General features: G+C 32.9%; 7 protein-coding genes and 1 long non-coding RNA gene across 14 annotated transcripts; 5 read left to right on the forward strand and 3 right to left on the reverse strand.

Moving 5' to 3' along the window:
- The first annotated feature begins 8220 nt into the window (after positions 1 to 8220).
- Positions 8221 to 12558, forward strand: LOC107896245 (ethylene-responsive transcription factor WRI1-like). Its single transcript, NM_001326837.1, is given in 7 exon segments — positions 8221 to 8471; positions 8591 to 8673; positions 8899 to 8907; positions 9145 to 9233; positions 9324 to 9448; positions 9918 to 9994; positions 11879 to 12558. Coding segments are annotated over 7 exon segments (1314 nt in total).
- A 10449-nt stretch (positions 12559 to 23007) lies between these two features.
- LOC107896246 (ubiquitin carboxyl-terminal hydrolase 5) lies at positions 23008 to 36132 on the forward strand. Of its 5 annotated transcripts, none has more exons than XR_001683653.2 (14): positions 23025 to 23370; positions 23491 to 23763; positions 24951 to 25095; positions 25193 to 25264; positions 25356 to 25451; positions 26171 to 26587; positions 28164 to 28304; positions 28390 to 28560; positions 31947 to 32204; positions 32294 to 32442; positions 32871 to 33404; positions 34875 to 34941; positions 35051 to 35148; positions 35587 to 35882. XR_001683653.2 is itself a non-coding variant. In XM_041078014.1 (14 exons), exons 1-14 carry the CDS (start codon positions 23201 to 23203, stop codon positions 35764 to 35766), a joined length of 2799 nt encoding a protein of 932 aa, XP_040933948.1. In that variant the 5' UTR covers positions 23025 to 23200; the 3' UTR covers positions 35767 to 36132. The 5 variants fall into 5 exon arrangements, 3 of the variants coding, with proteins under 3 accessions (XP_016676847.2, XP_016676846.2, XP_040933948.1); XR_005902760.1 differs by having other exon boundaries at positions 25193 to 25252; XM_041078014.1 differs by having other exon boundaries at positions 34875 to 34995; positions 35077 to 35148; positions 35587 to 36132.
- Positions 36133 to 39151: 3019 nt separating this feature from the next.
- On the reverse strand, positions 39152 to 40603 carry LOC107896247 (uncharacterized). The gene is made up of 2 exons (XR_001683654.2): positions 39581 to 40603; positions 39152 to 39429 (listed from the first exon to the last, which is right to left on the reverse strand). It is a non-coding gene; the product is annotated as an uncharacterized lncRNA (long non-coding RNA).
- Positions 40604 to 41821: 1218 nt separating this feature from the next.
- Positions 41822 to 50617, forward strand: LOC107896248 (gamma-tubulin complex component 5). Of its 2 annotated transcripts, XM_041078015.1 has the most exons (16): positions 41822 to 42248; positions 43141 to 43552; positions 44211 to 44308; positions 44581 to 44743; positions 44841 to 44951; positions 45291 to 46340; positions 46428 to 46580; positions 46668 to 46767; positions 46875 to 46969; positions 47167 to 47358; positions 47455 to 47511; positions 47588 to 47659; positions 47827 to 47925; positions 49259 to 49390; positions 49508 to 49681; positions 49923 to 50617. In XM_041078015.1, the coding sequence occupies exons 2-16, from the start codon at positions 43148 to 43150 to the stop codon at positions 50082 to 50084; spliced, it is 3063 nt and encodes a 1020-aa protein (XP_040933949.1). In that variant the 5' UTR covers positions 41822 to 42248; positions 43141 to 43147; the 3' UTR covers positions 50085 to 50617. The 2 variants fall into 2 exon arrangements, with proteins under 2 accessions (XP_040933949.1, XP_016676848.2); XM_016821359.2 differs by lacking the exon at positions 41822 to 42248 and having other exon boundaries at positions 42995 to 43552.
- A 1213-nt stretch (positions 50618 to 51830) lies between these two features.
- LOC107896249 (pentatricopeptide repeat-containing protein At2g13420, mitochondrial) lies at positions 51831 to 54032 on the reverse strand. The gene has a single exon (XM_016821360.2). The coding sequence runs from the start codon at positions 53509 to 53511 to the stop codon at positions 51934 to 51936; it is 1578 nt and encodes a 525-aa protein (XP_016676849.1). The 5' UTR covers positions 53512 to 54032; the 3' UTR covers positions 51831 to 51933.
- A 137-nt stretch (positions 54033 to 54169) lies between these two features.
- Positions 54170 to 61748, forward strand: LOC107896251 (chlorophyll(ide) b reductase NOL, chloroplastic). Its single transcript, XM_016821361.2, has 13 exons — positions 54170 to 54530; positions 54643 to 54711; positions 55362 to 55423; positions 55546 to 55632; positions 56375 to 56442; positions 56545 to 56593; positions 56666 to 56751; positions 57969 to 58026; positions 58923 to 58973; positions 60806 to 60856; positions 60932 to 60973; positions 61306 to 61416; positions 61550 to 61748. The coding sequence occupies exons 1-13, from the start codon at positions 54248 to 54250 to the stop codon at positions 61595 to 61597; spliced, it is 1065 nt and encodes a 354-aa protein (XP_016676850.1). The 5' UTR covers positions 54170 to 54247; the 3' UTR covers positions 61598 to 61748.
- Positions 61749 to 61879: 131 nt separating this feature from the next.
- LOC107896252 (phospholipid-transporting ATPase 1) lies at positions 61880 to 68647 on the reverse strand. The gene is made up of 7 exons (XM_016821363.2): positions 66335 to 68647; positions 65929 to 66235; positions 64721 to 65438; positions 64484 to 64607; positions 64137 to 64356; positions 63105 to 63563; positions 61880 to 62383 (listed from the first exon to the last, which is right to left on the reverse strand). The coding sequence occupies exons 1-7, from the start codon at positions 67848 to 67850 to the stop codon at positions 62164 to 62166; spliced, it is 3564 nt and encodes a 1187-aa protein (XP_016676852.2). The 5' UTR covers positions 67851 to 68647; the 3' UTR covers positions 61880 to 62163.
- A 6086-nt stretch (positions 68648 to 74733) lies between these two features.
- LOC107896250 (deoxyhypusine synthase) lies at positions 74734 to 77841 on the forward strand. Of its 2 annotated transcripts, XM_041078016.1 has the most exons (8): positions 74734 to 74961; positions 75064 to 75302; positions 75675 to 75842; positions 75989 to 76207; positions 76692 to 76778; positions 76923 to 77028; positions 77121 to 77356; positions 77509 to 77841. In XM_041078016.1, the coding sequence occupies exons 2-8, from the start codon at positions 75108 to 75110 to the stop codon at positions 77587 to 77589; spliced, it is 1092 nt and encodes a 363-aa protein (XP_040933950.1). In that variant the 5' UTR covers positions 74734 to 74961; positions 75064 to 75107; the 3' UTR covers positions 77590 to 77841. The 2 variants fall into 2 exon arrangements, with proteins under 2 accessions (XP_040933950.1, XP_040933951.1); XM_041078017.1 differs by lacking the exon at positions 74734 to 74961 and having other exon boundaries at positions 75111 to 75302; positions 75679 to 75842.
- Positions 77842 to 114454: the final 36613 nt, after the last annotated feature.

Raw genomic sequence — 114454 nt, forward strand, 5'->3', positions numbered from 1 at the left:
TTTGTTATGAAATTGACAATTTAGAATTATTTTTATTAGATTTGTTATATTAAAGCGAAAAAGTTAGATAAATTTACGAAAATGAAATTCGTTGTAGATTAATTGTTTTTAAGCAGCGAACATTTAAAAATTCGGTTTGTGATCCTTACGTTTTAAATGATTAAATGTTGTAGTTAAATTATTTGTTTAGTGATTCATTGTATTTGGAATTTACCTCATTATTTTATAAAAATTATTGTTAATTTATCAATTTAATAATTGATTAAATGCTCGGTATAGCTAGTTGGAAATTCTTCAGATATAGCCTACATGTTGTAGACTATAAGGGCCTCCATCATGGCTTATTGTTTATTGTGTGGACTGCCTTGAGCGTTCGGGAGTATTGTCATTGTTACGCTTTGCGCATTTGGTGTAATGGTTGGTCGTTGATAAAGTCATGTTTATCGCGCAATGAAGTATTGTCATTGTTGACACTTGCGCTATTTTCATTGATCGTTTGGTGTGCGATTGGACACTCGCATGTCCAAATGTGTTTCCTCCTTATGTTAATTAGACAAAATGGACCTTGAGAATTTAATCTAAACACTATTATTATTTATCAAATGTCTTGAAAGTGTTTCATTGTTATTTTGAATATTATTTTGTGACTGTTCTATGAATTTATTGTGTCTATGAATATTGCTATTGAGTGTGACTTTCATTACTCGAATTATTGAATAAATATATACTATATATGTATGTATCTTATTAGAATGTTTTTATTTTAACTATATGCATTGGTAATTGAAAATGTACCGGATCACCACTAAGTTGTAAAAAGTTTAGCGCTTGGGTTTTTAATTTCATGCATAGGTTACCGATGGTTCGTAGGTTCATGATTGAACAACATCGCCAAAGAGTCTCTGTAATTCTTTTTCGTAAAGATCCTTTAATTAGTAAAGTTTAGCATGTACTTAGGATTTGTTAAATTGTTCGGTTTAATTACTTTTTTTTAGAACTTATTGAGTGATTGATCATTATTAAATTATTTTATTATTTGAATTTACTTGAATGTTTAAAATTTGCGATTTTATGTGCAATTGATTAAACGATTGATTATTCAAATCACTCTGACTGCAACAATGATCCGTCGGATCAATTTTTAGGATGTTACATTCTTGGACCCCATGCCACCAAACTTTTTGGCCAAACATAACCTATCCCATGAAGCCTAATGCAAACTAGCAAAATTACTAGACGAGTTCATCATTCATTGAAGGGCCTCACAAGTATTCAGAGGAAGCAAGAAAACACCCATGTAGCAAACCGACAGAGCTTGAGTGATAGTTTTAAGCACAACTTCCTTTCCTGGGTGAGATAGGAAGTGATTCTTCCAACTAAACAGATGCTTACAAAGCTTGTCTCGGATATAAGAAAAAACTTGTCTCTTTTTATGATTGCTGAGTGAAGGGAGACCCAAATATCAACTCGTAGAAAAAGAAGCATCCACGGTGCCATAAGATTATTTGTTAGCAAAGTATTAGAGCTAAACACGATCCCCGACTTACTTAGATTAACAACTCGATCCAAAGTTAACTCATATGTGAATAAAATCTGCTTCACCAACCGACGCTCATATTCTTCCGCCCTAAAGAAAAGAAAGTTGTCATCGAAAAACAACAGATGAGACACTGAAGGGCTATTACGACACACCCCGAGCCTACACTTGGTCGCACAGAGAATAAATATGTAAAGAAAAAGTGGATCACCCTGTTGTAATCCCCGAGAAGGCAATACCGGCCGGAGATGAAATATTTAACAATGTTAACGCACAACACCAACCAATCAACGCAACGCAAATCAAACTTGAACTTAACTAGAATGCAGCGATGATAATTAATCATTATATTCTCTGTCTTCTTATTCGAAATTCACCATTCTAAGAGTTCGTCCCCATCCTTTAGCCGAAAATCTATTAATAAGCTTAGGTCTCCCTCTTTCAATTTCTTCTAAACCTTTTTTTATTTTATTACTTTCAAATTCTGACTTTTTATTCTTACTTGTTAGATTTTGGTTACTATTTAGGGTTAAGTGAAATGTGTTAAGGTTTTCTCAATGCTATCAAGGGGCATAACTAGGTGCAGGCAGTGTCCCAGCCTTCTAAAATAAAATTTTGTTGTTTAAGGTCTTTAAAATTTTTAAAATTTTAAATTAATAAAGGTAAAATTATACTTTGTACCCTCAAATGATAAAAATTTAATTTAATCTTTTAAAAATTATAAAAATATAAGCTATTAAAATGATGAAATTACATTTTTACTATCTTAAAAATTACAATTTAATTTCGACCTCCCTAAAAGAATTTTCTGATTTTAGGCCTGTTACCAAAACAAACAAAAACATGGGATCAACATGATTAGCAATGGAAGACTCGGGATATAAGGTTTAAAGAGCATTATTAGCTCAAAAATATAAAAATGTGACTAGCATCAAGATGATCATCTTCCACAAATGCTCATTACCCACCATTAAATTGTTTTTAACATGATTTAGGGAGTTAACTCTTGTGTTATTGAATTTTACTACTAACTTTGAAGTTTTATTAAAATTTGCCTCTAATTTTGATTATTTTAATTAAATTTAAACAATCAATATTAATTTTGATGATTTGAAAATATAATTTTATAAGAAAAATTTTTCAAATATTTCATTTTTATATTTAAAACTAATTTAACTTATAAATATTAAAAATTAATAAATTAAATTATAATTTGTATTTAATGAAATAAAAACTTAAAAATAAAAATACATATATACTAAAAGAAAAAAACTAAGTTTATTTTTGTAAAATCATCACTTTTAATTAATTTTAATATTATATTAATTAACTTATTATTGTAAAATATTAAATAAAAAAATTATTAAATTTTGTCTTCAATGTATTTTGAATTAAAATTGAATAGTAAAATTCAATAAAAAAATTAAGAGCAAATTTCGATCAAATAAAAGTAAAGCAAAAAAATTCAATGATAAATTTATTTCTAATTCATAAATACATTGGCAAATATTATAATAGCAATTTTCGGTTTCCACTTAAAATATAGTGGTAACTTGGCATATTAGCCTTTAAATTTTGTAACAATATTTTTATTGGTTTAAAAAAATGTTATGGAAACAAATATAATAATTTTAATTTTTTTTAAGTATTTAAATATGTTTTTCAAAAATATGCTGCTCAAAACTATTCTCAAATTTGTAAAATTTTAAATTGTTACTATTTTTATTTTACTTTTGCAACAGTTTTTTATATATGTTCTTTTTTTATGCAAAATTCTTAGAACAACTCCTAAATCATAAATAGGAGGATAATGCGTTTTACCGTACTTGAACCTGCTCCTACATTGACAACAATACCCATATCAGTCGAGCTAAGACTCAATTGGCAGTTCAAAATATATTATGATAATATATTTGTAACTTTAAACATTTTATTTAAAAAAATATAGTCTTTTAATCTCTCTCTTTCTTGTACATGGTTTTAATTTTATTTTAAATATTTTAATTTTAAAATCCATTTTAGAGTTATATTTCATTTTCCACATGACTTGGGTTAGTTTTAAAATATTTTTTATTTAATATTTAAATATGTTTATAGTATTTAAAACAGTTTTTAAATATTTTTATTAAATGATTGCAATTTGTAGCTTGTTTAAAACATTATTTAATATATAATTTATATGGTTTGAAATTTTAATAATATCTCAAAAATGTTTATAAATTATTATTTTTTAAAATTTTTTATAGTTTTTATAACAGTTTAAATACATTTAAAAAAATATTCTGGTAACGTATTTGTAACATTAAATATTTTATTTTATAAAACACATTGTTTTTAAATATTTTAATTTGAAAATCTGTTTTAGAGTTATATTTCATTTTTTTATATGATTTTAGGTTAATTTTAAAATATCATTTCATTTAATATTTAAATATATCTATAAAATATATTATGTTTAGTAGTATATTTCTATTTTTTTATAAAAAATTTAATTATTTTTTGAAGCCAGAAAATTTAATTATTTAAAAAAGTTTTAAAGATGTTTATTAAATTTAATTATTTCTATTCTAAAGGGCTTGCTATTTCTTTGTAACCCACCCTAGTGGATAACCGTCTTTATTAAATTTTAGGATGCATTAGATGATTATTTTACATCAATGTCTTCGGGAATTTAATTTTTTTTAATATATAATGGAATATAAGTTAATGGAGAAATTATGTTACAAATTCTTTCCGTGGTCCATTTTTAATTATTTAATGATATTTTAATAATTTTTTCATACTATTGACACATTATTTTGATAATTTTTTTACCTCAAATTTCGAACCCTAAATCTCGAACTTGAATCTTTAGGGTTTTGGATTTAGAATTCAGGATTTAGGTAAAAAAATTACCAAAATTATGTGTCAATAACATAGAAAAATTGTTGAAATGTCATTAAATAATTGGAAAAAATACCATGAATGATGTGTTGAAAATGATCCATAAAATAATTTCTCAGTATAATGTTGTTATAAAATTTGTTATTTTTAATATGTGATGTGGTGTAAATTAAATTATTTCGAATAATACTTTTCTTTAATTTATTATTTGTAAAATGTGATAAGATAAAATAAATGAGATATTAATAAAAATAATAATTTAAATTTGTTAGTCACATTTCTCCTATGTTTGATATAGTTTATTGAATGAATTTATTAAATATTATCAAATTTAAATAAATAAAAAAGAAATTATAAAGAAAAGAAAAAAGGAAGGATGGAAGTTGAACCACCTGAAAGAACAAAATTCCAAAGCCCAAAAACGTTGAAGTTGCCTTATAAAAAACCACAAATCTTATTACATATTTCTCAAACAACAATATTTCAAAAAACAATTAAAGCAATAACACAAAAGCTATTTTATACATCTATATATACCGTAAAAGCAACGTAAATTGAAAAGTTTAGGTGAAAAGATTTATTCGCTCCCTCTTAATTTTAATATTGAGCAAATTAGTCTCTATTTAAAAATTGAAACAATTTAATCTCTATCAATTTCAAAATTGAGTATGTAAGGACAAGTAATCACAATATTAATTTTTTCCTCAATTTTGCATAAATTTTATCAGTATGATAACAAATCTAGCTCTTAAAGTTTACACATTCTATCTATCTATCTATCTATCTATCTATCTATATCTTTAACGTTAGACCTAATTAGTGCTGCAACACTTGCCCAGAAAGTGAAAAGATTTGAATAAAAATATAGGCTTGAAAAATGAACTTGAACAAAATAAATAATGTCCATTTAGAAAACGGGTCAGACCTTGAGTAGGACATTTTTGGCTCAGGCCCAACATGACCCAAATTTGATAAAAAAAATTGTTCTTGTGTTGTTGTTTTGCTATCATTTTGCTATTATATTGCTACTATTTTGTTGTTATTGTTTAGATATTATACAATTTTTGTTTTACTGATACTACTTTAGAGGCATTTGGTTGTTAAGTTGTAACTATGTTAGTACTATTTAAGTCTAAAAACTTTTTTTTACATATATTTTCAATTTGTTGGGAAACATTTATTTTAATATTTTTAGTCTATTTGATGTATTATATTTTTAAAATTTATTTTTATATAAAAAACAATTTAAAATTTTTAATACTGGCAGGCCGAGCTCGAGTTTAGGGTTTTTTATCCGAGCCAGACTTGGATAAAATTTTAAACCCATTTTTCAAGGTGGGTCGAACCCGAACCTAAAAAACGGGCTTGATTTTTTGCACTGGCCCAACCCATGATTGATGTGAAGTTTTTTATATATAAATAAAAATGATGCACAATTGAGTAAAAATATTACTTGTGTTTTATTTTTTATATTTATTCATTTTCGAAATTGACAAAAATTAAATTGCTCCGATTTGTTTAAAAAAATTAATTTGCTTAATATCAAAATTGAAAGACACTAGAACCCCGTGTGTTAGCCTAATGGTCAGAGTGTTTACCATTTCAAGTATGACCTAATTTCAAGTTGCGTTGATTGCATTATGATTAAGATTTTAGACTTCTCTTATAGTTAAAGGAAAAACATTCAAAGACACATGCTTTTATAAAAAGGTTTAGTTTTTTTATAAGACATTAGATTTTGCAAATTCAAAGCTTAAACTATTAAACATTCATGTTTGTTTCTCCTCAAATTCCATAAACTCAAACATTTCAAGTCAATTAATTTTTTTTAATAAATATAAAATATCTAACTTTCCTTTGTTGAACTATAAGTTCATAATTGCAATACTTTAGGAAATTAATTAAATAACATTAATTAGTTTTCTTTTATTAGGATCTACTTATCTCTATTTTTGGAAAAATATTAATTTTTTTGAAATTTTAATAAATCAAAGTTTTGTACATACAAGTGATAAAATTATTAGATTATGAAAATCTAATCAAAAGGTCAAAAAATTTTAAAAATCAATAAATCTATATTTAAATTTACTGTTAAACTTTTTTATATATTTATTTTTTAAATATTTTATCATATCTTATAAAAATGTTATGGAGTCTAAAAGCTCTGCTATTTGTTTTCTAAATATTTTGTCATAATTTATAGTTTTTCTTTTAAATTTTTATAATATTGTATTGATCAAAATTTATTTAGAATTTTTTTAACTTCACAAATGAAATTAAAAAATAAAAATAAATAACACAATGATTTCTCAATTTGCATCTATTAATATATTAAATGATAATCCATTTAATTTGAGATTAGAATTTGGTGCATTGACAATGTATATTTTGAGCTCCACAATTAGAGTTAAAAAATTGTCACGTGTCTCGTTTATTTTATATATTTACTTTTTAATGTTTTATTATACTTTATAGGACAGTTGTAATCACTCCGATTTAAAAGCTAACGGTGTACCAAACATTTTCCTCTTAATTTAAAAAAAAATTATCTTATATACAACTCGTGGAGGTTTTTTTTTATTCCACATGTGAGTTAAGGCTATGATAAATATCAAATGTTTTTTTTTTTAAATTATTTTATTATTATTTTATTATACCCTAAAAAAATTAATAACATCAATCCAAACTTACTTTCGAAGTTTTTTTACTCTAACGGTGTATGTTATAATTATACATAAAAAATTAATGTGTAAATAATACAGATTTTTAGGCATATCTAAAAATATCCAAAATTTAGGTATCAAATAATTAACTTAATTATAGTAACAAACTTTTCATAAATCATAATAAAATTATAGTTGGCCGATTTTATCCTAAAAAATTATTATATGAATAAAAATATAATTTTTTTTGAATAGATTTGTGTAAATACCTTTTAAGAAATTACAACGTAAATTTTTAAAATTTAACTGTTTTTTTAAGAAAAAAACAATTTATAAAATATTTTTACACTCATAATAATATATATATAAAAAATATTTACCCATAAATATGATATAAATCCTTTTAAATATTTATCTATAAATATACTTACTACTTAGGTCATTTTTAAATTCTAAATTAATTAGTTTAATGTCGATTGGTATGAGTGTTCTTGTTAATATAGGACAACGTAGGTTCAAGTGTGCTGAAACATATTATTCTCTTATTTATGAGTTTGAGAGAGACTATAAGTAATTCTATATATTATATCATAAAAACAGATATAATCAAAAGTTATACTAAAATTATTTTAAAAAAATTAATTAGTTTAACCATGGGAAGACAAAAACTTTAAAAAGGAAAAACTTAGAAGAAAGGTGAGATTCTTTGAAACCATAATAATACTTAGAAGAAAGGCGAGATTCTTTGAAACCATAATAATACTAAAAATTGCCAGCCTAAGTAAAGAAATCTCATTGGCAGCATGGCTGCACACACAAGCCAAGTGTTAGGGGTTTAGGTCCATTTTTCCTAACTCAAACAGTTAAAATTTAACCCAACCCCACCAAACCCCTCTCCCTTTTTTAACCCCATTCAATGGTTTAGTCCGTTTTTTCCTTCTTTTAAAACCTCTCCCAATTTTCTTTTCTTCTTCCACTCTACCCTCTTTTGGTAAACAACTCTTAGCCACCCCCTCCCCCCATTCACCTAAGCTCACCATCTTCCATCATTACTTATATATATACATATAGAAAGAAAAGGGTTCTTATTTATGTTAGCCCTTTTTAATATACTTAGTGGGGGGGGAAGAAAAAAAAATGAAGAGGTCACCGAGTTGTTCTTCTTCTTCTAATTCATGCTTTGCATTGCCATCACCATCATCATCATCATCATCACCGTCACCGTCTTCGTCATCATCATCATCTTCATGTGAGAACCCTCATGATCTATCAGAGAAACCCAAGGCTAAAAGGGGTAGAAAGCATCAAAACACTGATAATAATGCTTGTTTGAACAATGCTAACAACAATAGCGGTAGAAGGAGCTCTATTTACAGAGGAGTCACCAGGTTTTCTTTCTTTCTTTCTTTCTTTCTTTTTTTTATGAATTTTGATTTTGGGTCCATTTGCATTGCATGTATGAATAATTGAATCAAATTGATTGGTATTGTTTTCTAAAAAAAAAAAGGCATAGATGGACTGGGAGATTTGAGGCTCACCTTTGGGACAAGAGTTCTTGGAATAATATTCAGAACAAGAAAGGAAGACAAGGTTAATTTTTTTATTTTATTTTTAAATTTTCAGGGGAAAAAATAATCAGAAAAAGGGAAATTCAAGTAGATCTATACAGTTTTTTTCAAGTATTTTAATTCTTATGTTTTCTTTATTTGTTTGAATTTATATTCTGTGTGAACTGACTGTGTTTGTCCTTTTTTCAATATTGTAATCTCTGGTCAATCTCAACCTTTATTTACGCTTTTGTTGCCGCCTCCATAGTTTATTTAGGTAAGTCCTTCAAATCTCTACATATTTCATTCTTTTTATTTTTATTTATCTAAAATTTAAAAAAAAAAAGGGCTTGATACAGTTCGCAAAATCAAGCCTGCCTGGCTCGGTTTTGAGTCAGGTAATTGATCGGACATGCATTTATACTTGTACTTGAAAATTATACTATCTCTTAAAAAATTAAATAAATTAAGGTGTTAAATATATTAACATTGAATTTCATTTTATGGAAAACAGGGGCTTATGATAGTGAGGAGGCAGCGGCTCGAACCTATGATCTTGCGGCTCTCAAATATTGGGGGGCGGAAACGATACTGAACTTCCCGGTATTTAATTTAAATGATTAAATAATTAATTAATTAAAAAGATGGTGGATTTGTGAAAAATATTAATATTATAATATGATGATGATGCAGAAAGAAAGATATGAAAAGGAGATGGAAGAAATGAAGAAAGTGACAAAGGAAGAGTACTTGGCGACTCTACGACGTCGCAGCAGTGGGTTTTCTAGAGGAGTTTCTAAGTATCGTGGGGTAGCTAGGTAGGTAATTTTAATTGATTTTATATTTGTTTAAAATGGACCATTTTATGTGATTCAATGAAATAAAAAAAACATTAAAATCTTTATGTTGGTTGTGTTAAATCCTAAATCCCACGTGGGTTAGCTAAAATCAATTAATTTCAGTGGATCCTCTTCTACATTTTAGGGTTTAGGAATAGGAGAGGCCATTAATTAAAATCAAAATTATATGTTTGGATGGTTAATTAAAATTGAGATTATAAATTTTGATCATATTTTTCATAATTAAAAAAATAATATCTTTTAACATATTCGAATTCATGCAATTTTGTATTTGTAATAATATTTATGTTAATCATTCTAAATGGGTGGAAAAATGCTAAAATGAAACGGAAAATTATACATTTATTAATATTATAATATTATTAGGGAAGTGAAAGAAGTTGGTATTGAATTGTGTTTTGACTAATATTTATTTGGTTAATGGCAGGCATCACCACAATGGGAGGTGGGAAGCCCGAATTGGTCGAGTTTTTGGGAACAAATATCTCTATTTAGGGACCTATAGTAAGCTCTTTCTTTCTCTCTCTTAAAACTTAAAATTTTAGATAGTAAGACTAAAACTAGATGCCCCTCCCATGGCCCTAAAATTTAAAAGTTTCAATTTTGTCCTTTGATTAGATGGAAAATTTGAAATTTTAAACCTTTTTCAAAATTTAATAAGCCTTTTCAAATACAAAACCTTCAAATTTTATAATCTTTTCTTTTTCCTAAACAAAACTTCTAGTTTCACCCCAAATTCAAATATGGGCTTTCACCCAAGCCTTTATTAAACATGCTCACACTTTCTCTTTACATTTTCCGATGCAGTGTATTTAACTTACTTTTTGTCTCATGTTACAGTGTTATTATAATATTTAATCTCATCACCACCGTTATTTTTACATTAATAGCAAATAAACGAGCCGTCCATTCAAGCTCATCTTAAATTTTTTTTTTTAAGGTTTATGATTGTCTTCCCTTTTTAAAAACCCAAAACAAGTCCCTTAAAATGATATTTTTGATTTGCATCCATAATCTTGGCATTTAATATATGGTCCTAACTTTTTTAATATTAGGGTCCAATGTCATTGATCACAAGACACCATGAGCCATTTTGATATAACTGCTATGTATTCAATTGATATCTTTATTTCTAATTTGGGAAGGGCATTTCTGTGATTATAAAATTGCATGAAAAATAATGGCAGAATGGGCACGTGACCATTACTCTCCCATTAAGAGATTCTGTTTCCTTTTATATATTATATTTTGCTGACTAAGAGGCAGCAGAGATCACGTGCCTTTGTGATAAGCTTAGATTGTGGCTTCCTTTAGGTCACCTAATAGCCTATAATCCCTTTAGGTTTGCTAGCTGGCTATTAGTGATTAGTATAATTGTATGAAGATTTGCTCCAACTTGCTTAACTTGGGTTTTTATATTTTTTTAATAAAATTAGGTTAATAGATTTTCTCTTTTTAAATTTTAATAAATTATTATTTTTTTTTAAAAATTATTCGTACACATTAGATTCAAAATCCGAATCTTTCTTCTGTTTGATAAATTTTTAGATTGGTTGAGATTTTGTTCACTAATTCTTTTTTGAGTAATTATGAAATGAATTTGGACCTTTTCCCCCTTTTTTTTAATCAACTTTTCAACTACTTCAAAGCTAGGGTTGAAAGGAAGACAAGGAACCCATGCGTATCCTTTATTTTTTCCCCCCTAATGGTGTCTACATTCTCCCTATATATTAACAATGGGGAAATCTAGGTTTACTTAATTTGTACAACTTGACAACCTCATCGAGCAGTTAGGATTTAGGGTTTCATTTGATAGTACAACTGGACGTACCTCTCACCATGTTTTGAAACATGGAGTGGGGTTGATCCTGTTGATGCGGAGCGGAAGGCCTTGGCCTCCTTTGGCCCTATGTGGTCAAGTTCCCTGTATCATGCTGCCAAATGGTGGTATTAGGTCACCAACCATATCAACAAAAACGTTCATTGAGATGGTTACTTTTTCTGTAGCAAAACATGATCTTCGCACTCTCCCCTTCAATTATGCCAACATGTTGCCTCTTAAAAGTTTGTCTGGATTTGGATGATACATATTCAAACTCGAGGTTGAACATCGGATCATGTGTTGAACACGGATACTTTAGGGGTAAAAAGGAAAGGAGTGCAGACAATGTTTTCATATTTTAGTCTGGAAAAAGCTTAATACAAATTGTCAGTACAGTAACTAATTAAGATCTAATGTCAGCATGTGAATCCCTAATCTTATCTTTTCACCTGCAATACTTTAAAAGTTTGATCTACTTTATTTAATTTATTGTTAAATGGTAAAGTTTCTTTGTTCCCTCAGAATTTGTTTATTTATGCTCTGTTTTATTCATTTATTTATTGAAGATACACAAGAGGAAGCAGCAGCAGCATATGATATGGCAGCATTGGAGTATAGAGGGGCCAATGCCGTGACCAATTTCGATATTAGCCATTACATTGAACGTTTGAAGCAGAAAGGAATTTTGTTAGTAGATCGAACGGAAGAACAAATTCCCAACCCCGATGAAGCTCGACGAGTAGAATCCAAAGAAAATGGACCACAGCCGCTGCAGGAGCAGCAAGAACAGCAGGAAAAACAGGAACAAGAATTGAACCAAGAAGAGGCCGAAAAATCTCAACATTTTCAATACATGCAAATGCAGCTTCCTCTATGCATTGATAGTCCGATGACAACAATGGCCGGTATTGAGCCTACTGATAGTAATGAACTAGCATGGAGTTTCTGCATGGATTCCGGGTTGACATCGTTTTTGGTCCCGGACATCCCTCTCGATGGAACCGCTGAATTGCCAAACTTGTTTGATCATGATGCGGGATTTGAGGATAACTTCGACTTGATATTCGACGTAGGGCCGCCTAACAAAGAAGAGGCTAATCGGAAATGCATGATGGATGAAGATGTGATTGGAGTCGGTGTTTCCATGAACGTGGAAGACGATAATAGGAAGGAGAGATTGTCATCACTGTCTTCAGACTCTCCGTGTTCATCGACAACCTCGGTTTCTTGTAACTACTCTGTTTAATGGTTGATGTTTCGGGTTAAGAGTTTCGGATAATTCAGAGTTTGTTGTTGGAAATATGTTGTGGGGTGGATGGATGCCAAAGATTTAAAATATCTTTGGTTTTTGTTGTTTGTTTTTGTTGTTTTTAATGCATTTTCTTCTGTTTAATTATATTGAAAAAAGGAAAAGACAACTGTTTTTGTTTGATCCCATAATCCAATCAAATACATTTTGATACATTTGCTATGTCCTTAAACTTGTGAAGGAATTAAGCAATATATTACACAAAACGAAACTACAAGGGTTTCTTCTATTCGATTCTTATCCTGGTTATGGAGCAGTTTTAAAGCTTATGATCAGTTATCTATCTCTTTAATGGGCTTACAGAATGCGAAAAATTAATTACAAGACCTGCTTCGATGGATACCTTTAAGAAATATAATAAAAATTACAATTACAATTAATGTATTCATATAACTTATAATTAATGTACAATGTACTAATAATTAAAATATATTTGGACTATTAGTGTTGGTATATTCCAGTTGCACCACATGTTACTTAACATAATCTTTTCGCTTTTTAAATAGGATTTTCCCTGCTTAATGGATAAGCATATACCACCATTGGAGAAAATTTTTTCTCACCTTAAATTCCAAGATTGAATTTACGCTAATGGAAATCACAAATTTCATACATAACAAAATGATATGGTAGATCTATCTTTTTTAGATAGTGGGCGGACGAACTCCATTCTATTCATGACTTTGAATATGAATGTCAATCACAATAAAGATCCAAGTGTTGAACTTGTCAAGTCTCGAAAATTCGAGCATGAGGCTATTGTTCGAAATTGGACACAAATATATAGATTTTAGTGTGAATTATTTATAAAAATTAATTGGTCCAAACATCTCCAAATTATGATTTTTATTTTAAATTGATTTTCAAATTTTAAAATGTTTTAATTACATCCCCAAACTATGAATGTTATTGAAATAGTTAATTTAACTATTAAATGACACGTAAAATCTTATATGATATAATTTGAAATTAAAACTTTAAATTAACTTTTAAATTAAAAAATAAAGAAAAAATAAACTGTAAAAAGTAAAGGGAACGATAGTTTTTAAAAGCGTTGAAAACCTCTAAACCAAGATTTTTTATAACTTCCATTTTTACAAAATTCATTTTTCTTTAAATATTTTTATTTTAAATTATGTTACATAAGATTTGATGTCTCATTTAATGGTTAACGAGTTTAGTAACGGAATGATCTTATGGATATAACATCGATAGTTTGATGATATAATTAGACTATTTTAAAGTTTGAGGACTAATTTAAAGTGAAGGTCATAGTTTAGGGGTGTTTGATGCAATTAACTCTATTTATAATGCCAACTTTTAATGAAAATTGTTGGAATCATGATATTAAATGATTGGGTAATCTACCTAGTTGGTCATCCAATTTTTAGAATGCTTTTTTTTGTCACCCAAAATAAAATATTTTCAATTTCGTTACCTAATGTTTAGGGCGCTTTATTTTAGTCATCTAAGTGTTAAATCTCTAATGACGGTTGATTGTATAAGGCACATCATACTTATACTTTCATTTTTCTCACCCAACTTCACCAAAAAAGTATAAAAAAAAATGATGGGTTAACGTGAAAAGGTGGTAGAAACTAAAATAATGCATTAAAACTTTGTCAAATTATACTTGTTTATCCCATTTTCAAAAATTCTAATTATTTTTCAATATTAAAATTTTAAATTTCAAAATATCAAAATCGGTTAAATAAGTTATTGGATTTTTTTTATCTCTTAATAGTGTATGTTGATGTGTTACTATAATATTAAAATTAATTAATTTAACCTCCTTAAAATTTTAAAATTTTATTTAATATTTTCAAATTAAAATCAACCCACATAATTCATATTTAATAACTATCTACAAAACCCAAAGTATTTTTATTATATGATCTTGAATATTCCATGCTAAGCTAGAAGTAAAAAAAATTCCTTACGATTAATTTAATTAATTAATTTTTCTTCCATTCCAAATAGAGGTGTGCATGGGCCTGGCCAGGTAGCCCGAAATATGGGATGGTTTGAGCAAAAATATAGGCCCGAAAAATGGGCTTGGGCAAAAAAATAAGGCCCGTTTAAAAAATAGGCCGGGCCTCGGGTAAAGCATTTTTGGTCCAGGCCCGTCCCGAATTCACTAAATGAAAAAAAATCTATTTTTTTAATATTATTTTCTTATTATTTTCTCCCTATTTTGCTACTATTTTACTATTATGTTGCTACTATTTTGTTGTTATTATTTGGATATTGTTAAATTTTTTATTATTTTAAAGACATTTGATAATTTTGTTATTATTTTAGAGGCATTTACTTGTTAAATTGCATCTATTTTTGTGTTATTTAAGTATAAATATTTTTTAAAATTTATTTTCAATTTGTTGAGAAATATTTATTTTGATGTTTTTAGTATTTTTTATGGTTTATATATATTTTAAAATTATATAAAAAATAATATAAAAATTAATATAGGCAGGCCGGGTCGGGCTCGGGTTTTAACATTTTTATTCGGACCGGGCTTGGGAAAAATTTTAGGCCCATTTTTTGGGTCGGGCCAGGCCTGGGCCTAGTAAACGGGCCTAAATTTTTAGTTGGGCCCGGTCCGAACCCAACCTGGCCTGGCCTGGCCCATGCACACTTCTAATCCCAAACAAACTTAAGATTAAATCAATTAATTTAATTAATTTTAATATTATAGTACTATATCGGCTGACACTATTAGGGGATGACAATTTTCAATAATTTATTTAATTGATTTTGATGTTTTGAATTTTAAAATTTCAATTATATAAAAAAAAGAAATTTAGAAATTTCGGCAATGGGATAAACAAGTACAATTTGACAATTTTTTAATGCATTATTTTAATTTTTACTACTTTTTCACTTTAACCTTAATATTTTTTTACCTTGATCAATACTTAAAAAATGATATTTTTTTGGTTAACCAAAATGAAAGTGTAAACATGATGTGGTGTGCATAGTCAATCGACGTCAGAGATTTACCACTTGGATAACTAAAATGAAAAAGCCTTAAAAGTTGGATGATAAAATTGTAAAAAATTCATTTTGAGTGACCAAACTAGAAGAACCCTAAAAGTTGGGTGACCAATTAGGTAGTTTACCGTAAACAATTTTCAATGATTTTAGTGTGGATTTTTTTATAATACCAACTCTTTCTTTTAATGATTTATACATATATATATATACATATTATTCTACATGTTCGTTTTACCATCCATATTTGAAATTCATTGTCATCTCCCTCAATAATGTCCTTTCAAGGTCTGAAATTGTAATCTTTTATTGGGAATACAATATATTTTATCATTAACATTTAGAATGATCCTGAACAAATTGATGTCTAGGTTCACTAAATCTAGACATCATATTGCCTAGATTCATCTTGGACATGAAATAATTCTCATAATTTTTCATAAATTTAAAATTTTTAAAGTTTTTTGAGATTTTTTTTTATTAATACTAGCTAAATGTTATAATTTTGGATTGCCACATGTCATTGTATTATTAGTTGTCAATGCCATTATAAAAACCCGAAAGCTAGTGGTGTCGGAAATGGTGGTTTGAAACTCTATTTCCGATATTCAATTCTATAACAAGTATAAATTTTAATTAAAGTTTTGTCTTCTAATTTTGTCAATCTGATAGTTAATTAAGGTACAAGTGTTTCGACCCTAAAGTTAGTGGTGTTGGAAAATGAGATATTGGGACCTTGTTCCTGTAAACTAAGCCCGTATTAAATATTTACGGAGTTATTATATGAGTGAATTAAAGTTTGGATAGGAAATTTTGCTGAATTAATGACTAATTGAGGTATAATGACTAAATAGTAAAAATATTAAAATGACTTATATAGTAATTAAACAAGGTTTGAAGTGACAAATTAACCGGTTTACCCAATTAGTGGACGGTTTGGTGGATGGATAGAATATTATAATTTTTTTAATTAAACTAATAATATATGTATAAAACATAAATGGAAAAAGGTGGTCATCCATGCATTTTACTTTCTTCTCCACCGAAATCACCAAAATTAAAGAAGGGAGCCATTGTTTGAAGTTTTAAAGGTTCGATCCTATGCATGATAAGTGTAATTTGGTTTGTTTCTTGTAAATTTTATGTTTTTGAGATTGTAGAAGCTCGGTTTAGCTAACCCGGGCATAAGTTTCCAAAACTGTTAAAGTTTCTAAAAGTTGTCATTGATGAATACTTGATGAAATTGATGTTAAATTATTAGATTTTAAGCTTAGATATGAAAAGGATTAATTTGTAAAGTGAAAATTGTTAGTTTTGAATATAATGATTAAAATGTAAATATTTTAAAATTGACATGAAATTGCTATAATTATTGATAACAGAGGGTTGTTGAAAAATGAAATTGAAATCAGATTGTAAATCGAAGCTCAAATTTGACACCAATTACACATACTATACTTTTAATGACTTCGAATCCAAAGTTCAATCAATTTCTTATAGATGACTCTCAATATGAACAATATACATGCAAGAGTTAGCATAGAACTCACCTGATTCTCACCTATTGCAGTTTAAAGCTCTAGGTCCAAATATCCATCACGAATCAGTAGCAATCACCTAACGCGAAGTAATTACTGATCATAAAAGAACCTTAGCCTCTAGATCATCGAGGTAGGATACATTCAAATTTAAAGAAGGTTTCAGTATATACTACTTAAGGAAAAGAAAGAAGAAGAAAGAATAACCCCTCTCAAAACATATTCTCACATATAAATATGACTCATCTTACTTAGTAGAATTTAACAAGTGTCATGCGTATTATACTTGCATTCTTATTGGCTTAGAATTTTCGAGAAAAATATAAAAAAGTTCCCTTCATCAAACTTACCAGGCTAAACTATAAAATTGGTTTCTAGCCAAATTACTTAAAATCTAAATAGCGCAGTATTCCATACAATTTAGGCGTACTATACTTTTGGCGAACACTATCCCATATTTTCCTTTTATCCCGTAACATAGATGTTTCCTTAATACATGGTAAAATATTAGAAAATCAACTTCTTACTTAATTTTAGGGCGATTATTACATCCCTACACGTATACTCCAAAATAATCTTTTGGGCAGATAATGCTACGCCTGACAAACTATTTACTACTATTCATTGAAACTTTGGATTCGCTAGATCTGGGATGTTACATTAATATTGTATCGAGGTTATCAGTTCAGGCTAAACCAACAATACATATAAATTGAGAATCCATAACAAATGTTGGATATCATATAACCATGTAAATCCCTAATTATTTCCATATTTGACTCTAATGGCATGCCATACGTATCCTAATCTTTTACTAAGTTCACACAGGTATTATTACTGTAATCATTCCATTTCAATCCTTGTAATAGCATATACATGTCATACTAATCTTATAAGCATTTCATTTCCATTTCGGTACCTTGTACCTATTCATAAATACCATACCTTTTTCATACTTTGCAAGTTTAGTCAATTTGATGCCAAAAATCACCAAATTCACATTTATATAAACTAATAAACAAAATGAATACAACTCATTCATAACATGAAACAAAGTAATGAGTTCCATACGAACTTATCTATACAACAATTCCATTTAATTTATTAGTTCCAAAGATTTTATATCATCCTATTACATGAATGAATCAGTCCAATTTTATTTTCTGATGCCCCTAAAGTTTTGCATTTTATTCAATTTAGTCCCTAAAATTGAAATTATCATAACTTTCAATTTCAAGCTTTGATTTCAATATCAATCTCAATTACATCCTTCTAAGACCCTTTATTATATATTATTATATAAATTTTACATTAATTTGAAAATTTATAAACTTTTGTCCTTATGTTCAAAAACTAACAATTAAACATTACAATCTAGTCCTTTTTCACATCTAGGCTCAAAATCTATCAATTTAATATCAAAATCTTCAAGAAAACAAATATAGAAACTTTTAAAAACTTTAGAAATTTCTTAAATTGGTACATGGGCTAGCTAAATCAAGATCCCACAATATCAAAAACATAAAAATTACAAGAAAAATGACTTGAAATCACATGCCAATCAAGGCCAAATTTTGAGAAATAGCTTCCTAGATTTTATTTCATCCTTGTATGGTGGAGAAGGAAAAAATTAGAGAAGATGAGTATTTTTTTTAAAACTTATATAGCTTAATTAAAACCTTAATTAATTGAAGTTAATTAATTAAACCTTAATTAAGTATATACTAATCATAATTAACAAAATATAGTGGATGATAACATCATCACTCACTATTGAATAAAAAATGGTTTAATTACCATTTTTAGCTTTTAGCAACTTAAAAATTTATAGTGATTGGAATTTTACAATTTAGTCCTTGTACCTTAATTAACCATCAATTCGAAAAAATTACTGAACCAAATTTTAATATATTTCTATGATAGCCTCATAAATACTAAATGTTAACATTTACAGACTCAAGTTATAAAAATGGGATTCCAAGGCCATATTTTTCGATACTACTATAAATCAGGCTGTTACAATAGATTTAAAGTTTAAATAGCAATTAAGTCTAAAAAAAATTCAAGTTCTAATTAAGTACAAGCATTCAAGTTTAGGGGCAAAGCCTACATTAATTCTTCTATAAATTTTCAAATGGTGATTGATCTTTGTTTATTTCATGCCTTATAGAAGTTCAATTTGTAACAATCCAATTTTCAGTGGTGTCGGAAACAGTGGTTTGAGACAGCTAAATCCGATGAGTGAGTTTGAAATTTTATTATTTAGTGTTTATGAGTTAAATGTGATTTTAAGATGACTTTTGAAATAGTGATTTGTATTTTAGAAGAAAGTGTTAAGTTAAGTGGTTTCGAAAATGAGGTATCGAGACCTTAATTTCATAAACCGAGCCATAAATATTTTTATGAATATTACAGAGTGTCATTGAGTTAGTATTAAAGTTTTTTTAGAAAATTTTAACATTTTGATAGTTAATTAAATAAAAAGGACTAGATTGAAAAAGGTGGAAAACTTGTTAATTAAAGAAACAGTGATTTAAATAGCCAAGTGGTAAATAATGGAGGACTAAAAGGGTAAATAGACATGTTTGGAATAGCTTGGGTGGCATAAGCAGAAAAAAAACAATAAACTTAGGTGAAATAAGGGCAAAATTGTGAATTTTATGAAATTAACTTAAATAAGTTTAATTCTAAAGTTTTATAGGCTATTATTCTTCAATTTATCTGCCAAAAATGTCATAGGAAAAGATTTTAAGCTGGTTTTATTTATTTTACTTCATGTAAGTTCAATTCTTGCTCTTTTCTTGAAATTTTTATGTTTTTGAGACTTTTACAATTAGGTCCAACTATCTATTTCATTAGTTTTTGATTTTATGGGTAATTTCGAAAGTTACCATTGATGAGTGTTGGATGTTTGTGATGAATTAACATGGATTTGGAGTTTTAATTTTATTATTTGTGAAGTGAATTGAAACTAAAATATATGCTAAAGAATGAATAATTTTATATTTTAGATCAAGAGCCCGAAGATAATCGTGAAAAAGGAAAATTAGTAGAATAGTCCCTAAACTACTACAATTCCACAATTTAACTCAGATAAGTTCGTATGGTTAAACTTTAATTTTATTTGTTAAATTTGATGAATATTAATTTGTATTTATTCATATCATTTTTGAAAATAAAATTATTTTTAAAGTTATGAAATTGAATTGAATGTTCGAAACGAATGGAACGCGGATTGAGTACAATCGTTTAGTGCAAAGGAGAAACTGATAGCAAATTACCCAAGTAAACTGAGGTTCAACATTTGTTGCGAACTCTCATGTTTACTTTTCGTTTAACTCTCATGAGCTTTCGTTAACTCATATGAGTTTCAGTTTAACCATATTGGGTTTTCGTTTAGCTCTTTTAAGCTTTAGTTTAACCCTTATGGGTTTTTGTTTAGCCCTTACGAGCTTCTATTCAACCCTTACTGTTTTTCGTTAGCACTTATGTGCTTCTGTATAGCCTTCGGGCTTCTGTATACGATGTATTCATATCCGTAAGACGTTCTTTGATTTGACAAGGTTGCAAAGTGATATATGGAATTAATGTCTGAAGATTGAAAGTTATTTTGATATCGATATAAAATAAATGAATTCATCAATTGAAGTTGTGTTTGGCAGGAATAATATATTGAATGATTTACTTAAATGAATTGTAATAGTATGTTCGATAAGATTTATGTTTAAAAGTCGATGAACTTACTAAGCTTTATTAAGCTTACTTGTTTTTTTAATGTCTTTGTAGATTAACGTAAATCAGAGGATCGGATCAACATATCTGGCCACACTATCCAACTTGCTCTGGTAGATTTTGTTATATATACTATGGTTTATATGCATGTATAGGGATTGAAATGGTTGTGTAAATGTCAAAAATTACATTTTGTTTATGTTTCAAGTTAACTTATATATGAATAGTTCTATCATGTTTGGTATAGTGTTAATGTGGTTAATGGATGGATAGTTCTTAGGCTTAGTAATGAATAAATTGGTAAAAAATGTTGATATAAGTAGTTGCATGTGTGAATTGTTTCATGTTCTAATTAGAATGTTAGAATATATGTGATAGTATGACCATATTAAAGTTAGGAATTGGTTGTTTTAAAGATCTTGTTATGATTTATATGTATGAAATTTGGTGTATGTAGGTTAAAGTTAAGAATAGGTGAGAAAAGAGACCATAAAATAACCTATTTTCGTCCACACAGACAGAGACATGGGCATGTGTCTCAACCGTGTGTGACACACGGCCTAGCACATGGGCATGTGGTATGGCCCTGTGTCGCCTGCATATTAAAATTGAGAAACAGAATGCCCAGATTTTTGCACATAGCCTAGCACACGGGCGTGTGGCTTGGTTGTGTGACCCCTGCACCTTCCACACGGCCTAGGACACAGGCATGTGGCTTGGCTGTGGGACCTAAGTCAGAGAGTTACACGGGTATGGACATGGGCCGGGACCTGGCCGTGTACCTCACATTAAATGCCCACACGGCCTAAGACACGGGCGTGTCACCAATTGTTCTAGCGACGGACAAAGGTTATGGGTGTTACACAATTAGAGTGCGATTACTAAAACATATTTCATTCACTCTGGCTTGAAGATTTCAAGTTTACAATTGTTTATTTTAAAAAGACTTGTTTATGTGTTTATAAATGAATTAGGGAGAGCAAATTTTTTTATCTTTTGAGGAACTTGTATTGAGTGCAAATTGATTGCAAACAATTTGTTTTCATGTTCAGTTCATAATTAAAGTTTTAAGGAGAAAGCTTTTGAAGGAGAGTGATCTTAGTTGAAAGTTTTAAGGAGAAAGCTTTTGAAGGAGAGTGATCTTAGTTGAAGTATAAGAGTAAGGTTTGAAACTTGATGAGCAAATTGAGAATAAATTACAACCTGTACTATTGATTAACAATATATTACTCTTTAGGTAAAGCCAAAGTAAGAAAGAAATTCGAATAATGTAACTGATTTTTGTATCTATCTTTACTATTTTACTCTACTAGTTGTTACTATAGTTGTAACTTAAGTTACAATTGATAATCAACTCAACATTAACACAAACCTAGGCCATAAAAAACCCGGACATGACCTACATATGATTTGAGGAGACTTTAGAAGACTATAGACTTGATGATATCATGCACGACATTAAAACAATGCTAAAAAAACAATTAAAATAGTTGATAAGGCCTTGGCTTAATGACATGATTAAGGCTATAAGAATTTGGAGTTCTTAGAATTTAGGGTTTTTAAGTTTAAGCCTCACTTTATTTAAATGATATGTGAGTTCTTAATCTATATTTTATTATGATTTAAGTTTCACCATCCAATTGTAACTTAAAAAATAAATAATAATTTCATATAAATAAAATAGGAATGGATGACCCATTTTATTTGGTTATTAAAAATAATAAATATTTTATTTTATTTTTATATGATTCTAAATTGAATTTAAGTTATTTTTCAAGAAGGTAGACACTCGATCAATTGGCGACAATTCGAAGTTCAAATCGGTCGAGGAAGAATATGTGGAGCCCAAGTGTCCATCTTTTAACTTTGTGTATAATAAAATTTGAAAAAATAATAAAAATTTTATACACATTAATTTTTTTTACAAATAAAAAGGTGAAATAATAAATCTATTTTTCAAAAAAATAAGTTGGCCCAAAGTTGGGATACCTTCTTTGAACTGAAAAAATTTAGTTGGGCTTGAAGCCTTGCAATAAAAATTCTTCAACAGGTTTAGTTGGACCGGGCCGAATATTTTAGGCAAGTACATAGAGGAACATATTTAAGGGGGAAAGAGAAAAAAAAAGCCCGGTTTATATTCGAAGTTCAGGCAGTTTAAGCTAAGGGGAAAAAGAAAAACCAGTTCTTCAGCTTAGAACAAAAAGAAAAAAGAGGTTTGTCCGTTGGGTGGTAGGGGGCTAACCCCACAATCTGAAATTTGAAAATTTTCGCTAAATAATTGAAGATCTGCTGTGCGAATTGATAAATACTAGACAGTGATGACGGAGGTGGCGACGGCGTCGGCTGCAGCGACGGGGATAGCCATGGCGACCGAGAAGGCGGCTAAAGAACTGAGTCCCGAAGAAGAGAGGGTTTTAATTAGAGACATTGCCCTTACTGCTGAAGCTAACACCAAAGAAGGCGATTCTTTTTTCCTCATCACTCAAAAGTTAATATCCTTTAGTTTTTTTTTCCCTCGAATTTCTTCTTATGACTTCATTTTTAAGCTATTTTTACTATTTTCTTAACTTTCTCTCTCTCTCTCTTATTTTTTATTTTTGAAAAATAGATGGTGGCAACACTGGATTGATTATGTGAACCAGGACCAGCAGCCTAACAACAGCAACAACAATGAAGGAAGCTCTTCTTTGTCAGGGAACTCAGATTCAAATGGTGTGGGTATTTCAAAAAGGCCTTCTGGAATTGATAATTCTGATTTAATATCTGATGGGCCGGCGGAGGACGCGAACTCTGATGATGGTGTGGAGATTCATGATACTTTATTAGAAGGCCGTGACTATGTTTTGCTCCCTCAACAAGTTTGGAACCTACTTTTTTCATGGTTAGTTGGATAATTTGGACTATTTTGGGTTCTGTTAAGAATTATTTGCATGTAGAAAACTTATTGGTAAGTTTCTGTTGGCAAGTTGTATCAAGTTAAGAATGGAATGATACCATATTGAAATCCTTGTTAACTATTAAATTTCATGTTCCAAGTATTTAGACAGGCCCGTGGAGGTTTCAACCTCAATTGTAGGTATAGATAATGATAACATTTTTGTGAATTAAAATCGACATTGAGCTAGACAAGCTCCCTGGAATTGTGTTAAGTATATGAATCTGTTTGTGGAGTTCTTAAGCTCTAATGCTTTACAAGATAATGATCATTTTATGGATTCATATCAGCTTCAGCACTAAGCTAAGCAAATTTCTCTATGTTGGATGCCCTGGTTTTAGCAACTAAGGTGAAGCGTCAATTACCAAAAAGGTTCATTTATGCACTGGTTTTGCCCCAAGTTTGTTGTTATAGATACCAAAGACAGCTTTGGATGGTTGTCTTGGCTCTTGAGGAGTAACTGTAGCCATAATTTTCATAAAACATCATTCTTTGATGCTAAAATGTTGTGTTTTCATTTATACATTTTTATTATGAGGCACCTATGCATAAGAAAACTTCGAACTTTTCATCATTTTTGGAGTTCCAATATATTCTTTCGTACATGAGAAATTGTTAGTATACCTAGCTATACAGAGGTTCTGAACCTATGACTTAACTTCATAACCAAGGTTCAAGTTGATTAATGCATTTGTTAGACAAATTTATACATTCCTGTGTCCACTTATTCTTGTCATTTTCTATTTTCTTGTTGTGAACCAAGCAGAAACTTTTCTGGAACCCTTGATTAATTGTATGTTTTAGGTGTGTTTATTTGTGTGGATAGGTAAATGTTTTGGTACGTGGTTAAGGATTAAGCGGATACATGCAATACACCAAAATCCTCTCAACCATCATTCTTTCCATTCATCTGAATTTGGACAACTTGGATATCACAAAATGATCTGTCATTGAAACTTTTGGATTGCATATACTATTACTGTATAGTATATTTATATAGGACATAATTGTGGAAATAAATCTAAATTTCACTGTCCTTGGTATTGCTATATATATATGTATTCTAATTTATGAAAGTTGTACTGTACATTTTCTTATGTATTGAGTAATCAATTAAGCACATATGTTTTCAGGTATGGTGGTGGTCCAGCATTGTCACGAAAAGTAATTAATTCAGGTCTTTCTCAGACAGAGTTTGCTGTGGAGGTTTATCCACTGCGTTTGCAGCTTCTTGTGACACCGAAAGGCGATCGCTCTACTATAAGAATAAGTAAGAAGGTAAAATTTGAAACTTTGTTTATTTATGTCAGCTGTGCTGCTCTCTTTGTACTTTTTTATAGTAACTGATTTCTGAAGATTGAATTATCTTGGACAGGAAACCATAGGTGAGCTTCACCGAGGAGCCTGTGAGATTTTTCATCTCAACTTGGAGCAAGTAATTTCAGATGCAAGATTATTTCCTTTTCTGTTATTTGTTTTCCTCAAATTTCTCTTTTCATTTCAAGTTATTTACTGTTTCTGTTTCCTTATATTTTCAGGTTTGTATTTGGGACTATTACGGTCATCGGAAGCATGCTTTGATGAATGACATGGATAAAACTCTTGATGATGCCAACATACAGATGGATCAGGATGTGGGTCCTTTTTGTTGCAACACTTATTATGATTAGTGTGTCTGTTATAAAGAAACCAGTTCAGCGTCTGAAATTGGATCCTGTATCTGATGCTTCTGCCCATTGTACAACTGCAAAATGGATAGAAGTTTGAGTAAAAAAGTTTCATACATTTTATTAATATGTTACTTGATTAAGATTTCTGTCAACTATGCTAAAAGCAATGAGAAATTATTTCAAAATCAATGATTCTCCTGCATATTACCATCCTTTAATATGAAGGGTTTGCTGTTTGTGTTCTTTCCTGCTGTGGTGTCTGTCTACAGCCTAAGGTGGATAGCCTCTTTGATATGTTTTCTTGGTGACCACAGCATAATAACTATTATCTACTTCATATATGCGTGTCCACATGCCACCCTTTTGGTTATCATCTATTTCCTTCGGCATTATCTGTCTCAGTGACGTACAAAATTATGTGTGTATTTTATTTATTAAAAAAAGTGCCTTTTAACTTGACTGGTAAAAACATTTTCTTCTCTTTATATCCATGCACAAATAATATGTATGCTCACATTTCTTAGGGACATGAATAGCAGATACATATTGGATAGAGCTGAGAAAAAAAAAACATATTGGAAGTACAGAAATGGATGTGCATTTAGGGATTTTTCTTGTTTTAGCATTAGTTATCAATCAAATTTTGTTCTAACCTATTATTTTCTTGTCATCAATTTAAACAGATTCTGGTCGAGGTTCTTAACAATGTTAATGATACTTTAGTAACCGATGGTACAAGTATTACAGACAACGGATTTGCAGATAAGGAAGCCACTTCTGTTCTTCTAGAGCCGTCTAAATCAAGCTTATCAATTGCAGGAGGTCTGTCTGCGAACAAGATTGCATCCAAAGGCTATAGTGCAGAGCAATTGCAAAATCAAACCTTGGGTTGTCCTAATAAAGAATCGGATAACCATTTTGGGAACAGTGGTGTTAGTACTAGGGGCACTTTTGGTGGTTTAACTGGGCTGTTAAATCTTGGGAATACTTGCTTCATGAATAGTGCAATACAGTGCCTTGTTCATACACCAGAGTTTGCTAGATACTTTCGAGAAGACTATCATCAGGAGATAAATTGGCAAAACCCTTTGGGCATGGTTGTAAGTTTCTAACCCTCAAAAATAGATGTGGTTTTGAACTATCCTTTCATAGTCATGATTCCTTGGAGAAGTTCTCATTTGTGAATAGTGTAATACAGTGTTTTCCCCCTTCCTTTAATCTTTTTTTTTTTGTGCATTATTAGGTCTAGTCGTACTTGCTTGTGTAAAAGGTATATGCATCAAGCAAATTTTATATGTGGATCTTCACTTTGAAGCACACTGCTAGCTTCTAACTAAAACTTAACATGTCAAGAATTGGTGTTTTAAATAACTACGTTTTCTTTGTTCTTGTTACTTGTATGGATGAGACAAGAGAACATTCTTGCGGAAAGAACTTGTTGGTGCCATACATATTTGATGACGAGTTTAGATGTAATCATCTACATAGATTCTGCATGATCTATGGTTAATATAGTTAAATGCACACGTACTCTTTTCAGAGCTTCTATGCACATTATTAGATTGTGAGCATGTAGAGCCAAGTGCATTGTCTAGATCATAGATGTTTTTGAGTATGACACTTGTGTGTCAATGCCATAACCTATCTATAGCCCATTATTAGTAGGTATATAGCATGCATATTTTGGTTAATGTTTGTAGGTTGCTGTAACCCAATTTTCTAGCTAACATTTTTCTTATGAGGACTGTGCTTGTTCTAGATTGGATCCAATTCAGTGAAGGGCATAAGTTACAAGAATGTGTAAAAAGAGTTTGTGCTTAAGAAAGCAAGGCTCTAATTTCTAAAATGGAAAAAGAAAAGGATGTAAACACACAGATAGATACTAGTTCAAGATGTTTATATGTGTTTGTACTTGTTATATCTAATACATTTAAAATCAAATGGCCATTGAATTTTCTACTGTATAATGTATTATAAAGGTCAAGGATTATCCTAAGTCATTATTGGTCTCTAGCGCTCTCCTTCAATTTGCATATCCTCTATATGGGTATTCTTTAGTGTCCTTTTTGTAGTTTGATTGTGAAGTTCTTGGAACCACTCTTTGTTTGCTATTGAGGGGTTCTTTCTCCTTTTGAAAAGGGTAGTCCCTGAAATCTAGGGCATGCTCCTCTCTAAGGATCGCGTCGCTTCTACTGATTATTTGAGCTTACCATGCTTTTTTCCTTGTGGTTTATTCTAAAGTGGTTATTGCAGGTCGTTATGATCACTTTGTGCTGAAATGAACATGACACATATTTGTAGGCATCTAACCTAACTGCTAAAAACATTTTGTCCCGTATACTGACTACAGAGATAGTATGTAGTAGCTATTTGAAGTGTAATGTTCTAAGATTAAATATGATCGAATGCCTGCTTTATGAACTCGTTATGGGCCCCCAAAATAAGGTTGACTGTGTTATTTTATGGAATTGTCCTTTTGTATTATTCCTCTCTTTATCACACACGATAGAAAATAATTATTTAGTTAGAATTTCGGAATATAGGTGCATTCTCATTGTGCTGATATGTCTCAACTTTGATGTTAGTGGGCTATTTGTTATTTGAATCTTGTGCATTTTTTTGAGAGTTGAGCTCGGTTGTATAACTAATATGTTAAGCTGATCTCTTCTTGTGTAGGGTGAACTTGCTCTAGCATTTGGTGAGTTGCTAAGAAAGCTGTGGGCACCTGGTCGAACTCCAGTTGCCCCTCGGCCCTTTAAAGCAAAGCTTGCCCGCTTTGCCCCACAATTTAGTGGATACAATCAACATGACTCTCAGGTTTGTAATTAATATTAAAGTCTTGCTATTCCTTGCTTTGCATATAGTTCTACAGGCTTATTCATTTAAAATTATTTTTCCCCAGGAGCTTTTAGCATTTCTGCTTGATGGTCTTCATGAAGATCTGAATCGTGTCAAACACAAACCTTATGTAAACTCTAGAGATGCAGATGGCCGCCCAGATGAAGAAGTTGCTGATGAGTATTGGGCAAATCATATTGCTCGTAATGATTCGATAATTGTTGATGTGTGCCAGGTAAGAACATGTCTTCTACATTTCAATGTTGTTACGCCTAACAGTTGTGGTGGTGTCTTGCATGTGAATGGTAAATCTCATAACATGGATGTTTATCTGGAGATTTAAGACTGCACTTTCTTTAGTATTTACCGTAGCTTTGTCCTCGAAGAGGATATATGATGATGCAAGATATAATTTGTTTTGATGATGTTTTGAACTCTACTTTTAATCTCTGTTGAGAATGTTTCGTTGTAAAGTTTTTGATGCACTTAACTCATTGGATACCAAGTTTCATTAACTTAGAAGAATTGGAGATTTGCCCCAATGATGACCAATTTACTTCAAGAATTTTAAAATGAAACATGTGAATAGTTTATGTTAGTGAGCCTTATTATTTCTCTAAAAGTTTTAGAATAACTTTATCATTTCTTGATAGATGTAAGAGTTAAGGACCTTCCAATACCCCCCACCCCCATGACCCAATCAACAACAACAAGAAATGGGAAGAATTTCTTTTTTGTGATTGTGTACTTTCAAAGTGCTGAAGTTTAGTTCTTGCATGCTGTTTCCTAAGCTTTGAAGAAATGGAATTATAAAACCATACCTTCTAGAATTGCTTTTTCTTGAATGCTTAATTATCTGTTCCTTTTATGCCATTATGCCAATTAAAAAATTGTGTATCCTTTTTCTTGTTTTTTTCTTTGTCTGGTATCAAATTATTTAGTAGTTTATATGGTTCATGACTTCATTTATAGGATATATAATTTCCATAGGCCTGGTGAAGTGTAACTTTGAAATCATTTAGAAGAACTCTTATCAAGGTTGCACTTATTGGAAGTATTCTGATTTCAAATTTATCCATGTAATGTTTTACATGCATTTCAAAGTTGTGATAATAAAGAATGGTGCAAATTACAAAAATATACATGAGTTGATGCCCAATAGCTGGGTGATTAGGGTGTGAGGTCTGTTTTTAGGGCAACTTGACGGCAAAGCAGGTAGAGAAATTCCCTGAATAATTACGGTTTAAATTGATTTGAAGCTAAGTACAGAAATCTAGGATCTAGATAGCCACTTAGGTTGCCTTTGGATGTTTCATTCTTAAGAATGATCTCATTTCCAATTAGGACTTCAAAATTTTAAAATGCAATTACCTGGTTTGACTTAAAGAATAGGAAAAATAGTAGATGTTACATTGGGTAAGAGTGTTATTTTTTCAACATGTCTTAGGGTGCCTTTGGATTCACCGCACCCTCAGTGAAGTAGAGTTTAACACAAACAATTTACTTCAATTTCAAACGCACTGAAATTTTTGTTTGGATGTATGCTTATTTTCTGCTGATCCCTGATTTTTAATTGGAGGGGAAGAGGTCCAGTTGATAACTGAACCTCCGGTGGGACTCTTGAAATTATTGTTTTAAACTTCAATTTATTTTTTTATTTTTTTCTAACTTTGAACCATTTTAATTTCATTTGTCTTTTTAAACATATCTTAAATTAATTGTGTTTAATTTTTTTCCTCTAGTTAATTTATTTTAAATTCTTTTATTTAAAAGTTTAAGGTTTATTTAAAATAATAAATAGGTTTATGATATAATTAGTTGATTAATAAAAATATTTAAATAAAATATTTTATAATTTAAATTGTTAAAAATATGTAAAAATAATGTAATGATACATCTTTTGAGTAATGTCCTGAATTGTCATTTTTTATTCTCATCTCCCAGCCACCGTTGCGTTTGAATTTAAACACATATCCCACTTCAAGTTTTAATCTTACCGTTACAAATAACTAATCTCACAGCCATCGCTGTTTTTAGTCCCACTCCCTACCCAAAGGGAGTCTTAGTATATGAGTTAGCAATTAACTAATTTCAATTGGTAATAGTTATCATTTGGTGAGGGCTCAAATTTTAAAATTTGAAAAGTACAATGACTAAAAATGACCAAATTAAAGTATAAGGACTAAATCCATAACTTTCGTAAAGTACAAGGACTAATAGAAAATTTAGCCTTTATTTTTTACAGAAGTTTCATTCATCCTTCTAATTTCAAGTTTAAGTTTGTATTAACTATTTTTTATTTTATGTTTAACTATTTTAAGACATGTATTATATAAAATTTTTTCTAGTATTATTACATTAGTAACCAAATGAAGCATAAAGCATTTGAAGTGGATGTTTTAAAGGTCTAAAGTACACGGTTGAAGTATGACCCCATGATGTCAAATTTCCCAAATGCTTCATTCTTCAAGTTAATCAACAAAGGGTTATGGTATTATGGCCAAAAAGAAAGGACTTAGGACTGCAAGAGAAAATAACATATTGCTGTGTTCTAATATCCTGATTACATTTCAAGTCTACGATCTGCTTTCATGATTGATGCTACCTTGTTTGTTCTCTATCAAGTTCTGTAATACCCAATTCTTTACAAGTCACTTTCTCTCCATTTTGTCTGGTGATGTTTCCAGCAAATCTATTTCCTGCTCCCTCTCTCTGTTTCTCTCAAGCATGACCATTCTGTTTAGCTTAATTTTGTGATCGGAAGAGTTTTGCTTTTTGGCTTGACTAAAGCTCAAGTATGGAGGCTAGAGAAAAGGATGTCAATGGAGACGATGATTTGGTGGTTGTATGATGGGCAGTGGGATGTGAGTCTGCAGTGGTGTGAGTAGTGGCTGCAATGTAGTTTGGTGTTTAGGAATTTTTCTCTATAGCTACCTCTTTTAGATGACCCCGAGATGAGAAAAATAATTAGAAGAAACATACAGGAAATTATTTTCATATCTGTGAGCTGAATTTTGAGTTACTTAATTTAAATGGATGGTAGATATAACTTCTTAATGAAAGTTGCAGAAATCTAGTAAACAGAAGAAAAAGAAATTCTAGGCTTCATAGTTTTATGTTTTCCTACGATTTACTTTTAGAAGTTTATTGCTTCACACAATTACAAGATCCATAGTGCTGGAAAATCCCCAACTAGAAGTTGTCTCGCAATAGAAATACCATAGTGATGCGGACCCCTAGTGCTAATGGTCTAGTATGAACTTCAGTAGAAAAGACTACAATTTTTATACACGTGGATGCAAATTTATCTTCTAAAAAATCTTAGGGTTTTTTCTTTTATTATTATTATTTAATTTTCTGATAAAGTAACTTTTAATCAATCATAATTGTGGTTCCGTCTGTTATTGCTTTGTTACTGATTTTATGTTACTGTTTAGCAAGAATGGGTGAATATCATAAAAGCTACGTGAATTAATTTTTAAATCAACTCTATAATTTTTTATCTTAGTCTTATGGTTATCATATGTAAAAAGACTAAGCTGAACTTGTAAAAAATGTTATGTCATATTCATTGTTACTGTCATTATTATGCATCTGATCAATGTCTATTCCATTGTGTAGGGTCAATACAAATCAACACTTGTTTGTCCAGTGTGCAATAAAGTTTCTGTAACATTTGATCCCTTCATGTACCTTTCCTTGCCTCTGCAATTTGCCACTACTCGGTCTATGACAATAACAATTTTTACTTGTGATGGAAGTGCTTTACCATCAACATGCACCATAACTGTTCCGAAGCAGGGGCGTTACAGGGACCTGATCCAAGCAGTTAGCAATGCTTGTTCCTTGAAGCAGACTGAGGAGATTAAGCTTGTTGAGGCATGTTCTGTTAAGCATTCTGATTTCCTGTTCATGGAATTACATGTGTGCTAAAATTTTGCTAAGCTGTGTGAAATTATTTCTTGCAGATACGGAATCATTTGATTCATAGGTTTTTAGATGATTCTTTTGTATCATTGTCCACAATCAAAGATGATGATCATCTTGCTGCATACAAGATTCAAAAGTCAGCAACGGGAAATGTTTTGCTTCAGTTGATACATCGCCGTCAAGAACAGTATGTAATATTTGGCTACCCTCGTACTTATCTTTACATAGCAATGTTTGGATGTAAGCATGGCACCAAAAGGTTTACCATTGGCTGCCAGTCGAACTTGAAGTGGTTTTAGTTAGTTATTTTAACTGCTAGATTGGCATCTGAAGCGGTTGACTTCAATGCTATTAAGGTTGTAGTTTTTTTCCTATTTAAATGGTTTTATAATGCTTGATTATATTTGTTATTTTAACAGTTTAATCTCTCTCTCTCTCTCTCTCTATATATATATATATAGAGAGAGAGAGAGAGAGAGAGATTTTAATTCTTGAGTAATTTCATGATGGTAACTGCCATCGCTGCTTTAATATTCTTGCTCCGAAGCTAAGAGCGTTCCTTGGCATTGAGTTGTTTCTAATGCAATACTACATTATTGTTGTATTGTTGTACAGGGAAACTAGCGATGCTCAAAGATGGAAACCTTTTGGAACTCCTCTTATTTCATCTCTCTTGTGTGATGATGTAATTAGAAGTGGTGTTATTCAGACAATTGTTCAGACAATGCTTACACCGCTGCTGAAAGAGGGTATAGAATATTCTGATGATTCAGATCCAAGCACCTCGGGGATGGCAAGGGATCCATCTGATCATGGTTCTGGTGAAGTGGATACTAACTGTGCATCGACTTCTATAAATAAAGTCTTACCAAAACTACCACTTCAGTTGGTCGATGAAAGTAAGACATGTATTGACCTGTCTGCGGGAGACGAGAAAGCTATTAATCTGTCAGCTATGTCACATGTAGTTGTGTATCTTGATTGGACATCAAAGCTTTTGGAGAAGTTCAATATAAATTATCTTGAAAACTTGCCTGAGGTCTTTAAATATGGGCCTATTACCAAGAAAGCTCGTACTGAACCTCTTTCTTTGTATACTTGCCTGGAGGCCTTTTTACGAGAGGAGCCATTGGTGCCAGAAGATATGTGGTTAGTTATTCTCTTTTTCTTGTACTGAAGTGTTTCTTCCCATTGTTTATATACATGAATATTTTGTGAACCATTGGTGTGTTGTGCTTTTTCATAATCCTTTGGTAGGTGGTATTCCTGCCTACAATAAATATGTCAACCATTGGTGTGTTTTCTTTATCCCTACTAATTTGTTTGGATGGGTTCAGGAGTGGCTATAGGCACTAGTTAAATATTATTTAACCATTTTAGGAAAGTCTTTGCAATGTCTGCAAAGCATGAGCCTGGTTTGCCTGTGCCTTGCCCCTTAGCACTAGACTGTAAAGCGCCGCAGACCCTTTTGGGCAAGGCTCATTTGATCATGTGCACACCTGGTAAACCTATGTATGCTTTTTTGAGCAATAACATAAATAAAATCGGCCTGATGAAGTTCTCTTTAATTTCTTTCTATTTTTCACTTTTTTCATTGGACATCACTTTACTAGGAAAAAGGGGATAGCTGATGCTCTATGCTTCTTATTATTTGAGTATTCAACAACAAACATGGACCATAAGGAAATTATTCACTTTGACCAATGAAAAAATTGCATGTTTTGTAGATAAACTGGCCCACGTGTTAGAGTGTATCATATTTGTTAAGCTTGCATGTATATGAAGTTCTAGTTGCCTTGACAACATTGGTCTTTGCACATAATTTATTACTTTCACCAAATTCAAGAAGGGGAAAAAAGTAATTTCTAATTTCTTATCTTAGATATCATCTTACCAGTGCCACGTCATGGGTTAGCATTTTTCTTAAGTTTAAACAATAGAAAAAAAAGTACATAAAGCAAAAACAAAACCTTTGTCCATCCTCAGTCTATCTTTTGAAGACCATCTTTGCTATTTTGGAGCAGCACTTGTGAAGATTAAAGAATGTCCCCTTCAACCAGAAGATAATTGTTGTCTTATTTTGGTTTTAACCTAGTAGTCTGTTGCGATCTCCATAAATTTAGTGGAAGACCTTTGTGAATTTGCAAAAGGAATGGCTAGATACAGTCGAAGCCAGGAATTTTGTGTTAGGAGGGGCAGGATAAAATTATAATTTTTTTAAGGGGTCAAAGCCAAAAACTTTCTGTTAAAAGGGCTCAAATTGAATTACTAATTTTGGGGTCAAAATACAATGCTCCATTTTAACAAAAGGGGCAGGGCCACTTCTTGCCCACCTTTGGATCCACCATTAACTAGACATTATAGGGAGCAGATGTCTATTATTGTTTTGTGTTTTTATAACTACGTCTTGTTCTCAACTCTGAACGCTTTGGAATGTTTTCAGGTTGCTAGATTCATACTCTCTATTTGGTAACTGTTACACCATAGTTTGAATGGCTCGAGCAAATATTTTCTGTTTGCTTGACAGTTTTAACAGTCTTTAGTGCTAAGTTGTACTTAAGGAAAAACTTGGGGTTCCATTCCTGCAATATTTTGAATTACCAGTGTTATTTGATGTAGGTACTGCCCACAATGCAAGGAACAACGACAAGCGAGTAAAAAGCTTGACCTGTGGAGGCTTCCTGAGGTTCTAGTTATTCATCTAAAAAGATTCTCATATAGCCGGTCAATGAAGCATAAAGTAGAAACTTTTGTCAACTTTCCTATTCATGATTTTGACTTAACAAATTATGTAGCTGACAAGAGGAGTTCCTGTTCTCAGCTCTACGAACTCTACGCCTTGACCAACCATTATGGTGGCATGGGCAGTGGCCACTATACCGCGCACATCAAAGTAAGTAAAGAAGCATCTATATCCTTACTGAAATGGAAGTGTGCATTATTTACTTTTATTTTCGGGGGCTGGGGACTTGGACAGGGTTGTTGCATCCATTTATGACTTTTCAGTCAAGACCATTTATTTTTCTGCTCTTTTGGTCTGGCTCTTAGCTTTCATCAGATTTGAATCCTCTTAATTAGAGTTTAGATTTATATTGAGACACAAATCTATGTTATTTAGACTGAATGTGTCATATAAGATACGTGTCCAGTTCAGGCATATTCAATATTTTCTGGGTTTTTTTTTTCATGTATTGAATTTTTCCTTGTAACCATGTCCAAATGTGCATCAAACATGAATGTCTGATACAGGTAGTTACATAAATTGGCTTCAATCGTTGTTGATGCACATGTATCTCATCATACTATTTTATGGTGATTTTGTTGTTTGCAGCTTCTAGATGAGAATAAGTGGTACAACTTTGATGACAGCCATATATCACCTATAAATGAAGAAGATGTAAAGTCAGCTGCTGCATATGTCCTGTTTTATCGAAGGGCAAAGTCCGATACCTCAGGTACCAGTTCTGCAGGGTCTCGTAGAGCTCGGGATAAAACATCTTATAAGTATTGAAGTGAAGGTACATGCCTAAACTATTTGCTGCCATGCATGTAAGTTCATGACTGTAGAGTGCTAAAGCAACAGAGAGTGTTGTGAGCTTGTCTTTGCAAAATATTGATTTAGTGATCTGTTCAATGTGCTGCTTTACTTCAATTGCTAACCTATTGCCTGGACAAAAATATTTTGTGTCAAGAGTAATATCAGATTGAAAATGAGACATACTCAGATTCGGCTTAGTCATTGTCAAGTCAAAACTCAAGCTTGAGTAGTGAGTTATTGAGCATCTTAACACCCAGCTCAAGTGGCTTGCCAACCTAATCGAGTATTTTTAATATGTATTTTTACTATTTTTAGTAATGAAAAATCTCAATTCAAATATGAATTCTTGTATTTTTATTTCTGTTATCTTGGTTTACAAGCTATTTGAGAAAAACTTGAAGTATGCTTGGTCAATGTCAAGGCAAAGGTCAAGCTTGAGTAACAAGTTATCGATGGAATATTGAGTATTTTAACACCCAGCTCAAGTGGCAGCCAACCTAATTGAGTCTTTATTATTATTATTATTATTATTATTATATATTTTATTTGAAATGATGAAAACTTTTTATTGTATCAAGAGTAACACTATATCGGAAATGAGATATCTATGTTCACAAGCTACTCGAATTTGGCTGGCTTGATTAAGGTGATACTTGAGTTTGAGTGGTGAGTTATGGAATCAGTTTTGAGTATTTAACGTCAGGTTGAAGATCTTGCTAATTTTTTAATACGTATTATTTTTATTTGGTAATGAAAAATCTCAGTTCAATCATGAAACTGTTGACTGAAAACCATAGACCCAGACCACCACCTTGATGATCAATCTACCTGGAAATAAAATGTAAATAAAGGGGAAATAAAATGTAAAATGTAAATATTATGCTATATCTCCGGTGTTGATTGGTCCAATATTGCTATATCACTTTTTGTAATAGTTTGGGGTAAAGTGGTAAATGGAATTAAACTATTGGTGTCAAATTAAGAACAAAAAAAATCATAGGTACGATGAATGAGGTATTCCATGTAATTTAGTTAGTATAAATAATATGTAATTTAGTCAAATGTTTAATTGGTAAAAATAAAATTGTTAAGTTCTAGACCAGTTGGCATCATTATTCTTACAATAACCTAAAAATTTAAATACGCTAAAGCATATGATATCTTCTACTTTGGAGATTGAAGGAGTTTAAACACGCTAAAGCATATGATATCTTCTACTTTGGAGATTGAAGGAGTTTAAACATGCTAAAGCATATGATATCTTCCACTTTGGAGATTGAAGGGTTATGTTTAGTGTAGGTATTGTATTAAAAGAAATTCATGAAAAATTATTTCTTATCTAAAATCTGATTTGAGTATAATTATTTGTAATTACTTATGTAATTATTTTAATTTTTACCCACTTCCTAAGAGTGTAATTGCAATGTTCAATCACACTCATGTAATTATTCCATTCTTGCCCACTCTTTAAGAATTCGAGTAGGGTAATCCAATTACAGTCATGAGACTTATTAACTGCAATGATTATCAAAACATGCAAACACGTATAATTACAAGTAATTACACTCAAATTCAATTATTAAGTTGCTTTCCAATTATATTCAACAAAAAAATTGAATTAACCATTTATCATGAAAGATTTAGATAAAATATTATACTTATATTTTTTTTGGTCTTAAGTCAAATTTAAATAAATAAATAAATATATTCTTATACAATGCATAAATTTGAATCAAGTTGACTCCAAGGGGAAAATTCTAATGAGCTCTTTAAAGTGAGCTGCTTATAAGCTCCAAGTAAGATATTAAGAAACATGCATTACTAGGTTATAAGTAACTTTGCAAAAGAATTATAAATTTTTTAAGAATTTCCATAGTTTTGAAAAAGAATCAATAATTTATATTGTAAAGAATTTAATATTTTTTTTTGAAATCATTACAACATTATAAAAAATTCAATAATTTTAAGTAGCTGATGTCTTTCAAAATTACTGAATCATTTACAAGATTGCCAAAAGACTTAAACAATGATTGAATCCATTATGTTTTATTATTTCCCTGTACTCCAAAGGAATTACATAAGTAATTAAGTAATCTTATAACAAAATTCAGTGTTAGATAAATAATAGAATGTTGTAAGATTTTTAACAAATTTTAAGTGATTCAATAAATTTAAAAAAGATTCATTAATCTGTTAGGGAATTCAGTAATGATTTAAGAGATTCAATAATCCTGTGAGAAATTAGATATTTTTGTAACAAGTTGAGTAATTGTGTAAGAATTTCAACAATTTTCATTAAGAAATTTAGTAATCATCAAAGAAATTATGTTAACTTATAAGAAAATTCACTAATTTACAAAGTGATAATAAATTAGGAAAGTAGTAAATTGTTGTAAGATATTTTATTGTATTTTGAGACATTTATATTACGTTTGGTTCACTGTAATGTAATTGAGTTGTAATAGAATAAAGTTATAATCAGTAATTCAACTGTTTGGAACGGAATAGAATTGTAATAGTATTCTTGTGTTTGATTGAATGACTAGAGTACCTTTAGCAAATTTTTTTAGGTAAATAGTTATTATTATTAAATTTTAATAGGATTAATAATAATAATAAATAAATAATTTAATCATATTTTAATATAATTATTATTAAATATAATCTAATAATATTTTAAATATAATTATTTTTATATTAAATTATAATAAAAAGATTTTATTTTTATATTTTCTAAGTCCATGTTTTAAAGGACTAATCTGTAAATTTTTTTTTTTTGTTATTCAATGTTGTATGAAATTGTCATTTTTTAGTTATACCAAAGAAAAGTAATAATTATTCTATTGAATGAGTATTATGTTCAACCAAACAAAAGAATGATCTACCCTTCAATGAATAAGAATAAGGGGTGGATGCTACTCCATTCCGTTACTAAAGTTTAAAAAGTTAAGTAAATTGTAAGGTGTGAACAACTATTCAAGAGATTTAGTAATTCTAAGTATATGAAAAAGTATTTGAACTTTTTCGTACTTGATAAAACATCCACTTACCTGCCTTGAGGTTAATATTCACCATATCAGGCCAATTGGTTGGACTAATAATTGATTTGTATAAATGAATTGAATCAATCTTAAAATAAACTGCAGCTAAATTGATTCAATGCATTAACTTTAGGGTTAATATATAATAAATTTATTATTTTTCCTTTATCTTTCTATTTTTATATTTTAATTAATTTTTTATTAGGACATTCTAAATAATGATAACTAATTAATTTTTGATGAAATAATATAATAAATTCATATTAAGATTAATATACAAATTTAGAATATTTAAATCTAGTTGAAGTCAAATATAGTTTTTTAATGAAAAAGCAAAATATATTTAATTTTATGGTAGGTGTAAGACCCGAATTTTGCCCGGCCCATAGGGAAACCAAAATCAAACACAAAAATTAAATGGGTTCGGTTTACAAGCCCAAAATTTTACAACGGCCCGATAGGCCCTAATTTTTAGGGTTTCAGAAACCCTAAAGTTCCCCTTTTGCGCAGCAGCCCCACGCACGCTCCACGCATGACCCTGGCTTGCGCGTTGCACACCCCACGTTCGTGTGCTCCGCTCCCACGTCTTCACAACCTGCATTTTGAGCAAGAAAACGGCAAGAAACCACTTGTATTTGGATATAAAAGCTGTCAAATTTGGATTGTAAAAGGGGGGTCTTTCTTTTTTTCAGAGAAATTGTATACAGAATACATACAAAGATCAATAGAAAATAATCAAAATATACCTCTAAGGTGATTATTTGCTGTAATTTATTTCTATTTTTTTCCCTTTTTTTCCCCTTTTCATTTGGATCTAATACAAATACGAAATATAAGAGTAAGTGGGAGAAGCACACCGGAGTTGCGTCGCGCTCTCACCACTGGAGGGCCCTACTTCGTTGGTCGCAAGCAGTTTTCGGAGAAGTTGAAGGCTTGGCATAAGCCTTTCGGCGAGGAGCAGAGGGGTGAGCAAAAGAGGGGGGGGGGTTCTCAAAATTTAGGGTTGTTTTTAAACAAAGAATAAAATGGTTTGAAAAATGGGTTAAGTAATTGGAATAAAAAAGCACCGTTGGGTGCTTGACCCACACATTTTGGCTCAAAGTGGGGGATTTGCGTATTGAGTCCTCCCCTTTTGTGCTGACTTGTAATTAAAACCTGTTTATATTTTCCTTGTTTTTTTAAAATTGTCCCCGAAACTTGTGCGTCATTTCAATTTAGCCCGCACCTGGGCACAACGTTTTGGGATTTGGACCATTTGCGCTTTCGGTCCCCGCGCATTTGCGCGTATTGCGCTTTGGCCCTTATCTTACTTTCCATGTTTTTTATTTATTAGTTGTCTCTTTAGTTTTTCTCTTATTTCAATTAAGTTTTAGTTCATATTTTATTTTATATATTTTATTTTGAATTATTTTATTAATTTTGCACTGTTCCAGTTTGCCATTTTATACTTTTTGTTTTTGTTTTTCTCTCCTAATTGTTTTATTTCACAATTTATTTATTTTAAAGTCTTTGTTTTATATTCTTATGTGTTCTAAAGATATTTTAATCCTATTGTACATACATTTACATTTTTTTAAAAAAACTTCTAAATATATATCGTTGATTCATACTGTTTTATGTAAATATTGTTCTTTTAAATGTATTTATATGTATATATATCTTCTTTTGAATTTATTTATGTATATATTATTGTCATTAAGTTATTTTATATGTGTATTCTCTATAAGAATCTATTTATATAGTTCACTTCCTATAAAAACCCTATTTTATTGTTTTTTATTATGTCAAATGCTTTTACTATTTAAACTTTTATATATATATTATTTATATTAAGTTTTTTTTCCATGTATATTATGTATTTAGATAGATATATATTATTTTGTATATCATTTGCCTTTTTTACATACATTATTCATTTAGAAATTTCATTTATACATTTCTTTTATATATATTATTATCTTTAGTTTCTTGGTCTATTTTAAACTTTCATGTAGATTACTTGTTCTAAGTTTTATGTATATTGTTTGCATATTGATAATCCTAAATTGCATTTCCTTTGTATCATTCATTTGTTTATTTGTTTTAGAAAATTTGTTATATATTATTTGTGTTAATTTACTTGATATGTCTTTAAGTTCGCTTTTAATTCATTAGATGTTAATATTGGTATATGTATAATATATGATGTGTTCACTGTTGCACGCGCCCAAATTCGTTCCTTTCAAAATTCCACATAATGGCTATGCATTTGTATAATATTTTATCCATGTATATTGACTTTCTTTTTCATATATTATCGCATTGTGGTTCAAATTTCAGCATTTTAATCATCGTCTCATTTTTATTCCAAATAAACCAAATAAAAAGCATTTTGAGTTGGTCTTATAATTTATCAATTTTAAAAAACCTCTAAAACAAAGGTAATGTTTGGCGTTTGGAAATTTTGGAAATCATGCCTTAACGTGCTGGGTTTTGATTTTTTGCTTGCCCAAAATAGTCAAATATTCCTTTTAAAATTTTATTCATGTTTTCTAAAATTTAAAATAGGGCAATGTGCTATGTTTAGAAATTCGGGAAATCGTGCCTTAACGTGCTGGGTTTCATTTTTTCGTTGGACCAAATGATTGAATACCCTTTTCGTTGCGTTTTGGAAGTCATAAGGTGATCTCAATTTTTGGAGGCTTAAAGTATCGTGTCCTAACGTGTTGGATGTGGTATTTTATTTCTTTGAAACGAGTGAATCTTAAAATCCAATTCGAGTTGATCACACATTTTTAAAGGAATCGTATGTTGGCAGTTTTTTCTTTTAAGTTTTCAACGATAGGACGTTAAATAATCAATGGGTACCAATTTTCGGCGTTACGAGGGTGTTAACCCTTCCTTGTGCGTAACCGATTCTCGAACTCATTCTCTCAATTTTCATAGACCTAAAATTATTGTTTTAATAAATCAAATATTTTATTAAAATGATCAATCTCAAGGTGATCCGATTACACCTCAAAAAGATCGGTGGCGACTCCATAATTCTTTTTTAAAGTCCATTCCTATTTTTTTCAAACTTTTAAAGATGGTTTCGACAGTAGGTAATTATAATTTGGGTAAATTACATCAACAGTCTCTCAATTTTGATGTAACTGACCAAACTATCACTCTAATTTCAATTCAGTCACTCAACTTTTGAAAAATAACAAATCAGTCATTTTAAACATTTTCCATTAAAGACCTAACGAAAAAGTGGCATTGCATCCTATTGTGTAAACGATTCAATTTAAAACCTTAGTTGGGCTGGGCAGTAAAAGACGAAGAAGAGAAAAATTCTAAAGTGGTTCAGCTACACAAAGAATAGTTTCAGTGACAAGAACGGTTGAAAGCTCTTATTCACCGTATTCGGCCAAATGCACCATCTCATCTCAGGTCATCTCCATTTTTTCTTCTTCTTCTTCTTTTATTGCTAGCCATGTCGATAGCTCGGATAGTAGAGTATTTGTACCAGATGCTTTGGATGTAGAACTTGCCATGGTTTAAGGATAAAATGATGCAGTTGTTGCTGTCACAGTTGAGTTTGAACCGATGGTCATTGTGGCATTTCCACAAACAGTTAGATTGCAATATTTGTTTCTAGTTTTGGCAATACACGGTTGGAAGTTGTGGTTTGGTGACACAACAATGACAGCCATGAGGGCATAAATTGAAAGTTGTGGTTTGGGTTTTGGCATGATAAAATTTGAATGGGGAGAAATTAGAAGGTAGAGGAGACAAAAGAGATTGATGGTAGAGTGGAGTAGATGATCATATTTGAAGACAGAGATTATTAGGATGGAGAAGAAGTATAAATATATTAAGCTATGTACGCAAAAAATAAAAATATTGGGTCATTTAGGACAAAAAAATCAGTTATTCAACTCTGCCTCGTCTTACGTGACAAGTTAACTTGCCACTAATTGGCCAAGTCAGCGGTTCCGTTAAATGTTAATAGGCGATTGATTTATTACTTTTTGATAATATTAATGATTAATTTATTATTTTTTAAAAATTGAGTAAATGAATTAAAATTAGAGGGAGCATTCCGTCAAAACTGAGTGAGCATTGATATAATATACACTCCAAAATTTCACTATCATATAAGTAAAACTAAAAAAAATAAATAAATGAAATAGGAAATAAATAAATAAATAATAACAAGGGTCTCTTTATTAAAAAAAAAAAAACTTTGAAGACTGTCCACGACACTCTTTGATTCCAACAGAAAATGTCCTTGTTTTTTGGTTCAAATCCTTAGTATTTCTTTAACTTTCCGATACTGCAGGTTTATAATGAAAACTACGAGTAATTCAATCAATTCAAACCCAGAAGCTTCTCAAAGTTTAATCAACAAAATCTACGGCGTTTTCTCAAACAATGACGCCCGATTTTCGTTCCCGATTTCGTCTTCCAGGACTACCGAAATGGAGTTGGTTCGAGGCGTTGTTCGAATGCTGCAAGGCTTCTCGAGTTCCTTGTTTTCTTGGGACGAAAAGGGGCGGCGATTTTGCGTCAGAAATGGGATTTACGTCCCCCATTTGTCTCAGTCAAGCTTGGCCGTAATCCTCAACCAATTCATGTACGCCGCTACGTGTCTTGGACTTGTGCAAATTGCGGTTTCTAAAGTGGAATCGCAGCTTAGATCTCCTCCTCCCACTTTGAGAGCTTTTGCTTCCTCGGTTTCTTCTTGGCTCAAGGTCATAATTTGCTCTTCTTTTTCTTTTATTCTTGTTTTATTGATGAAAGTTGATTTCAATTGGGTTTTCTAAGCAAATGTAACATTCGATTGTTGACCCAATACTTTTTTTTTTAAATTTATAATTTGTCTGTATATATCCAAATTTTTTGTTTGAGTTTCTGTTTAGATAGAATACATACATTATAGTTGATTAAGAAGGACTAGTGAGTATAATATGCAATACCCGTTATTAACATATATATATTTTTGATATAGAAGTAATAACCTTAACATTAGGTTTTTTTTATGTAACATTCAATTATTAATCCAAACTTTAAAAAAAAAATTATGATGTATATATCCAAATGTTTTTTTTTTGAGGTTCTGTTTGGTAATGATAGACTCTTAGTAAGAAAACACACACGCACAAATAATTGATTAAGATGGACTTGTGAGTAAAATATGTAATACCCCGTGATTAACATAGTTTCCATATATAGAGAAATAACCATAACCGTTGATTTATCTTTTTCTAAAAAGTTACTGCTACATTGTTTGATTTTGCATCTAGAAGCGTATTTAGTTAAGATGTTTTTGCCATCATATAGAAAGGTTAAATTGTCTTGTGTTGGCATGAATTCTTTGAAAGCTTAGTCAAATTGTTATGTCTAGAGCAGAGGTTGCGTGATATTGCTTTGAATGAAGAAACGAAGATCAGCAGTTCAAATGTGGGATCTACGCTGACCTTGCTGGGATTAACAAGTTCTTTATCAAGGTTGGTATGTTTTGTCTTACAAACTTTCACCTGAACAAACTCTAGGCATTTAGTTTTGTTTTTCATTATTCTCAGTTTTTTGAGTTGTTACCATTATGGTATTTGTATTGAAGAGCACCTGCGGTTTAGAATAATTTTGAGTGTTAGATATAGACATGTTTACAGATAAATTTCAACTCCATCTCCAAGATTATTTTCTTTCTTTTTGTCAATTCATTGCATTATTTGTCTTATTATATTGAAAATTTCTGATTCTTTTTCAATGATATTAGCCTTTGTTCAGGTGCTGAATATCTATTGCAAATAGTTCATGGAGCCATTCCCCAAGCATACTTTGAGCCTACTTCGAATATTTCAGCTGCTGACATTGCTACTTATATCCTTGACTATCTCTATATAAAGCTTGATGAAGCATGCCTCGTACAAGGTGGTGAGGTTGTATCTATTTTCTCATTGTTGATTACTGTTCTTGATTCTCCACATTTGTATGAACATCTGACAAATATTAACTTAGAGCTCATGCTAATTTCAGGGGGATGAATATAAGATGCTGATTCATATATTTGTTGGAAGCTTACTACCATACATTGAGGGTCTTGATTCTTGGCTTTTTGAAGGGACACTGGATGATCCTTTCGAGGAGGTAACTTTGATTCAAGCTGAAATTTATTCTAAAGCCTGAAACAATTTCTTCAATTTAACATCTCTCAGAAATTCTTTTTGGCACATGAACTCATTCTTTTTGTGAATGATTATGATAGTTTGCAATTAGAGTTCCATTTTGCATTAAATGTTAGCGGGACTCTAGTATGCTTCATGTCTCTGACATATGTACTGTTGACATAATAATACGAAGTTGCAGTATCTTTACACGAGGGGGATTAGGTGGTTTTCCATGATGCGTTTCTATTTACAGGTTCAAATGCATTTTTGCAAGTTCCTCACTGAATTCCCAGTTATTGTCTTTTGTCTCTTGTGGCAGATGTTCTTATATGCTAATAAAGCAATCTCCGTTGATGAGCCTGAGTTCTGGGAAAAGAGTTATTTACCAAGGATAATGCAAAATTACAATCTAAAAGTTGACCCCTCTGCCCCAAATTATAGCCATGATTATGTACATGGGATGAGTAACAAAAAGGAAACTACTGAAAAGGAGTTTGTTTCTACATTTGGTTCTGTGAAAGGAAAAGAACAAAACAATAGAGACCTTATAGTGTGTCCTTTATTTATTAAGGACATAGCAAAATCAATTGTTTCTGCTGGGAAATCATTGCAGCTGATCCGTCATGTTCCTATGGCATCAACAGTGCCTTCTTGCAAAAATAGTGATAAAGTAGATGATGGTTCTGGGAATTATAATGATTGTGATATAAATAAGATGAACCATTGGCAGGGCATGGCAGGGGTAACTTTAGCTGAAATCTTTTGTGTGTCTTTAGCCGGCCTTTTAGGCCATGGTGATCGTATCTCTCGATATTTCTTCGAAGGTGACCAATGCAAAGCAGAGACTATTTCTTCCTTGTCTGCATGTATGAAAGAACAGATTATGGAATCTGGTACTGATGGAGCCTTGCCACCTTCAACATTCTCAGAGAAAATCTGGTATAAGTTCTTAGTTAACTCATTGTTAAAGAAAGAGGTTTTAGATATAGAGCCTGCAGATGAGGATTCTTGTTGTTTCCCTGATATAAAAGCAGAAAATGTGATTGTAGGAATTGAAAATAAATATTTGTCCCAAAGATCTTTTTGTCCTGAAAATCCAGTCATTACTGTTTGTCAAACATTGCTCGACAAGAACAGGAATTCATGGGAGGCACTGAACTTGTCACAAAAGTTTTGCTTACCCACTTTAAATGATGAATGCTTAAGAAAAGCTGTTTTTGGAGAAAAAAGGGAGAATGTTTCTGGACCTCATGGAACCAACTATATGTTTGGTTTCCAGTTTAGTGAATCTGAACATCTTCGTGCCCAGCATGACACTAAGTTATTGGAAGTTTTGTTACCCTTTCCTACTATTCTTCCTTCTCTACAGGTATTGCTAGACTGATGTTTTTTAAACTCAATATGTGATGTAAACCCCATGCAAGCATTTTTCAAATGTAACTGAATCTGGAAACAGGATAATATCAGCATGTCAAAGCTCTTGCCTTTCCAGAAGAATAGCACCCTTTCATCAAGTGTACTTAGCTGGATTCAAACTGTTCAACCAAGAATTAGCCCACTTCCTACAGTTATAATGCAGGAATGTCTGACTGTGTACATCAAGAAGCAGGTAAATTGTTGAAATATGCCTTTGTTATTCACATTTTTTTTAGTTGAACATTTTTATAAATCTAAATGTTTGGATATAATGTCATAGGTGGATTATATTGGCGGCCTTATTCTGTCAAAGTTAATGAATGATTGGAGATTAATGGATGAGCTTGCAGTGCTGCGTGCCATATACTTGTTAGGTTCAGGTATGATATGGTTTGTTAACTTCTAATGTATATTGGTTGCCATATACTTGTTTGTGCTGCAAGCGGTATACTATATCTCTGACATTTCCTTCATACCTTCCTTTCAGGTGATTTGCTGCAACACTTTTTAACGGTGATATTTAATAAGTTAGATAGGGGAGAAACCTGGGATGATGATTTTGAGTTGAACACAATATTGCAGGTGAATACTTGGTGTAACAATTTAGTTTTTTAGAATCCTTCGTATATTTTTGGATGCCTAATTTGTTGCTTTTGTGCACATTGCAAAGTTGCCAATTGCCACCCTCGGTCATGCAATGTACAATTATCTGCTTTGCAGTTGTTCAATTTCTATATTACTTCTATTGGGATAATGTTATACATCCTTATAAACCACAGGAATCCATTAGAAACTCAGCTGATGGTTCGCTATTGAGTGCACCGGAGTCTTTGGTGGTGTCCATTTCCAAGACTCATGGTTTTGATAGTGATGAGCTAAGTAATAAAGCTACTGTTGCTTCAACTCCTCGTAAAAGTCGTTCGCAAAGCTATGGAATTGATGGCCTTGATTCTCTGAAATTCACTTACAAGGTCCATTCCTGAGACCAATAGTTTCTTCCCCAATTTTAATCCATTCTGCTTAGCAAGTGTGTAATGTCCTTTATATACATGCACTGGATGTGGCAGGTCTCTTGGCCTCTTGAACTGATAGCTAATTCAGAGGCAATTAAGAAGTATAATCAGGTACTAATCTCATTTTGGTTGTAAGGTGTTTTTATCTAGAAATATGCTTGTTCCTGAAATATTTTATGTAATGTAGGTCATGGCCTTCTTGCTGAAGGTCAAGCGGGCAAAGTTTGCACTTGATAAAGCTCGGAGATGGATGTGGAAGGTTATTTTAAATTTTTTTGAGAGTGTTCTTCTATCAAACAATCATTGTTTTCTCCATGTTAGTGCATGTTCACAAAGAACACATAAACATGTGCTTGTGAGAACCAATCATGCAGTTGTCACTATTTCTTTGATTCATGAGTCAGTCTTTGATGATTCTATTTCCAGGATAAAGGCACTGTAAGAAACAGCCGCAAGCACCATTGGTTAGTGGAGCAAAAACTCCTTCACTTCGTTGATGCTTTTCACCAATATGTGATGGACAGAGTAAGTTCTCTTTTTGAAATTGGTAGAGTAAGATATCGTTTATTTTATAACTTTTGTCTACTGTTTTTTTTCCTTAAAAGTTTTTCCCCTTTTTCTGGTTCTCTCTAATTTTTTGTGCTGATTGATTGTCCAAGAAATGTTATGGTAGATTTCCGGTAATTACACAAATGAAAAATGAAAAGAAAGGACAAGTAGCAACCATCTGGTTGAATATAGAAAGAAACATGCAGTTAAACCATGTTATTCACAAATGGCTCAAGACATAACTTGAATGCCCATAAATAAGAGATTAAGATAGCTAAGTCTGAGCCATAGTTTCCAAAGGATTCAGGTGTTAGCAACTTAGCTGATGTAGAAATTTAGAACCAAGCTATAAGCTTAAAAAGGTAGATAATTTCATTTCAAAGGCTAAATGGAGTTAGCTTTAACCTTTTTCATTGTATAAGGGAATCACTATACCAAGTATCATGTTTTAGTCACTCTTCAGATATAAATATCCTCAATATCACTTCTCAAAATTTCCTCAAATGAAATATGACCATCCATTCTTGGATGGAGTTTCGAATTAAGTATAAATTTATAAAATTATGAGCTGCAGACTTGATAAATCATTGAATGTATGGCTCCCAGAAATAACTGGAATATGTCTAACATTTCACGACATCAAGAAAACCTTGTAAGAAAAAATGAAACCTATATCTTATTGTTGCATCATATCTGTTTGTAGAATCCTCTTTGCTTATCCATATGTTGCAATTGTTTGGTGCTTTTATAGCAGGATGTGGTTTCTATAATTTGTCTGTGGGTCCTCTCTGTGATGGATGAAATGAGTTAAATCAATGTTTAGCAGACCTCTCTAACACTGGAGATCCAACTCTTTTATTTTAACACAACAAAATTGCTAGTTTTGTTGCATTTCTATTGTGTTCCATTCTTAGGAATTATACTGTTACAACATGGATAGATTATTGAGAACCTAAATGCGTGTATCTATCTTTTAGGTTTCAAATTAAGTTTCATATATCGATGACAATATTGATACCACCTCAGTTGTTTGATCAAGAGGCTTTTCATGTTGTAGCAGCTGATTTCCATATATAGATTTGTTTGAATTAATTACAAAATATAACAACTGTTCAAGGGTCATATTCTTTTTCTAGACAAATATTGTTAGCAGGCCGATTTCCAATGTATCATGATGCAGAAGTTGTAACAACTGTTATAGTAAGCTTTGCCTCAGGAGAGAAAAACTTAGTGTGGTGGAACCATAGGGTAAAACAAGTAAGAAAAATACTGGCAGCAGCTGGGTCTCTGACTAGCTTTTGGTAATCAGGTGTATCGTAGTGCATGGCGTGAACTTTGTGAAGGAATGGCAGCAGCTGGGTCTCTAGATGAGGTTATAGAAGTACATGACGCCTACTTATTATCAATTCATCGTCAATGCTTTGTGGCTCCAGATAAGCTGGTAGGATCATATATTTTTGTATTTGTAATCTTTTAAAAATCATGATTACTCTTTGTAGGTTGGAAAGGTTTGAGGAGTTACATTTGATTATTGCTTAATGATCTCGTTGATTTTCAGTGGGCTTTGATTGCAAGCCGAATCAACAGCATTCTTGCACTAGCCCTGGACTTTTACTCCCTACAACAGACTTTAAGCAGTGCTGGAGCAGTTTCTGCAATTAAGGCCAGATGTGAAATGGAAGTGGACCGGGTTGAGAAGCAGTTTGACGATTGCATTGCTTTCCTCCTTAGAGTACCCTCTAACCCTTTCCAGTTGCTTTAGCCTTTTATTTGAATTCAGGGTTTCTATAGTTTGCATCTCATTCATGTTTGCCAAGAATGCTAAATGCATTCAAAGAGACCAACATGCATCCTTACTTGTGAATACTATGTTTTTTTTTTCAGAAAGCATGAAGAAATTTTAGTTTAGGGAGCTGAAAAATATAATATCCTAAATTGGACTCTCTAATCCAAAGGCTGTCTTCAAAATGCAGGTCCTGTCTTTCAAGCTCAATGTGGGGCACTTTCCTCATTTGGCTGATCTGGTTACTAGAATTAATTACAACAATTTCTACATGTCTGATGGTGGAAATTTGATGACTGCCCCTAGCTCTGAAACTGCTGCTGCAAGACTTGGGAAGGCCTTTGCAAGTTGAACACAATACAGTTGATTCTGTTACTTATGGTGACTGATCTCCAAACCAGGTATGATCAAGGCAATTTGAATGATAAGTCTCTAAAGCTGCTCATACATATGATCTTTGAGTTTGTTATAGACAAGGTGAGTTTAAAGAAATCAATTAGTTTGGCGGTGGGGGTATAGTCTTTGCATCTAAATTTTGGAGTTGATCAACCGTCTGCCCTTGCAGTCCGATTTTGTAATTGAAATCCTGGTATAAAAAGTACCATGTTTTCGTTAGATTTCAGGTTGTTGATGTTGTGGAAATGGTATGGGGTGGTGTTTTGTTGATTTTAGGCAGTTGGCAACATGTTGATATTAGGTCCTGATTTTACTTAATTTTACATGTTCATGATAATTGTTAACGTCATCATGAATGTTCTCTTGAAGTTCACCTGAAGTCATCTTGTGAGTTATGACCATGAATGTGATATCATGTTAGGAATATATATATATATTTGTATTAAAAGAAAGCAAAGAGGAATAGTAAGTGAATATTTTTGTCTTAAATGTTGTTTGAAGTACCCATGTGATATGAATACAAGGATTTTTCGTATAGGAAAATATGAACATTCCAATTTGAGAAACCTATTATCAAATATCTTCTCAAGATAATCCATTGCATGCGGTTGACTTATGTTGGTCTTTATCCGTGCTTCACACTTGTGTTGTCCAAATATAATGCCATAATAGCTTTACAATGAATGGTTAAACCCAGATAATTTGTACCACAATAATCCGAATCCAGTGTTTCTTAAACCCAAACAGTTTGTACCCGAATGATTTAAATCTAGCACTCTAAATTAACCCAAAATATCAATCTACAAAAAATTAAGTTCAGCTTTGATTCAACTCAAATTAATTGGATTTGAAACCAATCCATATTCATATTTCATTCAAATTCTAACTTTAGATTGAATGATGAATGTATTTCAAACAAACAAATCCATTAAAATGAAAAGGAAATTTGTTTTTAAGGGTAAGGATGAAAATTATGCAAGTATTTAACTCTTGATAAATGTGTCGATTAAAGACTTAAACAAGTGTCTTTTGCATATGGTTTGAATTCGGTAAAAATAGTGAAATTTTATAAAACCTTAATTCATGATTTGATTGCTAAAGTATACTCATTTTTTTATTTTAGTACTTAAATTTTTTATCCCAATTTGATAATTAAAGTATGCTTTTGTTACATTTTTTAGTTCATTCTTAGCAGACGTTAAAAAAGTCTTATAGCCAATCATAAAATGTTACGTGGCATCTTCAAATAATTTTTTTCCTTTTATTAAATGCATGCACGTTAAAAAAAATATAAAAATAAAAATAAAAATATAAAAAGTTCAGAAAAATATATATAAAATCTAGAGAAAACATATAAATTATAATAACTTATAAAAATAAAATTTATAAAAAATATGATAATTGAAAAGAAATTAGTTGAAATTAATAATATCATTACAAAAATTGTAAATTTTTTTTAAAAGGTTTTAAAGTAAATGTTATTATAAAATTCTAAAACATATAATTATAAAATTCTAAAAAGGTATTTAAATTTCAAGTGTTTTTACAATTATTTGAAATTAAAATATCGTTTTTAATAATTATATATTATTTTAACTTTTTAAAATTTATAATGATATAATATTTATAGAAAAAAAAAAGATCACGTTCTAATAGTACCACATGATCAGTCAACACAGATGAGGTGAATGTCAAAAACTAATGATTCAATCTACTCATCAATCTATTTAGTATCAAATTAGTAACATTTGTGAAGCTTAAAATATAACTGGACAAAGCAAAAAACATAGAAAACAGGGTGAAGTTTATCTCCTGTATGGCTTAAAATGATAATCCTGAAATTCAGAACCAAAAGTTATTGATTCTTCATCAAGTTTCTTCTTTAACCTTCTCCAAGTCCTCAACATATTAGACTGTATTAAACCCTTATACAATGTCTCAAATGTTACTTTTTGAGGAAGTAAACCCTTCTCAATCATTTCCACGAACAGTTGGCATGCATCTCTCCATTTTTGCTTCTCACACAACCCATTGACCAACAATGTATAAGAATCTAAATCAGGCCCTGGTGTACTTCCTTTAACATCATTCCATATTTCCTTAACGACGTCGATTCGATCCAGCTTCATGAACATCCCTAGTAAGATATTATATGTATGTAAACTCAAATCACATAATTTGTCTTCCTTCATCTTCCTATACAAATTCAAAGCACCATTGACATCCTTTCTCCCTCTATACTCCTTAAAGAAACAATTATAAGTTGCAGCCGAAGGGCTAATCCCATTACTCACCATCTCACCAAGTACCTTCTCCGCCTCTTCGAGTCTCCCACAGGAGCAAAGACACTTGATAACTGAAGTATAAGTAACCACACTAGGGCAAATACCTTTCTCCTTCATATACTTTAACTTATCAAGCGTTAACTCAGGCTTATGTGCTCTGCTGTATACATGTAACACGATTGAAAAGCTGGTCACGTCAGGTTCGATCCCTCGTTGGCGCATTTCATCGAACAGTTTCTCGGCATTCCTTATTGTTCTATCAAACCTTTCATCCGGATGCAAACTGGCTCTTCTACAAATCCCGTTTAACATCACGTTGTAAGTGACAACATTAGGTTCCATTCCTCTTTCTATCATCTCGTTTAAAAACCTCTCTGCCTTATAGATTCTGCCTATCTTGCACCACCCGCTTATTAAAATCGTGTACATTTTCGAATCAACACGAAACCCAGATTTCCTTTTATTAAAAACCTCAACCGCCACCTTCACGTAGCCGTATTTACAGAGTGTATCGAGAAGGAAACAGAAGCAAAACGAATCGTTTTGACTATCAGTGTCGGTGCCAGCAGTAACAAAACACCCAATATCATCGTAAGCGCGAATGGCTTGACGGGTAAAGCCAGCGGCGATTAAGCGACGGATTAAAATCATGAAAGTGGAGGGATCGGGAGAAACGTCGGATTGGTCCATTTCGAGGATGAGCTGCCAAACGACGTCGAATTGGCGGACCTTGCCGAGAATGTCGATGATGAGGTTGTAGGAGGATGTGGAGAGGAGAGGAGAGGGAGAAGGAGGGAGGGATTTGGAAAAGAGGAAAAAGGAGAGGGCAATTTTGGAAGAGTGTTGGAGGCGGAGGAGAGTCTGGTGGAGAAGGAAGGGAGTAAGGTAGACGCCATGGATTTGGAGGGAAGATTCCATGAAGTGGAAAGGGTTGTGGTGGGTGAGGAGGATTTGGGAAAGGTTGTCGGCTTCATTTGAGGGTTCTAGTCTGGGAAGGTTAAGGGAAGTAGATGAGAGGAAACGGAGGGAAGTGGAAGGAAAGAAACGGTAGCTAATGGAGGAGGTGAGACTGCATTTTGTTGATAATCTAAACGCCATTTTTTATCCTCATCCTCAACAAAACACCATGTCTGGTTTTTGATGTTTGCTCTGCGAGAGGAAAAAAAGGTCAAATTCTTTACAAGGTCCCTGGTATTCTCAATTCTTAGATCAATATATTTTTTAATTTCATTAAATAATTTAATGTTACGTGATGAAAATTCATATGATATTACTTTAGCAAATTGTTTGTTTAGTTGAATATTTTCATAATCGAATCGGATTTGGACTAAATTATTTGTCGAATTGAATTAAAAAATTAATTAAATTAATTAAATTAAATAAAAAATAGATTGAATCAAATGAATCGAATTTTATAATTTTATAATATTTTTATTTTTATGTATTTTTAAATAATTTATTTGATTTAAATTAGATGGATCAGTCAGACAAAAAACTGATCCCTTAAAACGTTGCTTTAATTTGACAAATTTTCATCATTTAAAAAATACCTCAAATAAATTGTATCAAATTATTTTAATGAAGTCAACTGAAAAAGTTAAGCTAAGGGGTAAAAATATACTGTTCAGAAAGAAAAAATATAGTAAAGGTGCCAAATCCGTGAAAAATGGATAACACAAGGATCTTTTATAAATTTGACCACATTGGGCTGGTTAGCTTTCCTATGTGGCAGCATGTGAAGCACGCCACGTGGGTAAACATGAAGCGGTAGCAGATATAGTATAGCCCACAGCGCTTTGAAACTAATCAATCAAACACTGGAACTCAATCATCAATGGCGACTGCAACTTCTTCTCCTACTTGCCAATTCTTGACTCATTTTGGGTCTCCAAGACCTCATCCAATTATCTTCCCTCCCATCTCCAAACAGACCCATTTTCAACCTTACAGAATCATAGCTAATGGTTCACTCCGAAATAACTACTTCTCTCCAACTCCAACAATCTCCTCCAATTCTCCACTGCTAGTAAAAGCTCAAGCTTCCATCAACGGAGAAAGAGAACAAAGAGAACCCATGGTTCCTCCTTTCAATGTTCTTATAACTGGCTCAAGCAAAGGTTAGTGAGGATAATCTGTAGAATGAACTTAAATAAGCAAATGTAGAAGCATTTAAACTGTTCTCTCTCTCTCTCTGTGAGGAAAACTATGAAAGTAGTTTATTGGTTTCAGGAATAGGGTATGCCTTGGCGAAAAAATTTCTGATCGCAGGTGACAATGTCATAATTTGTTTAAGATCCGGTAAGACTTCTATTGCTTTATCTCATTTCTTATCAGCAAAGCCCTTATGCTGTATTGCAATATACCTATTATGTAACTGGCTAAAGTTGTATACTTTTGTTTCATGTGATTAATATATATGTAATGAAAAAGTGACATCTATGTTGCTTTGATTCTTATTAGAAAAAGTTGAATATGTTTGTGTTGGATAGCCAGAGAGAATTGAATTTGTTTTCGTGTATTTTTTTGCCTTGAACATATTGGGGGGAGCTTTATCTTCTGGTTGGAGGAACTACTAATACAATTGGTCGTTTCTCCCTTTTGTATTTTGTTTTGTCCTGTTGGTTTTCCCAGCCTTCAGTTCTATTGTTGGAAATCATCGATTAGGAATAAGAGTTGAACACAAAGTTAAATTAGAGTATAATTTTGAACGTTTGTTTAATGATATCAAATTTGATGCAGTGGAATGTTTGCTATTCTTGAATAATATTTTTATCATCTTTCCACCAGTTAATTAGCTTTGTAATACTGCTTGAAATTATGTGTTGAGTTTGCATCACTTGTACTTGATTATCACGCTATGTGATGAATCATCAGAAAGTAGAGTTATGGTCAGAAAGCTAATTGGAAATTGAAATTGAGTGAATAGTTTTGCACTGATATTTTGACAGCTGAACGGGTGGAATCTGCTGTTAACAACCTCAGAGAAGAATATGGGGAACAACGTGTGTGGGTACATCTGCTATGACATTTTCATGACTTCCAATTCTTCATCTATGCTTGTGACTTCATTTTCCATGCATAAAATTTCTCCAATTTAAGCTTGTCGCTGCTTTTAACAAATCTCTTTCACAGGGTACTCAGTGTGATGTTAGAGAGGCAGAGAGTGTGAAGAATTTAGTTTTATTTGCACAAAAGAACCTGGGGTACATCGACATATGGGTATTTATGTCTTATCTTGGTCCCTCTATATTTTGGTGGCAAATTTCTATCTGGAGAATAAGTCTGATATCTCTGGAAACTCATAGTCTAGCTTGTTACATGACGATTTATGAGATCTGTTAGATGTTCTTGATGAATAGGATTCAACAAGAAGCTGCTTGGGAAAATTGTGTTGAAAATGCTTACTTATCTGGTCTTTCACTTTTTAACAAAATTTTTTGAGTTTAATTTTAAGAATAGATCATATTATCAGCGAACAATAATAAAGTTTGTAATCAAGGAATGAATATTAAAAAAAATCATGACTATGAGTTGATGATGGATTCTTTTAGTTCTGCCACTGGAAACAGCCTTGAAAATTAATGTCTACTGTGTCACAACATGCAAATATTTGTTTGTTTGGTTTAAGCCACAGAACCTTCCATTGTTGTTTGATGCAATAAAACATGATGCTTTTAAGATCAAAAGTCCGCTGCTAGGACATTTTCCATTCGAACTTGTACTGAAACATTAACGGTTGCTGCTGCACATGTTTTTCATTTACCTCAAAGCTGGGTTTTATTTCATGGCACTTATTTGTGTGACATGTCTTTATCAATCCCCAAAAAGATTTCCCTTTTTCATTTGTTGCTTTAATTGATTTTGAGGTCTTATGCTCTTTTCTGTACAAAGCTTTGCATATTACTCTGGCAATGCTTCTCTTCCTTTGTTATAATCTTACTCTATGTTGAGAATGATGCAGATTAATAATGCAGGATCCAATGCCTATAGTTATAAACCATTGGCAGAAGCATCAGATGAAGATCTTATGTGAGCTTACATATACAATCTTTTTTTTTTCTCCTCTTTGTTCTGTATTCTTTTTTTGGTATGTTGTTCCATTGATTTATAATATGGGTTGTCCTTATGCAGTGAAGTTGTTTCTACAAACACCCTTGGGTTGATGATTTGCTGCCGAGAGGTAAAAACATATTCTCATTTTTCTTGCTTGGACTGCTTTAGTTCTGTTCTGATGCATATAGTTGTCTCTCAGGCCATCAAGATGATGTTGCAGCAGCCTCGAGGTGGTCATATTTTTAACATTGATGGAGCCGGTTCAGACGGAAGACCAACCCCAAGGTACTGTAGCCCAGAAATATTGGGAGCTGTTTTGTTTAATTTCTAGTGAATTCTTCTTGGATAAAGTGCAAACAATTTTCTGGAAGTTGTTTTATGGCTTTATCTATCAAATACAGTTGCATTTACTTGTTAAAGGGTGCTTTCCAAATGGGAAATTTCTACTATCATAGTTGATGTCCTGATTACTTGTTCTTGTTGAGAATAAATACTGCTGGTAACGATTTTATGGTCATCAACATCAGAGGAAGCGGTGTGAATGAGTATTCTGCTCTTGCTTGATCCTTTATCTCCTGAATTTCTTTTGGGCGAATTCCTACCTGAATTTTTTTTCCCTTTCCCGAGCTTGTGTTTGTTGTTGCCTAGAATTTATGCGACTCTGCATTATTGCTGCCAAAATGAGTCTAAAATTTGTGCTGTTTCTTCCAGTAGTTCATGAATACATTGATAGTTACTGTGTGAAGTTCTTCATCAGCCTATTCAACTTGTTCATTAAGAGTTTAATTTGATTAAACCAGGTGAAAAATGTGAGGGCTTTCATCCTTCATTTTCTTTATGTTCTGATGGAAAAACCAATCTTGGATCTTCATTGATGCTTTATATGGATAATTCAGTTCTATTTTTCTTTTGGTTATGGTTAGTAAGGTGACCTTAAATGTGGTAAAGGTAAGAGGGAGGATGCTCAAAGGATGGAAAGTTTTCCCTTTAAAAGATAAGCAAATGAATATATCTATATCTTGCATGTGCAGTGCCATAACATTGTCTCAGCTTCATACCTTCTGGTATTCCAACCCAGTTTTCGTGGTAATTTTAAATTACCTGCACTGCACTCTACTTTCCAATTTCCATATGTCTTGCCTTTTGTTCACCATCATCTTGCTTTATCACAACCTCATAGCAGGTTTATATTGAATTTTTATGCTTCATTTAAGTGATACTCACTGTTTTTCGAGCATTACATCTTTCAAGAAGGATCATACAAGTCTTTCCTAGCATGTCGTTTTTAGGATAGGAAAATTACATTAAAGTGTTCTGTTATTTTTCTGGTTAGGCTAATAGAGTGCTCTCTCTGTCATTGCAGCTGAAGAACATTGGAGGCTGTATTAAATATCTTAACTTCCATTCTTCCATGCATATGAATTACATTGTGTATCTCAAATCATTATGTCATATTTTTGTTTGGGTTTTTACTTCTTTGATTATCTGTCTTCTTTTTACAGGTTTGCTGCATATGGAGCAACCAAACGTAGTGTTGTGCATTTGACAAAATCGCTGCAGGTAATGTTCAACTTGCCTTGCATAGTGTCTTGCAGTCTATAACTTCTTGGGAGGAAACTAATCCAATTGTTTTCGTTTTTGTTCATGTTTTCAATTGGGTGTATTGTCTATTTTCCTTTTTGAAACATCCCAAGATTCCTTTTCTTTATGGCATATTATCCGGCGGTATAAAAAGCTTACCATAAAAAATCAGGGTGTGATAGTTTAAATAAGTACCTTAAGTCACAAATCCAATTTTGTCTGGTTATTTGCTTCTTTTGGACATGAAACCATAACCATTCGAGTTTTAAGGAGTATTTTGTTTTCCTTTTTACAAGTTATTATGCAGAGGCTCAAAGTTCACCATCCTCATTGTCAGAATTTATAATATTTGAGGGTGTGTAAATGCACCTATTATGCATGCATGTAGTAGAAGTCTAGATAAGGAAATAAAGTAGGATCCAAGTTGTAATTTATGCATGTAGGATAAGGACAAATCATATACCATTTGTACTTGTTATGTAGAGGCTGGCAGAAAATTGAGCCTCAAGCTGACATAATGTCTTCGGTTAAAAAGATTTCCTTGCATCTTTCTCCCCCAAAATGATTGTATGAGTACAGTTTGGAATCTTGGGAGTTGCTCTCTTCTAATGATTTGAAATAGGAATAGTTTAGTTTTTGACAAAATGAGCACGATAGGCATCATAGTGACACATTTGAGGATATATATGCATTGGGACCTTGTCAACAGTTTATTATTCTCTTTTATTTTTCCTTATTAATATATTGTATGCGGTCATTAAAAAAAAATAATGTAAACAATACTCTTAATGACTATAATGTTTATTTATCTTTTCTGGCAAGGACATTTCCTATGGAAGTTCATTTGTAATGCTGGTTTTCTTACCTATTCACAGGCTGAACTGCAGATGCAAGATGTTAAAAATGTCGTAGTACATAATTTATCGGTATGTTTTTATGTTAAAAAAAATCATCTAATTTTCATCTCTTAATGTTAAGCCTGCCATACTGAATGGTGCTTGTATATTTCTCTTCTCTACTTATCTTGTTTTTAATCTTAAATCTACCTGATGCATTTGTGCTTTAGGTTAAATTTGTTGCTTTCGTATTAGTTCCTCACAGGAATTCCTCCAGATAAATTATGCACACGCAAAAATGCTTAAAACAGAAAATCAAGGAAGCTAAACAGTATTGGAGTTTTTTACACAAACCGTATTTTCTAAATTTCCATCTCAATATGTGCCTCAAAAATTTAGACATACTCTCCGGTTACTCTCTTTCAGTCGGAAGGACCTTAGTTTTGGAGAATTAAATTGCAAATATAATCCAAGGGTTTAGGTTCAAGGTATGAAGCTGATCAACAAGATCAGAGGATGATTAACCTTTCCATTCAATAGGAATCACTGGAACTGACTTGGAGCAAAATGTTATATCAATCACAACATTCATCAAATCATGACATCTAGAAGTTTTAGATAGTCCCAAGACATAGTTTAAGGTTCATGTGGCAAAGGAAAAAAACCACTGTTTTATTTCTTAGCCTATGCAACAAAGCTAGCAAGTACGACAGTAATACACAGGCCCTTTAATATCATTCTTCAGTGAAGGTCTAATAGTAGCTAACCTAAGTTAATGTTGTGGGCTTATCTCTTCCAAAATCACAATCTAACCATCTGCATACATTTTTCTAGCTAAAACTTCTACCGAAATGACTGTTGTTCATTGTCCTTGAATATGGCCTTCAGTCCTCAGAAGGTCACGGTTATATATGTACTCATTGTATAGCAGAAGTATTCTACATGAGCCAAAATGCCTTGGTGGTTAGTTTAAATGTGACTACTGGCGAGATAAAAATATGGGTTATACTGATTAAGACATTAAGTATAAATTAGGCTTACTTCTTTAGACCTTTCAAGAGGAACTACTGTTCAGAGAATAAGTAGCTCCATTTGGATTTGTATGCTTGTGGGAATCTTGTTAACAATCTTCCTTTCAAGACCAATTTTAGCTTAGTTCAATCTTCATTTTTAATCCCAGTTTTGGTCAAGCAGTGACCAGATAAGGATTTGATTTTTGCTTTAGCAAAGACTGTTTTCATGCAATTCATGAAGGTGACAATACATGCATTTCTTATTAGGGCAGGCACCTATGCATCATAAAATTGTTAACAGTTTATTGTGAAGTTAGCATATCCCTTGAAGTGGGAGAGAAAAATGCGCACTCTCTCACTGCTGTTAGGTAAATGGTGTGCCTCGATTGAAAAGATGCTCGGGTGAAAAGGAATGTACATAATATTTTTAAGCTTTATCTCATAATTTGGTTTACTGTGCTAACCTAAAGTATACCTTTACTCTCCTTTCATTCTGCATTGTTAAATCCACGCATTTTAGCTAGTTGCCCCCTTCAGTTTTGTTTCCTTTGTAAGTTTTAGAAAAGAATTTATGGACCTCATGTGGGGTTCCAGAAGTGAGATGTCATCTGAGTGCTTGTTGTAATTGATTATTTGAAATGCCTCCTCTTTCTATGAAATATATTATTCCAACTCTTCATTTTTCATGAAGGATCTATATCTCAAGCACTCGTGAACACATATCCAGCAGTAGCTATGAGGATATGCCCTCCTAGGACCCTTCAAATACATGAAAATCTTTTTTAAAAAATTAAACAAACCCATATTGTATATATACAGGTGTCTAACACCCATCTGTCCGTAAATGCTATCTGTATCTGTTATATTTTTTAACTATTTTCATACTGTCATTTTTCTTTTCCTTTTCAGCCTGGAATGGTTACAACTGATCTTCTCATGTCTGGTGCAACCACAAAGCAGGTTGACCACACATCATATCCTTCTCCTGTTAGTTCAGTTTTTAAAAGAAAATTTCTAATTTTTTGTCATTTTCAGGCCAAGTTTTTCATCAATGTTTTAGCAGAACCCGCTGAAGTGGTAAGACTTAGGGTAGTAATCTACAAGCTTAATCTATGGTTCTTTATTTATAGCTTTTCAGTTTTAACATGTCGAGATTACACCTGATCAAATTAAAGAAAATATATGGGCTCGAAGTCTCTGTCTAAATATGGTGAAGACCTGAGCTGAAATAAGATTGCAGTATCTTAATATAATAAATTTATTGAAATCTGGTCACTTACGGAATAGTTTTGCATGGATAGTGTGTTACTTGGTAAACTTGATCAAATTAGTAATTGTTATCTAAGGGGTCAACAATTTTGTTCCTTATTTTTCCTCGTTATTCACTGTTTTGCGGGTGGGGTTCATAGGTTGCAGACTACCTTGTGCCGAATATCAGGTCGATCCCAGCAAGTGGATCATGGAAGCCAACGTATATTCGGTTCCTCACTGGATTGAAAGCTTACTCTCAAATATTTTCAGTTAAGAAATGCAGCAGTTTCTCGTATTTTTTTCATCATTCCTGAACTTACTGGCATCAAATATTTAACCTGTAGTGTAGCAAAATAGATGTTCACTTATTTTATGTGTTTTTGGGCTGCCCTCATGATGCAGAGACTAGCATTCGGTGCAAGACGAAACCGATACGTGCTTGAAGATTGAAGAACATCATCCAATATGTAAAGTTCCTAAATCTTTAAGATCCCACCCCCATTTTTCTATGCCAAAATTGGTGTGTAACATCCGCAGAATTCATGTACATATTGTTTTTTGTTTAGCAAGAATTCCATCCCTAATGCTTTTTAATGCTTCACTCTTTTATTTTCTTTAATTTTCTATGCCAGAATTGGTTGTTTTAATATTAAAATGGGCTTTAGGGTTAATCTGACCCAACTTGGTCTTGGAAAGAAAATAAAAAGAATTTCAAGAATGGACAACAAAAAGTGTAATCAAACTGTATCATTTCATTTTCATTAAATAATTTACATGAAATAATGTTATAAGATATGTAACAACATAAACACCAACTTAAGGTGTACTAATTCTATCCTTCGGATAGCAAACAATCATGTGATGACCATATCCATGTGCAAATATGAGCCGGACACATATGTCACGATTGCTTCAAGAAATATGAAGAGTCGAAGCAGCGACCGCAACGGAGAATAATGCTCTGCAAAGCCTAAAGAACATGATGGAAAGAGGGGTGAAGAACAAAATCATCCTTTTCATCTCCTAGGAACCTCCAAGATTGAATTCATTTCTATTTCTACAGCTCCAGATTCACACAGAGTCCGAAACTTCTCCGCTTCCCTTGTGATCTGAACATCGCATGGTGCGTACAACTGATAAAGAGCTTTGACAACAAAATGAGGAATTAGTGCGGCTACGATGATTGCAAGCAAACACAACCAAAACAATCCGGTCTTCGCGATTTCAAAGATGGCCCTGTCAAAGCATATCAGTTGGTAAGGGTCAAAACATATCATACAATTGACATTGCAAAATATCAATGAAGCATTTACTTTGGAGTACCAATATATTGCAAATCATTAGCAGCATAGAATCAACTAAGTAAATCTTTTACCATGAATAATTATTTCCATTTTGCTAAGGTCAAAAGATCGGTAATTGAGAATTTGAGATGTTCTAGTCTAGAGATGGCTGCTAAGTACATAGATCTCTAAACTCGAGGATGATCATGCTGACATACATACATACATACATACATACATACATACATACATACATACATACATACATACATACATACATACATACATACATACATACATACATACATACATACATACATACATACATACATACATACATACATACATACATACATACATACATACATATGCACGTTCAAGAGAGCACACACACGTGCACATGCATACATGCATATCTATTTGATATATAGAAGGGAAACTCATAGAAATCTGAACATAAAATGACTCAAATTCAAAGTTGATCCTATATTTACCATCTCTATATGTACTATGTACTTGTAGAACATAGGCCTTTGTGTTAGCAGGAAAGGAAAAAACCTAATGTTTTAAGGTATTTCATGGGGAAACTGTTGAAAATATTTCTCAATTCGCTCGATTAAAGTAAATTAAACTAACTGAAATATGTATATTATATGATGATAAAAGAGGCTTACCAGTAACCGACTAAAAATGGTAAAGCATCAATAACGATAACGCAAATGAAAGTTGCAATTATAGATCCCCAAATAGCAGCATGAGTTAACCAATTCCACCGGTTAACATCCATGGCCAAATGTAAATTAACCAATATGACAACCGCAAGAGTCCAAAGATCTCCTATGCTCGATGCATCAATGGTGCTCTCCCAGTATGCAAGAAGAGGAATAAAGAAGGTGACTGTGCTCTGCCAGAAAGTATCGATCATTGTAATCCAGAAAAGCTTTTTGTTGTAGCATTCTTGTTTTTGACCGGCCCTATACAGCTGAGGGTACTTTAAAAGAGTCCTTCGGCTCAGATCCTTGTCAAGAATACCAACCACAATCGTAGGCAATGCTGTGTAGATTACAGAATACAACACACTGCTCCACTCTGTGATTGCAGTGGTCAATGTGAAACTAGTAAAGAGCACATACCTGCAAATAAACATAGAGAAGTTTAAAAAGTAATCTACAAAAGAATTTCATTTTGTTTAACCAAAATGTGATTCAACTTCTATTTCTGAACCCAACATACGTAAATGATTTTGAACCAACGGCGATCAAAATTCAGTAATCTTAATCCAAGTGAGCACCGGAAGAATTATACTTTTTCTTTGTTCAGTGGGGAGGTAAGGTAGTCCAAATCCCTAATACAAGTGGGGTGTACAAGTAAAAGATCAATATTTGCATGCAGCTATTGATTGAAATGCCCTAGTAAAGTGGTAGGAATAGATTTAGATATAGTTGGCATGCCAACGAAACCTTACTGGTACCATTAAAGTATACGGGGTATGGGAGAGTACGGGATTGATGTCTATATATTTGTATTATTGCACTATGTGCATCTGGTGTGATGGAGGCTATTTGATACAATTTTTTTTATACTATCGGTGTGATGGAGGACTATGCAGTGAATCTAAGGTGAAAACAATGTTGGTTTAGACCACCAACATGCTCAAACACCTAATGTAGGTTGAATATATGCATTTACTAAAAATTGTAACTCACCAAAATAAAACAAGGACAAATACTGCATTCCTGTAAAAATTGTAAAGTATCATGTAGCCCATCCTCTGGTAATTCCAATGGCCATGGACCAACAAAAGAGGGACTAAGAATCTGAACTGCCCCATCGCGAAGTCAGATGCCATTACAGCTTGCCTACCCTCTTGGCCACTGATGCCAACTCCGACATCCGCCATTTGGATCATTGAAACATCATTGGCACCTGTCAAGCATTCGGCAGTGTGAAATAATTTAGCCCAAATCACCAATAAGAAAGCAGCTAATTTTTTGCTATATTCTAGATCATAAGATGAAGATGATGATTAGAAAATAAATTGATTGATGATTACCATCCCCAATGGCAAGTGTCATGTCTGCAGTCCTCTTCTTTACAAGGGAAACAATTCCGGCTTTCTGTAATGGGGCAACCCGACAACACAAAACCACAGAACAATTACAGGATAACTGGAAGAGCTGCAAGAAAAGATGAAAAACTAAGTCAGACCAGCATGCAGAACATCATAAGTGAAAAAAAAAAAAAAAAAACAACAACCACCAAAAAGAAACATGAGTTTATGACTCCGTACCCTTTCTTCCAGTTCACTGTCAAGAATATATACAAGACTAGTGCCATCAATAATCAAGGCTATAGGAGTTGAACCAGCTCCTGACGTTCCTCCGGTGTTATTTGTAGTGCCTGATATAGCCGATGTAGTTGTGAGTTTCTTAGACATAATGATGGCATCTTCTAAACTCTTTCTACACGACTCCATAGATTTGCTGTTAATTATGATTTGTGTCATTTTACTAGTCAAGAGCTTTGAGGAATACCCAATTGATATGGCAGTTTCCTGCTTGTCCCCAGTCAACACCCATACTTTTATCCCCGCTGTTCTAAGAGATTCAATGGCTTCTGGCACTCCTTGTTGCAGTTTATCTTCAATACCAGAGGCACCTAGTATATGGAGATTGTTCTCAATATTGTTCGCAACCTTCCGAAGTAAACTGGCTCTACCCATTAGAGCAGTACTTGCTGCTTCAAATGTGGAGTGCCATTGCTTGAATTCTGAAGTACTCAGTTCTCTCATCCCAACAACAAGTGTTCTCAAACCTAAAGAGGAGTAAGAGTGAAGATGGGCTTCAGTAGTACGTATTACCTTCATATCCATGGACCTATCTATGACACTAAACATTGATGTGTCAGCGCCTTTTACAAACACTTTTACATATCTGTCGGGGAACCCCAGTATAACAGACATCCTCTTCCGATCACTATCAAACTCGTGCAAACCAAAAACATTGAACCTGCATGGCCCAAAATATTTTTATTCATCAACAGAAGAAAAATATAATTAAAATCCAGGAGTACAACACTAGCAAAACTAGCAGCACATCTCCCTTTTTTTTTCTCCCAAACCATGAAAATTTCAATGTCAATTCTTAACCTTACGTTTTGTCAATGTCTCAAATTTTCAACAATAAAAGGAAAAGGAAAGTGACAGCAAAAATAAGACAGGTTTTCACAGACTTTTCACCTACCTTAGTACTAGGTAAATATGAAAAGAATAAGTAACATAAATAATGATAATAACCTCAACTACTATAAAAACTATATTTGAACCATGAAAGATACAGGTCATTCCACTTGTACAGGTTAAGAGTTTAGTTCAAAATCATGATATTCGTGCAAAATTAGTTGAGGAAAATTCCAAAGACTCATATGTATGTATGTACGTGCGTATGTATGTATGGTGAAAATAAATTCAACAAGATAGAAGTCAGCAATTTGGATTACCTTTGCCTTTCTCCTTGAATATCAATCACAATATGGCCAGAGGTTCGTTCTATCAGCATAAATCCATATGATGCAGCAGCATAAACCAATGCTTGTTCATCTGGAGACTCTCCTTGGTAATCTATCAACTTTACGGTAGGATCAGGCGTATCTACAATTAGAGGCACAATTGTATTGCAAGCTGCCAATGCAAGGAAGAAATCATATACATGACTGCCTTCTTGTGTCTCTTTTCCGTTCCTTGCGAATTGTAGAAGCTCCGGATCAGTCTTAACCTTCATCTTAGGCCTCAAAACCTTTCCATCCACTGATTAGAAAGAAGGAAACAAAGTCAGAAAATGCTAAAGAGATCTCAAAAACATTCCTTTCTATGACAAAAGGTATTAGAAATATATCTGTTGTTTACCTTTGACAAAGTAACCATCATTCTGATCCAGTGAAATGGCATTTCCACCACTGTAATCTACCCCCCAAATGCTTGCACACTGAAATTCCATCTTGTTCTCAGTAAGTGTACCAGTTTTGTCAGAGAAAACATATTTTATTTGTCCTAGATCCTCATTTATATTCAAAGCCCTGCACTGAAATCTCGACTTTGAAGACTCATCGTACATCCGGGTATCTCGAATCATGAAGTAAGCTTGACCAACCCGGACTAGCTCCATGGAAATATACAATGAGATGGGAATCATGATCTGGAACACAATTACTGACATTAGGAATGTGAAACATATTTCCAATCCCCATCCATAATAATTATAGTTCTCTTCTTCTCCATCAGAGAATTCCTTTCTTCTATAGAAAGGCAAGTAATCCAACTCCTTCCTGTGGTGCCTCAACCAAGCAGCGGCACAAATAGAGACAACTGTACACAAAGCAATAAGAAACAATGATAGGAAGATGATCTCCAAGTTCATATGAGTCTCAAGCCGGCTCCTTTTAGATGGGGCTCCTGAGCTGTTAAGCATAGCTTTAGTCTCACGACCAGCATAGACAGCAACCCCAACAGCCCAAGCAGTATTTTTTAGCTCACACCCACGAAGAATAATATTGGAGGGACCAAGTGACAGTTGTTTCCCATCCACTTCCATGTTCGCCTGAAATCCATATATGTTCCTGTTGGGTTTCTCACACTTGATCAACCCAATAACCTCATCATTTTCTGGAATCTTCATAAGGGTCTCTTGTTTCGCATAGCGTGTCTTCAAATTGGATTCTCCATCCAAATTAATAGTCTGCACATATGCAACCCCAGTTGGATCACTAGTTGAGAGCAGAACCATATCACAAGGAATGGTTTCATTTGCATAAATCTTGATTATCTCACCAACCTGAATGTTCTTCCATTTCTTTTCTTGAAATTGATCATCTACCAAAACTGATGCTAGCCTGTTATTCTCAATCCGGTCCGACCTATGGCGCCTATAGTCCTCATATGCATCTTTAACTGCTGTAACCAAAAGGACAAATGCCAATGGTAGAATGGAAGCTCCACGACCAAATACTGCAAGCTGAGGCAGCTGATTAAGCACAGCAATGAGAAGGAAGTATATATAGGCAACTCTATGAAACTGCTCAAACAAGTTCCTAGGCAAAAATGTTAGGATCGAGTACTTCCCAGTCCGAATCGAATTCCCAGAAAACTCGAACCTCTCATTTGTCTGGACAGGATCATTTATATGTACCAACCTAGCATCTTCATCATTGATCTCTTTTTGTGACATGCTAATGCTATACGTCTCTGAATCAGCACCATGAGATCCATATCTCACAGGCTTAGTTCCCAAATCACCAAAATTCACTTCCCTAATCGAATTCCCACCCGAAGCTTTGGACTGAACAGAAAAATTGCTCCTTCTTGATGAGGAACTGAAGGCAGATTCAATACTATAAAAATCCTCAAATGAGGTTCTTGAATCCATCCCAAAAACAAATGCAGGATCCCCTCCAACTTTCTTCTTCTAGATCAGAGGACTATACTACAAAAACCACTATCTATGGATCAAATACATCTCTAACAGCTCAAAGTCAACAAACCAACAAAAATCATGAAAAAAAAAGGCATAGATTATGGTTTCAACCAAATTTGCTGGTTTAATGCTCAGCAAGAGATCTCAAAACTGGGGTTTTAAAATCCATCCCAGAAACAAATGCAGGATCCCAGATCAGAGGAATATAATTCCCAGCTTACGGTTTGCTAGAAAACCAAACTTCAGCAACAGATAATAAGAAACAGAAAACAACCCAGAATTCCAATCAGCCGAATAAAGCCAAAGCTACTCTCCCAGTTCAAAACAAATTCAACTTACACTAGTACAAAGCAGAAAGGAAGGAAGAAAGAAGTAAGAACCTTTCAGTTTATGATCCTTTGGTAATATAACTTGAAAAGCGAGTACGTTCAAGAACAAGACAATGGAATATGAGTCATAATGATGGTAGATGCGCCACTCATTATGAAGCTTGGGATTTCGAGGTTTTCGATTCTGTTGTTGTTTTCTTTTAGCTACTGAGAGATGAAAATGTCCAGAAGTCAAAACGCATTGCAATGGAAAACCAATGAGAAAGAGAGAGCGGGTTTTTCAAGAAAAAATTTTGTACTAACAAAACAATCAATGAAAAAGTTGAAATCAAGTCTTTTTCATTTCACCGGAAAATTTCAATCCCGAATTTTTATTTGACCATTAAAAATAAATAAAAATTCTTTACATGGTGAGAGAAGAAGGCTCTTGGATTCTGATTAAAAAACAAACATTTTTAATTCCTGTTTCTAGAAGCTCTGGACTGTCGTTTACTCGTTTAATCGTTCATTACAACTCATCACTTTCGTATTCGTATGCTGTTCGATCTTCATACAGTAATTGGAATAATAATAATAAATTAAATTAATTATTGAATAAATTTATTTTTATCTGTGTTTGAGTTCGATATGAACTTTTGATATAATAAATTACAACTTCAAAAAAATCCAAAATCATCTTGACTAAAATTTTATTTGAAAAATTAAATTAACTGAAAATTATGTTTTGTTCTCTTATTCCAGATAAAACTTCGTTAACATATCAACAAATTGGACAGATTATCATATACAACAGATAATCCATAATAAAGAATTATCACTTAATATACAAAAATTTCGAATTCTTTTAATATTATCTTTTAAATATTTTATATATAAAATTTACATTTATCAAATAATCTTATCATATTTCCTACTTACTTTTGAATATATACTTAAATAAATTTAATATTATTTTTTCAGTTTATGACACTAACATTTAATTTTACAATTCTCTATCTTTTTATAAATATTGATTGAAATTTGAGTTTAATTGTTGAAGCCAATGTCCATTCATTCATCAATATAATCAAAGATGAAGCTAAGGCAGGGACCAGTCCCCTAAATAATTTTGAGGTAAATTATTAAATGGCCATTCTCATTAATATGTGGAGTCAGGGAAATGAGATCACACAATTTGAATTTATATTAAATGAATGTTTAGTGGCAGTTTTAATTATTGTTCCGTATAAGTTAAAAGATAATGTTATTTTATTATTATTAAGTAATTCTTTAAGTTATTTAATTATAAAAAAATATAATTAATTAAGTCTTAGTTCAATTGATATTAGTATTATTGTCAACGTAGGAAGATATAGGTTCGTTGAAGTTTATTATCTTTCTGTTAACTTTTAATGTTTTAGTTACTTGACCGATGATATGGCATGTTAATTTAAGGATTAATTTTTAATTTCATATTTGAATTATGGATAAAATATTAATTTAGTACTTTTAGATTTTTTTAATAATAATTTCAAAATTATTTTTAAAAATCTAAAAGAATGTTTAAAGGTTAAAAAAAAATGACAACATCAATCCATTATCACAACCCAAACCCACACAGTAATGCTTTTCTTTTTCTCTCTAATTTTTCATTTTTTTCATATTATTTAGGATCATGTATATATATATATGCAAAGATTATTGAAATTATTTAAGGTTTGTTCTAAAAGTTCAAAGACATGCCCTTACAATTTCTTTTTTTTTAATATTTTAAAAAAATAAAAAAAAAGTGAGAAGTTAACATATGACTTTTTACTGCTATTATATGAATAATATAATAAGAAGGAACACAAATATTAAAATTGCGACAAGTAGCATTTTTTTTTGTATTTAGATAAATATTAATTAAATAAATTATCTATTTAGTTTAAATTAAATATTTATTTTATTATCCATATTCTTATACATTTTAAATTTTGATTTCAATATAAAAATTAAAAAAATAATTATCACATTTTAAAAAAAAAGGATATTCTTTTTAATTTACGTAATTTATCCATTCCTTAGGTTTTATCATTATTTTCAAATAACTTGTTATATTATCTTAAATATTTAATTAGATGATCAGAATTTTAAAAATTAATTAGATAATTTATTTGTCTAATTTAACTTAAATATTTATTATCTATTATCTATTTATTTTAAAACTATTTATTTTAAAATTTCGGTTTTAACTGATTAATTATCACATTTTAAAAAGTATTTTTTAAATTAGATAATTTATCTATTCCTCAGGTTTTATCATTATTTCCAAATAACTTTAAAATAAGTATTAGATATTTATATTATCTTAAATATTTAATTAGATAATAAAAAATAAATATTTAATTAAATAAAAATAGATAATTTTGTCCATATGATTTAACTTAAATATTTATTTATTATCAATTGTTAACTTTGATTTTAACATAAAATTTTTTTTAATATTAATTATCACATTTTTATTAGATTTTACTTGTAATAGAATAATTTAAATTTATTTACAATATCAATCATAAAATTATATTTATACATAATTTTAATATATTTTTATTGATATATACATGTTTAAGTTTCTCTAACTCAAATAAATTCTCTACCAAATTTGAGAAATTCCTTCTTAATTGTGGGCACATAAATTTGGTAGGTGAAGAACAACGCCCGATAAACACAACTGCTAATTTTACCCCTTTGGCCAACAACATCAACTTTCTACCTATTCAACTCATATTTGGACTTAAATATTGCATATGATTTTCTGATATATAATAAAAAAAACTTTAAAAGAAAAATCATATCACCATATTCGAAATTTTATTTTTTATTTTTGTGAAATAAATAAGATTATTATTGCTATATGAAAAAACTGAAATTCTATAATAATAAAAATATAACTTCACCAAAACATTGTAGATTTGTCAACAATAAAAACATCATTAAATTGGAAAAATTATGTATTTTAGTTTCTTTCAAAATTATAAGGTTTTTCTATAGTTTTATGATTTTTTTTTGCATAACTATATTTTAGAAATATTTTTTATAATTTTAGAAAATAAATTATGAACTTTTAGATTTTTGTTATGCTTTGTATAGTGGATCTTACAGCTTATCATAATTAGTTTGCGAACCTCAACTTGGTGAGCTATGCACCTCCTCGCTTATGATTAGTCCACAAACCTCAACCTGACAAATTATACATTTTTGTTAAGGCTATATGAGGATCACATGAAAATCTAGAGTAGTTAATTGTTAGCCACTTTAACATGTCTCATCTTAGGACATTACATCATCATCACTATCAATGGCATCAAATCAGACTTTCACGTCAACAATATTAAGGTATGTAGTCAAATTTGTTTTTTCCTATAAAATAGCCATGCAAATAGCTCACAAACTCAAGTAGACAACCCACCAAATCCCTTTCTCTCGCAAGAGAATTGAAACTTCCTCCTAACCTCTATTTCTTCATTCTTCGCCAAACCTTCATCTTCTTCCCTTTGTTCACCTCAGTAGAAAGATAAGGTGCATCCACACACTAATGATCCTTCTAGTATTGAGTTTGACCCAACCAATTATCAAGTTATAGACTCTATTGGTCATAACATTGGAGTAAATATGGAGTAGACTAAGAAAATGAACCAGGACCCATTGCATGTTGGTCAACAATATCCCCTACAAAATCAAAATCTACAAAATTCAAGCTACCGGTTTTACCAATATCCCCCATGGTATTATAACCCCTAAAACCAGCACCAAGTCAGAGCATCATCGACGGTTCAAAGCTCCTAGCGTCATCAGTCTGGTAATCAACAGTATCTTAACATGCAAGAGAAAATAAAAGTTACAAAAGGACAAAAGTCCTTTTAACAAAAGAGATATGAGGAACAACAAAAATTTATCCAGGAGTAGATGGAAAGGTAGTGACAGACGGGTGAGAGAAATGAAAAAAAAACTCATTAAGGAGTTTAAAGCAGATATGATGAATTAGGAAAAAAAAACCCACGAGTAGAAAGTAAGAATCTATTCATTCTGAGTAAGATCAATAACGTGCAAACCAAGGTAATGAAAATTTAGTAGATGAGGACGTCGATATCGATGATAGAGATTATAGCTATGATGAGGATTATGATGACAGTTATAGTTATACTAGTCAAAACACTGAAAAAGTAGAGAAGTTAGGAAAACATTTACAGGATTTTCAAAAAATGAGGTCCTTGTGAAGAAATATAAAAATGAGCCCTTAGCTAAGAAGATATTGCGACATCATGTTTCCCTACATTTAAATTTCTTATGTATGATGGTTGAGGAGACCCTCAAGATCATTTAGCACATTAATTGAATCATATGAATTTAAAATTTTTAATTGAGACTCCTTAGGATTAGATTGATACTTTACACACACATACACGTACTCTATATTGTAGCACAAATCTTGATTATTTGTAGTGAGATAAAGAAGGCTACCAATCATACTACAATAATTATTAAGATTAGTTGCAACTCCCTCAACATCTGAGCTTGATTATTTTAAAACTCTCGTAAATATCTTAATTACCATTGATCCCTTCAAATTAAACTTCTTAACTAAGTCGCAAGCATACTTTTTTGGAGATAGAAAGATTCCATCTTAATCTAAAAACTTGAGAAGTAGGATAAATCTTCTACCATCCTTATCTCAAACTCTAGCTACATCATTCTAGCAAAAGCTTTTTTTTTTGGCTTGCTGAGATATTAATTAAAAAATTATATCATCCATATATACATGTGCAACTATCATCTCACATTTCTTTTTCTTTATAAACAAATTTTATATACATTGCCCTCCATTTAACTTTATTCAAGCTTGAATTTTGAAAGATTCTCATAACATACCATAAGGCTTGCTTTAAACCATACAAGTCTTGGGTAAGTTTATAATCATGGTTGGGATGTCTTGGATCTTTAAAACCTTTAGACTACACACAAAGATCTCTTCATTGATAAGTCCATTTGATTATTAAACTTTTAATAAATATATTATTATATAATTTTTTTACTCACGTTATAAGCGTACCATAATTATATATATATATGACATGTTAATATAATTTAATATATTTACTAAAAATATAAAAGAAGGATTGTACAATATTACAAGGGACTAAAATGAATGTTTTTTAAAGTGAAATAGGATGGAGTAAAACAAGAACTTAACCAAAATTGCCTCTCCATTACACAAATCCACTTTAAAAAAGAACTTCTCATTCGAAGTGAATCAATACAAAACATATTGATAGCTTGATTTTTTATTATTAGTGCAGAATGATGTAGGTTTGAGTGTACTGAAATGCATTATCTTCTTGTTTAAAGGTTAGAAAAGAACTATAGAGGTTGGGGAGGGACTATTTCTAGACACATTATCAAAAAGAATAGATATGATAAATAACTTGTAATAAGATTAATAAAAAAAAAGTGTTTCGATACTACATTCAAAGACAAAATTTTACATATTCAAAAAAAGTAAAAAATTTAACACTATTTTTTTATTTGATACCTTATATTAAATTTTAGTTAATATAATTTTTTAACAAAAGATGCTAAATGCTAATTTAGAAAATATTAAATCAATTATTTCAAATTTATGAAAAAAGTATAGCTGTTATATTAAACTTTCAAAATAAAAAATATTATATTAAAAATATTAAAAATATTAAATAAATAATTTTCAAGTTTTACCGTAATAAAAAGATAATAATATTGTCGATTAAGTCTTAGTTCGATTAGTAGAGGTATTGTTACCAACATAGGAATATGTGAGTTCGAGTGTACTGAAACGCATTATTCTCCTATTTATGAGTTAGAGTAGGACAATAGATATGACTGGTACTAGAAGTGCTCATGGGCTGGATTGAGTTCAACTAAAATTTTAAGCTCATTTGTTAGGCTCGGGCTCGTTAAAAAAATTGGCCTAAAATTCTGCATGTAAAATTTTAAAAAAAATATGTATACTTAAATAACACTAAGAGAGATGCAACTTAACAAGCAAATGCCGGGGCCAAAAAAGCCTTACCCGATGCCCGACCCATTTTCTAAATGGACATTTTTTTTGCCCAAACCTATTTTTTGGTTTATATTTTTACCCAAAACCTCTTACTTTTCGGACAGTCCGAGCAAGTCTAATTAGTACCTATAATGAGATTATTTAAAAAAAAATTAATACTCAATTTTTTTTCCTAATATATCAAATAATCTTTTCATATAAATTTACTAACTATCTTAGTTTTTTAATTTATCAAACATAAAATAATATACAAAATAATAAACGAAATGAATATTATATAAATAAATTTTTAAAATAAAAAAGATTGCCTTTCTTTTTCATTTAAAAAATTACTACTAGACTTTAAAAAAAATAGTATTAGTTTTGTTTAAAAAAACAATTTATTGCTCAAAAAAACAAATTACTATCATTTTTATAATTGTTTTATTTTTTGACCCACTTTTGTTGCCTCCCATAATCTAGTTATAGTTTAAACCCTCGGTTTATCGGTTATCAAACTAGCTTTTGTTGCACGCAGCCTCAACCTCAGCACTCTGCCCCCATTCTTCCGCTATTCTTTTTCTTCATAGCCCATCTCCGCCACCGTTATCTTCTCATCTTCACCGCACCACCGCTGTCTACGGGCGACAACCCTGCAATTAAGGATTCTTGATACAATAAAGCAATCTACGCATTGGTATGTTTGGTAACCTATCAGTGTAGAGTTCTTTTACTTTTCCGCTTATGGTTGCAGTTCTAAGTATCAAAGCTAACCATATGGAGTTTTTTTTTCCTCCAGTGGCAGTTTTCTTGGTGAAGGACGAAAGGCGGTAAAAGGAGATCATGGATGATAAGCTTATAAACTCCGTACGCTCTACTGTTTTCAAAGACTCAGATTCCCTTGAAGGGACTTGCACTAGAATTGAAGGTTATGATTTCAATCAGGGTGTAAACTACTGCAGACTTCTCAAATCTATGCTTTCCACTGGATTTCAAGCTTCCAATTTTGGAGAAGCTATTGAAATTGTCAATGAGATGGTTGGTTTCGTTTTTTTAGATTTTTTTTACCTTTTAGATAGTTTTTGGGAACTTAGAATTCAAAAAGATAGATTTGGATTTCAAATGTACTTAGAAATGTAATATTTATGATTATTTCTCAAAATAATAGATATATTGGGTGCATGGTTAGTAGTGAATTTGAAATTCTTATAGATATTTGTGAATTTGAACTTCATGCCCTTTAAATAAATTATATAATCGTATTGGATCTCTACTAGTTTATACCTAATATATACTATTCATTCTTACAATTTATATGTTAAATGAAATCCAAATCCGAATCTTTCTGATTTATGTTCCCAAACGTAGCATTGTTTGCTTAATTCATAAAGGTATTCTTGATCAATGAAGTTAGATTGGAGGCTTTCTGATGAGCCTATAGCTGAGGACAGCAGTGAAGAGGAGAAGGATCCTACCCACAGAGAATCTGTGAGATCCAAGGTGTTTTTGGGGTTCACATCAAATCTTATTTCATCTGGTGTTCGAGACACTGTTCGATATCTTACTGAGCATCACATGGTGAGTTCCAAATCAGACTTTCTTTTGTGTAGAATTGGTTTTTTTGGAATACATATTTAGTCTTTGGCTTCATTTAAAAATATGTCATGTTTTGATGCTCTAGTGCCTCTGGATTTTGAGTAGTGTTACTTTTGAAATGAGTTTAGGTAGATGTAATAGTTACTACAACTGGTGGCATAGAAGAAGATCTTATAAAATGTCTTGCTCCAACGTATAAGGGTGATTTTTCGCTACCTGGTGCTCAGTTACGTTCAAGAGGATTGAATCGCATTGGTAACTTGTTGGTTCCTAATGACAATTACTGCAAATTTGAGGATTGGATCATTCCAATTTTTGATCAGATGTTGAAGGAACAGCATGAAGAGGTACTTTCACACAAATACACACACCGATTCTGTTATGTCATACAAGATGTTGCTCCACTTTATTTTTGAAGTATTGGCATTCAGCATCCATGTCAATTACATATCTAGATATGAGTATGAGGAATGACCCTCCAAGGACTTTCCGAATAAATGGAAAAGTTTTAGATAAAAAAAAATTGAACAAATTCAAGTCAGATTCACACATATCTGGTACATCTGAGTTTGAGTTACATAGGTCATGCCCTCTAGTTAGTCTGATATTTTTGAATTGTCACAATGATTTTGGGACCTTTTAGTTTTCCATAAATGTTGAAAGGATGATTGATTTCTTGAGTCTAATTATTGTGTATGGTAGAATAGCTCAGCTGTCATTTGTAGTCTTTTCCAGTGATTTCAGTTACCATCAGTAGATGTTTCTCCTGTGTCTGGTGGTTTCTGTTATTTCTGTTAATTTCCTCGTACCTCATGCTTTTGGTCTGTACAGAATGTATTGTGGACTCCATCAAAGTTAATTGCACGTTTGGGACGAGAAATAAATAATGGAAATTCATACCTCTACTGGGCATACAAGGCAAGTATCATTACCAGTTTAGCCTAATGCTATGAGAATGTAACTACTTTTTCGCCTCTGCTTTTTTGTTGGTGTCCATGATGATCTGTACAGCTATCCATTCGTTAACTATGCTCATTTTTGTTATTTATTTGTATTTTCCAGAACAATATTCCTGTTTTCTGTCCTGGATTAACAGATGGTTCTTTAGGGGATATGTTGTATTTTCATTCTTTTCGCAGCCCAGGTCTGATAATTGATGTAGTGCAAGGTAGGTGTTCTATGTTCCATCTTCATTGCTTGTTGACTGCTCCTGCTCAAGAACTGGGGACGTGAATATCTAACTTGATTACTTTTGAGCAGATATTAGGGCCATGAATGGTGAAGCAGTCCATGCAAGTCCTAGGAAAACAGGAATGATTATTCTAGGAGGGGGATTGCCGAAGCATCATATCTGTAATGCTAATATGATGCGTAATGGTGCCGATTATGCTGTTTACATAAATACTGCTCAAGAGTATGATGGGAGCGATTCCGGAGCCCGTCCAGACGAAGCTGTTTCATGGGGGAAAATACGAGGCTCTGCTAAAACAGTTAAGGTATGCCTTTTGTCTACCCTATTGCTTTTCATCTTCCATTGTTATACACTCTTTTCAACTTCAATAAGTTTGCTTACCCTATTTCTTTTTCCTCAAATAAACAAATATATCATCTTAGTTCCTGACTCCTTTCATGATTTGTATGGAATCAGGTACATTGTGATGCAACTATTGCTTTCCCTCTTCTGGTAGCTGAAACATTTGCTTCAAGGTCGAAAAATTTTGCGGCCTAGTACCAGTTTTTTCAACCGCACAGATTCATCTAATTATCTTATTATTTATCTCTGTGGTGGCATCCTAATGAAGACAGATGATTTCTCATGATATTATTTATCAGTTAACTTGTACTTTGCCATGGTAACCAAACCATGCTGAGAGTTGTCGAAATTTGTTTTAAAGGGAGAATTTATTATAGTGTAGAAGAGTCAGACGAATCTGTTATCACTCATTCTAGCTCGTTGTATAAGAATTTTGGTTGTAGTGTAGATGCTATTGATGAAATTGCTTTCCTTTTATGGCAATATGTCACCATTGTCGAAACCGTTTTTTTTGAAAACGGGAAATTGACTTTTGATAATGAAAAGTTGGGAGTCGCTACCAATCGTTTTTAATAGGGTGTGATTGGATTATCTCAAAATACGGTCGTTTTTAAGAAATAAAATTTTTTTCCAAAACGACGATTTTGGTTTGCGAAAATAGAAAACCGGTTCGGGAGTCAGTTATGTACGAGGAAGGACTAGCACCATCGACACGCCCAAAATTGGTACTTAATTGATTATTTAGTGTCTTAATGTCGAAAATTAAAGATTTGGACAGAGTTTAAAACGCGATCCTCCTTTTATTGGCTTTTAAAATATTTAGATAAGTCAAATGTGTATTAAAAACCATCTCACCTCAAGGTAAAACATTACATCCAGTACGTTAGGACACAATATTTTTTACCCTCAATTGTGAGCTTACCTTTTAAACGTGCGTTTTAGCCTTAAGAGGATATTCGAATATTCAATACAAACAAAGAAAGCGAAACCCAGTACGTTAGGGCACGATTCTTCGAATTCTTTAAATACCGACTATTGCCTTTATTTTGAAAATTTTTTAGAGTGAACTGGTAAGAGGATATCCGAATATTCAAGACAAAGAAAGAAAGCGAAACCCGGTACGTTAAGGTAGGATTCTTCGAAGTCTTTAAATACCGAACATTGCCATTATTTTAAAAACAATTGAGAATAAATCTGTGAATAAATTAATTTGGGCAATTAAAATTAAAAAAACGAAAATAATAATATGTCACATGTAAATAACATTACCATAATAAGCTGAACGATGTATATTAACAATAAAACATAGTGACAAAAAAAAGATTTAATGACATAATAAAATGGTAGTGGTAACATGTTAATAATGGTACAAACAAAAGAAATAAAAACAATTATATAAATATATAAAACAGAAGAAAATAGGAAAAAGGATTCCTATAATACACATATTAATAATAAGAAAATAGTCAAAATAGACAGAGTATAGTTTTAAAACGGGATCTTCAAAAGAAATAAATTGTATATATGAAAATATAATATATATATATATATACATAGATAAAGAAAGGATCTATACATAAAAATAATAATGTGAAAACAATAACATATATACATATGGAGGGATAAAACAAATATAAAAAGAAAATATATAGGGTAATGAAAATGTAGAATTAATTAACTATAATAATAGAATAATGCTACAATAACCATAAACATAGTAATAACGATTAAAATAATAATAACAACAACAAAATAGAATACAATAATAATATATTAATAAAAATAATAATATAAAAATAATAAAAATAAAAATATGTTTCTAATAATAATAAATCAATAATGATAATAAATATATAAAAATAATAATAATAATATTATTATTATTAAAAATAACACTCTCCCCCTCCCTTCTAAATCCGGCCATCGGTTCGGCCTTGCTCCGGTCACCGGACCCCCACGGGCCGCCGTCGGCGCCATCGTGCACGGCAGCCGGACCTCAAAAAAAACCATTTTTCGGTAATTCTAAAATGGGTAAGCTTCTTCCTTTTATTTTTACTTTCGTATAAGAAAATAAAATAAAATTGAAAGGAAAACAATAAACAAACAAAGAACTTAAAACGAGAATAGACAAAGAAAACCTCTTTTGCTTTGATATTTGATTAATCTCCAAAAAAGAACCCCCCTTTTACAATAGTTTTGAATGGCTTTTATAGCCAACTTTTACAACTGATTGCCCTTTCTTTTTGTAGGCAAGTGGGGTGATGGAGTTAGTGGCAAGTGGGGTAATGGAGTTAGTAGGATGGTTTAGTGGGGTGATAGAGTTAGTGGGGTGATTTAGTGGGGTGATTTAGTAGGGTGTGGGGGTGATGGAGGTAGTGGATGGTTTCTTGTATTGGGTCATGGCATAAATTAGTTGGGCTGTGTAGTGTATTTGGGTTTGGGTTTGTGAGCTTTGGGCCCGGGCATAAATTTGGTCCTACAGCTGCCCCTCTTTGCTCATTGTCGTGTAACGAGAATAGAGCAAAGATTTTAGAAGGGCCAAATTTGCCTGGGCTGGCTGAGTCTTGTCTTCTTTGTCGCAACCCACCGCACCTTATTGCTTCAAAACGCTCCGTTGCTGCTTCACAGATATGTGATCTGCTGTAATTTGATCTGCTTTACTCCTTCTCAGTAAAGATAAGATTTGGTATGTTTAGCCTGCTCCACTCCTGCTCAGTGAAGATAAGGCTGATGATTGGAATCTGGTCCATTGTCGATACATGGAGATAAGATTCATCAAAATTTGATCTGCTCCGCTCCTGCTCAGCGAAGATAAGATCTAGTATTTAGCCTGCTCCACTCCTGCTCAGTGAAGATAAGGCTGGTGGCTGAAATCTACTCCATTGCCGTTACATGGAGATAAGACTTGCCAAAATTTGATCTGCTTCACTCCTGCTCAGTAAAGATAAGATCTGTCGAAATTTAAATCTGTTCCACTCCAGCCAGTGGCATGAGATCTGCAATTTTAGCTTGTTACCCTACTGCTTAGGGGATTAAGGCGAGTCTTCGACCTACTCCACCACTGCTCGGCGAGCCCAAATCTGTAAACTTTAGCCTGTTACCCTACTGCTTAGGGGGTTAAGGCGAGTCTTCGACCTGCTCCACCACTGCTCGGCGAGCCCAGATCTGTAAATTTTAGCCTGTTACCCTACTGCTTAGGGGGTTAAGGCGAGTCTTCGACCTGCTCCACCACTACTCGGTGAGCCCAGATCTGTAAATTTTAGCCTGTTACCTACTGCTTAGGGGGTTAAGGCGAGTCTTCGACCTGCTCCAGCACCGCTCGGTGAGCCCAGATCTGTAAATTTTAGCCTGTTACCCTACTACTTAGGGGGTTAAGGCGAGTCTTCGACCTGCTCCACCACTGCTCGGTGAGCCCAGATCTGTAAATTTTAGCCTGTTACCCTACTGCTTAGGGGGTTAAGGCGAGTCTTCGACCTGCTCTACCACTGCTCGGCGAGCCCAGATCTGTAAATTTTAGCCTGTTACCCTACTGCTTAGGGGGTTAAGGCGAGTCTTCGACCTGTTCCACCACTGCTCGGCGAGCCCAGATCTGTAAATTTTAGCCTGTTACCCTACTGCTTAGGGGGTTAAGGCGAGTCTTCGACTTGCTCCACCACTGCTCGGTGAGCCCAGATCTGTAAATTTTAGCCTGTTACCCTACTGCTTAGGGGGTTAAGGCGAGTCTTCGACCTGCTCCACCACTGCTCGGCGAGCCCAGATCTGTAAATTTTAGCTTACCCTACTGCTTAAGGGGTTAAGGCGTGTGGATTCACTGATTCCACTGCACTATCCTCTAAGGAACATAATCTGTAAAATCAGTTTCACGTATCTATGCTTATGCCAGATAATTAGGATGCAATGATTGAAATGAATCAAATACTCCTAACTAAATGTGATGCTTATGTCAAATGGTCGAAATGAATCAAATGCTCCTAACTAGATGTGTTATTATATGAATGTAGAAATGTCATGAGCTTTTTTTTTAAATGCTTAAGATATCATCGCTTGTTGTTCATCAGGACATTATCACTGATGTATTACGCTGCCATCTTGTTCGGTTGGTATTCTTGACAGAAAAGTCAAAGAAACAATCACATTTTGCTCAACAAGCTTGCCCCGCTGTAATTTCAGAGTCCCTTCCTCTGTACCTTCTGAGACATAAAGTTTGTGCCTCCCACTGTAATTTCAGAGGAATAACATTTGGTTTCTTCCATCTATTTTGCTGCAACTCAAAGGTATAAGATTTGTATCATCTTCAATCAGTTTTATCTGTTACACTATTCTCTGGGTGTAATGACCAGATGTATATGCCTAATATTTGCATAAATGCAGAGTATCATTTTTTTTTCCGAAGGTGACCCTTTTTTACACTTGGGTTGCCATTGCTCGTTATTTTTCGAGATTGTATCACTGATGAAATGTCTTGTCTTTTGGTTCAACCAATAAAGAGTCCAAAGAGATAATCATCTTTTCTTCAATATTTCCAACCCTTAGGCTTGGTGAGTTCTAAACAATAGTCCTGTTTCATGTTCTTGTATTATTTAGAAACTTCCAGAGTAATATGTAAAACTTCTTTTTTGAAAGTGTTATTAGTCCACTAATCATTATTTCAATACAAAATAATTGAAAAAGATCATAACAACGGACCAAAAATATAGCTCGAAGCAAGTAAGTTAACCAATGATAGCAAAATGCAAAGAAAAAATTTATTAAGATGTATCTTGAAAAGAATAAGATAATCAAAGATATCAAATCCAAAAATGGGTAAAATGGAAAGCTAGGTATCCTAGATATCGCAGCTTGAACTTCTCTGTACCCACTTCTTGAGGACCACTTTGAGCTCAATCTGTGTTTAAGGGATCCTAAACACCTTGTCAATGCCCCCAGACGTAGTATACTTCTTCATTGTTAGTTTAGGCATAGCAAGACTACTATATGCCCTATTTTGATCCAAATTTGAGTCGCTCTTTTCGGGTTTTCAACTCAAATCCCCTTTGGTCTCAAGGTGCCCTTTGGGGGTTTTCGCCTTGGCCTCTCGTGTTTCTTTTTCTTTTTTTTGTGTTTTTCCTTTTTTTTGAAACTTCTAATAGTGACTAAATCTGAATTCACCAAACTAGGCAAGTTCTTGCCATCCGCCTCAGTCAATATCATGCTCCTCTAGGAAAGGCTTTCCTTACTACATAAGGTCCTTCTCAGTTCGGCAATCACTTTTCTCTGAAGTCCTTTTGTATAGGAAGGATCTTCTTCAATATCAAGTTCCCCTTGTAGAATTCTCGAGGATAGACCTCTTTATCGTAAGCTCGCATCAGTCATTTTCGGTGCATTATACCTCGACAGGGTTTAGGGTTTAGGGTTTTAGGGTTTAGGGTTTTAAGGTTTAGGCTTTCGACCCTCTCTCTTCAAATTCAATTGATCCTATCAGGATTGGATCCATTCTGTCTTCAGCTCTGACAAGACTCGGAGAAAATGAATCTCATCTTCAAAACTGATTCTATCCCATAAACCAATGAGCAATGTGTTGCCCCAGCTAAAGTCTTGGCCGACGTTCGATAAGGATAAAGGGTAAAAAGGTCACTTCCTTATGCCAACCTTTACAAGTCTCAGTTATCTTCCACGATTTTTTTTGCTACCTTTGCTGCACTGTGATATAGCGTTTGATCTTCGAACAAACTACAAACTTTAGACATTGTGCAGCTAGATATAATCTTTTTGGCATCTTTTCTTCTTTTTTTATTTTTTTCCTTTTGTTTTTTTTTTGAATTTGATGACCGTGGACTTAGTAATATTGGCCATATGAACTGACTTTCACCCTTTTCACGAAGTAATCGACAACCTCAAAGATGAATTAGTATCGATTAGAAGCTTTTGACAAGATCAACCTCATAATATCCATGTTTCACATATAGAAAATCTGTGAAGAAATGGATGAGGCACATAAGTCTTGTCTTCCTCCATTTAGCATTTATGGCATAACTGATACAATTCTCTTCTATGGTGGGCCAGCAGAACTTGAATCCCATGATTAGCCTGGCCATCATAAAACCATTAGCATATATTGTTCAAACACCTTACAGCATCCTCACGTCATAATAACCCAGGCATATCTTGATGCGATCATGTGAAAACATCTTTGAATTGGGAATAACTCAATGACGTCTCGCTTTGTTTTGTGGTGATGCTGGTTTCGATCTTTGCCTCTTGCTTATAATGTCCACCGACCATTTGTAGAGTATGATCTGTTCTTTATCTTGTTCTACTATTCTTAACAAATCAAGAAATAAACTACAATCTCTGTCGTCTTCAAAGTCCTGAGATCTGCTTAAACACATATCTCACCCCAAAAGGGAGTCAGTTACATCATTGCTCCTATCGTTGATATCTGGGGAGCTATTGTAGGTACAAAGGCATATTTCCAAAGAATAAATGATTCTAAGGATGATTATTTGTATGTCATGATTATGAATGAAATAAAAGAATAAAAGAATATTTGCTCAGAATGAGATACAAAAGTGGATTTTTTATTGAAAATAAATATGTTTGAACATGAGCCTATTTCACAAAAGATTCTTGTTGCTTCTAGGCTTAAAATAACAAGTGTGTTTTGAATATTACTCTAGATTAGCTCTAAAAATGAGGGGATCTCTTCCATAGTCCCATTGTTCAAAACACTCCCAAGTATGCAAAAGTTTGGAGACTTTTATTCCTCAGCTCCCTCTTCGGATATATCATTCAGATTCCCCGATATGATTCTGATACAATTCCTTATATGACATCGGGATAGGCGTAAACTTTGGCCTCAAGTTGAATTCCTACCTTGAAGAGCCTTGATAACTAGTGATTACAGCCCTTGACTGGTCTATGTTGACCAATTTGGATGGCATGCTCATGATATTCACTTCATTCTCTTTATTTATCTGAGTTTTAATGCTTTCTGCCATATCTATCCTCCTACTTCTTACCGTATTTTCAATCATCTCACCGGGCATTATTATATCTGAAAAACTCAGAGCAGTGCTTCCCAACATATAATCAATGAACGGGGCTTTCAGGGTATAGATAAAAAGCATTGAGGTCTCCTTTTCCAAGAGAGGTGGTTGGACTTGTGTTGCTATCTCTCTCCATCTTTGGGCGTACTGCCTGAAACTCTCATTCAATTTCTTTTTCATGCTCTGTAAAGTGATCCTATCAGGAGTCAGATCCGTCACATGACTATACTGTTTCATGAAAGCTTGTGCTAGATTTTTCTATGTATTGATCTGGGTACGGCTCAATTGGTTGTACCATTTAGATGCTGCCCCAACCAAACTTTCTTGGAAACAGTGAATCAATAATTGGTCATTATTGACATAGCCTGCCATTCGTCTGCAGAACATGGTGATGTGAGCTTTGGGACAGCTAGTCCCGTCGTCCCTTACAAACTCTGGAGTTTTGAATTTAGGGGGAAGCACTAAATCTGGAACTAAGCTCAAATCCTTAGCATCAATTCCACAGTAATAGTCAACACTTTCCATTGTTTTAAAGTTTTCCTCTAACCACTTGCATCGGTATTCTAATTGTTTCGAGAGCTCCACCCTTGTCTTTTCTGTTTCTTCATCAAGATCGGAGATAATGGGATTAATTAACTTATTCTTCGGATTAGCGCCTGAACTGTTTTGGTAATTCAGAGACGCTGAATCATCGACTTGAAACTGTTGGGGCCTAATTGTAATAGACAGCCTTCGTTTATACACCTCAGGTGGTGTTTGATCATTTGCCGGGGTATAACCCGCAGGGTAGAGAGGCTTCTCATTGTCCTCTCCAGCATTAATCATGGAGCTTTTCCTTTTTCCTAGCCCCTTAGTCAGCAGTTGGGACAACTGATTCATCATATTCCTTTGAAACTATAGCACTTGGTCTCTCATATCTTGCCGTACCCTCGCCAGTTGCTCTTGCATTTGCCTTTGTAACTGGACTTGCATCTCTCTTTGAAGTTGTTTAAGTCTTTCCAATCTTTGGTCCATGGCTTTTTTCTTTCTTCGAGTGTAATAGCGATGTTCCAGGGTAACTAGAAATAACCTTTAGTTAATAGGGTTCATTTTTGAATTAATGCACATGATGTGATGTAATGCAAATGCATGAGATGAATGCAAAAGAAGACGTCGACTCTGGTTCAATTCCATTTAGAAAACTTTACTAGAAAACAAAATCTTTTACATAAAGTGGATTACATATACGGCTTGGCGCTAAATTCTATTACCGAGTTACGGCTACGATGCTGGTGTAGTGCCTTCTCCAACTCTACCTCCCTTTTCTGATTGTGTGCTCTCTAACCATTTCCGGATAACCACATTATCCTCCACTTTATCAAGGAATTCGCTCTCCATGGCAAAACTTTCTATTAGTAACCGAACCGTGAATCGACACCTCCTTTTTATGATGAAAATGCTATGCAATGTGATGCAAACATAAACAAAATGAAACACGTTAGTACAGGAGAAATAAACAACCTAGAACACCTATCTGAGTAACCACTAAGGTTTGGCGTAGCCCTAACTAGGGTAGGCTCCTAGGGTTTACTATATGTGGTTCAGTTCTAAAGAAAGGGGTACCTGAACCAGCAGATTCCTCAATCCTTACCTATTATAGACTCATATGGACCAAGTTTGGTTTAGGGGGATACATTTCCCTATGGCCATACGGAGGTGAAAACCTCACGAAGACATAGGTACGGATGTATCCCGGAAGCGATCCCCTAGCCCATGCGGAGGTGAAAACCTCACGAAGACATAGTTCCTCACTCCCACTTAAAAGGTGTGACCACAACGGTCATGCAATATGATGCAAGAATATATTGAAAGACTCGACAAATAAAGTAAAACCTACATGATAAAAACCGACAAAGACACAGAAAACGCAATGAGAGGATCGTAGATTTAAAAACCAAATTTCCAATTTTTGACAATAAGACAGAAAACAATCAATTTACAGCTCGACTCTCTGATTCATCAGTGGAGTCGCCAAGCTGTCGAAACCGTTTTTTTTTAAAGCGGGAAATCGACTTTTGAAAATGAAAAGTTGGGAGTCGCCACCAATCGTTTTTAATAGGGTGTGATTGGATCACCTCAAAACATGGTCGTTTTTAAGAAATTAATAAATTTTCCAAAACGACGATTTTGGTCTGCGAAAATAGAAAACCGATTCGGGAGTCAGTTACGTACGAGGAAGGACTAGCACCATCGACACGCCCAAAATTGGTACTTGATTGATTATTTAGTGTCTTAATGTCGAAAATTAAAGATTTGGACAGAATTCAAGACGCGATCCTCCTTTTATTGGCTTTTAAAACATTTAGGTAAGTCAAATGTGTATTAAAGACCATCTCACCTCAAGGTAAAACATTACATCCTGTACGTTAGGACACAAGATTTTTTACCCTCAATTGTGAGCTTGCCTTTTAAAAGTACGTTTTAGCCTTAAGAGGATATTCGAATATTCAAAACAAACAAAGAAAGTGAAACCCAGTACGTTAGGGCACGATTCTTCGAATTCTTTAAATACCGACTATTGCCTTTATTTTGAAAATTTTTTAGAGTGAACTGGTAAGAGGATATCCGAATATTCAAGACAAATAAAGAAAGCGAAACCCAGTACGTTAGGGCACGATTCTTCGAAGTCTTTAAATACCGAACATTGCCATTATTTTAAAAACAATTGAGAATAAATCGTGAATAAATTAATTTGGGCAATTAAAATTTAAAAAAACGAAAATAATGGTATGTCACATGCAAATAACATTACCATAATAAGCTGAACGATGCATGTTAACAATAAAACATAGTGGCAAAAAAAAAAGATTTAATGACAAATAATAAAATGGTAGTGGTAACATGTTAATAATGGTACAAACAAAAGAAATAAAAACAATTATATAAATATATAAAACAGAAGAAAATAGGAAAAAGGATTCCTATAATACACATATTAATAATAAGAAAATAGTTAAAATAGACAGAGTATAGTTTTAAAACGGGCTTCAAAAGAAATAAATTGTATATATGAAAATATAATATATATATATAGATAAAGAAAGGATCTATACATAAAAATAATAATGTGAAAACAATAATATATATACATATGGAAGGATAAAACAAATATAAAAAGAAAATATATAGGGTAATGAAAATGTAGAATTAATTAACTATAATAATAGAATAATGCTACAATAACCATAAACATAGTAATAACGATTAAAATAATAATAACAACAACAAAATAGAAGACAATAATAATATATTAATAAAAATAATAAAAATAAAAATATGTTTCTAATAATAATAATAAATCAATAATGATAATAAATATATACAAAATAATAGTAACAGTAATAAAATAAGTATAATATAATAATAATAATAATAATAATAACACTCTCCCCCTCCTTTCTAAATCTGGCCATCGGTTCGGCCTTGCTCCGGTCACCGGACCCCTACGGGCCGCCGTTGGCGTCACCGTGCACGGCAGCCGGACCTCAAAAAAACCATTTTTCGATAATTCTAAAATGGGTAAGCTTCTTCCTTTTATTTTTACTTTCGTATAAGAAAATAAAATAAAATTGAAAAGAAAACAATAAACAAACAAAGAACTTAAAACGAGAATAGACAAAGAAAACCTCTTTTGCTTTGATATTTGATTAATCTCCAAAAAAGAACCCCCCATTTTACAATAGTTTTGAATGGCTTTTATAGCCAACTTTTACAACTGATTGCCCTTTCTTTTTGTAGGCAAGTGGAGTGATGGAGTTAGTGGCAAATGGGGTAATGGAGTTAGTGGGATGGTTTACTAGGGTGATGGAGTTAGTGGGGTGATTTAGTGGGGTGATTTAGTAGGGTGTGGGGGTGATGGAGGTAGTGGATGGTTTCTTGTATTGGGTCATGGCTTAAATTAGTTGGACTGTGTAGTGTATTTGGGTTTGGGTTTGTGAGCTTTGGGCCCGGGCATAAATTTGGTCCTACAACCATTATCCTCTCCTAATGCACCCATCTGATGGTTGAAGAATTTGCAGCAATTTGCTTGTTTAAATGCACAGGGAGAGTTACTAATGCACCATTCATTGTTAAGTTTTGAGTCAAACTCGAACTATTTTGAGATATTAAGCATTCATAAACTCTGCAACCTCTTTAAAAGCTTCACCTTGGTGCATGACGGTGAAAATTACAAATATTGTTTATTAAAAAAATAATATAAAATCAGTGTTTACATTTTTTACGAGTACTTACTATTTTTCTAATATTATTAGTTAGGAAATTGAGTAAAACTCAAACAGAGAAAACAGATGCCCTCAGCCCAGTGAGCCATGGGTGGCCCACATCAATGGTTTTCAGCGAAATTGAATAGTTATATGTGGAAAAAATAAAACCCTCCTGCGGGTTGCAGACTATCCATACTTCCACTGCGTCACTCTATTTTGTGACATTTAACTGTCATAGATAATACTATTTAAAGGCAATATTTTGTAACTTAAATACTGTTCAATATAACACGAGAGTGTCTCCTCTTTTTTAACACCGTGCTGACCCCCGAAAAATAAGAAAGTTTAGAGAAAATATAATGTCTGAAAAATAAATTAAATGAAATTTAAGATTCATATTTTATATAGGTTGTATTTTGGCAAGGGTGAAGCTAGAAAATTTTTTTAAGAGGGCCGGATGAAATTTTAATTTTTTATAGTTTATATATTTATAATTTGTAAATGATTAAATCGAATTTTTATAATTTTAGGGGCCAAAGTGCTAATTTAAAAATTTTTAAAAAATTTAAGTGCCTAAAAAATAATTTTACATTTTAGGGAGGGCTGGGGCCCATGCCAGCCCCCTTTTTACATTCTTTTGGCTTGAGTCTGATCCGGTTCAAATATATATTATGTTATAAAAAGATATTATATTAATTATAAATGTTAAATAATAATTATATATATTTATATTTATATTTATATTAAATCACTATTTCAATGATAATTAATTTCATTATCCAAAACCTAAAAAAAGAAAATTACTCAACTCAAAATATAAAATTATAAAATTTATATTTAATATAATAAAATATTTATTATATTTATGGTAGTGTTTTTTGATATAATAAAATATTTATTATATTTATGGTAGTGTTTTTTAATATAAATATTATTTAATGTACTTTTAATGTGTTAAAAATATTTTATTTTAACGTGTGACCTATTAGACACAGTATTAGCATGTTGCACGGCTTGACCACATGACTGTATGACCCCTGTTTTGCCTTTTTATCTATCTTTTTGTAAAAGTTTCAAATTAGTCCTGAATTCTTTTCGAGTTAGTTCAAGAGCTTTGCAAGCTTGATTGAGGCTCAGTTTTGGTTGTAATTCATATTATACTTGAATTATAAAATGTTTTGTTGATTTATTGAATATTAACGTCAAAAATTTATGTGAACTATTCTGTTAACTGTTGTAACATCTTGTAACTTGGGTTCGACAACCGAACTGGGTAAAAGGTGTTATATCGGTTATTACTTAACTTGTTACTTATCAACTACTTTTAAGTCAACACGAACCATCACGAGAGTAATATATACTTTGTTGTACTTCTAACATAAACTTTAGAAGAGGTTGACATGATTCAGTTTCATATGTCACATTGGTTATGAGTTTTAAATAGATTAAAATGTTTTATATTATTTTAAACATATATGTTTTGTCGAGATCTAAACATATTTTGTTCGATGAATTGATTTCAAGAAAGGTTTTATTCATAATTTAGTCTTTGAATTATACCGGTTTTTCTATTTTAGTACCTAAATTTTTTGTCTCATTTTAGTACTTGAAACTTTATATCGTTACCCATTTTAGTACTTAAATGCTAATGTTTTTAAAAAAGAACTTGACCAATCAGAACATGACATGTCATCGATGACAAGGTAGATTGATTGGTTAAGTGGTATGTTAATTGGCATTGCAAGTTGACTAGTGATATGTGTCGAAACCATTTTTTTTTTGGAAAAACGGGGTCGGCTTTGGTTTTGAAAACGAAAAACAGGGAGTCGCCACCAATCCTTTTTGCTAAGGTGTGATCGAGTCACCTCAAATTAATCATTTTAAAAAAAGTTAAGATGTACTAAAATGATACTTTTTGGTCTACGAAAATCAGAGAATGAGTTCGGGAGTCGGTTACGCACGAGGAAGGATTAGGACCCTCGATATGCCCAAAGATTGGTACCTAGATGATTAATTAGTGTCTTAGTGTCGAAAATTGAAAACTTGAAAGACTTTGAAATACGATCCCTCTTTTGTGAAAAACACTCAAATGTTAAAGACTTTCTCGTCTCAAAGTGATAAAATGTCACATCCAGTAAGTTGAGACACGACACCTCGAACTTTTGAGAATGAACTTGCCTTTTAAAATTCGTGTATTTTAACCCCTTTTTTAAAAGGGTATTCGATTATTTAGAGTAAACAAGGAAAAATCAAAACCCAGTAAGTTAGGGCACGATATCTCGAACTTTCAAATGCCGAATATTGCCTTTGTTTGCAAAAATCTTATCTCGAGGCAACAAGATGTCATATCCAGTAAGTTAGGACACAACACCTCGTATCTCCGAGAATAAATATTTTATTCAAAACTCGTGTTGCGAAAAAAGAATATGCCGTTATTTAGGTTAAACGAGAAAAATTGAAATCCAGTAAGTTAGGGCATGATTTTCTCAAAGTCCCAAATACAGGGTATCACTTTTTATAAGAAAGTTATTTTCATCGGGTAAAGGTTAATACAACATAAGTTTGTAATAATAAGGTAAAGAATGCATAAACGAATATAAATTTCGGTATTGACAGGCATAACAGAATAAACATAAATGCGAGTGTGAACGATAACGATAAAAGCAAAAATAAAATAAAACGAATAAGCTAAAATAAGAGAGAAATAATGAATAAGCTAAAAATATTTGAAAATAAAAAAACTAGTTGTGAATGACTAAGGATTATGTGAAACCATTAAAAAGGGATAGTAATATTGATGACAAAAATAATGAAATGAAAAATATAACAAAGTGAAATAATGATATTAATACATAAATATAAATATAGATATAATACTTAAAATATAATAGCGAAAATATAAATAGGTAGAAATATAAATAGATAAGTAGTAAGAAAATCTATATGGATGAAAATATAATAATAATAATAATACGATAGTAATAACGATAATAAAAATTAGCAACAACAATAATATGTTAAATAAAAGAGTGATAGTGACAATAATTTAATAATAATAATAATAATAACAATAATATGTTGATAATAAATAATAAAAGGAATAAAAATAATAGTAACGAGAATATTAACAATAGTAATAATAACGATAATATAAATACTAATATATACATTAAAAATAATAATAATAGTAATCGTAATAATGATAATAATAATACATTAATGATAATAATATATGTTAATAACGATGATAATAAAAAAAATAAGAAATAATGATACGCTAACAAGAATAGTAATAAGTTACTAGAAGATAGTAGTAGTAGTAATAATAATAATAATAATAATACATTAAGTTACAATAGTAAAGTAATAACAGTGATAATGATAATATATTAGATAATAATAGTAAAATAATAAGTAATAATAATAGATTAAATTGATTAATTTAATTAAAATATTGAAAATAACAAAAAAGGACTAATTTGAATCTAAAATGAAAGTTCGGAGCCAATTCGAAATAAAAAACAAAGAAAATGACCAATTTGGGCGCGCAGATAACAAGGGAGGACCAAAATAGGCAATATCCCATCTACCCAAAACGCGCAACACCAAGAGGGACCCAAATGAAATAAAAACTAAATTTCTGAACAAAATTGAAAATAACGAAAGATTTAATTATAAAGCTAAAAAAACGGAAGGGGCAAATGCACAAACAACCCCTTTATCGAAAACACGGGGATCCTCTGAGGGGGATCGGGTTGGCACGCGGGTCTTATCAAAACGATGTCGTTTTGGGGCTTATGGACGCCGACCAAAACGACATCGTTTTATGGAGCCTATATAAGTTAAAATTTTTAGGAAAAAAAATCATTTTCCCTTTCCTTTAAAAAAAAACCCAAGCTCTCCCTTTTCTCTCCAGCGAAACCAAGCAGACCAGAACTTCGATCGGCCACCGTAGCGCCGTCCACCGATCGCCGGAGGCCGGAGGTCGAAAAACTCCCCTTTTTCAGGCAAATCGAAAAAATAGGTAAACTTTTCTTCTTTTTTAATGTTTTTCTTTGATAAATATTTACAAAACAAATTCGAAAAAAAAGGAAATAAAAATACCCTTATGCGTTTTGAGCTTTGTTTTCTTTCTTGCTTGCTGTTCTTTGTTGATTTTTTGAACTTTTCTTTTTTATTGATTGTAAAAAAAAAAAGGGAACCCCGTACAATGATTTTTGCTTGGCTTATATAGCCTTTTTACAAGATTAGTTTATTATTGTTGTCACTTCTGTCTTTATTTCTTGCAGGTGGATGAACGGTGCTGACATGGGCGGTGGAGTAGATGGCTGATGTGACGTCGGTGGTGGTGCCAGGGCTAGGGGCTAGAGGCGACTAGCAAGTGGGATTAGGGTTAGTTGAGAAAAAGTTTAGGTTGTGGGCTAGGTTTTTTTTTTGTTTTGGGCTTGGTTTGTATTGGACATTGGGTTAAAATTGGGTTTGTTTTTGTTTGGGTTAGGGTAGGGCTAAATTGAGCTCGTACAATATGACACATTGACCAAGTTGATTGGATGTTGACCAATCGTTGACTCATGTTGATTGGTCATTGACCTATATTGATCGATGTTGACAAATCGTTTACCAAAAAATCATTAAAAATTGTAAAAGTTAAAAAAAATATGAAAATTAACAAAAAAAATTATTTAGAAAATTTTAAAATTTATTTAAAAATATAAGAATTATTTAAAGACACTAAAAAGTTGTTAAAAAAATATAGAAATTGTAATTTATTTAAAAATGTAAAAACTTGTAAAAATCATTGATTTCTTTAAAAATGATTTAAAATTGCAAATATTATTTAAAAGTTGTGAATATCATAAAAATATAATTTTTTTTTACAATTTTTCTTAAATATAGCTTCCAATATTCAAATTCAATTTTATAATTCAAAGTTTAATTCATTCGCTAAAATTTTCTTAATTTTTTATTGGAAAATTTCAATTAAACAGTAAGGCCTAATTAGCTTAGTAATACATGAATAACTCATGTGTATAGGGATGAATATGCAAGCTCTTTATTTCAACAATATTGCTCTCTTTGTTATAATAAATTTTAATTTTTTAAAATAATTCTTGTAAATTTTAATATTTTTAATGATATTCATAATTTTTAAATTTTTTTACATTTAAAAAAATACAATTTAATAATTTTTTAACAATTGTTTACAACTTGTTAAAGAATTTTTGTAACACCCCCTACCCGTATTCCGAGCCTAGAATAGGGTACGAGGCATTACAGAACTTAATATGATCAATCATGTAAAAATCAGCCATAAAATTTCTTCTAAATTAAAAACTTTCATACATATATTTAACGTCCCTTATATGGGCCTACGGGGCCCAAAACATACATTCGGGGTGGTTCGGGACCAAACCGTAAGCATATGAAACTTTTGCAATACTTAGAAAATTTTCACACTTTGGAGAGTCACAAGCTCGTGTTTTCAACCCGTGTAACTCTCTGTTTATAACTTCATCACCCTTGTCAGTCGTACACTTCATATAAATAACAAGAAACATGTATGGGCTCAATTCTCATTAAATTTCTCATATATATATACAAAATTTCACGTTAAGTAATCATACAACATATATCAGCCATATCTTTGTAATCTAAATATATTTTCATAACAACTTATCTTGATTTCATACTATTTCATATTTAAGCTTAAATAACCAAAGTATTTGAAATATCATCTTTATGCAAATAGTACACATGAGGTATATAATTCCATAATTATGAATGAACACATTTATCAAACATTTTCCATATTCATAAATCAATGTCTCATGTCTCCATATATCAATAATCGTCATTTTCATGAATTTCGAGTTCAATTTCATAATTATTTGTCTCGTGTTCAATTTATTCCATGTCGGAACTTTATTCATTAAAACATTTGAATTATCAACACATATGGACAGTACATTCAAGATGAATAATTATATAATCACAAATGAATTCATTTATCAACCAACTTCTATATTCATATATTATCAACTCGTACTTCCTTGTATCACATAATTCCATGTAACACTTGCCAAACTTTGTCAAATTAGTGAACGTCTTATGGAATTGGTCTACATCGATATGCACTGAATTTCACTGATAATCACTGATGCCATAGCAGAGCTATGGTCTTTTCACTAGAATGTTATAGCTCAGTTATGGTCTTACCTCTTCACTTTCATTATGCCATGGTGAAACCATGGACTTATCCGTCAATTCATCACTTTTTACTAAAATGCCATAACCCAGCTATGGTCTTACATCTTATACACATATCACACCGATGCCATATCCCAGATATGGTCTTACACAAATGCACTTATCACTCCGATGCCATATCCCAGATATGATTTTACATGGAAATCACTTGTCACTTGTAGCCGAAGCTACCACTATTCACTGATCAGGTAGCCGAAGCTACCATTTTTCACTAATCAGGTAGCCGAAGCTACCACTTTTCACTGATCAGGTAGCCAAAGCTACCACTTTCACTGATCAGGTAGCCAAAGCTACCACTTTTCACTTATCATTTGTCCTTGATCAGATAAGTGTAGCCGAAGCTATCACTTATCACTTTCACTTGTCATTTGTCCTTGATCAGATAAGTGTAGCCGAAGCTATCACTTATCACTTTCACTTGTTCATCAGTTAAGTGTAGCCGGAGCTATCACTTATCACTTTCACTTGTTCTTGATCAGATAAATGTAGCTGAAGCTATCACTTATCACTTGTTGCCATGGTCCAACCATGGTCTTTTCCGTCAATTCATATTATTAGTGAACTAAAGTGCTCAAATCGATCATTTATTCAATTTTCATATTTTTACATTATTCACGATTTTATCATCAATACATATGAAATAACACATCATGAAATTCATAAAATTAACAAATGATCACTAAAATTTAGCCATATAAACTCACAAGTTCAATTTTTATATTAAAACGATAATCATAATTTCATAATAAATGTTCCAAATAAAACATTATATCATTTCTAATTCAACATTTATCGATTATAATCGGGCATGTGATCAATTTATACATGATTCATTCATATATTTTTCCTCCTCCTCCTCTCCATCCACATCCTTAGCATAAATAACACACTTGTAAGTAACATTATCTATAATTTTTACTATTTACTTATATGAATATTCAAGCTGTCTATCTGTATCATAGTCGCTAAATTATTTTCATCTTGAGTTATAGAACTCTAAATTAAGATCCGATAATTTTTCCTGAAACTAGACTCACGTATCTTCTTACCATAAAATTTTCAGAATTTTTGGTTTAACCAATAAGTACAGTTTATTCTTTAAAGTCACCCCTGTTTTGTTGTCTTATAGTTCCGGCCCTTCTTCACTAATAATTAATTATCTCATCGTACAGAATTCGAATGATGTTCTCGTTTATTTCTCTTGAAAATAGACTCATTAAGGATTCTAAACATATAAATTTAAGCCCCTAATTATTTTTCTCCAATTTTTTATTATTTTATAAATTAAAAATAGGGGAAACCAAAATCATTCTGACCTTGTCTTAAAAAAATTATTATATCTCATAATTTACAAATTCCATTGCTTACATCGTTTCTTCTATAAGAAAATAGACTCAATAATATTTAATTTAATATTTTATTCATCATCTAATTCAATTTATACAATTTTTGGTGATTTTTCAAAGTTAGACTACTGCCGCTGTCCAAAATAGTTTTAGTGCAAGATGTTGATTTTCATTTTGCCCCAAATTCCACAGTTCATACAATTCAGTCCTTGCTCAATTAACCCTCAATTGAGCTAATTTTTCTCAATTAATACTTTATTATATCATTTTAAACTACTTCATAACCCTTTAAAATTATAATTTTAGCACTAGACCTTATTTCCAAACTCTTTTATAATTAGGTCCTAAAATCAATTTCCATCAATTGTACTTAATAAAATCATCATATATCAAAATTAAAGCTTCAATTATATGTTTATTAATCATATACTTCCAGCACTCATCCATAAAAACTTTAAAAATTAGCCATGAAATCAAAAACTAATGAAATAGTAAGTTGGACCCAATTGTAAAAGTCCAAAAACATAAAAATTTCAAGGAGAAAGCAAGAATTAAACTTACATGAAGCTAGAGTATGAAAACCAGCTTGAACCCTCCTCCATGGCTGTTTTTTAGCTGATGAATATGAAGAGAAATAAAGAGAATTCTAGATATTCCAATTTAGTCCTATTTTTATTTAATTTTGGCAATTTTCTAATTTTGCCCTTATTTCACACATTTCCTGATTTTTCTCGGCTATTGCCACCCAAAATATCTCCTTTGGGCTTATTTTCACTTTAGGTCCTTCCTCATTTGACAATTGAGCTATTTAATCCTTTTGCAACTTTTACATATTTTCTAACTTTTTATTTAATTAATCATCCAAACGTCAAAATTTTCTAATGAAATTTTGATACTACTTTATTGACACTTCTTAAATATTCATAAAAATATTTATGGCTCGGTTTGTAACACCGAGATCTTGATACCTCTTTTTCTCAATTTCTTGGTCAAATAAATATTTATAAAACACAATTTACTATTTCAAAATCTTTTAAGAACCACATTTGGCTCGTAAATATTAAATAATATAATCTACAAGTTCATTTGTCAAATTTGATGGTCTTGAACCACTATTTTTGACATTGCTGAAATTCGGGCTATTACAAAATTTTTTACAACTTTTTAATATTTTTAAAAAACTATATATTTTTATATAAAATTAAAAATTTTCTAAATAATTGTTTGGTAATTTTTATAATTTTTACAAGTTTATTCATTTTAAAATAATTTTCTATAATTTTAATGATTTCTTGTCGATGAACATCGGTCAATGATTGGTCAAAGTCGATCAACTTGCCACTTCACCAGTCAACTTGCCATGGCACCAATGATGTGGTATTGTAGCGACGTAAAAATTGGTTTCGGGGTCGCTAATTGTGGCGATCTAATGAAAAAATTTGAAAACTGAAGTTCGATTTTGAAATAAAAGGGGAGTCGCCACCGATCCTTTTTATAGGTGTGATCGGACACCTTATAAATTTATTTTTGAAATGAAAAGAAATGAATTTAAGTCATCGTTAAAATCCAAAGAAAAAATAGGGTTCGGGAGTCAGTTACGCGCGAGGAAGGTATTAGCACCCTCGCGACGCCCAAAATTGGTATCTCATAAACACGTGTTGTCTTGATTTTTAAAAATACGAGTTCAATATTAAAATTTAGTCGTGATCCAATTAAAAGAAGACGAGAGATTTTAGTTTATTCCAGTTTTTTGAGAAGGGTATATCGCTTTAACACGAGTCAATTGACGTTCACCCAACATAGCGATGAACTCGATGACTTAATGTTAAGTCGGTATATTGCCTAGATTGTTGAAATTAATTAGAAGGACATGGATAAGGTTCTTGAAGTAATGCAAAACAAAATTGAGATGAAATAAAAATAAATAAATGGAAAAATTAAAAATATGCTGAAGTAAATAACATATAGGGCAATAATGCAAAAATATTGAAAATATATAATATATATAACACATAGATGATATATGCATATACATTAGAAATAACAACAATATAAAAATGAACCTACTAACATACTACGTAGACATATACATTCATAGATATAAATAATAAGGATATTAGAAATACTAAGTATATAATGCTGGACTAAATACATAATATAAAAATTTGTAGAATGTAGTATTAAAATATGTGCACGATATATATACTTATTTAAAAATAATAATAAAACTGTTGATAATATTTCTCAAATATATATATACTAAAAATATACATAACGATATATAAAGTACAATATATTAAAAACGTATGTAAAGCATATAAAACGAAAATACATATGTTAAATAATATTAAAATATTTACATAATGCATACATATAGGGAACAAACAGCTAATAATACATGGATATGTACATAGGCATATTAAATATATACATATAATCGATATAGAAATATTAGAATAAAGTAATTAAAAAGTAATGCTATGCACAAATAGATATATACATATATAACAAAATATATACTATGGTTAATGATAATAACAATGACGATATAAAGATGTATACATACAACAACACATTCACTACATTAACAATCATAATAGTAATGGCATTAAAATACGAAGAACAACAATGTAACACAAAAATACTATATATATAAATCTATACACATAAATAAAATATACACTATTGTAATAAAGATAATAATATATTATTAAAATATATAAAAGCAAGCATAACATTTAAATGTTAAAATAAAGTAGCTAAAATACTAAACATAAATACATATATGTATATGCATATAATAAAAATATATAATAATATATAATAATAATAATAATAATAATATGAAAATACAAGAAAATTTAGATAAGAATTAAAGATAAATGAAAAAAGGACCAAAATTGGATTAAAATCGAAGTTTTGGGGTCAAATCTAAAATAAAAATAGCCACGGGGTCGTATTGCAACACGCGCGAAACATGGGGACGGAATCAGTAATATTCCCATTCTATCAAAGCGCAGCGCATCAACAGGGAGTAGATTGCAAGTCAGATTAAATTTTAGGGCCAGATTATAAACAAAAATAAACCTGATTTAAAACACTGAAAATGCGGAAGGATCTAATGCGCAAATATACCATTGAATTAAAAAACACGCGGATCTGACCTGGTGCAGGTCGGGTCGACCCGACCCTCGTCCAAAACGGCGTCGTTTTTAGTCTAAACAGAGGGGGTCCAAAACGGTGCGTTTGGGACCCCTATATTAGTCAAAAATTTTCTAAAAAAAATTCATTTTGTACCGTGGAGAGAAAAAAACGGAGAGAAGGGGAGAGGTAAGAAAGAAGAGAGGGGAGAAGAGGGAGCTCCGGCCACGGGCCGGTCACCGGAGTCTCGCCGACGCCGGCGCCGGCCACCGTGCACGGTGGCCGGAAATTCGAAAAGGTCAATTTTTTTCTTTTTATTTTTTGTATTATATTATTATTTTTATATATTTTAGTATATATATATGGGAAAATAAAACAGAAGACAAAACAAGAATAGATTCACAATCACCTTAGGTTTCCGGTTCTGATTTTTGACTTGTTGATTCATTGATTTTGGGTGTTCGAATCTCTGCCTTTTGATGTTAAGATCGTAGTATTTCGGATATCAATTGTTTGCTTTTTTGTTAAGAAATCTAAAGAGAGAAGAAAAAAAAGGGTCCCATTTCAGTTTTTTTTTCGGCTTTTATAGTCTATTTTGTTATATACTTTGTTATTATTTTTTTCTATTCTTGCTTCTGCTTTGCTTGTCTGTTGTTTTTGCAGGGCATGGCCGGTGTTGGTGTTGGGAGTGTCAGACGGTATGGGCAGTGCCAGGTCTCGGGCAGAGGAGGAAGTGGTCTGGCAGCTCGCGTGAGGGCTGAGTGATCGCGCACATGGGGCAACGGCGAGTGGTTCGGCTGATTAGGGTTTTGGGGTTTTGGGCTATGAATGTAATGTATCTGGGTTTAATTTGTAATGGGTTCAGGTTAGTTGGGCTGACGGGTTATTGGGTTGTTTGGTTTAGTGGGTTGTTTGGTTTAGGGCCCAAAATTGGCCTGTACAGCTGCCCCTCTTTGCTCATTTTCGTGTAACGAAAATAGAGCAAAGACAAAATGAAAGACCAATTTTGTCCCGTCTTGTTGAGTCTTGACTTCATTGGTGCTCTTCTTATGCAAATAGTCTTCTTCCAGTCCATCGTATCTTGTAGCTTGGTCCATTGCATCTTCTGATATATGCCTTGTAGCTTCAACCTATTTCAATGTAACTTCAAAGATATGAGATATGTAGCTTTGATCTGCTTCCATGCAGCTTCAGAAAGATGAGGTCTACAGCTTTAATCTGCTCTTCTATCGCTTCAGTGAGATAAGGTTTGTGGTCTTCTCTTCTGTAACTCTAAAAAGGCAAGCTTTGATATCTTCGATCAGCTCCACTGCAACTTTAGGGGGACGAGACTTGCAACTTTGACCTATTTTACTACAACTTCAAGGAGGCCAAATGGTGTATTTCATCAACTTCAATCTTTATTCTTTCTCTGCATGTGATCTTGAGCTCAAATCATTTCTCGCAATATGAATTGACTCTTTAAAAATAGATATTAAAAGGCTCAACGCAACATAAATTGAAAACAAAAATTGAAAATACCTCAGCATGTGACCTGAGACTCAACTTACCTCTCGCAATATGAGTTGAGTTTTTTTTTGAAACTTAATTTGAAAAGAAGATTTTGAAAATACCTTAATGAGTCTTGAGGCTCAACTCATTTCTCGCAATATGAGTTGAATTTTGAAAACAGAAATTGAAATTACCTCATCGTATCCTGAGGCTCAACTCACCTCTAGCAATATGAGTTGATTTTGAAAAAGTAGGAATTAAAAGGTTCAACCCACCTCTCGCAATATGAGTTGATTCTTGACAGACAGAAATTGAAATTACCTCATCGTATCCTGAGGCTCAACTCACCTCTAGCAATATGAGTTGATTTTGAAAAAGTAGGAATTAAAAGGTTCAACCCACCTCTCGCAATATGAGTTGATTCTTGACAGACAGAAATTGAAATTACCTCATCGTATCCTGAGACTCAACTCACCTCTAGCAATATGAGTTGATTTTGAAAAAGTAGGAATTAAAAGGTTCAACCCACCTCTCGCAATATGAGTTGATTCTTGACAAACAGAAATTGAAATTACCTCATCGTATCCTGAGGCTCAACTCACCTCTAGCAATATGAGTTGATTTTGAAAAACAGGAATTAAAAGGTTCAACCCACCTCTCGCAATATGAGTTGATTCTTGACAGACATAAATTGAAATTACCTCATCGTATCCTGAGGCTCAACTCACCTCTAGCAATATGAGTTGATTTTGAAAAATTAGGAATTAAAAGGTTCAACCCACCTCTCGCAATATGAGTTGATTCTTGACAAACAGAAATTGAAATTACCTCATCGTATCCTGAGGCTCAACTCACCTCTAGCAATATGAGTTGATTTTGAAAAAGTAGGAATTAAAAGGTTCAACCCACCTCTCGCAATATGAGTTGATTCTTGACAAACAGAAATTGAAATTACCTCATCGTATCCTGAGGCTCAACTCACCTCTAGCAATATGAGTTGATTTTGAAAAACAAAAATGAAAAGGCTTAACTCACCTCTCGCAATATGAGTCAATTTAAAACTAGAAATACCTCAGCATGCCCCGAGGCTCAACTCACTTATCGCAATATGAGTTGATTTTGAAAACAAAAATTAAAAATACCTTAAAGCGTCTTGAGGCTCAACTCATTTCTCGCAATATGAGTTGATTTTCCTTGAAAAACATGAATTAAAAACATCCCAAAATACCAAAAACTGTCCTTTGGTAGAACTCGTGTGTCTTTTCCTTTGACTTAGTGCGACTCACATTCAAGATTTCTTGCTCTGTTGGAGTACCTGTATATGCCATGTATCATGATATGCACATGTTTGTCTTAAATGCTTTTATGCCTACATGATTATGCGGTGCTCCTTAAGCATGTTTGTCGTATGTTCATTTAGCCACGATTGTTGAGGATCCGTGTTCATTGCTTTGACTCTCGACTTTCTCTTTAGGCCTTATGCATGTCTTCAAGCTGCACGAGTAATCGACGTTTCTCAGATATCACTCTTCTGCCCCCGATTGAACTTTGTTCTTACTTTTAGACTCTTGTGCTTATCAAATTTTCATCCAGGTAATGCTTAACATTTCTTTTGTTTAGAGTATGTCATTTCACCATTTATCATGTAAACAAACACCTAATGATATGCACGAACAATGGTTATGTAGAGACAAAACTGGTATCTTATATTCCTTTATTTCAAATGTGGCAAACAAAGCAAGTTGAATAATGAGAGTAAAAAATGTCAAAAAGAAAGAAAGGATCGTATTCAACGGATACAAATGCTCTAGAATCTTTTAGAGTCTGGCTCCTTGCGTAGAAGATTTCGAGCTTTCAGAAATACTTCAATTACTGTAGCCTCACTACTTGACCTATCGTTCGACCGCCAGGTTTGTTTCATTAGGACGCCCTCTCGGGTTTTCATCCTAATCTTTTTGTATTAATCAAGACGCCCTTTTCGGGTTTTCGCCCTGATCCCTTTTTTATTTTATTTTATTATTAAGATGCCCTTTTCGGGTTTTCATCTTAAGCATAATATTTCTTCACTGCATCTGAGTTCACTGGATTCGGTAGTTCCTTCCCATCCATCTCGGTAAGGATCAAAGCTCCGCCTGAGAATGCCTTTTTTACAACGTATGGTCCTTCCCAATTTGGTGCCCATTTTCCTCGCAGGTCTTTTTGTATTGGGAGAATCTTTCTCAGAACGAGTTCTCCTTCATGGAATTCTCTTGGTCGTACCTTCTTGTCATGGGCTGCGATCATTCTCTTTTGGTACATTTGCCCATGACAAATTGCCCTTAGACGTTTTTCTTCAATGAGGTTCAACTGATCATATCGAGCTCAAACTCATTCTGCTTCTTCTAACTTTGATTCCATCAATACTCGCAGAGAGGGGATCTCAACCTCGATAGGTAGCACAGCTTTCATTCCATAGACTAGAGAGAAAGGAGTTGCTCCCGTAGATGTTCGCACAGATGTGCGATATGCAAACAAAGCAAATGGAAGTTTCTCGTGCCAATCTTTATATGTCTCAGTCATTTTCCCAATGATCCTCTTAATGTTCTTGTTAGCTGCTTCAACAGCCCCGTTCATCTTTGGGCGATAGGGCGAGGAATTATGATGCTTTATTTGGAACTGCTCGCACACTTCTTTCATCATCTTATTGTTCAGATTCGTGGCATTATCTGAAATGATTCTTTCAGGCAAACCATACCGGCAAATGATTTTCTTTTTCAAAAACTTGCAAACTGCAGTCCTCATCACATTGGCAAACGAAGCAGCTTCTATCCATTTAGTGAAGTAATCGATAACCACAAAAATGAATCGATGTCCATTTGATGCTTTTGGGGAAATTGGCCCTATAACATCCATGCCCCACATAGAAAAAGGCCACGAAGAAGTCATGACATGAAGGGGCGAAGGGGCTACATGAATTTTGTCGCCGTAGATTTGACATTTGTGGCATTTTCTTGCAAAATTGACGCAGTCACTTTCCATCGTCAACCAATAATAACCGAGTCTCATGATCTTTCTGGCCATATTGAGACCATTGGCATGCGTTCCGCAAATTCCCTCATGGACTTTCTCAAGTATTTTCCTAACTTCAACATCATCCACACATCTCAAGAGCAACTGATCTTTCCCTCTCTTGTATAGGATATCCCCATCAAGAACAAATCCCGTTGCCATTCTTCTGATTGTTCTTTTGTCGTTCTCATTTGCTTGTTCGGGATATCTTTGATTCTTGATATATTCTAAGATATCATGGAACCATGGACGTCCGTTTGCTTCTTTTTCAATGCTACAGCAGTGTGCAGGGACCTCGTATATGCTCATTTTGAGGGGCATTATTTCTGCTTCTTTACTTGCTTTGAACATTGAAGCCAAAGTGGCCAGGAGGATAAAAATCGTGACAAAATGCATCTTCATTGATATTCATTTAAATGATAAAGAGCGAATGCAAGCTCTTACAAAAGAATTCTATTATATCTAAGGACACAATAGAAGGTTAATGTTTAGCATTACTCTGAAGACTTATAAACTACAAGAAGCTTCTCAGCAGTCCAATTGTTCAACATGAAACCAGGAGGGCAAGGGCATATCCTCGAGACATCTTTACTTGCACCAGCTTCTTTGCCAATGAAATTTATACTGACATTCTGAAAATCCCTTTCAATTAATCCCAGCATGTTTCGTGGATCATCTTGTCCAGGGTACATCATTCCCGCAGATGTAAATATTTTTGACAAAGGAGGGTACTCTATTGGTTCCCATTCTGGTTCTCGGCCCAAAGTTCTTGCAATTCTTCTCTCTTGATCCTTCTTCCACTGTCTTCTTCTTTGGTGCATGTCAGGCTGGAACCCCAAACCGTATCAGGCCTTGTGGTGCACTGGCTTTAAAGCCCTAACTATTCCTTGTAGATGTCTCCCTAAACCTCTTCTCGCACGAGCTCCCCTTCCTACGGTCAACTTGACACCCATTCTAGTATTTCTCGATAGTTTTGGCATCGAAATTCTATTTCCCTCAGCCACGAAAGTGGCATCGACGAATTCAAGGGATAGAAAGGAACATTCCACTGCGTCCTTGCTTACTTCCAGGTATGGCGCATCAACAGAGATAGATGCGACAATGTCTTCTTCGCCTTCGACTGTGACCAAACAGCCATCCATGATAAATTTCAACTTTTGATGGAGGGATGATGGGACTGCTCCAGCAGAATGGATCCAAGGTCTTCCCAAAAGGCAGTTATAAGAGGGTGTAATGTCCATGACTTGGAATTCGACCTCATAGATGTAAGGGCCCACTTCCAAAGGGATTTCGATCTTTTCCATGACTTCGTGCCTCGTCCCGTCGAATGCCCTTACCATGGAATGATAGGGCTTTAAGTAGGACAAATCCATCAGTATTCTGCAAAGCGTAGCCAATGGCATAACATTTAACGCTGACCCATTATCGATGAGTACGTTCGGTATTATGTAGCCCTTGCAGCGGGTCGTGATATGCAGAGCTCTCACCGAACCTCTACCATTTAGCGGTATCTCATCATCACTAAAAGAGATAAAGTTGTCCATATTTAGATTGTTTACCCACCTATCAAGCTTTTCGACAGATATATTGTTGGCCACGTAAGCTTGATTTAACACCTTCAATAAAGCATTCCGGTGTGGCTCTGAATTTAACAGTAGAGATAGAATTGAGATTCGTGCTGGCTGCTTGCTCAATTGTTCCACCACACTATATTCGCTGTGCTTAATAAATTTCAAGAATTCTTGAGCTTCTTCCTCATTCACAGGCTTTTTAGTTTCTTGCACGGGTGGAATTTCTTGCTCGACTTCGACTTCGTGCATCACTGCTTTCCCTTTTTGCTTCGAGTCGCTACTTTTCTTTACCGGTTCAACTTCTTTAGAATAGCATCGTCCACTTCGAGTAAAATGACCTACCTCCCCAACATCTTCAGTTATGGCTTTGGACTTTTCAACTTCCGGTGTAACGATATTAACATCATATCTCCATGGTACTGTTTTGTTGTCCTTATACGGGAAAGGAGATGGTACTTCAATTACCATCTGTGGTTTCAATGGCTCTCTCATCGCGTCGTAATAAATTACCAACGGTCGATCAGCACTATAAGGGGCCTTGATGATTGGCTATCAGAGACGCATACTTCTCTTTCGTTGGCATCTTCCCTCTTGTTAAGGGCCTTGATCTCCTTATTATCCATCCGGTCTTGAAGTAACCTTTTAAAGTCCTCACACGACTGAATGTCATGCCCAACAATCCCATGAAAATTGTAAAAACTTTGACCTTCTTCTCCAAAAATTCTATCAGAGTGACAGAGCAATCCTTTCTTAACCAATACTTCCCAGATTTTCTGCAGAGGCGTCCTTATTTCTGCAACACATCTTCTGACCTTCCATTCATCCTCTTTCCCCACTGTGCTCACATTCCCTTCGGTATGGTTAGGGAACGGGTTCCCTGTGGCGTTACTAGCACTATCGAATCGTAGGATACCCACGTCAATGAGTCCTTAAACTCTCCTTTTGAAAGCGAGACAGTTCTCAGTAAAGTGCCCTTGGTTCCCTGCGTGGTATGCACAACTAGCGTTTGGATCGTACCACTTTGGGTATGGAGGTTTAAGGGGTGCCATGTAATGGGGAGAAATTAGCTGTTTTTCTAAAAGTTTTGGGTACAATTCCCCATACGACACAGGGATAGGGGTAAATTGCGGTCTCTCGGGATTATGCCTTGCTGGTCTTGGTTCGTTTCTGGGTTGGTTTTGGGCGAGTACCGTGTTTTGTGGGAAAGTGGTGACGGGTCTTTGGTTGTTCGTGGCGTATACGGGGTAGGACGGATGTGGTGCTTGGTAGTAAGGGGTTTGAGGGGGATAATAGAAATTCGGGGGTGGATAATTTCGAGGTCGGGGTTGGTTAGGATACGAATTGGGAATGTAACGACTCCCAGTTCCCACCATGTGGGCTTCTGGCTCTTTCTTCCTTAAGGGTACTGCTTTTCTTGAGCCTTCTGATCCTTCCATTCTACCGCTCTTGACGGCATTCTCTATGAGTTCACCGGATATTACAATATCCGCGAAATCTTTCGTGGCACTTCCCACTAATTTGTCATAAAACGGTGCCTTTAAAGTATTGATAAAGAGAACGGTTATCTCCGTTTTTGTTAGTGGGGGTTCCACTTGAGCTGAGACGTCTCTCCATCTCTGCGCATACTGTCTAAAAGTCTCTGATGGCTTTTTCTCCATCATTTGCAAGGTCATACGGTCTGGCACCATATCCGATACATGCTTGTACTGATCGCAAAATGCTGACGCCAAGTCCTTCCAGGATCGAATCTTTTCTCTACTAAGTTGATTGTACCACCGAAGAGCTGACCCTGTTAGACTATCTTGAAAGCAATGTATGAGTAGTTTATCTTCGTTCACATAACCGGTCATTTTCCGACAGAACATAATAAGATGTGCTTTTGGGCACCTTGTCCCATCATACTTCTCAAAATCAGGCACTTTGAACTTCGGGGGCAAAATTAGATCAGGTACCAAACTGAGTTCCTTGGCACCTAGTGCGGAGAAGACTTCAGTGCCTTCTATTGCTTTGAGTCTTTCCTCTAGACTCCTATATTTTGCGTCATGGTTATCCAATTTCAACTTGGCTACCTCTGTTGGGTCATCTAGATCTGGAACTAGTGGATCAGCAGGACTAGCCCCTGGGTTCGACGCTAATATTTCTTGCCCCAAATTAGTGGGTGGAGCAGGTGGCATAGGTCGATGTTCCAAGCCAGTGGGTTCCTCTTGAGTATACCCTCTTTGTGTTGTATATGCGGGCGGTGGAGTGAATCCCGAGGGATAGAGTGGATCCTGATCGTGGTGAATTCTTGATTGAGGTTCCATAACATCGGGGTTCTGCATTTTTCCTTTGACCAAAGTTGCATCATCTCCATCATTTTAGCCATCTGATCTCTTTGCTCGAGTGATTCCTCTCGAGATCTCACCATTAGGTCTCTCGTCTCTTGTTACGATTTGGCCAGTTGCTCTTGTAATTCCTTTTGAGCTCTTTCCATCCTTTCAATTCTCTCATTGAATTCAGCTTCCATTACTCTAGCTTGTCGGCGCGTTTTATAGGAATGGCGTGGTTCCAGATTTGAAATCTTGCAACTGCGGATTATACGGTTCTTTAGTTTCGGTGGATGATTATGGTGATATGTACACACGATGAATGAATGACTGAGTATATGAATGGATGAATGTCCAAAGAATAAATGATGCTTAAATGTTAGTTATGAGTAAACATGCAAGAATTTGGTGTTGATTTCAAGATAGCCCCATATTTAGGCATTTCATTTATCAACATAGTCTATTACACAAAGTTCTCATTTTTCCAACGATTACACAAATTTCCTAGTCACATTGGCTTGTTTCTTCACTTGCTCTAAAAACTCTGATATGCTCGATCTTTGGCTCGGAGGGAATTGGCAACTGAGAACTTCGGCTTCATCTGATAATTGAACAACTTCCATAGTCGCTTTGCGAATTTCATTGATCAAGAAGTCAAGTTGCATTTCTTTTTCTTTGAGAGTTCCTTCATACGCGTGAATGTCCCTATCGTACTGTTCACTCTTTTCTTCTAAAGCCTTTAAGAGGTTATCTAATTGTTGTTGACGAGATTGCAGCATATTTTCTAGATCTCGTGTTTTCCTTTTTAATTCTTGATGTTCAGACTGACTATTCGCCAATTCTGCAGTCACTATTTCATACTCGGCGTTCTTCCTTCTTAACTCTATCACAGCGCGCGCAGCCTTTTCCTCCTCTTTCTTTGCTTTTCCCTTCCAAAACTCCATTCCTCCCTTGATATTGCTAATTTATTCCTTCCATTCTGCTGTCGACTTGCCCAACCCGCTATTCTTTATAGTGTTTCTTAATTTCTTGTTTTCCAAATGAAGGTCCCTTAAGTCGTTTCTCACAATCTCGGCTTCTCTTTGTACTTTTTCAGTTCTGGACCTTTCAACCTGAACTTCAATCTTCAGTTGATAGTTTTCTTCTTGAAGGGCACTAAGGTCCCGAGACATCTTGGCCTTTTCTCGTTCGAATTCTTGTCTTGCCATTTCTAGCTCAGGCGGCGTTTCCTCCGAGAAAGGATTCTGGATGGTGTAGTTTGTTGATGAGATTTGCTGACTATTTACCCGTTGCTTCCTCCATATGTCGTAATCTTGGGTAAGGGTATCAGCATACAAAGCTAATTCCATGAAATGAATTTCCTTCCAATACTTTGCAGTGTCTCGGACTCTCTTCATATATCTTTCACCCGCGAAAGCGAACTCGAACTGTGCTAATCCTCCAGTTGCGGGGAGGAATTGTCGCGAAGAAAATTGCCTTTGGACTAATAGCGGAGCATATCCAACTCCTCCCCATAACCCGAGTAAAGGTACCCAATCTTGGCTTCCACATTTGTATAGCAGAACTGAAGGACGGATCCAGGGTGCTCTCCATGTTATATTCTCGGCGCGAAGATTCTGAAAAACTGATACCCAATGTTGCTCGGTGACTTTCTTCGACCATTCTTTCTTGAGGTAAGCTTCTAGTGGGGAGAATGTTTTAGAAAACATATGGAACGGAGTGCGCTCTACCTTCCAGAAGTGACTCAAAATCCAAACATTGAGCAACTGTGCGCATCCGATAAATCGTCCCTCCCCTTTTATTCGACAACTACTCAGGGACCTGAAGGTCTCGGCTAGGATGGTCGGGACAGGGTTGATTCATTGTTTTAACATTTCGAAGAAATCAACTACTGCAACTTCGAGATGTCCGAGAACTTTTGGGAAAATGACCAAACCATAAATGGCCAAAGCGAATAGATTTACCCTTTTCAGCATGTCGGGATGGTTCAGAGCTAAATCTCGTAGGGAGGACCATGGAATGCAAATGGTTTCATTCTTCTTCTTTATCTGTTTTTCGGCCCATGCATCAGTCATGTCTGTCAGTCTCACTAACTTTTTCTTGAAGGTCATCGGCTTAGGCTCCTTCACATATATTTTACCGAATTGTACATTGTCGATGCGGAGTAAAGCAGCATACTCTTCTATGGTTGGAGTCATGTCTTCTTGATTGAAAGTGAAACACTGATAAGCTGGGTCCCAGAACCGAACCATGGCTTGAATCAACTGTTCGTCTACACGGATGGTGATCAGGTGAGCTATATCTCCATACCTCTCAGTGAAAATGTCTCTAGTGTCTGAATCCCACTGATTCCAAATTCGAACCAAATCCTCAAAGTTATTTTGGCGAACATTTACAGTTATATGTTTGGGAAAATTGGCGAAACACTCTTCCACTAGACTATCCCTCTTTTCTCTTTGAATTTTTAGAGACCAGTCCCGAACCACGGCATTCTTCTCGGTTATTTGTGTAATTGACTCCTCCATCAGAAACCCGTTTTTTGGCAACCAACTTTTAATCAACAACTTCCTAATATGATGCCTATGATGCATGATGAAAATAAAAACAAAAACAAACAAACTTGGTTAGTAAACACAACAAATATAATTTGAAAAACAAATTAAACTACCCAATCCAATTATTTTGCATAAACAGTGTAAATGAAAGGCAAAAGGCATTTTTCCCGTGTGCTTATTTTGGTGACTATAAGCGGACAGAGGTTCGGTATGGCTCTAATTGGATAGCTCGTATGGTTCGTTATATGCAGTCTCGGTTCTAGACAGGTACTCGAATTGCTCGTACTATCATCTGCTAAGATCAGCACGAAGCCTCGGTCATAACCTATCATAGGCTCACGAGTTCAATTCGAGGGATTACATTTACTTATGCCTATGCGGAGGGACAAGTTAACTCACGAAAGCATAAGTCATATGTAACCCGAAAGTATTCACTAGCCTGTGCAGAGGGACGAGTTAACTCACGAAGGCATAGCGTTTACTTTCACTTAAACGGACGGAGCCCGGGTAGAGAGCTCATGTTATGCGAAAATGCAAGTACACGGTGTGTGGGGAACAACTCATAAACCTTTACGTTTCACTTAAAGAAACTAAACCAAAATTAAAACCATAAAAATTGAAAACTGAAAAACAACCAAATAAGCAAGTTAGAAGAAATATTTACAGCACGATACAAATGCATGAATTTTGAAAACGAGATTTTCGGATCACGACCAAATATTTACTTTGAACAAGGAAATTTGAAAATTTTGACAAAACGTGTTTAATTCCAGACACGACTCTCAACAAAGCGGTCCCCAGTGGAGTCGCCAGCTGTAGCGACGTAAAAATTAGTTTCGGGGTCGCTAATTGTGGCGATCTAATGAAAAAGTTTAGAAACTGAAGTTCAATTTTGAAATAAAAGGGGAGTCGCCACCGATCCTTTTTATAGGTGTGATCGGACACCTTATAAATTTATTTTTGAAATGAAAAGAAATGAATTTAAGTCCACGTTAAAATCCAGAGAAAAAATAGGGTTCGGGAGTCAGTTACGCGCGAGGAAGGTATTAGCACCCTCGCGACGCCCAAAATTGGTATCTCATAAACACGTGTTGTCTTGATTTTTAAAAATACGAGTTCAATATTAAAATTTAGTCGTGATCCAATTAAAAGAAGACGAGAGATTTTAGTTTATTCTGGTTTTTTGAGAAGGGTATATCGCTTTAACACGAGTCAATTGACGTTCATCCAACATAGCGATGAACTCGATGACTTAATGTTAAGTCGGTATATTGCCTAGATTGTTGAAATTAATTAGAAGGACATGGATAAGATTCTTGAAGTAATGCAAAACAAAATTGAGATGAAATAAAAATAAATAAATGGAAAAATTAAAAATATGCTGAAGTAAATAACATATAGGGCAATAATGCAAAAATATTGAAAATATATAATATATATAACACATAGATGATATATGCATATACATTAGAAATAACAACAATATAAAAGTGGACCTACTAACATACTACGTAGACATATACATTCATAGATATAAATAATAAGGATATTAGAAATACTAAGTATATAATGCTGGACTAAATACATAATATAAAAATTTGTAGAATGTAGTATTAAAATATGTGCACGATATATATACTTATTTAAAAATAATAATAAAACTGTTGATAATATTTCTCAAATATATATATACTAAAAATATACATAACGATATATAAAGTACAATATATTAAAAACGTATGTAAAGCATATAAAACGAAAATACATATGTTAAATAATATTAAAATATTTACATAATGCATACATATAGGGAACAAACAGCTAATAATACATGGATATGTACATAGGCATATTAAATATATACATATAATCGATATAGAAATATTAGAATAAAGTAATTAAAAAGTAATGCTATGCACCAATAGATATATACATATATAACAAAATATATACTATGGTTAATGATAATAACAATGACGATATAAAGATGTATACATACAACAACACATTCACTACATTAACAATCATAATAGTAATGGCATTAAAATACGAAGAACAACAATGTAACACAAAAATACTATATATATAAATCTATACACATAAATAAAAATATACACTATTGTAATAAAGATAATAATATATTATTAAAATATATAAAAGCAAGCATAACATTTAAATGTTAAAATAAAGTAGCTAAAATACTAAACATAAATACATATATGTATATGCATATAATAAAAATATATAATAAAAATATATAATAATAATAATAATAATATGAAAATACAAGAAAATTTAGATAAGAATTAAAGATAAATGAAAAAAGGACCAAAATTGGATTAAAATCGAAGTTTTGGGGTCAAATCTAAAATAAAAATAGCCACGGGGTCGTATTGCAACACAAGCGAAACATGGGGGACGGAATCAGTAATATTCCCATTCTATCAAAGCGCAGCGCATCAACAGGGAGTAGATTGCAAGTCAGATTAAATTTTAGGGCCAGATTATAAACAAAAATAAACCTGATTTAAAACACTGAAAATGCGGAAGGATCTAATGCGCAAATATACCATTGAATTAAAAAACACGCGGATCTGACCTGGTGACCCGACCCGCGTCCAAAACGGCGTAGTTTTTAGTCTAAACAGAGGGGGTCCAAAACGGTGCGTTTTGGACCCCTATATAAGTCAAAATTTTTCTAAAAAAAATTCATTTTGTACCGTGGAGAGAAAAAAAAGGAGAGAAGGGGAGAGGGAAGAAAGAAGAGAGGGGAGAAGAGGGAGCTCCGGCCATGGGCCGGTCACCGGTCCGGTCACCGGAGTCTCGTCGGTGCCGGCGCCGGCCACCGTGCACGGTGGCCGGAAATTCGAAAAGGTCAATTTTTTTCTTTTTCTTTTTATTGTTTGTATTATATTATTATTTTTATATATTTTAGTATATATATATGGGAAAATAGAACAGAAGACAAAACAAGAATAGATTCACAATCACCTTAGGTTTCCGGTTCTGATTTTTGACTTGTTAATTCACTGATTTTGGGTGTTCGAATCTCTGCCTTTTGATGTTAAGATCGTAGTATTTCGGATATCAATTGTTTGCTTTTTTGTTAAGAAATCGAAAGAGAGAAGAAAAAAAGGGTCCCATTTCAGTTTTTTTTCGGCTTTTATAGCCTATTTTGTTACATACTTTGTTATTATTTTTTTCTATTCTTGCTTCTGCTTTGCTTGTCTGTTGTTTTTGCAGGGCATGGCCGGTGTTGGTGGTGGGAGTGTCCAACGATATGGGCAGTGCCAGGTCTCGGGCAGAGGAGGAAGTGGTCTGGCAGCTCGCGTGGGGGCTGAGTGATCGCGCACATGGGGCAACGGCGAGTGGTTCGACTGATTAGGGTTTTGGGGTTTTGGGCTATGAATGTAATGTATCTGGGTTTAATTTGTAATGGGTTCAGGTTAGTTGGGCTGACGGGTTATTGGGTTGTTTGGTTTAGGGCCCAAAATTGGCCTGTACAGGTATATTATTCTCCTATTTAAAAGTTGGGAAAGCTTTATATCAAAAAGAGCAAATATGATAACTACTTATAATGAGATTAATATTTAAAAAAGAAAAAAATTAAACCAAAATTTATTTTATTTTATTATTTTGAATTTATTTCATTTCATATTTGGAGTCGCTAATTTTTTCCCCCCAAATCCTATATAGAATTTTATTTTATTTAAAAAGAATCAGTCTCAAACATGCAAATAACTTTTCCCTTCAAATTTCGAGCATCAGATCTATTCTAAATGTTCGACCTTATTCCACCGGTTGAGAATCCAACGATTTCCGATTTCTGATGGCGTAGCACCGTATGTGATGGCCGAACAGGTTTTTATTTTCTTTCTTAAACAAAAAAAAAAAATAGAATTTAAGAAAAAGTATAGATGATGTTGAATTTATGTTCCAAATTTACTTCACCTCTGCAATAATAGCACTTGGACTCCAAATGTAATTGTTGCTAGAAATAATGTTAGTATTTTGATTCAACTTGCGGAATAAATACATATATTTAATTTCATATTGAATTAATATA

This window comes from Gossypium hirsutum, chromosome A10 (assembly GCF_007990345.1).
Source record: "Gossypium hirsutum isolate 1008001.06 chromosome A10, Gossypium_hirsutum_v2.1, whole genome shotgun sequence".
NCBI lineage: Eukaryota > Viridiplantae > Streptophyta > Magnoliopsida > Malvales > Malvaceae > Gossypium > Gossypium hirsutum.

Bases quoted from the DNA above. Each gene is read 5' to 3' on its own strand.
- LOC107896246 (XM_016821357.2), top strand. From the start codon at position 23,201: ATGACGGAGGTGGCGACGGCGTCGGCTGCAGCGACGGGGATAGCCATG. The intron at 25,265-25,355 runs GCAAGATTATTT...TTATATTTTCAG, and splicing joins TGGAGCAAGTAATTTCAGAT to GTTTGTATTTGGGACTATTA. The intron at 25,452-26,170 runs GTGGGTCCTTTT...CAATTTAAACAG, and splicing joins ACATACAGATGGATCAGGAT to ATTCTGGTCGAGGTTCTTAA.
- LOC107896248 (XM_041078015.1), top strand. From the start codon at position 43,148: ATGAAAACTACGAGTAATTCAATCAATTCAAACCCAGAAGCTTCTCAA. The intron at 46,970-47,166 runs GTGAATACTTGG...TATAAACCACAG, and splicing joins AGTTGAACACAATATTGCAG to GAATCCATTAGAAACTCAGC. The intron at 47,660-47,826 runs GTTATTTTAAAT...TTCTATTTCCAG, and splicing joins CTCGGAGATGGATGTGGAAG to GATAAAGGCACTGTAAGAAA.
- LOC107896249 (XM_016821360.2), bottom strand. From the start codon at position 53,511: ATGGCGTTTAGATTATCAACAAAATGCAGTCTCACCTCCTCCATTAGC.
- LOC107896251 (XM_016821361.2), top strand. From the start codon at position 54,248: ATGGCGACTGCAACTTCTTCTCCTACTTGCCAATTCTTGACTCATTTT. The intron at 54,531-54,642 runs GTTAGTGAGGAT...TATTGGTTTCAG, and splicing joins TATAACTGGCTCAAGCAAAG to GAATAGGGTATGCCTTGGCG. The intron at 61,417-61,549 runs GTTAAGAAATGC...CTCATGATGCAG, and splicing joins CTTACTCTCAAATATTTTCA to AGACTAGCATTCGGTGCAAG.
- LOC107896252 (XM_016821363.2), bottom strand. From the start codon at position 67,850: ATGGATTCAAGAACCTCATTTGAGGATTTTTATAGTATTGAATCTGCC. The intron at 64,357-64,483 runs GTAATCATCAAT...AATGCTTGACAG, and splicing joins GACACTTGCCATTGGGGATG to GTGCCAATGATGTTTCAATG. The intron at 63,564-64,136 runs GTGAGTTACAAT...GTTTATTTGCAG, and splicing joins TTTGTCCTTGTTTTATTTTG to GTATGTGCTCTTTACTAGTT.
- LOC107896250 (XM_041078016.1), top strand. From the start codon at position 75,108: ATGGATGATAAGCTTATAAACTCCGTACGCTCTACTGTTTTCAAAGAC. The intron at 76,779-76,922 runs GCAAGTATCATT...TGTATTTTCCAG, and splicing joins ACCTCTACTGGGCATACAAG to AACAATATTCCTGTTTTCTG. The intron at 77,029-77,120 runs GTAGGTGTTCTA...ACTTTTGAGCAG, and splicing joins GATAATTGATGTAGTGCAAG to ATATTAGGGCCATGAATGGT.